Below are 122067 nucleotides of genomic sequence, written 5' to 3'. Positions count from 1 at the left end.
TGCGCCGACCAGGCCTCATTGTGGAAGCAAATTATCACGGCAGTGGCGGGAAGATTGGCGCTGTGTCTGCCCGGTCCGAAGCGTACTGATTGAAGGCATTCTTCTGCCATCCGTCGTCCACTGACTTCTTCATGGAGCTCGTCATGTTGGTCGGCAGCACAACTGGGCGTCCCATTTCGCCCGGAGCGTCCGGAGAGATGTCCGCGGGAGCCGCCAAGACTCCTTTGCCTGGAAACCATCCAGACAAAGACAAGATGGCAATTAGAGTGCGATAAACTTTCAGTCAATTCAATTTTGCACACTTTGAGGGAAATTCAGCGCCCCTCAAGTTGGATTTCGCTTTATCTTGACAGAAATATTACTGTAATTAGCTTCATTCCATGGCCATATGAGATGTTGATGTTCTTCAGGTTTGGAAACCTTCAGCACACCAAGAAATCAATAATCTTTTAATTGAAAATTCTGCTCTATGCGAGAAACATCGCATCTTTACTCATGTGATAATTGAGTTTGTGCCACAAATTCTGTCTTAAAAAGGGTGAAACGCATTTTACGCGAAGGAAAATTATTAGTGGAAAAGGATGTAACGGAAATGAAAGGGGGAAATAAATCCGATAAATGCTTGTCGCGTTTTGTCTTTGCATTCGCAAATGAACATGTGAGTGAATTTGCTTCCTCCACATGTCCTTTTGCCATGCAATTTCCTGCCAAATTAAAATAAAATAAGACATCCTGCGGCAAAGATTCACATTGCCAATGCAAAGGTAGAAAAGAAGGATGTGTCTCAGCGTCATCCGTTTATGAATTGCTAAAAGCACAATTTCCACCCAAACAAATAGCTTGATTGATTTGTACAGCGTGGGTAATAATTATAGTTCCAACATAAGATTCCAGGGTGCATGTGCTCTGGGTCGAATACAAAAGTAATTCTAAATGACTAAATGATTGCCTTTCCATAACCAAAGTAAAACTCCCAATATGAGGCCCCTACGCCGGAGCCTAGGAATTCTAGGGAATTCTATCTTTTTTTGGATAGGCAATAATTATATTTCCAATTTGGTAATTTTACAATTTCACCAGGAAAAAAAATCGGAGAATCCAAAAAATCATAATGATCCTTCAATTTGAGCCCAGCGATCATTTACCATCGCCAAACCCCGCCTCGGTCCTCCGTGGACCCCACTACTTAAGATCTTTGCCCAGTTCTCTCTGATCGCCACATTTGGGTCCTTCCCGTTGGGGCGGAGGGGCCTTACGTTGGGGTTTTTGTTTCGGCCATGGATGGGCAATCAAAAACCATTTATGTTTTTTTTCATCTTGACCCAAACCATCTAGGCGTCGGAGACTTATGTTGGAAATATAATTATTGCCCACGCTGTAGACGCGAAATCACTGCATTTCTTCATATGTGGCTTGGAATTATCAATTTCCTTATTTTAATTGATTGACATCCGCCACAAAGGGGTTGAATCCTGCGAAGGATGCCAATAAAAGACGCACTTCTCCGTGACTTTCGACAGTTGGTCGCAAGCACCGCAAGTGAACGCATCATTGCGTGATAATTGTGCAAAAGCACTCCTTTCCTCAGCCTTACAAACTCAACTTGCCAAATAATTCTTTTCTTCAAATCGTTCAAACGCAACTCGGATTCTCAATAAATCTTTGGCTTTCATCCGACGATTTCCTCGGCATTGTTTTTAGTGTCTCTGTTGTGTCGATAATTCACTAATTATTTAGACAAGACGCGAACTTAAATCCCTGTATTTGGCTTACAGAAAGTGTTTGTGAACTTCAATAAAATCATCGTTGAAGCGAATGAAAGATAAGTTTCGAATTAAGCTAGATATATCAACTCTCATTTTCAGGCTATCATCGTCAATCCATGGTTTTTCTTTTTACAGCGAAACTTTGCGTACAAATTATATTAATTTTTGTTGTATTGCTTTACTTTAGAAAGAATTGTTATACTTAAATCACTATTGAATGAAAATTATTTATTACATTGGAAAAATATTAAATTTTTCTGTTAAATTTCACAGTGAAGTGTAATCTAAAACAATTATGATAATTACAGCAATTCTCAACCCCATAGGAAATGTAGAAATAATTTTTTAAATGTGTTTTGTTGGTGTAAAAAAAATTCAAGTTTCGGTGCAATAAATTCTCCAGTGATTTCTGAATCTTGTAAATGAAGTGATAAATAATTTTGTGTGTTAATTGTTTAAATCAAATTTTGGAAATTTTGCGTTTAAAATACAATGTTCTTTGCAATATTTTGTGTGGCGTCTCGTCGGTTCTACAGATACTTAGGTTATATAATTAAAATTAATCTGAGTTTCTGTACAACAGACGATGCGTTGCAAGTCATCGCTGGAATGGAGACTTCAAAAAATGATATTCTGTGAGAAATTTAGTGTTTCGATTTTTTTTCTACACCAAAGATTAAACATTGTGTATGCAATTATGTTTAACTTTGGGGTAGTTTAAAAAGCGACCATTCTTTCATCCCTAAATTCTATTTCTACTTTTTTGTGTGAAAAATAAATACACGTGAGTGAATAAATTCCATAAATTCCCTTGTGATTGTCGTCTAAGGACGAATTTCCACCAGATTCAGTGAAGTGCAAACATTTTTGTAAAATTGTGTGAAAAATTCTGCTAGAATATCTTTAATCAATCATTTAGTCAGTGTGAAATGAAAAGTATTTCCACTGCTAATTGATTGTAGAAGAATTTTAGTGATTTCAGCATTTATAAAACATATTTTTTCTTCGTAATTTCCATATGTCTACAGAAAAATCATAGCTTTTGCTAAGCAATCATATAGATTTTCGTTATTTTGCATGAAAACTATATCCTTGCTTGACGGAATATGTGATATGCGTCATCAACAGTTGTATTTTCGCCCAAAACACTTAAATTCCATAGCAATTCATCGGCTTCCAAACTCACCATCGTCAGCATTCTGCTGTGGATTGAATTTGTAGTTGGACGAGCTGCTCCGCCGCTGACTGCTGCTGCTCTTCACCAGCGCATTGCTGTTCCTCATCACGTGCGCCGGCGGGTGGATTCGCGCCTCAAGTCAATTAACCCCGCAGAATCGCAGCTGGCCGATGTGAACAAATGACATTCACTCGCGGCCGCTTGGCTACATAGATTTCCCATTTGTTTCAGGCGCTGCTGTGCATCTGCTTAAATATTCTTTTTTTTCTACGTTTCGCTCATTTCATTAATTAATAATTTAGCGAATACGCTTCGGAGGTGGGAAATGAATTAATAAGCCTTTCGAAAAAATTACTTTTTGAGCATGAATTTAATAAGCCAACGCAAATTTCACTTTTTTCTGTATTTGAAAAGTTTATTTTTGAACTTGACTAGCAAAATTTCCCTTTCTTGCCAGCCGCAAAAGAGTCACGAAGAGGAGACTTGAATGAACAAAAACACCAGGACGAAAAAAGGGGCAGAGGCGACTTCCCGACGATCCGACAGGGCAACAGCAGACGCAGGATCAGCCATACGTCGTGACCCACCTGATGACGACCTGAGCCCTGCCGTTCCCGGACCACACTCCCTTTCACATCGTTCTGGGCCATCCGCTGCAAGCCCTGACTCTTAGGGCCAACCTCTGCCTGCGCTAGATGAGCACGACACTGCTTCCTCAGTCTCTAGTTACAGTATTCTCAGAATAATTCATTTAAATGTACGTGGTTTAAGACGCCATCTAGCTGAGGTGCGACTGCTGTTATTCTGGCTCCTCGATCTCTGTACTGTGTCTCTCGGAGACCTGACTGAATGAGTACTTTACTGATCGCTCTCTGTCTATCACGGACTTTAAGCTCTATCATTGTGAGAAACTGACAGTAGCCGTAGTTTTCTATCCTTCTCCTATCACACATGTTTAACCCATTATCTCGTTGGTCAACCTGCTGGCTGACTCAATTCATTTTTTACGTGGGACAACCACAGTTCCCACATTTGTAAAAAGGTGAATTTCACTCTTTTCACGCTTCGAAGACACAAGCTTTTCATTCCTCACGGCGTTCGACTTGTATTAGTTCGAGCTCTTCTCCTCCCTGTCTCTTCCTATGATGCTGAACTATTCTTTTCCTGCGATCAAACCTCTATGCATCGCCTTACTGTCGTTTTCAACAACTGCATTAGATTTATTTTCAATCTCCCACCTTTTGATCATATGTCCCAGTATTATCACCTTGTGCTGGAACAGGCTGACCAAATTCTACCTAATTTCCTCATGTCACACACTGTTGACAACATTTCTCGCACGCTTCGCCTACATCAATCCCATTATTTGGCTGAACTATTCGCGCCTGGTCTGTCTGTCAGGTCTCTGGAATGAACTTCCTGGAGATATCAAGCGGCGGTTAATCCAAACCTTCTTGGCGTCTTAACTGCTTTGTTTTTTTTGTATGTTTTTCTTTCTTGTACGAGCTGAGGAAGATAACTTATACAACCCGTGAAAGAGCTTTTCCACCGTTTTGCTCTGGAGGTTGGTCATCAACACTTAGACGGCGGTGGACGCAAAGTACGCTCACAAAAGCTTATTATACATATGAGCGAATAATTAATATATTCTATTCTATACTAAAAAGAAAAGGTGCTGCTATTTTATCTAGCTGGGATTAACATCACAACTAATATCGATTCAGGGAATATCAAAATGACGAAATAAAACGAAAAAGAGTGGGGGGGGTGGGGCATTTTTTGTGTTTGCATGTCTGTCGTTCCGTCGTGACAAACGGGCTTGTGGCGCCTAAACGGTAAGAGATATTGGCATGCATTTGGCGCCAAAGGTTAAAAGTATGCAGTGCTAAAGAGGCTTAAGATCATTTTGATGTCAAATCCAACCCCTTTCCCTTCAGTCCGCCATTTTGAACACCACCAAAATGTTCTTTCCTAATTTGTTCAGCCCTAATGGCATGGATCGGACCTAAATTCTATTATATTATAACATAACATGATCTGAAACATAAGCTGAGCTCAAGACCTTTCCAACGAACCGAGATATTAGGGTTCACATTTGAAAAATTAAAATGGCCGTAGTTCTATTTCTAATTAACCGATCAGAATGATTTTGTAGTCATTGGAAAGGTCACATAAAATGAGCAACCTGAAGTTTTTGAACTTTTCGAAATTCCAATTTTGAATTCGACCGTTATTACACTGTAAAGACACAAGTCAACTCGAACTTTTTTTGGCCCAGGATCGCTTCCAGGAGCAGCAAGAACACTCAAATCATTGATTTCTAGTTCCCTAGAGTGTATTTTAATATAAAAATTAATAATATTTCCCTTGAAATACGCTTTAATTACTTTCGCCCCATATGAAACAAGCCTTCAGGACCATTTTAGCCGCACTGAACATTATCCTGGACCAGCTCAACTCCAAGGTGCGAGCGATTTCTGAACGGGATAGTGTTTCTGGGCTTCCTGGGGGAAAAGAGGGAGAATTTCATGAAATTTCATGTACAAGGCCGAGGTTTGGGGCGCGCTGCGCCCAACTGAAGCGGGGTGCCTAAACAAAACCTGGTGCGGGGAATGGCCAGAGAGCCCAGGAACACTATCCCGTTGAGAAATCGCTCGCACCTTGGAGTTGAGCTGGTCCAGGACAATGTCCAGTGCAAAAAAGGGAGAATTTTATTGAATTTCGTGAGCATGTCCGAGGCTCGGGGCGCGCTGCACCCAACTGAAGTCGGGTACATGAATGAAACCTGGTCCAGGGGATGGCCAGAGAACCCAGGAACACTATCCCGTTGAGAAATCTCTCGCAGGCTGGAGATAAGCCACCCAAGAACAATGTTCAATGTGAAAATATGGAATTTTCAGGTTGATTTGGCATTATTTTGTATAAGGAAATGGCAATTAAGTAAGCTTGAATATATAATATTACTATTTTTTATTGAAATTATCAATACATTCTTTCCAAATCCATTAAAAGGGTGTTTTACGCGGAGGGAAAAAATTTCGAAAATGGTACCGTTTTTTTCAGTGTAGTTCGAAAAAAGTGGAATTTCGAAAAGTTCAATAACTTCAGGTTGCTAACTTCAGGTTGCTAGTTTTTTCTGGATCGGTAAAACAGAAACCAGTCTGTCTAACTGACAGCATGTGAATTGTGTCTCGGCTTAGCAAATACCAAAGCACAGAGCTTTGACTCTTTTTACACCAAGCCCAATGTTAGGATAAGATTTACCCAATCCTATCCATATCCAATTCCATACACACCACGAACATAATGCTCGTGCGCGACACATTTTCACGCGCAAAACACAACTTTGACATGTTTTCACGCCGTGATTTCTATTGTAATCAATTTCTTTTGTAATATATTGTAATCAAAGCCCTTAGAATGATGGAATGATCCAAGTGTCTTCCTTCGCGTTACACTTCTTTGCATTGAGATTATGATACACCAAAGAAACCTTTTCTTCTTTGCCTGAAAAAGTAATGAATTTTTTGTATCAATTTTTATTTATGAATTAAATTTTTTTTTACTTACCGAAAATCGTCCTAGCAAACACTCCTCGATTAGTTGCCACTCGATTGCTTGCACTGTGAACAAGAAGCACTGGAGAATTGTAAGGAATGTTCTCTCCTTCCATTTCAAGTCTCTCTTCCGGATCCGGATGAACAAACTTCCAGCGATGGTAGTTCTGGGACTTCCCTTCCATCTTCCTCAGCTGAATATCGGGAGTTTTGTCATCAACAGAGATCCTGGGAGGAGAGCAGAGATACAGAGGCTCTTCAGTCCAGCCCAAGCATTGGAGGAGAAAGTCTTGGTTGTACTTCAGGCGAGGCTTCTTCGTCGATTGCTCAGTTCTTGGGCAAATCTGGAAGGTGTTTCGGATGCAGGGGAGGATTTCCGGGGTGAGAGTGAAGTCGCAGGCTTCGCTGATGGGATGAGAATGGTTGGAGAAGAAGTCAATGGCCAGAGAGAGGCAGAAGTTGTGTCTTCTCAGTTGAAGGAATGAATTGAATGTGATGAATTTAGTCGGGGAATCAATTGTCACTGATTTGATGAGAATTTTACGACATTTCTCCACTCTTTGATCACACAATTCACCTTTTTTCTTTCTCTCCAGTAAATTTTCCTGCCACGACGCGTTGGCAAACATTTTTTGAGGTTTATCGATTAAACACACATTGTTTCTGGGGGATGAAGAGATTTTTCAGAGTGAAACACAATCGTAAAATGTGTAAAATAAAAGGATTTATTAAGATCAGTAAACTAATATAATTACTTTGAAATTGTAAATTATATTGACAAAAAAAATAGTGTACAATTTGCATAAAAAATAAGTTTACCAACAGAACTTCAACTGTGAATTGAATTTAGCCCTTGAGGGAAATCCCTTCAATGGCTGTTTGATGGGATTTCCACTCGGGAAATTCACTTTATTGCGCTGCACAGAGGATCACAATTGCGCCCACATTATCTTGCCCTTTCTTTCCTACTAATATTATAAATTACTCAACAATTACTTTTAGCACAATCCGATGATTCTTCAAGGCGATCAACACTATCATACATTTATTCGGTAATTCTTTGCTAGACACTGGATTTCCCTTTTTTCTTCTAATTCATTTTACTTATTTGCTCTTTGGCATGATAAAATCTCTAAATAGACACTACAACATACTTTCTGTCGGATTTCCTCTCTCTTTGTATTTAGAGTGAATGATCCGCCAATAAAATTCTGACAAATTTTTTCTTTCCAAAGACGAATTTCTCACTTGCAAATATGGCTGATTTTTTGCAAATGAGAAAATCACTATTTTGCTAATACTTTCACGTAGGAAAGCCAATTGGCTTTAAATTCTAGTAAGGGAAGTCCTCAATTTCCTCCACACACACACTCCTGCCCAAGTGGTTTCGAAGCCACGACAAAAATAAACCCCGCTTTCAGCCCCACAAACCCCATTTTGTCAAACACTGAATGGAAAACAATCAACACGGTTACACAAGCCATTCCGTGGCGAAGGACAGCGACACCGGATATTCATCCGCGAGGCCGATGCACCGCAACTGCGCCCCGTTGGAGCGCCCCTTGGCCGCCGGCGGACACTCATCGCGCTTATTGTCTGCGAACGTAGCAAATCGGACACACGTGCGTGGGATTGTTGGTGAAAACGCCTCCGGCTGGTCGAAGCGAAGCATTGAGCACGCATTCCGGGACTCGGCGCCATCATGTCACACCGAGGTGCCCACCTGGCCGGGCACGGCGCTCTGAATCACCGGCTCAGGCTTGAATATGTGCCGTAGGCGCTGGAAAGTCAAGCGGAAGAGGATTTTTATTAAAAGAAGTCACACAGAGAAGCATATGCTTCATGCACGGTGGCGCAGTCCAAGTGTCTCCTCCATCATCGCCAAATAATACAGTGAGACACGCGGACTGAGGCACGCGGACTGAGGCACGCTGTGCTAAGAGATCTTACGCGATAGAATCCTCCGGGCGTCCGGAGGAACTTGTAAATCATGTAGATGGGAATACAGAGGACTGAGGACGCCGTGAGTGCCCATCCCACCACAATGGTCCAGTCCGGATAGGCGTACTCCGTGCCAAGCATATCCTCGTAGCCCAGAAAAGAGAAGATGAATATCACCTGCGGAGATATTCAAAGAAAGGGAGAATTGAGTGCGGGAGTTCCTCTGGGAATTTGCATTGTTTGGCTTTTACCAGCAGAAAGACGGGACTAATGTAGAACCAGCAGATACGCCAGAAAATCCCTGGGCGATGGCCAAGCATCTGCTTCACGTCGGCGGAGAAATTGTCGACGCCGTAGAACCAAAACACTCCGGCCGCCTCGATGAACACGACAAAGAGAATGGCCAGGCCAGGGCCGTAGACGTTGAGGAAGTTCACGAGGTAGACGCCACCCTGAGGAGAAAGAGAAGAGGGCGAGGGGTGGAATGAGGGTTGAGACGGAGAAAAATCAGAGGCGATAAGTACTTTACATGGGAATTCCATTGAGGGCAGTTAATTCAAGAGAATCTCCTCATGTAACATTCATTAGCCAAGCCACTTCATTGCTTCTGCTCTTTCTCTCTCTCCCTCCGCGCATCACCTCAAACAGACCACTAAATCGCCCGGATAGTATTCGTTTGATAAGACCTGCTCTTAATTAACATGCTTCCATTCCTGTGGCTGAAACGCCTCTCTGGTCTGTGTCGGGGAAAAAATATTAATTACACTCGAAAATATTTCTCCGACGGCACAAGAGTTGATTTCTCGGGCTCAAGAAGGGTGAGATTCACCCCAATAAAATCACTAAAGGGAATTACATTTGAAATTCGGATCGCAGAGGCTAAAGTGGAGTGAAGAAGAAGAGGTGAAAAGGAGGATTCAATTTACTTAAATCTCTATTGAATGCTCTTGTCATTTATATCGCAACACGAGAGACATTCATCTCGAGAGCTCCTCATTGAAATCCTTTGAGCAATTAACGTATTTCAGTGCAAAATTGCATATAGAAAAATCAATTCTTCAAACTTTAAATACACTGAAAGAAAAAAATAATGTTTCCTTTTCTCTTCAATCAATTAATTCTTGCACGACCCAGAAAAAGAGTCTTTTACCTGAATGAGTTTCTGGCTTGGCTTCTGATTGTGACAATGCGAGGGAAGGGAACTTACATAGGTCATGGTGGGCAGAGCACACAGGTAAATGGCCACGAGCAGGATCAGCACGAAGAACTCCCTCTTCCGGCCGATGGTGCGCGGATATTCGTCGCACAGGGCCGTGATCATGGCCTCCAGGCCGCCAAAAGTGCTGTCCAAGCCCAGCGTGATCAGCATGAGGAAGAAGATGATGGACCAGAATACAGAGCCACTCATCATCGCGATCGCCTCCGGATAGACGATGAACACCAGCCCCGGACCCTCGAGTCCCACCTGGTCGATGGACTTGTTCTGCACGTGCGCCATGTAGCCCAGCACCGAGAAGATGACGAAGCCCGCCAGGAAGCTGGTCAGGCAGTTGATGCTGCTGGTGAGCAGGGCGTCGCGGTAGCAGTTGTTGTTGAACTTGTTGTAGCTCGAGAGCGCCAGCAAGGTGCCGAATCCTGGGCCGAGGGAGAAGAAAATCTGCGACGCTGCGTCGATCCACACGCGTGAGTTCTTCAGCTTGTGCCACTCCGGCGTCAGATAGTACTGGATCCCGTCCGCGGCACCGGGCAGAGTCACGCCGCGCGCCAGGAGGATCAGCAGGACGACGTATGGCGCCAGAGCGGTCACCCAGACCACCTTTCCGGCACTCCGGACGCCCTTCCACAGGGAGAAGTACACCAGAACGAAGACACCGAAGACACAGAGCGCCAGCGATGGCTTCACTGGGCCCATGTACGACATCCCGTCGGATTTGTGCTGCTCCAGGACTTTGCGCCTAAAGCCGAGAGCAAAATTGTGTATAAAATTCATGATATTTTGACTTCCTGATTTCTTGCTAAGTTTTTAACAGAAATAAGCTGTGAATTTACTAAAATATTAAACGAAACATACAGAAAACGGATGAAAAATCAGCAAACTTGAGCAAAAACATTTTGGCTTCATATTTTGCTTGGAATTGCTATTGAGCTTTTCCTATCGTCCGCTGTGATCGCTTTATCTGTCTGCTAAAATTTTAGCACACTTTTCAGCTATTTTAGCTGTTTTTTTTAGCTTTTTTGGCTCGCCGAGGTGTAAGAGCAAAAAATTGCATTTAAATCAAAGAGATGTTCAAACTGCAAAGCTTAAGATTGCATTGGGATTTTCAAGAGAGAAACTGAGAATTTCTCTCAGTGCATCAACGTTCTCTTTGGGGAGTAATTCCAGCCGTAAAAACTATTCGTTTTGGACAAAAACCCCGTCCTGACAAGTTCACCAATCAATTAATTTAATATATGCGCTTGAAGTGGGATAAAAAGCCCCATCAATTTTATGGATTGCAAGCAATATCCCGAAAAGCTTTCACCCATAAAAGCCGCCGCACATAAACGCTGTGCGGCCACTTAACACTTTCGGTGTGCGGGCGAAACATGCAGATTTTCACAGTCTGGCTCGTAAACTCACTCGAAGAACTCCCTGGCCGGACTCGTGCCGTTGGCAATGCTGGTGTTGGTGACGCGTGCACAGTTCAGCGTGTTCCACTCATTGCCGCACGACGTCCATGGCAATTCTGAGCTGAACGATGCGAACAGGTAGTAAACGGCCCAGCCGATGATGGTGTTGTAGTACATCCCCATGTAAATGTCAATAAAGCAGATTGCGTAGCCGACACCTGAAGTGGAACAGCGCCAAATCATTAAGTTCGCCGTGCGAATAATGATGAATAAATACATTCTGGCCGATTGATAAGAGGATTGGGAATCCTCTCTCTCTCTCTCTCTCTCTTGTTTCACATGTGCAAACTCAATGGCTGGCAATTAAGGAGGGAGAATTCACTTAACTTCCCTAACAAATCCACATCTTTTAATTTTATGTGCTTAATGAAGTTTTCCCTCGCTTTTCGCGCTTCCTGGGCGAATCTCCCATAAACATTTTTGGCAAACAATTCCACTTGATTTTGAGACTTTAGAGATGCACTTGTGAGGCGAATTTTAAGCAATTTATTTGCACAGGGAAGTGCAAATGAGATGTAAAAGAAACTTCCCTTGAGCAATTGAGAGAAATTCCAAGGGGGAGATAATATGCCTTGAACACTTTAAAATTTACCATTAATTCCTGAATTATAATGAATTTATTAAGTTTCTATCCGATATTTATGCAAGAATTAATTTTTTTCTAATTATAAAAAAAAATCTTCTCATATGTAACTTCTAATTTACTTATTCAATTCAGACGCACTGTATGCATATCGCTCCTTGGAAATCTTGGAATCAAGACAAACAGACATTTGTATGGAGAATCTTGAAGAGCATCACTAATTTCCAGGTAAGATATTCGTCAAGAAAGAGAACTTGAACGGCAAATATATGCCTTTAAGTTTAATGTAAGTGCAAGAAAGCAGACACTTTACGTGTGAGTTTTCTGCAAAACTTTTGGGTGAAACAGAGTGTAATTTAATCCATCGCGGAAAAAAGGTGTGAGTGTGGAAAGCGGCCTAATAGTTATTTCCCTTGAGATCTCACGAAAATAAATATCACCGCGTGGACAATCGTCGATGAGCGGGGGTGAGTTTGGAGTGGCTCTTCGTCTCTGTGCATTAGAAAATAGTTGGTTCGATACTCCATCCGTCGCTGCTCTGTGCAAATATAACACAGAAAAGCCATTTTCTCTGGCAAAGACTTCGCCTCAAGAGCATACATTTGAGCTCTTTTCCGCCCAAGAGGAAAATCCTCCACTCTTCCACAGTGAGAGAGAAAGCGGCAAAGGAGGACAAATTCCCACTATCAAGTGCAATCAATGCCTGGGCCTCTCTCCTCGTCACAAACTCCCGGCAAAGAATGATTAACAATTTGATTGTGTCGAGAGCAACTGTCCTTCCAATGCGGGTGAATCGCACAGAATTATCGCGCACACACACACTGGCTTTCGTAAATAAGATCATGTCATCCACCCCTTTTTGTCTCAGCATATCATATATCATCATTTCAGTGTGATTTCGTATTGAAAAGTTGGAAAAATCAGCGACTTTTCTCCTCATCTCACATCGCGTTCGTGTTCGATTGCCTTCATGAAAATGCTGGCGACATGGCGTGGAAAAATCATGCAACGGCCACCATTTACAGGCTAACAAGGCACGTTTGTCCCTGTTTCTTCCACCCCCTCGCGGGGGGTGGGGGGGGGGTGGGGTGGGGGGCGGAGGGAGGCTGAATTCGCACAGCAAGCTGTGACACAAACTGGATGCGATGCGAAACAGTGTCGACAGTGCGACAGCGTCAAAGTCTGCACATATCTTGCAAATATATTTTCCAGGCGGAAGCAATAATTAAAATCAAATTTATTCCCCTACAGTCATTGCTGCAAATGAAACCGACACTCCGGAGATATGTGGAAGCGAGGGTGCAGGATGATACACCCTTAATTTCCGGCGGCAGCACGGAAATTTAATGATTTGTGACATGAAGATTATTCCCCCTCAATTCAATTGCGCGCGACAAGCATTATTCCCACCCCCGCCAGTGGATGTTGGCCTACCTTTGAGCGCCGGGCAGATCCGCTTCCAGATGCTGAGGCAGCCGCAGCGATGGAACTGGCCCAGGGCCAGCTCCATGTAGAAGAGCGGCAGCCCGCCCAGGAGCAGCATGATGCAGTAGGGAATGAGGAAGGCTCCGCCGCCGTTCTGGTAGCAAATGTAGGGGAAGCGCCACACGTTGCCCAGATCCACTGCGAAGCCCACCACGGCCAGCAGGAACTCCGCCTTCTGGCCCCACGTCTCGCGTCCATTCTCCGGCGTCAGCGAGACAACGAGGACGCGCTGGAACAAGTCAAGGATGTGCGGCATGTGATTAGATTAGATGGTGGAATCTGCATTTCTCACTCCTCCTCAGCACGCGCTCTCTCCGTCTTCATAACCCAATAAATGATCACACTAATCGAGTCAAGGCATAAGAATGAGAGTATCTCATAAATCACAAGCGAGAAAGTAATAAGTTTTATGGCGACAAATTGTCCTCCAAGGATGCTTATTAATAAAATTGTTGTGTTGTTTCCGAGTGGAAGTCAAGTAAGTCTAAATGTGTGTCTCAGTTTCACAATCGCATCGCATTGATAAACTATTTTCCAATGCAGAGATTTTGATAGAATAGCAACAATTAGAGTTTTTCTTCTCATCACATATATTTAAATATGATTCCAACATGTTGAAAAGCTCTAACAAGAAGCTTTTGATACACTTGATTCGATATTTTGCAGGCTGTGCTTGGAAAATAGTCAAGAAAATTGAATGAACGTCTTCAAAATCGCTTCTTTGATTCCCAAATGCAATGTGTGGAAAATCAGAATGAGAGCTTGATGATTTCCTGATGTTGGAAAATGGTTGAAAAGCCTGAATAAAATCGCGAGTTTAGAAGGGAATTGAAGACACAAACTGTGCCCCGAATCCATCAAGAGGCTTTCCATGGGATTTCAAAGTGTAGTTCAATAGCCTGAGCCATTGATTAAATTCACGTAACACTCATTAATTTTTCCGTCAATCACTCTTCACCACACATTCCTGTGGCAAAAGTGCGCGCTCAAAATCGATATTTTGATGTGCATTTTCGGCTCACCTCTTTGCTCGTGTTGACCATCTTGGGCTGAAGCGGATCACTCTCCTTAGCGGGCGTGGGATGCGCCTCACCCGTGTCCTCGGACACGGACGCCTTGCCCTCCTGCCCGGGGCCATTCATCGCCTCATCATTCGTCATATTTGCAGATTGTAACCCTTCTTTCCCTTCGCGCCGCGCCGCGCAAGCACTCCAACTTGCCTAATGCGACTTTATTAGACAATCTTCTCGGTGGTTCTGCTCATGTTGCTCCGCGGTTGACTTTCTGCAAATATTGGGGCACAAGGATGCAGGGAAAAAAAGTAATCATTTCAGTCTGCCTTTGATGATTTCTCCTCCCTCCGCGAGCGCGGCTCACAAGGGAGCTCTTTCCCTTCCCTTATCGGCCGATTTCGCTCTCAAATTGACCAATATATTATGTAACAATCAATAATCACTGCCAAAGGAAAGCTTGTTCGCGGTTTTAGCCCAAAATCCTCTCTCTCTCTCTTCACACAGCGCACAAATTAATTATCCCTCTTGTATACAATATTTGCCAGAATGCAGCGCAAAATTTCCACCCTCCCAAAAGAAAGAGTGGAAGAAGAAATTGTTTGGCATTTTTCAACTTTGGAGGCCTGGGAAAATTCACGTGAGCGCGCGTGATTGAAAGGAATGCGAGTCGTGGTCGCAATTAAGGTGGAAACTTTTCACTTTTTCCGCCGAGTCGTTCACCTGACGAAGAAGATGCGCCCGTTTTATTGCTCAGATTCCGCGTGTTTGAGTCGTAAATCAAGGTGCAAAAGGAAGGATTTTATTAAAATTCTCTCTCTCTCGCTGTGTTTTCCAACCGCAGATTGATGGATTTGACTCACCATGTCTATATCAGGAGTTATCAACTGTTTTTTTTTTGAGTTCTCAACGCAAGCCTTCAACCACTGAGCTTCTTCCTAACCAACTAATTCTTCAGGCTAATTATATCCGGAACTGGCATCATTTCATGGGGGATTTTTCTCAACTACCAGAAAATCCGTGAAAAACAGAAAGAAAAGCACTAATTATTCATACGGAAAAAATATTATCATCACACGCTGTGTGTTTGTGTGATTTAAGAAACAATTTAGCGGATTATATGTGATGTGATTTTGAGAAATGTTCAGGCCTGGGATGTTTTGCAAGATTTTCAGTAAATCAGCAACTGAGAAGGATGACAAAGTGGGTGGATTTTTCAGGCGGAAAAAAAAGAAACTCTCATGCTCAAAGTGCAAATCACCATTCAGGCTCAACAAAATCATCAAAAGCTCATCACTCTGGGTGAAAAATCACAAGTGTCTTTCTCACATTTAGTCACACACAAGCACAGAAGCACACAGTCAGAGAGAAAGAGTTAACTCCGCGAGTCGCAGGCCAGGCCAATGTTGAGGCTGCCAGCAGAAAACTGACTCCCAGTTGAATCCCGCCGTTGAATTTATACGCGTGCCGAAGGTGGCTTCCTCGGGCTGCTGCTGCGTACAAGAGCCGATGATTTGCCACTCTTTTGCCCACAAGGTGATCACACTTCCGTCGTCAAGGATCCCTCTTTTTCTTTTCTCCTCGGCCAAAAAGGGAGCCAGCAGACTGGAAAGAGCATGAACTAAGCACATTCGCCAGGAATCAATAGAGCTCTCCTTCTTCTTCCCTCCCTCATTAATTGCCGCCTCCCTGTTGCACATCCGTGACGCGATGGAGTCTCGGCACACAATTCTCTAAATAAAGTATGTGTGATTTATTGAGTTTATCAGAATGGGCTATTTTCGTGGCAGGAAGAATGTCTGGAGATTAATAACTGTCGTCTCTTCATGCCTTTAATCTTCCTCTAAACTTAGAGGAATTCTCTTTTTTTTCTTTCAAATCAGCCCAAAAATATTTAGAGAGAAATAGACAAGAAAGAAAATAAAATAGCCAAAAAGTACAGCGGAATGCAAGAAGTTTTATGCAAATTTTCCCTTTATATCCAATTTCTCAAGGATACGCAAATAAACCACAATATAGCAAGAGGTCGAACTTGTTGATTGTTTCCTCTTCTGCACCATATTTTCCTAAGACAATTCATCAAATCAGCTTTATAGAGGGAAAACTTCTACAGCCGTGGTAACACTCATCAATTAAAACTTCTTGAAACTGAGATGAGTCGCACAAGGTGTGCTGATCCAGGTGTGAAATTGCAAATTTCATTTCATCGAAGAGTTTCCCAAGCAACACGGCAAACGCACCAATTTTCTCACCACGGCCGCGACTCGAAAATATACTGCATAAAAAAGAATGTATTTTTTTTCTCTTAAATTTACACAAACGAATGACATCGGGAACAGTCCATTCTGTGTGTCTAGAAAAATCAATGCAGAAATACATGCTTGCGTGAAAATCTCTGTTGGGCAATTTTCACCCGAAAAAAGCAGTTCAAGTGCATTAAATTGCCAATTTGTCTGCAATCGCAAAGGCTTCTCTCCACTTCCTGAGGTTCTCAAGTATCCAATTACCTTTCAGCGCTCAGGCGTTACGCATCGCTGCCGAAGTGTGTAGAAAATGTTGTTTATGTGTTGTGCGCATCCTGAGAGGCTGAGAAGCCCTTTCGACGCTTTATCATCCTCCCGAAATGAACTCCAATTGTGCCCAGGACGCCCTCCAAAACCCTCCCTTACGTTTTCGACACGATGAAAATCTCATCAGAAGTTTTCGAGAAAAGCATTTAAATCCATAGACCGCAGAAGCCAAAATGCAATTATCTCAGCTCAATTTGCCGCCGAGGCGCTACAAGTTTCTCAAGCTGCGGCTGTGACTCTGGTATCATCTTTCTGGCCTCTGGAAACAGTGACGTAAATACACCGACACTCTTTATTCTCTCTTCCGGCTCGTGGTGGTGATGGTGAGACTGATGGGCATGCGAAATGCCTCCACAAGGTCTGAGCTCACTCTCTCCGTGATCTGCTTCAGCTTCCCGTCCGCTTCGCCGCACACGAGCCTCTCGATGCGCGGATTGGGACAAGTCACCTGAACGGAGGCGTAGAGAATGCCACGCACGCTGCTGAAGTACTCCAGCTGACTCTCCAGACTGTACGGAATCTCCTGCGGCATGAAGTCCAGCAGTCGCGCCCGCACAGCGTCCTCAATCAGGCTCTCACTGGGCTGATCGGTGTGCACATCTTCGGAAAACTCCCACGGCGAGTGTGTCGCTCGGGAGAGGAGGAAGTTCTGCACGTCCTGCAGACCATTCCCCGTCACTGACGACACCATGAACACCCGGGAGAAGTTGGGCCATCCAGCGGGCCTTCCAGGCTCCGTCGCAGACACCTTCGCTCCCTTCCTCAGTACGCCCTCGATGGAATTCATCGTCAAGTTGTCCACCAACTCCAGCAAAACCCTCTTCGATCGCAGACAGTCGATCTTGTTGAGCACCAGGAACGATGGCAGCGTCTTGTACAGCTCCAGCGTCTCCAGCACTGTGCCGTGCAGCTGTCCTCTTGTCCAGTGACTGGAGACATCGTGAATCACGCCAATCATATTCGAGTGCTGAATAGAGTGTCGATAGCCGGACGTGAAGGACGTGTCCAGGTGGTGCTTCTTCATCTCGCGCGACGTCACCAGACCAGGAGTGTCGAAGAAGATCATCTGCGCCCCCTTTTGCACCGTGATCGCCCGTGAAGCCGCCCTCGTGGTGTGAACTTTGCTGGATGTCGGACAGATCTGCAAGAGAGAAACGACAAAATGCCTCAATTTCTCAACTCCACTCGCACAATATCATCATCCAAATCTACCCTGTGATTGACTATCTTATTGATAAAGGTGCTTTTTCCGGCATTTGGCACCCCAATTATTGCCACTTTGATCAATTTCTGGGCATTTGGAGTCTCCTCCTGATCACGTGCGACTTCTGAGTGATTCCTCAACACCACAAAGCACTGTGGCTTTGTCCAGCTCAACCAGCTGAAGCCACTTCTGGAGGACAAGTTTCTCAGCATCTTTGCAACTGTGTGAAGCCCTATCTTGCTCGGATTTTCCGAGAAAAACAACTTTTATCAAAAGTTTTGCACACAAATTGACAGCTTTGTGTTTTGATATTTAGTTCAGCTGTTGTCTCACTGGCGCTAGTTTCGGCAAAGGGAAAAATTTCTGCGCATGCCGCGCATTAAGTCATCATTTAACGAAAGAACAGAAGAATAGAGGATTCTTGTGTAAACCATACAGTAAGGAAACAATCTGAGGAGCTCTAAGGAGAATACTAAGAAATGTGGTGATGAAATTAGGCTGTAGAATAGTAAAAGACAAAAATTCTGAAAATCCGCCTACTCAAAAGCTCCGCCTACTTTTCTTCAGCTCACGAAAACAGATTTTAATGGCGTGAAAATATTAGAGATGTTAAGGTTATTTAAACACTAATTGACTTGATAAATATCAGGGATTGATTGAGCCATTTGATTCATTCATTCATAATTGACGGGCAATTCAGCATTGGAACATGAAAAGGCGCTCCCCGCTTGGTTCCCAATCGATTCCGCCATCATGGCGCGTGCAAGAAGTCGTGCTGGAGTTGTGAAAAGTCGTCGCTGAGTCTAATCCACGCGCCTCGACCAATGAGAGCTCGCCATGTGCGCGCCAAGCAGAACCATTTATTTATTTTGAACCACATTGCATCAGTCGCTCTAGAGCGACTATATAAGAAAACTCATCAACCGCCGCCTGTACTGAACAATTGTCTCGTGCAGACTTGAGTTGGCAGGTAAATAAGTGTGTGCACAGTTCCAGTGATAATAAAGAACCGACAAATTGCAGACGACAATTGTAGTTTAATGGTGTGAATTCTTGGTGAGCAAGCGTGCAATGAAGATCACAAAAGAAATTCTCCTGACACAGCGGGACTCCCTGGAGGAGTTCCTGGGCAGGAGACGGAAACACCGGCTGGATCATCTCACGAAGGAGGAGAAAATAGAGCGAAAGTGAGTGTAAAATTGTGGCACAAAAGTAATACTTCACAATCTCCCAACACACAATTGTTGTGCTCTTTTCATGCGCAATTAGTGAAACGATGTAAAAACATATTTTATGGATGGAAAAAAGAATCGATAAGGTGGTTTAGCAGCGCGTGTGTTGGCAATTCACTTGCCAAGAACACACACACACACACTTTGCATAATTCCCGAATTTCCTGCCGATATCTGGCAGGAAGTGGAGAAGACAAGAGAAAATTCCTAACAAATTTCCCACCCTTTTCGTTCCTTTTCTTTTGCAGAAAGATGAAGAATCGCGTGGCCGCGCAAACGTCGCGTGATCGCAAGAAGATGAAGATGGAGAACATGGAGTTGGCCATTCAGGTGCTCACGGAGGAGAATGAGCAACTTCAGGAGCGCAATGGTGTCCTGGAGGAGCGCCTGAGGGAGCTGGAGAGCCGCTTGGAGGTCACACAGTCGGGAAACGTGCTGGAGAAGGTGATGGCGCTCAACCTTCTCGTCATCAGTGCAATTCTTGTCGTGTGGCTGAGGAAATCTGCGATGGAATCACTGATGATGATTCCATCGAGAAAAGCCAAAGCGCCGCAGAGATTTCACCGCAAAACTCTCCTTGTGGCGATCTGAGGGAAGTGCTGAAGGAGCATTCGTACAACAAGAACTGCCACGATGACTATCTGTCGCCCGACGATGGATTCTCCTCCATCTGCAACTCCCTGTCGCCCCTCTCGGACACAGACTACGACATGGATCTGTGGAATGAGACTCTCTCGGAGCTCTTTCCCTCGCTGGCCTAGGAAACTTGAGTCCAGGAGCTCAGATCCTGGCCACAACTTCGCACTGATCTCGAAAGACACTCTATTGAATTCCCCCCCAGTGATGGAATGTGGTGAAACACAAGCTTTGAAAGAGGAAATGTGAACCCAAAGTAATCAGAACTCATGAACTTCACACAGAAGAATCGAAATTAAAGGTCATTGACGTGGAGAAAGTCGTGAGTGGAATTAATTAAGGGCTCAAATACTGTCTAATTTTCTTTTTAACCACATTTTGTATTACAACTCCTGGCAAAAGATTATATTGTGTCAAAGAAACTATATTTAATTTATTGACAAATTACTATTCTGTATTTAATAAATAATGTGAAATGTCTAAGAAGTCAATAAAAATTCTACCAATGACAGGTTTTAAGTGTCTTGAAAACAGGGGAAAACATCAATTTTGTCATCACGCCTTTCGTATTTCGGGTTCTGCGTGAACCCTATCACGCTCTGTTTCTCTAATCTTGCTAAAGACGCTCCTAATGTAGGGATTATAGGGGCAGAAAGAGGCTCACCTAGAAGTACTTGGGCGATCGCTTGGCGTTGGGCTTCGGCTGGACGTTGTGGATGTGCTTGAGATGGCTGCGCAGGTTCTGCTTCTGCTTGAACGTCCTGGTGCAGTCGTCGTAGGGACAACTGTAGGGCTGCTCGCCGGTGTGCTGGCGCCTGTGCACGATCATCGTCTGCCTGTCCACGAAGGCGTTCTCGCAGAAGTCACACTTGAACGGCCGCTCGCCCGTGTGGTAGCGAATGTGCGTCTTCAGCGTCGCCTTGGCGGTGAACTTCTTGAAGCAAATATCACATTGGAAGGGCTTCTCGCCCGTGTGCGTGAGTGCGTGAATGTCCAGCGAGCGCTTGCTCACGAATCTGCCGCCGCAGCACTCGCAGATGAAGCTGCGCTCGCTGTGCACGAGAGCGTGCCTCTTGAAGCCACTCTTCGTCTTCAGGATCTTCCCGCAGCCCGCGTGCTGGCACTGAAAGTTCTCCGTCACCTTCCCGATGCACGCCGCGGCGTGCGTGTTCGCGTGTAGGGTGGTTTTGAACTTGTTGCCACACTTCTTCGGACAGGAGAAGCGCCTCTCCGAGTGTCGCATGATGTGCTTGTGCAGCACAGACTTGAACTTGAATCTCTGATTGCATTCGCTGCAGGAGAACAGCTGATCTCTCGACGATCTGGCTCTCGTTCTCATCTTCCTCGACTTTGTGCTCTTCTTCGGCAGCTCTTCCTTGATATCCTCCTGCGAAAGGAAGCACAGTTAGCACTGGAGATTCAGTGGGAAATCAACGCGGAAATCTCTCACCTCTTTCAGCAGAGTCTCAGGAATGGTGTAAAGCTCTTCTGGAAAGCAATTACTCGCGCCTGGGGAAGAGAGATCATCCTCAGGCTCAACCTTCACATCCATGGGGGTGCATTTCTCCTCCACCTCCACCGCCTCGAAGGGAATCTCCTCGCACAGCTCCTGGGACAAGTGAATGGATCCGGTGGTCTCGAAGAGAGCGACAGTCTCGAGAATCGCATCATCCGAGGGCAACTCTGCGCCTTTGTAGGACGATTTGTAGGCATTCTTCACGTACTCCATATTCATGTGGTGATAATAGTACATCTTCACCAGGAATATGCGGCCTTCCTTGGCCAAACTGGACAATTTCTTCATCCTTGACGTCGCTTTGTTTACACTTTTTCAGCCATTAAAAATTGCACACTTTCAGGACGAATACACTAATGTCTCTGTATAATCACACACTAGGCCTCTGTATGGAGGGGTTTTCTTAATTTTCCACCACTTTTTGGGGGTGTTTTCTATGCGAAAAGCAGGATTTTTCGAACCTGTTGGTTTGTTTTGGTATCGCCAGGCGTCAAGGCTGCCAACTGCGCGCGACAGAAGAAGAGCGAAAAGTCGCTCAGTTTGTGTTTGTCAAAAATAAGCAGTGCGCGATAATTTCTCAATTTTCCACAATTTCCTGCTGAAATTCGATCGAATGGATGATGAAAATGAGTTATGCAGATATGGAACACCTTTGGATCCCATTGAAGAGGGTAAGAGAGGAAAATCCCTTGCGAAGTGTCAGAAATTCATGGCTGTTTTTCCTCTTCCCAAGATCAAGTGCCCTCGAAGAAGCCCATCACGAAGGAGGATCAGATCGCCGTGGACGCGAATGGGCGCCGGAGATTTCACGGGGCCTTCACTGGTGGCTTCTCGGCTGGCTTCTGGAACACTGTTGGCTCACTGGAGGGATGGAAACCGCAGACGTTCAAGAGTTCCCGCCGCGAGAAGGCCGAGAAAGTCGTGCAGAGCATCGAGGATTTCATGGACAGCGAGGACACGGGTGAGTTTGGAATTGCGCCGCAGCGCATCCAGGCGCAGGATGACTTTGCCGCCGGCTCTGGCCAGAAGCGCACGCACAGTGTGGCTTTCGCGTCGAATGCCGAGGGCGTGCTGCAGAAGCTGATGACGCCCTCGAGGGACAACATCGGGACGCGGCTGCTGCGGAAGATGGGCTGGCGAGAGGGACAAGGCGTGGGCGTGCGGCTGTCGAGGCGTGCCAAGAAGCAGGCGCAGCGACAGCACAGGAAGGAGCAGCAGCTGGCGCGACGCTACGGATGCGACGTGGGACCGCTGAATGTCGCGCAATCCGAGGAGGAATCCAGTTCTGGCGATTCAGACTGCGAAGTGACCTTCGCTCCGGACGATTTCGACACTTTCACGGTCTCGCCGAAGGACAATGTGTTCGGCTTAGGGTATTCTGGGCTGGCCAGGACGCCAGTGCTGGCGAAGCAGAGACAGAACGCGGACACTTTTGCTGTGATGGGAAAGAACAACAGGAAGATGATGATTTCGGGGAAGGGATTCGGCGTGGGTGCGCTGGAGGATGAGGATGATGATATCTACACCAGGGATGACATGACGCAGTATGATTTCTCGCTGGAGGACCAGAAGAAGCCCACGAACTCGCGAATGAGGCAAGATAGAGTGCAATTGGGTGTTCTTGAGGGCTTCATTGCCACTCAGGACGCAGCTTCTGGGAAGTTTTCGACCAGGATCTTCAGAATTGATCTGCCGAGAGACTTTCAGCCCAAGAATTTTCTCGTGCGCAGGAGCAGATTTGCTCCTTTGCCGCCCGAAGTGGAGCAACAGCTGAAGGAGAAGCCAAAGAGTGACAAGAAATCCTTGAGCGACAGCAGTGAACGGTCAAAGGCTCCGGAAGTTGTGCCAGCAACACCTCGGCAACATAAACTCTTTGCCTATGACAGTGCGAAGCAGGAGAGATTCGAGAAATTCCTCCTGGTCAGCAAGGATGCCAGTGAGGAGACGATAAAAGACTTCTTCAGGGACAATCAGCCGCTGCACGTCGCGCAATTTGACCGGCAAACGGAGCAGAGGGAATTCCTGCAAGCCAGACGGATGCACAAGCCTCTGGCGGATCTTATGTCGGACAGATTTGTGTCAGAAGGTGCGCCAGAGCAGGTCCAGGAAGCGCCTGAAGAGCCGCCCGCGAAGACTGAAGGGCCGGAGGAGCGGAGTTTCTACAGCCGGCGAGTGAAGACGACGTGGAAGCCCGATCCGCTGCTGTGCAAGAGATTCAACGTGCCAGAGCCATTTGGTGGGACGCTTGAGAAGGAGAAGAAGTCCAAGAATCGGAAGAGTTCAAACATCTTCGAGTGCTTGAGGGATCCAATGAGTCAGAGGATTGACTTCACGGCGTCGAAGAACCAGGAAATGCCCAAGGAGGAAGTCAAGATGGTTGAATCTGTGCAACCTGTGATTGTTCAGCAGAAGAAGGTGGAAATCCCGCGGGAGGAAGTGAAGGAGGCCAAGGAAGCTCCGCCGCCGATAAAGCGACAGAAGAATGAACTGGAAATGGCAGTTTTGGAGGCGAAAGACAAGCATCCGGCGGACAAGAAGGATCTCTTCAGGGCCATCTTCGAGGACTCCGACGAGTCAGAAGATGAAAAGGAGGAAGCGCCTCCTCCGCCGCCCAAGGAGGACGTGAATCCTCTGAGGAATCCGTCAGAGCCCAAAGGGATCTTCTCGAAGATCCTCTTCGTGAGACAAGCGGCGGAGAAGAAGAAGGAAGAGCAGCAGAAAGTCATTCAGGAAGTGCAGGAAGAAGACAGAACTGAAGACGCTGAAGAGGAGGTTTTTGGCCCTAAACTGCCTCCAAAGGTTTCCCAGCCGTCCAGAATTGTGAGATCATTCGAAAGTGCTGAGAAGGAAAAGAGGAAGAAGGAAAAGTGGGTGGAAAAGGAGGAAATCGAGAGGAAGAAGAGGAAAAAGGAGAAACACAAGAAGGAAAAGAAGTCTAAGAAGAGCAAAAAGAAGCACAAGAGCAGAGATTAGAAGAGAAAGCAAATTGTTAAGTGAATAATAAAGAGTTTTATGTTTTATGAGAAAAATTTAAATTCTTGAATTGGATTTTCACTAGATGTGTCTATGGGACAATCGAGACAGGAGGCAGGAAATGTCGTCTGCCAAATAGACTGATTTGCAGCCGGGTTGTCGCATAGTAAACAATCCAAAAGCAGAGCGTCTCGTAGAAAACAGTGGTGTTTCTTCGTGTTTTCCCGTGAAAAATGCCGTACGCCAACCAGCCGTCAGTGCAAATCACTGAACTCACGGACGAGAATGTGAAATTCGTGGTGGAGGACACAGATTTGAGGTAAAAGGTGAGAAAATGAGCAATCCTCAGTTCTAACCTCACTTTGCGCTCTTGCAGTGTCGCGAACAGCCTCCGGAGAGTCTTCATTGCCGAGACGCCCACTCTGGCCATCGATTGGGTGCAGCTGGAGGCGAATTCCACAGTGCTGTCGGATGAATTCCTCGCCCACCGCATCGGCCTGATTCCTCTGATTTCGGACGATGTGGTGGAGCGGATGCAGTACACTCGCGACTGTTCCTGCCTGGACTTCTGCACGGACTGCAGCGTGGAGTTCACGCTGGACGTGAAGTGCAATGACGAGCAGACGCGACACGTGACGACAGCGGATCTGAAGTCTAGCGATCCGCGCGTTCTGCCGGCAACTTCGCGCCACCGCGAGGATGATGACAATGAGTATGGCGAGAGCACGGACGAGATCCTGATCATCAAGCTGCGCAAGGGACAGGAGCTGAAGCTGCGGGCGTACGCGAAGAAGGGCTTCGGCAAGGAGCACGCCAAGTGGAATCCAACAGCCGGCGTCTGCTTCGAGTACGATCCGGACAACACCATGAAGCACACGCTGTATCCCAAGCCGGACGAGTGGCCCAAGAGCGAACACACCGAGCTGGACGACGACCAGTGTAAGTGCCCAGTTTTCCGGCTAGAGAGCCTTCTTCACTGACCCTTTGTTCTTTTCCAGACGAGGCGGAGTTCAACTGGGAGGCGAAACCAAACAAGTTCTTCTTCAATGTGGAGTCTTCCGGCGCCCTGAAGCCCGAGAACATAGTGATGATGGGTGTGCAGGTGCTGAAGAACAAACTGTCCAACCTGCAGACGCAGCTGAGCCACGAAATTGAGAATGACACGCTCGCATTTTGAACTGTGTGTGTTTTGTATTAAATTAAAATCAGTACTCTTCCTCGTCGTCTTCGTTGTCCAGACTGTTATCCTTCTGTCCCACCGCCGCCTGCATGCTGATCCACTGTGCTTGCTCGGCGGCTGCTTGCTCTTCTCTGGCCTTCGCGAAGAGTTCCTGCTGCTGTCGCAGCAGCTCTTCCTCCGGAATCCCCAAATGTTCCAGTCTCGTGCTCTGCCGGCGCCTCTTCGCCGCCACGGCCTTGCAGTCATTGAGCACAGCTTCCGCCTCCTGCTTGTAGTCCTTGAAGCCGAGCCTCTCCAGCGCTTCCAGAACATGTTCAGCGTTTATTGTCTTCTTGTTGCGCAAATTGCACACCTCATTCGCCTCTGAACTGATCAGGTGGATGAATTCTGTGCAGCAATTGAGGATGAGCTCCCGACTCTCGTTCGCCACCCGTATTGAGGGGATCTGGAAGCAGCCAGAAAGCAGCGGATTAGAGGAGAAAGTCATTCCGGGACTTGGGCACAGAGGATTTCTCACCAGTTCTTTTATCATTTTATTGATGCTGGCGCGGGGCAGTGTCAACTCATCATCATCACCGGGCGGTGGACACAATTCATCCTGAGGATTGGACATATTTCGTACCTAAAAGTGTTTATTTAAAAAAATACATCAAAACACGGAAAATAAAGTGACTTTGAGGTTATGTGTTGACTAAGAAACACTGCAGCCAACATTTATCACCCTCAAAATTCTCAAAATGAAAGATGTAATTTTTGCGTCTGTAGATTAAATCCAGTAAATCTGATATTTCTGAAGTGTATAAAGAGGATTTTCGCAGAATTTCTCATCAATTTCACCGAGTTTCCACATATTTCCCCTGATCTTCCAATTCAAAACTGAGCTTCGTGGAATTGGCACGAGCACTAGTGTCGCTCACGATAGCGCCACGCAGCGGAAAAAACCCGCGAAATCAGACAACAAAATTTTCAGCAAAATGGTGGCATTTACTTTTGTGTGGTGAGGAAAAACAGTGAAAAAGTGTGGGAAATCCTCGAGTATTGCGCGTAGAGTGATGCAAAAACGGTTGGCGTGCGTGTCACTGTTCGGCACATACTGGTGATTTCGCCACAGCACCACGCAAAGCGGCCAGAGAGCGGTGAAAAGCCTTCGGACTCTCCTGAGATGCTGAAATTGTACGTGAAATTGGTTTTTTTGTGTGTCAAGCCAAACATCAAAGCATCCCATAGCCACTCAGTCGCGCTCTGGCTGCCGGTGTGAGCGGGCGAGCTTGTTGCTGAGTGCTCTCTTGGCGACTTTTGCACGCTCTCGCGATGTCCGTGGCGCGCCCCCGGGCGTCCGCTGGGCTAATGGTGTGTATTTTCCGCAGGTCTTCACGGCGAGAATGAATGATTTGAGTAAGGAAGCCGCCTCGGTGGTCGCACCGGGGCCGTCAGCGTGGGATCAGCTCACAGGCGTGGCGGCCGCCGCGGCGCCCCTCGTCACGGCGCCCCCCGCGGACTCCCAGGCGCTCAGCAGTCCTCCCGCCACTCCCACGAAGCCCAGTCTCACCTCCCCGCCGCCGGACGCGGTGGCGCACACGCCCCAGGGCGCCCCCCTCGCCTCGCCCGTGTACACGGAGGAGCTCCATCCGGACCTCATCGCCCAGGGGTGGCGCAAGTTCTGGTCGAAGCGCGAGAATCGGCCGTACTTCTGGAACAAGGCCACCAACGAGAGCCTCTGGGAGCCGCCGAGCTTCGCGCGGCCGCACGGCACGTTCGATCCGGTGACGGATCCGCTGGGCATCTGCAATGCGCCGCCCAGCCAGGGCAACGCCCATCAGCAGCTCAAGAGGCGCTCCTCGGAGGATCCCGGCCAGCCGCCGCTCAAGAAGTTCATCCTGGCCGGGCCGTGGGACCTCGAAATACCCACGAATGTGATCATCCTGGAGCGGCCGCCCGCCACCATGCTGCATCCGCACCCGGAGATCGAGCTCATGCGCTCCACCTACACGCTGAAGCTCTTCCGGACGTACGATGATCTCTGCCAGCGCCGGGAGAACATCAAGTGAGTGTCCAATTGGGGTCCAATCGGGGAGTTCTTGTCTGACTGGGTTTCTTTCCAGGGCGCCGAAGGATTCCTTCAATCGCTGGCTGATGGAGCGGAAGTGCGTGGATCGCGGCTTCGATCCGCTGCTGCCGACTCAGTGCTTTCCGGAGGTGTCGCCGTCCATGTATCGTGAGATCATGAATGACATCCCCATCAAGATCGTGAAGCCCAAGTACACGGGCGCGGCGCGCAAGCAGTTGTCGCACTACGCGGAGGCGGCCAAGAACATCATCGAGAACCGCTCGGCGCCGGCGGAGAGCAAGAAGGTGGTGAAGTGGAATGCAGAGGAGACTTTCCAGTGGCTGAGACGCACCGTGGGCGCCAGCTATGAGGACTTCCAGGATCGCCTGGCGCACCTCAAGCGCCAGTGTGAGCCGCACCTCGTCGAGACGGTGCGCGAGAGCGTGGAGGCGCTCTGCACGAAGGTGTACCACTTCGCCGGCGACCATGCGCGGCGGATCCGCGAGCGGCACGTGCAATTGCTGACGGAGAGCGGCATCCATGAGCCGCCCGGGGCGCCGCCACCGCCGCCGGTGGCGCGCAAAGTGTGGTGCTATCCAGTGCAGTTCATGATCCCGTCGCCCAGGATGCCCGTGGTGGAGTACATCCAGGACAGGGATCACATGGTCATCAAGTACTCGCAGACGAGTCAGTCGCAGGCGGACACGCAGTACATCAATCACACGCACCTGCAGAAGATGGTGAGATGCCGTCGCGCTGTCCAGGAAGCTGAATTCTCAGTCTCTCTGTTTGTCTGTCTGTCCTTGCAGGAGCAACTCTATCGCTACAGCTGCTATGACGACAAGAAGTTCGAGCTGTTCATCGGGCGTGTTTTCTGCGTGCTGAAGCGCTACCAGACGTTCCTGTGCAATACATCGCCCGCCAGCCAGGAGGCGGAGCTCACGCAGGCCTGCCTGCCCGTGACGGTGTTCGAGTGTCTCCACAGGCACTTTGGCGTCACCTTCGAGTGCTTCGCCAGTCCGCTGAACTGCTACTTCCGCCAGTACTGCTCGGCCTTCAGCGACACGGACACCTATTTCGGCTCCAGAGGGTGAGTGTTTGCCGATCCTCTGCATCCCATGATGGCTCAGCTAACTGGTGCGCGCGTGTCTTTCAGGCCTTTCCTGGACTTCAAGCCACTCTCGGGCTCCTTCCAGGTCAATCCGCCGTACTGTGAGGAGTTGATCGACGCCACTCTGCAGCACATCGACAAACTGCTCACGGACTCGTCGGAGCCGCTGAGGTGAGTTTGACTTTATTTTTCTTTGCATAAAGCCGAGGCGGCTGAGGTGTGAGGCAAGGCGGCGTTAAGAAGAGTTCAATTGATATCGAAACGAATTTGAGACTTTAAGAAAAAAAAATCTTTGATTTTTTGGTAAATGTGCTGAAAAAATCCCTCTTAAAGTCTTCTATTCATTGAATATGAGAAGTTAAATCAATAAAACTTGTGATAATTATGGTTGTATGGATCAATTCTCAAGCAAAAAACACAGAAATGTTAAATTTCTAACTCGCTAAAAGAGTGTTTCAAATTGAGTTTTTAAGGGATTTCCCATAATGTGTAAGAGAAGAAACAAAAGTGAAATTTGCCAACATTAATAAGATTCAAGCAATAAAACTAGTAAATCCGTGATAAAAAAAAATACTGGAAATATTTTTCATGTTCATGCATGAAAATAAGAGCCACAATTGCAAATTTATCAATTAATTTTTATTCAAAGTTTTTGAATAAGATTTCTTGCAAAATGCAAATGTTAAAATTTCTTCAGAAAAAAGATACAAAAGATGTGAAAGTATGAAAAATGGACTTCTTAGTTAGTTTTCGATTAATTTCTTGTGTGTGACTCTGAGAATTGCTTGATGGACAAAAGTTGAAGTATCGCCGTTTCGGCTCACGTGATCTCTTAAGTTAAGATTCCCTGAGATTTCTCCATGAATTCAAAGTTTTAACGATTCCTAATCGTGCAGCTTCATCGTGTTCCTGCCGGAGTGGAAGGAGCCCGTGCTGCAGTGTTTGTCGCGCATCGAGGAGAGCCACTACAAGAGGCGACAGGTGGTGGTGCTGGGCATGGAGCACGAGTACCGCCATGGCTATCAGCACGTGCTGCAGAAGTGAGTGTTGCGCTGGCGACAAGCGCTGACCCAGAAGGTTGATGAATGTGTGTCTCTTGCAGGGCGGAGGTGAACGTGAAGAGCGTGCATGGCACGATGGTGGTGTGGCTGCAGAACAACGCCGGCTTCGCCCGATGGAATCCCACCGATAGTCGCGTGGAGGCGCTGCTGGAGGCCTTCAGGCCGGGTCGCGAGCGGGAGCGTGATAAAATCCCGCAGGCAGAGCCGCCGAGTAGTCAGCCGACTGAAGTGGCCACGGAGGTGAAGTGAGAGGATCTTGTTCTTATAGGTTTTATTGGTATTGAAGAGAAGAAGAAGAAGAAGAAAAACTATTACTTTGTCTGTTTCACAAGTGTTTTTTGCGCGCGCCAGAGAGAGGAAAAGATGTAACAATCTAACTTCACATTCAACACAAACACACACACACACCTAAGCGTATGTTTTTAAAGATAGAGAAAGAGAAAGAGAGAGAGAGTGAAATGATTTTGAGATGGAATTTCGACAAGAATAGAAGAAAAAACCTATTAATTTTAATTCAATGTTCATTAATCTCGTCTAGTTGATGTTGAAAACAATAGTTAAAAAAAAATGAGAATTTTTTGTGGATAAGAATTTAGATGGATAAGAAATCATTGTCGACAGAGAAATGTAAAAGAGAGAGAGAGAGAAAAGATATAAAATGCCATATAAAGAAAGAGGAAAATCCTATTCGTGAGACACTGGGCTAAAAACAGTGTCCCAAATAATTGTAAATAATTCCCTTTTGTAAAGAGAGAGAGAAAGTGAGGTGAAAAAAAGCCCTGCAAATTGCATATTTTTCTTTATAACACTGAAGTTTCACTTCTTCTTTTTTGTTCTTTTCCTTGAGGATAAGTGAAATGAGAGGAGGAAGGATTATCGAGGAGTGTAACTAAAAGACACATTCAATGTATTAAATGTTCCAGTTGTGTAATTTTTCCACACCATCTTAGAGTCATAAAGTTGCATGTTTGTTAAAATAAAAATGGCAAATTGATCCGGAGACACATTTTCATCTCTTAGTTTAAGAGTGCTCATGGTCACAAAGAGAGAAACGGAGAGAAAGAGAGAGAAAAGCAAGAACAGTCTTAAATTGATAAATGATGGAAATTGGGCGGAGAGAGAATGGAAAGTCAGAGGCAATGAATTTTGTCCGAAGAGACAATTTTGTTCCTCGGCAAGGAAAGGCAAAACGGTGAAGTTCTCCTTGACTTTGGCTTCCCTTTTTGCGCGCTCCGAAGAGAGAAAAGATAAATTCATCACTGTCGAGGAGGAAAATAGCACTCATAAGTTTCCACTCGGTGAGAAATTCATCCCTCTGATTGTTTTAGTCCTTCCGCTGTGTTTTTGGCGTGAGTGGAAATGAAAAAAAAAGGTGAAAATCGACATGGAATTTCGGCTCATCTTCATTCCTTTTTTTTTCTCCGCCAAACGAACACTCTAAATCTTCATGTTTTCTTGAATTTCTTGTTTTGGCAAACGAAGAAAGGAAAGGTAGAGAAGAAGCAAAGAAACGAAGAACCAACTCAAGAAATAGCGAGTAAAAGAGTAGTACAAATTAGTTTTTCCTTTGGAGGGTTGAAAATGTAGCGTTTTAAGATGATGACAATTTCTTAGATTCGAGCACTTCATTCCGCGCATCGACAATTTTTTTTTTGGTTTTTACTTCGCAGAGAGAAAGAGAAAAGCAGTGTTGATAAATTTTTCGGTAGACATTAAGATTTTGTCCCATTTGATGAGGTCTTTGTAAAAAAAAATCTCCACAGACGATCTTTTGGCATTAATATTTGTTAAGTGTTTTAACAGTCATAATTTTCACTGTACATTTGGCTATAATGAAAATTTCAATAAAAGAAAAGTGATGAAAAGTAAAAATTGTTGTTTTTCTCTGATGGAATTTCTTGTGTTGATTTTCAATTAACATTAATTGAATAAATTGAATTTCAAAAGTGAATTTGAAACTATCTCAAGTCTTCAAGCGCTGAAGACAAAGTGAAGAAGTTTTTAGACTGTTTCCATGGTAATTTTGAAGTTTTAATAAATCTCTTAAGTCTATTCGATGTTTCTGTAAGAATTTATTGAAAAAAAAGAACGCTTTTTGGGTATTTTGATCGATCATAACCTCAAAATATCACCAAGAGATTAATAATAAAAAAAACTACATTTGGAAGCTTGAAAGACTCGATAGATCACAAAATCATCTGTTATCATTTGCGGATGAACTCAAAATTGCTGATTATAAATTGCTGATAAACATTTTCCAATTTTTAACGATTCTTTTGAGGTTATGTTCGACTTTAGCATCATTTGCTGTTTTTCTTAGCATCAAATGTTTAGAAAAGCATTGTTTATTGCATATAAATGCCTAATTCTGCCAAAAATTCATGCTTTCTCTGACTTTAGCATAAGAATTGATGTGTTTAGAATGCAAATTATTCACTAAATCTCTCCTTGGTACGTTACATAACCTATAAAAGGATTATTCTGATTATTTCTACGAAAAAAAATCAAGGAAAATCCCAAGGAATTAGATAATTTTCCAGTAAAAAAAGCACTCAAGTTTCTCAACACTTTCACTTCTTAAGCACTTCTGCTGATCTGTACACCACTTCTGGACTGTACTATCTCTCCCTTGAATTTAAGTGCTTCGTTTGTCTCTCAATGATGATTTATCATCTAAAATTGCAGGCTAAAATTAAGATTCGGGCCATATTTTCAGAGAGCAGAAAACAATTCAGGTGAAAATAATAAAAAGTGCAGAAGATGGAAAAGTTTCTGGCAAAACGAAATTTTGCTCTCGTGAGGTGCTTTAATTAAGGCGAAAAACCAGGGTGTGTTAGTTAATTTTTCCAGTGACACAGTCGCGCCCTGAGCCACCCCCACGGGGCGGGGTGGTGATACGAAGTTTAGGGGGTGGAATCTATTATGTATTTCGGAGTTTGATTTTGTCGCACACGGAAGCTGAGGGGGGGAGAAGGGGGTGGTTTTCTTGTCAAAATGAACCAGAGAAACATCAAACCCAAACTGTCCTCCAATGTTTGAAGAACTAATGAGTCACCCCATCCCTTGCAGGGATATTTTCCATCCCCTTTCTCGCATTCATTTGCCAGGGCGCACACACACAGGCGCCGTGTGACGAGGAGACGTGAGCACGGATGGGGATTGACGAGGCATTGTCGACACACGAAGGGATGTTTCCTGAGATGACACGTAGAGAATCAACTTTTGTGTGTTATCATCCTGGGCTGAGGAGACACAAACACACCTCAGAAGAGCCAATTGTGGGGGTGGAAAATGCTGAATTTGTCTCGACACACACACACGCGCGCACGAATTGGGTGCCAGAGTGGGAGGAAAAGCCCCTGGGATGAGTCCTCTCTGGAAGCATCCAGGAAGAGCTTCTTCTCCGCTTCTGGGGGATTCCTCCACAACCGCCCGCCCGATGGCACTTTTGTGTACTTGGGACTTTTCACACAAACACACACACAGTCGAGTGGGAAAAGGCATGGGGAAAAGGAGGAGATAACGAAAAGACTAAAAGTCCATGTTGATTTATCAGAGCTGAATAAATAATTGCTCTGAATTGTGGAGCAGGGAAAAAAGAGCGAGGGAGAGAGAGAGAGACTGAGTGAAAATGTTGAAGTAGCATTAAGCGAAGGATTTTCCCTGTGTGGTGAAAAAAGGGAGAAGAAGAAAAAAATCCAGTGTGGAAAATTAAATTGTATCAATTTTCATCCTAGGCGAGTCTCATTGGCAAAATTCGCACCGGGAAAAACCACATCAAATGGCAGGGAAATTGTCGCGCGCACCTCAGCAAAATCAATCACATTCCAAATATTATATGGATGCGTAATTCATAAATCACACAACAATTCACCCAGACTCATTTCATGGAGGGAAAAAAAAGGGGGAGGAAATCTTTGGTGTCTCATCGTGTCAGTGAGCCATGTGTTTTCCACCAACAATCCTCAGTCTTTCTGGCCAGTGGAAATGCTTCAAATGCCCAGATAGAAGTTGCAGGATGTCGCAGGAATAGAGCACACCGAACAGATAGTCAATCTGGAATTCAGGGATCAACAAGGAGCAAGTCACAAGGCGATTTTTGAGAAATCTTAATGCTCTGAATCTTAATTCACGATTTTTGTCAATGATTCCCACAATTCTCATGCGCCACATTCCCTATTTTCTCCTTTTGCTCCCTGCCAGCAACGCCTAATAATGTATTCTCCTCATCTGCAATTGAGCAAATGTCCACGATCTGTGCTGTGTATGTGACGGGATAATCAAGGAAATTGCTTTCATTATGCGCCTCTTAATGTGTATTATTTTCATTCCCATTCATTCAATTTCCACTCATTCTGGCCTCGGCAGATTGTCTTCTGCTCCGCAGTCGTCGAGCACACGAGACTTGAGCACACAATGGCCATTAAATCGGGCGGGAGAGATTTTGGGTGGTCCGACAATCAAAGTCTTGAGAAAATTCCCCATCAAATTAACTCATGTTTATCCTGCAAAATCCTGAAACTTTTCCGTATCATCTCAACTGACCTCCTCCCGCGCAGCAGATTCCTTCCAGTCCGGAGGGTGGAAAAAAGTTAATAGAACGTGACTGGGTGGATTTTTTTTCCACCCCATCCCCATGCCGGAGCATCCGGAAGAGATTTCTCATGTTGATTTCCAACTGAAATGCGATACACAATGACAGGAGAATTGACCCTGAAATTGTGTGATTTAATCCTTGTGTAAAGTCGTGAAATTATCCGGTTGAAGATGGCAAGAATTGATGAGTCAAGTGGCGGAGGGACAAAAACAAACGACATCCCATTCAAATTCAATTACATATTCATCTGTATCCGCCTTGTCCACCGGGATAGGCCTTCGGGAGTGCACGTGACTCGACACGCGTCTGTCGCCTGCCTTCGTGGTGCTCACGAGAGCACCAGAGAGACATGATCAGGAGATGATGAGCAAGTCAGGAGTCTGTCGAGGGGTGGAAAAGTACGGAAAAGTTGTGAAATGTTCACAAGAAAAACAAAGAAAAAAAAAACTGTTTTTGCGGTTAATTTGGGATGGATTGACAGTAATTTTTGACATCATTCAGCCATTGAAAGTTTCGAAAAATCCAAACGAATCGAGAGATTGCTGAGATATCTTCCAGCTTGCAACCCCTGAAAAGTGACACCCTCTCGTGCCTGAGCAATCAAGTGAACAATCACCCCTCGTCAGAGACACCCGCAGTTTAATGTGTCGAGGAGAGCAAGTGCATTTCTCAAGTACTTGGCCATTTATTATCCTGTTTGTGTTGTGATCATTGTTTGATGGTTTATTGGGCGCGTTCGTGAGTATCGCAGATGCAGAAAAGAGTCCTGATGGTTCACGTGCCAAGCGCACACGACTCACCCCACGCAGCAATATGACAGTCACTTGCCCAGGATTGATCGTGGCGCTGAAGACATGCCTCCACGAGAGCACCTTGAGACGCCATAGAGAAAGAAAAATGTGGGTGGCGCCCACCCTCGCGGGCACCACCCATTGACAAATAGATGCGACTACCCTGAATTAATCACGTAAGTGTTTCCAGCATTTTCTCCTCGACAGTGGGAAAGCCAACATGAATCTCTCTCACTCACTTTCCGTCCTCATTCCCCAACTTTCTTACAGTGCAAAAGGAAGGGAGAAAAATTGTCTTGTGCGCCACACTTTTGAGCTCTAAGACAATTTTCCGAATCAGATTTTCACTGTTTCTCCATTACAACGGAAAATTTGGATTGTTTTCGATTTATAAACCAAAAACTCCAAAAAGTGGAAGGAAGCTGACACAAATGGTGCTTCAAAAGATGTAAGAATGAAGGACAACGAACGGAATAAAAGTAAGATAAAGGAAACACACGCTCAAGACGGACAATTTAGCAGTACACGAAGGAGAAGATGATGTTAACATTAGCATGTATTGCAGATGATTCAATGGAGGAAAAAATGCCTTAGTATCATAAGCAATTTATTAAAAATCCAATGGGTGGTGAGATAAATCCTTGATAAGTGCGCTTCATTCCGCGAATTGCGCACAAGAAGCGGTGAATGTGTCGCATGTGGGAATTTATGGGGAGCCACTTTTCCATTCCCAGGCAATGGAAAATGAGCGAGTCTCCAAGTGTCTCAAGGATTTTTCACAGCATTCCCGCATGTAAATTTATGGCAACTTGTTTAATTTGCGCTCTCCTCGTTCAATTCTCATAACTCTGTTATTGCATTACTCACACCATTCTTTTGGGGTGGTTGAGAGCAAGAGAAGGAGAAGAAAGAAGGGAAAAAAACTGTCCCACGAACACAAAGAGGGTGGAAGGAGAGAATCACTTGTTCACATAAATTCAACCCCCTTTTTCCCACACCCAACAACAAAAAAAAAACTATCTCTGGCGGTGCATTTTTGATTACGTCCTCGCAAACTCATAGCGAAATTAGCACCATATGCGGATGCAGGATAAAGGGTCCTTCGCGAGAATTGTGAGAATTCACCAATTATAACTTTCCCAGTCGCTGAATTTAGCGCCACCCACAGTTGGGTGAGAATCAGTGAAAATTTGTCCACATTTTATTTATACGCTGCGCTAATTTATCGAATTATTAATTATGATCATTCATGAGTGCCAAAGTCCCAGAGTATGTGGCAATTTCAAAGTTTCACCCTCACTGATTTCCCATATCTCTGATGGGCTGAATGCATGGGGTTTGAGAGGGGTTGGGCGGCTAATCAGTGCTGTGAGTGCGTAATATGGGTGGACAATTTATTTGACTGCAACTGCAATTTTGATGCAGCCAAAATGTCGCCAATTTCCCAAATTCCACCACATACATCCACTGCATGACAGAATCCATTGGAAATTGCCAGATTGGCGCTGCAGGGACATCCCATTGCACATTAACCCCTCAAGGATGCGAGAATTTACGAATTGGCGCAATTTCTTGGACACATTTTTTTTCTTTTTTGAAATATTGCAACTTTTACAAGATTTTATTACACTTAGGAATAGTAAAATTATGGTCAGTTATGATTGAAAAAGCACTGAATTTATATCGGATATTTATTCTATATCTTTGTTATGAATTGAAGACAAACTTTGTCACAAAATAACCTTCAAAATCAATCATTTTTGTGCCTAAACTGGGTATAATTTGCATTTACTGGCACGATAACAATGAAATCTGATGAGGATTACAAGTTTTCAATTTTAAACTGTGTTAATTAAGGTAAGATTGATCATAACCTCTAAAATATTGTTTCAAAATTCAAAATTTCCTATTTTAAGTGCTGTTAGATTGATTTCTCTACATTAAAATACCAAATTTTAGCTTATTATCCAATAAAAACAGAATAATTGTTTATTAAAAGCTTCTGAATAAGTTTTTTTCAGGGATTCTTTCAAAAATCTGAAGGTGATTTTTAGATTATGTTCTAAAGCGCATCTAAAAAAAAAACGATTGAACAGTAAATCACATCAAAATGTCCGCTGAAAACTTCCAGTATTCTTCAAAAACTGTCTTTCTGTGAGTTTTCAAGATTATTCAAGTAAAAATTGCGCCTATTTTTGGGTCAAAGACTCTTAAATTTGAGGTTATGATACTTTAAGTGGTTGGAAAAGTTCCCTTCCCAATGCAATTAGTTTAATTTCAAGATTAAATTCAAGCACTTTCGCCACTAATTGTTCTTCGTCTGAGAAATCATACTTAGTCTTCATGAGTGGAGACTCAAAGTGCATTGAATGCACGGCAATGTGCGTGATGGGTTAACTGTGCATCTGAGTATCAAATGGTGAAAATTCACTGGTTATTTGTATGCACCGCGAGGCATGGGCGATGTGGGATAATGGGGGTGTAAATTGGGGCTGTTGACGGTGAGTTTCGGTGCTTCCTGGAATGGGTGGATAACAATAAAAGCCATGCGAAAGCCAAAATGGAAAATCCACTCAACTGCATTTGGATGCGCGCATGCAAACCGACACCGTTGATAATCACATTAATCCACTGGTGATGTAATTGACATTAATCGTGTCATATAATCACCATTGGTTTATCAATAAATTGCACCGCCCTCAAACCCATGCGGCCTTTTCAATTGCTGGTGCATTCGTGATAATTTACTATCATCTCTCATTTGGCCATTTTGAACCTTTTTAATGCAATAAAAATATTACTTGCAACCCAATCCACAGTGGATGTTTCGTGTGAATTATTGGCCAAACATTTAACTCGCGGGGTGATTTATCAATTTTGCACGGATTGATTGGAACTGATTTTCAGCACTGTTTTTTTATCCACCTGCATTTTTTCCCCCGGAACTAATTCACTTGCTCGCCACTGCAATTCTCATAATTCAATTGACACCCAATTACCATTTTCACACACTTCAATCGTGTCTACAATATCGCGTGCTCTCGAGCTTTTTTTCCCTCGATGCACCGCGCTTTTTTTTGTGTCCCGAAGCTGCAGAAAGGCGCTGAAAAGTGCCTTCAGCATTCTCGGGGGGTGGGAAAACGTGTGCATCAGGCTCACGTGAAGAGGGACGAATTTCGCTCAAATTTGCTTTGGATGCACAAATAATTTTGTGTATTTTGCCATCTGAGATGCCACACGAGCACATCTTCGCGATACGGAATTGTCGTGGAGTAGAAGAAGAAGAAAAAAACGGGCGAAATCAAATTGAATCTGTTGATATTTACCTGCAAGTGACTCAAGCAAATCGCAGAGCAAAGGTAAGATTGCAACAGATAGTTTTACATTGTGGGATTTTATGCAAAAGACGTTCCCTTGCCGCCTCGTTTTTCGCCTTCGCCGGGGTAAAAAAACGACACAATGTTGGGTTTGAATGCTTTCTGGGGTGGTTTTATGGAACCCACTCACATCTTATATGGTGGATTTTTAGTGAAATATTCAAAATTTCCACCACTCGCTTCGTGATCTTTCAACTCTGTGAATATGAGAGGAAATTTGCGTGAAAATTGAAGAGGGAATTTAGAGAAGAAAATCCTTTTATGATGTGTTGACGAAAATATAAAGAGATTTTCTATTCATGCTTGTTTCAGACTTCTGGCTTAAGCCTAAAGCCAAGCCGAGAAGTCAATAATTTCTCTTTCTGTTTCATCTCATGACTTCATTTGCTTTCTTAAAGGAATCCGTGTTAAGAAATGTTCACCAGATTAAATCAAAGATTTGCTCGAACAAATCTTTATGTGTGGAAAAAAGTTTTCGCTAACTTTAACATGCGAAAAGGCGAAAGGAAGCTACTTAAACCCTTAGCATTGAATTGTATTTAAATAATAAATTGTGTCCTCGACGAATAATTCAGACGGAGCGGCCAAAATTGAATTAGCCTGAGGGAGATAAAAAATCCTTCAATGAAGTGACTCTTCCGTTTCACCGCTCCACCCACCTCATCTTGGGGCATTATTGAGGAAATCACGCAAGAATTATTCAATTTGACGCCAAATCGCGGAATATGTGGTGGAAAAATGTGCACCAATACACCGCCGTGGCCTCTTCTTGTGGCGTCTCGCAAGGAGCGGTGACAAACAACTTCTCCTCGTGACGTCACGGGTGGCTTGGCGAGAAAAGGACCTCTTGGCGCGGGCCTGCGAGCGCGCCGATTGGCCGCGCGCTTGGCTCGGCTCGGGAGGCCACGCCCACGTCCACATCCTGCGGCACAGAGCGCCATCTCGCTCTGGCGCGCGGCGGCGTGCGTCCGGTTCAGCAGGAGAGTGACTTTTTGTGCCAACCCCTCGTGTTGCATCGACGCTGGGACGCACACAGACACGCCGCGAAATGTCCTTTTGATGGAAATTTTGCCCCGCGTCAGGGCTTCCAGTGCACGTTATTGAATTAGGCTTATCATTTGATTTTGGCACAAGTAACCGGTCGGTGTGCTTTTATCGAGTTTCACGCAAATCCGCAACACCGCCGCATAAATACAATAACAGTCAGATCATCACCAGATAATAGGGTTCATTAAGGCAAAGAAGGGCACCATTTTTCAAGGACTCGCGCTCTCGGGATGGGGTTTGCGGGGTGTTTAGTGATAAATCTCCTCTGCCACACTCGCCAGTGACAGTGTCCATCGCAGTGATAGTGCCGAAGAACCTCTCTGAAACCCAAACGTCCACAGATCTCAAGTGCAGGTTTAAATGCTGTGCAAGTGAAGCTCTCGCTTTGATAACTGCTCGCGTGTCTGCAAGGCTCAGCCAATGGATTACTCGTATCTCAACCAGGCGGCCGCGTCCTTCGACTCCAGCTGCCTGCAGGGCGGCATGGATCCCACCGGACTGGCCAACATGCCGTGCGCCTACGGCGATCTCACGTCCTGCAGCCAGATGTCGCAGGCCGCCTATCGCTACACGGCGGCCGCCGCCTCGATGGCCAGATCCTACAATCCCGTGGGCAGCGCCGTGGGCCACGGCAGCGCGGCCATGGGCAGTCTCCACCACACCGGCGCCCCGGGAAGTCAGTGCGGCGTGATGAACGGCCGGAGTCACCATCAGGACATGCACAGAACTTCCATGTTTCCCGCTTCGATGAACCTCCAGAGTGAGTGTAATAAATCTCCCACTAGATATTTGACTCATCCTAAAAATGGTCTCAAGATTGTAAGACTAACAAATTTACTGAATTTACTCAATAAAGAGAAGGGTTAATTTGTCTTCTTAAGCACGGTTTTGCGTTGAAAAAGAATTACAGTGACTCCAAATCGAATAGGTGCCGCGAATTTCCACATAAAGCTAGAGGTTTGGATTTTTCCACAAATCTTCCCTCATTATTGAGTAATTACCATGCCAAGTTTCAAGACATTCGGCAAATCCTTAATACCTTTATATGATATAAAAGAAGAACCGAAGCAGTAATCAATCGTCCAATTAAAATAGGGCCACTTTGAATTCCTGCCATTTAAATATGTTTTGGGTTCTAAACGAAATTTAAATATATTTGGGATGTCTTTAATTTAATCAGGGTAATAACCAGAAGGACTTCTTATCCCAGAAAAAAGAGTTTTGAGCACAATTGAGCGCGGGAAAAGGTCGATTTTGCGGAAAAAGTGTCGCGAATAACTTTATCGACGAATTTTTGGGTGTTTAAGGCGAATTCCGCCATGTCTGCTTCTCAGATCCATTAAGAATGTCTTGAAACTTGGCATGGTAATTATTTATCAATGAGAAATGATTGGTGGAAAAATTCAGACGAAAATTCTGGTGGCACTATTTAATTTGGCGTCACTGTAAGAGCGAAAGGCAATAATTTATTCAGCAAAACTTTAAAAATCGTTAGCAAAACCCTTTCGTTGGAGCATTAAAAGGTACTCCGAATGATGAAAATGTTCCAAATTCATCTCAACTCATTGCTTTGACAGCATTCAATTCGATTCTCGATCATTTCACTTATTCATAGTCAAGAAATTGCACATTTGAGCGCACGCGAAGAAGTTTAAACTAATAGGCCCATCTTGTAAAAGTTAAGACAAAAGACAGATTTCCCCTGGATACGGCAGCCCTAATCGAATTAGGATGAGAGAGAGAGAGAGAGATTCCTTAATGCTGTCGGCTTGTGTGGCACTTCATGTGTAGATATTGCGATAAATCATTCAAAGGATAATTCCTTAATTGTGTTAAGTCAAATAATAGCGTGTTAGAGGATTGCATTATAAACTACAGTGGTTTCAAATTCACCACTAACAGCGTTAAGCCACAGGCTCTATGCATAATGAACGCGATGGCGGCAACAATAAGCACTAAATTCATCCCACGAGAGCCTCCCAGAGGCAAGTTCGACTCCACCGCAGAGATATTAGACTTTCTGCACCATTGAAGCTCAGAGGGTTGCCCCAGAGATAAGGAGGCGAACCCAGTAATGCATCAGAGAGATTCATGCATGCTGTTTAGAGACCGCAAGCCAACATGCTGAAGTGGGGAAAGTGTGGCTCCTAATGGCGTTTTCTCCTCCACCAACAGACGCCAAAACTGCCACTCAATTAATTGTGTCTATTCATGATCGTCTTTGCGAAAATGTAGATGAAATTTGTCCGACAGTGTTGCACTGTGACATGAATATTATTTTAGACACGTTTATGGAAAGAATATGTTGGACTTTTTTCACACTTGGACTGTTGCCAAGGAATGTTGGGAAATTTACGGGCTGAATTAGTGAGTGTGAGGGCAATATTGGATTCAAGACTCTGATATAAATGGTCTTTGTGTCGAGCAACTCGGTCAAAAGATGGGTGGAAGGATGGCTTAGAAAAAAATATTCTTCTAGAGTGGAAAAGTTTGATCATTATCTCAAATTGTTAAGTGATGATTAAGTTATAAGTCTATGATTTTCTTGGGATGAAAGCAGCTTTGAATCTTTCATTTGAATGAAGAATTTTCATTGAAAAGTAATGAATTTCTGTCAGAAGTTCTCACGATGCTCACAATTTCTGGTTTTATTCCCCACAAGGTTATTCTAAAGTATTCTATCTGAAAAAAGGACGGCAAGATTTGCAGGTGTAAAAGCAGTTCATAGCCATAAAGTTTACCTTAATATATTTCTTAACATGAGGGACATTATTTGGTTCGTGAAAAATATCATTTGACTAATTTAAATCGATCTCAAAACAGTGTTTTGTATATTTGTCTGAAAGGCCTTAATTTTTTGAATAAAATGAGTTTAAAATAGCTATTGAAACAGCAAAGACATTATGCGATTATAGGAAATCCTTTTAACATTTGATAATAAATCTCTTCTTAGAGCTCTTAGCGTGCTTTTCCATTAGATCAAGGTTGGGCGAGTCGTTCATTGTCGATTTAAGTTTAAAGGAAAATCCATAAATGGGTTGATGCTATTCGTCTGTCTGGAGCAGATTCACCCACATACAATCAAAACACGACGCCATTTCTTTGTTCCCTCGCCCGGAATCTTCACGGGTGTCTTGCTCAGTTGGGGGTCTTTTTTCCGTTGCTGAGGAAAATTGCGCGAGGGTGGAAAGCGCTCTGCCATCTCTGTCGCACTGCGGCGCAGAGTCTGAAGCACATGCCATTCGGGTTTTGTGCGTAAGTGAGACGAACAATGCCTGGACTTATTGATCCTGGGACATGGGATGAATCCTGCGAGGGGGGGAGGGAGTTTGATTTTCCTCCTCGCTCACTTTCACTCGCCATTTTGGCGCTCTTTTTCCCTCCTGCACACGCCAGGGCGCGCGTCTGGGGTGGGCTTATGTACAGCGGGGGTGGCTGGGGAGAGGCGCACACAGCCGAGATAAATGGGTGAGCAACAAACAGAGGCATCTGTTACTCGGCGTTTTGTTTTCCTTTCAATTGGAAAGTTTAATCACAGTAAAAATGTGCAGCTCTTCCCGCTTCGCACTCCGGAGAGAGAGAGAGAAAAAAAGGTGGAGGAGCGCACATCTCATGTGCCGAGAATCATTTGGTGGAGCGCGCGACAGATAATTTATGATGCCTGTGGAGGAATTTATTGGAAAAGTAACTCCACGGCGTCACGGGGGCCGCGGGGGCGCCGCGGGGAAAAGAAGTTCATCCAATTATGATAATTGTGAGCGCCACTTTTGGCCTCCGCTGAATTTCTCTCTCGTCTCACTGAAATATTCAGCAATTTTTCCAATTTCTCATCCGCATGCCGTGCGTGTGTGTGTCACCCTTCTGCAGCTGGCATCTCCTACAAAGTCTACCCTGGCCACGATTCCGTGCTGACGGAGAAGCGGAAGCAGAGACGGATCCGGACCACATTCACATCGGCGCAGCTCAAGGAGCTCGAGAGGGCCTTCCAGGAGACCCACTATCCTGACATCTACACACGCGAGGAGATCGCCATGAAGATTGACCTCACCGAGGCGAGAGTTCAGGTAACCAACAATCATCCCCCCAGACAAATCACAATTTCACGCCCACCCACAAAATATTGCACCCTCGCGAGATTCACCAATTAACTCGCAGCCACTTTATGAGTCTGCGAGAATTTTGCACATTCCAAAAAGTGTTTTGCGGAGAACAATTTTCCTCCGTGAATTTATGGGCACAAAGTGCAGCGCGAGAATTGCTGAGCGCAACAATTACGCGAGCTGTATTGGAATAAATGGCGCGATGAGGTTTCCAGATTAAAATCCATACATAGCATGCATATTTCCTGTATGTGGCTTTCGGAGACTGATTTCCGGGCTTGTTTGGAGGGTGTTTTGAAGATTACAGAGAGATCGCTGCAGCCCTTGCGCTGTGTTATAGACGGGAAAATTGTATTGAGTGCAGATAAATCAGCTGAAGAGGCTGAAATTAGTGAAATGTGGAGCAATTTTGAAGTTACACAGAAGCAGATAAATCCATCTTGGCTTGACAGAGACATCTTAGTGTGGAATTAAATCAAGATTGAACTTTTGATTTGCAAAAGTCTTACAAAAAATAGAATATTTAACCAAAATTGAACTTCTTTCACCTCGTTTTTCACTTTCTTTCTTACAAATGCACTTAAATATCTTTCGAATCCATTCTTTGCAAAAGGGAGGTTTTTTTAAAGTGTATTTTTCACAATATTTCCTCATTTCAATCTTAATTTTTTGAGTGTTGCTCTAAAAAATACGAATTTTTACTGCCTCATCAATTTTATCTTCTATTTGAGAAGCACTGCAGCAAAAAGGCATCTGAATGACATTGACTGTCCCTAAGTTAATTTAGAAAATTGCCTGCAAAGTGTTAAATAATTAATATTGTCGATGGGAGAGTGATATAGTGGCTTAAAGACATGATAATTTTAGCATCATCGCGACAGATGTAGATAATGTCCTGTTCCGCTCTTCTTGTTCCGGATCCCGCGGTGACTGGCTTCCCTCCTGGCCGAACACCAGCCAAAACCACCCCTAAGCACTTGTCACAGAAACACTTGCTCAATTCAATTCGCCCTGCAGATATTTTCCCGAGGACTCTCGCGAGGGTTGACAAAGTTATGGCCTTTAGGGATTCGAGCATGGTTGTGTTTTAATGTGCGTGTAAATAGAGAGATATTAAAAACATTTAGCCCAGTCACTCCGTGTTTCTCAAGTGGATAGACACACACCAAAAGAGGGTGAGAGACTCACCCTCTGCGCCCCTGTCACAGAATATGCGTGTGAAAATTATGATTAATATTTTCGCATAATTTTCATTCAGTTGATTCTTTGGTGGAGTAAAACGATAAATAATTCAAAGTGCATGTGTTTCTCCCATAAATAATGGTTGGAAAAAAGCACACGATCCGGCACAGTTTTTGCTGGCGCGCGCGTCGCAGGCGGAGGAGCAGAAAAAAGGAAGCTGTGGAGGCGAAAAGCACTTGCCAGAGCTGCTCATTTGGACCATGGCTTCTGTCCCCAGAGCTTCTGTGAGGGAGACAAATCTCATGAGATTTCAATGCTGGCGAATTCAATAATTCCACCTCGGCGCCAATGCACAGGAGGACCGACGAATGGAAACATTTCAATTCACTCGCTAAAGTATTTATTCGCACCCACTCCTGTCCATCAAGAGCGTCTGACTTCGGTCGGTGCACATCGTTGGGGAATTGTCTCGGTGTCCGCTGTTACTTGGGGAGGTGCAATTTAATTGTTCGCTACCCGGAATTCCATGGATTTCCCATTGACACTTGATAGCTTGACCTATGCTCGGCACGATGCATATTGGAAGCACCAAGGGGGAGATAATACACCACTTCCTGGCACTTTCACAGCTTCTGTGCAGAATCTTCGACACTTCAGACACTTCTGAACGCCTTTAAAGCCTTTTTCCATCGTTTTTTTGGACTCCTTCAACTGTTTCTTTCACTCCTTTCTAAACTTCTAACAATCTAATCCAGGTTTTCCCGTCCCAAACATTCTTCAAATGCTTACATTTCAGATAGTAAGAAATGTTCTTAGTGTATTTGAAATTTTGCCCAAATTGTGAGGTTTTGAATTTGGCTTTAAAATCCTTCTAAACTCGGATATGAGTAAATATAGTGAATATCTCAATATTTCTACTAAATAATGAGGTCGATTTTGCCACTTTAACCCTCAAACTGTGGAAAAACTATGCAAAGAGATATTTTCCAGATTGAAAAAATATTTTTAAGATTATGAAACTGTTTAAAATCAATAACAAACCCTAGAAAAGTAAATAAATTGATTTTTCTATGCAAAATAAATTTAAAAATGCCTAAAAACAGAAGCTTTTACAATGCAAATATTATCTAATACTTCCTCAAAAAGCTGTACACCACTTCCGACTGTAATATTTATCCCTTGGGAAGTATATAAAAATGCTCATGAAGAAAGTACTGGAGATTCTGTGTTTGAGTGTGAATTTTGATCCAAAATTTAGCTCGATTTTTTCAATGCATTTTTTCAATGAATTCTCACTTTTTCATCCCTTCCAATAGAGCGTTAATAATTATCAATCCTGGCGTAATTGAGAGTCTTTAGTCAAAGGCATAATTCATCTCTTAATACCTCAAAAAGAAGATACTGAAAACCGAATTATTTCTGCTTTCTGGCGACATCATAACTCCACACCAAGACTAATTGCAAAACTGTGGAATTAAGACCAAAACACTCCCATTTCTCATCCCCAAATGGTCTTTGTAATGTAAACAATTACCCAAAAACCTATTTATATCAATTGAATTGTAAATATTTCATGCGAAATCCTCTTGGCGACGGCATTTCTCAAATATTCCCGAATACACGATGAACATTCCGCAGATTGATTGCCATGAACTGGCGTGACGCGCGGTGTATTGGGCTAATTGCAAGTGTGACACGGAATTTAGATAGTTGTTTGCCCGGAGAATTCAACACGACAGACCGTCAACTAACCCCTGAGTCGCAAGTGTGTTTATTTTCGCTTCGGCACCGCTGCGTTCACGCTGGGTGAAAGTGTTGAGCGTCCGAGGGGTGGAAGGGTGCGCCTTTGGAAACGATTGGGTGGGAATGAAAAGAGCGAATAGTTAACTAAATATTGATACAATGCAGAAGCCAAGAGTGGATGCTCGAGAAGAAGGGTGAGAGAGTGGATGATGAACAAGCCACCCTTCGGCGGTTGTGTGGAAAGATTTTCCAGCACAACTGTCGTGAGAGGCACTTGCCTGGAAAACAAGACCAAGTCAATAAATTGGCACAGAGCTGAAAGACCAACATTTATTTTACTCCTTATTCTCGCTCTCTCTCTCTCAGGAATCTTTTTGGGCAAAAGGCGTCACAATATGGACAAATAGTTTTTCGGGTTTTGGCGACCAGAAGAGAGAGAGAATCAAACAAAGAGAAACATGTGACGCACTTTTCGTCTTGAGTCACGCGCGCGGCAAAGGAGAAGGAGGAGAAGAAGAGCGAAAGTGTGTGAAAAAAAGTCCGTCAATTGAGAAAATCTATTCTTAGAGACACATAAAACACATTTGTGGACTTTTAATCCTATATTAATTGTCTGACTAGCGAGAGAGAGTGAAGAGAATTAGACTCAACAAGCCACAAAAATGAATCAGTGACGCTATTCTTAATACAAGAATATTGTCGCGAGAATTATGGGCGCCCACGCAGTGGGGAAGAAATCGCGCACATATACACTTTTATTCCCAACTGACACGAGCCTTTAAGAATCACCTTGTCAACAGATTCATGAGATTCCCCAGAGTTTTACATTGATGATGAGGAAAAATGACCATCCCCACGCACAACTCATGCTAGGCTATTTCTGTGTCTCTTCCACCATCAAGGTGTGGTTTCAGAATCGTCGAGCCAAATTTCGGAAACAGGAGAGAATAGCACAGCAAAAGGTCACATCGAACAATCCCAGCAGCGCCTCGGATGCATCGGTCAAGGCGGAGATCAAGGCGAATCCCGGGGGCGCCACAACACCCAAGGACCTCAAAGCAGGCTCGCCCATCTCCACAGTGTCCACCACGCCCAACTCCAACTCGTCATCGCATCAGTCCACCGACATCAAGCCCATTAATGGTAAGCCGACGATAAGCATACAATTTGCTTGCAATAGTTGCACAGCAATTACGTGCCAACCAACTGAAGAAGTCATGTTGTCTTGAGTTTTTCTTGTTTAACATGCAGCGTAATTGATTTGAAGATAAATATATATTAGATGGCGTCGTTGCAACATTACGGATTTAGTATTTCAATTCGTAAAAGCTATCAATTTGATGTTGAAACTTTACATTTTCATAGCTTATATTGACGGCCGCCTGGCGGCGCTAGTGTAAAGTACAAATGAACTGCAAACGAGAAGACGTTGTAAGGCGAAGTTTGGATTTATTAAATATGAATTTCAGCTGTTAAAAAGCCATTTTATTGTGACTATTTTTGAGCAACTGAAAAATACAAGATTTGCGCCCAGTTTCTGGTCATTTCCCTTCACATTTTACTAAAATACTATAATTATTTTCCTGAAAAATGGTTTAAGGATGTCCGGAAACACATAACCTCAATCTGGTGTATTGAAATCTGTACAAATGGCCAGAAAAAATACAATAAATCTTTCCTAATCAACCTAAAAACATAATTATTGTCTTTTTCCTTGATTTTCACGTGAATTTTCGGGCTTATCTTGTCTTTACGTGATGAAATATATGAATTTTAACTTCAGGAGTCAACATTTGCAACCTTTCAGATCTCGTAAAAGTTATGAATCGTAATCTTGCAACACCTTTTTTACGAATGATTATTATTTTTAACAGCTCACATTTACATTTCTTATGTGAAAAACTAGGTTTTTTCTTTATCTACATTATTTGTAGTGTTTTATGGATAAAAATCACATATCAGAAAATCCCTTCTTCCCACTTTTCCCCACAGAAATCCATAAGAAATCCAAGTGTGAGCAAATTTATGGCCTATCGTGCAGAAGCTCCATAACACAGGATGAAGAGAGAGAGAAAAGAAAACAATTCTCGACGTACTTTCATAAATCTCTCCACCACAACTGCATTAATTTGTGCGGACCTCAATCAAAAACAAATATGAAACTTCTACTGGAACTGCCAGGAGCGATAAATAATGGCAATCGAAGAAGAACAAAAAAAAAGTCTGTGGGGTGGTCATGAGGTGCTTTTGCGTGGGGGGTTGCAAAACTATAGTCCTATTTATCACTGGCAATTTCTCCACTTGGAGTTTCGTCCTCCCCTTCACTTTTATTTATAAATTGCTCATCATATTTCGATCTCCTGACAAATTCAATATTGTGTGATGCAGGATTTATAAATAAAATTCGTGTGCCACTAGTTGCAAGAGTTGAAAGAGACTCTCGTTTTTTCCGTCCTCTCTTCGCATTTTTCACATTCTCGCGCGCCAACGGAAAATGTGGGACTCTGGCGTGTTGTTTATTGAGCGATATTGCCTAAATAAGCTTGCAAGAGGGACTTTTTTTTGTGGCTGATTCACAAAGATTCACGAGACGATGAGGCGCGGCTTGAGAAGCTTTCTTCACGCTCTACACGCTGTTCTGCATGTCTTTTCCTCGTCCTTTTGAAGATTTCGCCTTGATAGCATCTGAGATGTGATTGTCTTGCTTCTTCTTGTCCTCACGTGTCTTTCTCTGTGTCTCCCTTAGGGAAAATCACAGATGATCTCACGTCCAACAACAACAAGTGGACAGGATCGTGCAACTCGCTGCTGCAGCACCATCAGCAGCAGCAACTGGGGAAGTCACCCACGACGGCGTCGAGTCTGGGAAGTGGCCTTCAGAACCATCATCACACGTCGCACCATCACGCGGCCGTGGCCGCCGCGGCCCTGGCGTCGCCCTTCTCGTCCCTCCTGAGCGCCGGAGGGAGCGCCGGCTACCTGCTGGACCCTCTGGGCAGCCTGAACAAGTCCAGCACGGCCAATCACCTCTTCTAGGGCTGAGAACCGAGCCACAACCACCCCCCCCCCCGAAATGCAAGACAGAGTCTTCGTCCAGTCCCGCGGGAGCCAAGAAGTTATCACATGTGAATTTCAATGAGATACGAATGTCTTTTTTTTTTCGCCGAAGCGCAGAGAATCGAAGTGTGTATAGTCTACTGAACACATCTGTATACGGAAAATCATATATATACCATATATATTTAGGTGAGGGGAGGAGAGGTGACCAGAGAGTCCATATACGAGAGAAAGAAGTGGTATAAATTATTTTTGCCAATTTGTATAAAATATGGTTGTAAAAATAGCGAAGATTAGATGTTTTGTTGCCCTCCTCATCCAACATTTGCGTCGTAGATCACTGTTTTTTTTTTCATGCCACACACAACACTATAGAGAGATACTCAGTTTCTCCACTTAGTCGAAAGCAACAGATTTCAAATAAATTCCCCCAGAAAGTGTGAAAGTATATATTTTCTTTGGCCAACCACAAAAGACATCCATGTTAAGAGACACCCAATTAGGCAGTCAATGAGAGTCCGCCAAGGCTCCATGTTTTAATTGTAAATTATGCAATAAGTGAGAGAGAAAGAGCGTGAAAGGTGAGATAAGAATATTGTAGAATGTAATGAGAATGATGGTGGAAAATGAAGAGAAAAATCATAGTCATATTGAGGATTATTTCGTGAAATAAAAAAACAAAAAGCTTGAAAGGCAGAAAAGCACGATGAGAATTCCCTGGATTGTCCTCAGGATCAGGAGGTGCCGGGAGTGCCACTGGGAGTCCTCTGGGCTCTGGTGTGGGTGGTGTGCTCGTGGGGGCGGAGAGGGTGTCTCAAGCGCTGTATTGGCGCTAAATTTAAAATGAAAACTTCTCACTCAACTATGTACATATTTCCACGATGATTTTAGCAGTTGGGAATAGAAGTTTCTCTCCTTCGTGTGCACACACGAAGACACGGTGGCCAAGCGACTCCATGTACACACAGGAAAACGACATCCTCATCATACTGAACTGGTGGCACAGTGAGGAGCAAAATGTGCAGAAGTTTCACTCCAAGGGGGTGATAATACAGTCCAGAAGTGATGTACGGCTCAGCAGAGGTACTAAAGAAGTGGAAGTGTTGAAAAACCTACAATATTTCTTTCCTTCGTGCTTCTTTTTCCGATAAATCATCCAGATTCTCTGAATTTCCTTCGATTTTCACGCAAAAAACAAACGTAATAATCTTATTTCTAGGTTATGTAACGAATTAATGACAGATTTAGTGAATAATTCACATTCTAGCACATAAATTCTGCTAATTCTTGGCAGAATTAAGCATTTTCAAGCAATTTACAATGCTTTTATGTATAAGAAACACTTCAAATTGTGTTAAGATTAAACATAACCTCAAAAATAGTCATTTGGCCTTGGAAAATGTCCATTTAGATAATTTCCTGGACAATTTTGACTGTGAATCAGCAATGTTAGGATCATTGGCAAATTATAAGAGATGTTTTTGTGACCCAGAAAGCTTTCGAACGGAGCGTTTGAAGATTTTCTAGTGATATTTTTGAGGTTATGAAAAATTACCTTGAGAATTACCTTGCTGGCTTCAAATATCTCTCTCATCGTGCGTGATCATGTGGACATTCTGCGTCGCACTGTTCGTGACAAGGCGCCCTCACTTTGTGTGTGTGGTGTCGGTTGAAAAATATTCATTCCCGAATATTCGACGTCGTTTGGATTTCACACGTTTGGAGTCTATAAAAGCATATAGCGAACGAAACTTGAGGATCAGTTAGTGTTCTCTATCCAATCGGGGTACAACCTCAGCGGAGGAGTGAAGCGTCTGAGACAAGAGAGTTTTCCTTTTCGCCACAAACACAACAAAGCCAATCCCACCCACAATGTCTCTTGAGCGTCAAGTGCGAGCCAAGGTAAGTTTATTTTCCTAATTGCCTCGGCCCACCTGCTCGTCCATCTCCACTCGGTGGGTGGGCGACCGGGGGGAGGAGAGCTACCATTAGTGCAGTTTCAAGACAGATAAACAAAGTGAGGCAATGCCAAGTAACGATCTTCTATCTTCTCTTCACGCGCTGATTGATAGATCGCGGGAAAGCGCGATGCCACGAAGGACAAGGAGGCGCAGGAGTGGATTGAGACTCTCTTGGGGGCGAAATTCCCCGCTGGCAGTCTGTACGAGGATGTCCTGAAGGACGGCACAGTCCTGTGTCGCCTGATGAACAAACTCCAGCCCAACTCTGTGCCCAAGATCAACGAGAGCGGCGGCCAGTTCAAGATGATGGAGAACATCAACAACTTCCAGAAAGCCCTCAAAGATTACGGTGTACCTGATATCGATGTCTTCCAGACGGTGGATCTGTGGGAGAAGAAGGACATCTCTCAGGTCACCAACACCCTCTTCGCTCTCGGACGTGCCGTAAGTGTGACAATCGAGGTTTCTTTGTCTCTCTCTCTCTGGAGGACTCAGAGTTTGACTCTCTTTGCAGTGCTGGAAGCACGCCGAATTCGGCGGTCCCTACCTCGGCCCCAAGCCAGCCGATGAGTGCAAGCGCGACTTCACGGACGAGCAGCTGCGCGCCGGCGAGGGCATCGTTGGCCTCCAGGCCGGCCAGAACAAGGGAGCCTCGCAGGCTGGCCAGAACATTGGCGCCTCACGCAAGATTCTGCTTGGAAAGTAGAAACGACGATTCCTCATCAATTTCACATCGCAAAGGAATGCTTTTCATTGTATCTTTTCCAACGCACTTCGCAATGCCCACAACGCTATTTATAGATGGATACCATAAAGGAGATGATGTAAATCATTACTCTCGCCAAATGGGTAATAAATTATAATTATTATGTGAATTTTCTACGAAATAAATTGTGTATAGGAATTTTTTTTGGGGAGTCAAAACCGGAGGAAGAAGAAGTAAAAAGGAGAAAAAAGAAGAACTTGGGGAAGAAAAAATGTAAGAGAATGTAATCATTGTTTTATTTTGTTGTTTTTCTACCACCCAAAAACGAAGAATTAAATAAATTTTTCTTATTATAACCGATACAAAGTTTTGACGAAAGCCAGAAGGACTTTTTTTCGCAACATTTTTCACACAAACACACACACACACAGAAGAGTGGTGATGATGAAAATACATCATCGCAATGGTGGAGAAAACATGTGAAAAAATAAAATAACAATCTTTCTAATAATATCCAACTCATGTGCTAGAAAATTTATAGTGAATTTCTCAACAAAATGCCTCCACTATATACATGGCAGAAACTCCAAGAAGGCACAACTGTATTTAGCTAAATGGCCCCAAAATAGATCATCGCAGAGAGAGTTTTGTGGGTGGGCAAAGGAGGGAGAGAGAGAGAGGCAATCTTTTCATCTTCACACGGCGCAAGGATGCTTCGAACGGTGTGCCGTCCATAAAGCATCGCGCGCGCTCTCAAGGTGCCTCAGCGCTGAAGCTCGCGCTGAGCTTTTATGCCCGCGACGCTAAAAAAAGACACTGAGGTAATCTCCAATGGATCAACAATTTTCAGAATTTGCCTCCAAATACACCTCACAGCTCGCAGCTATTTTCACTGTGATGAAAGACCAATGATTTCTCGGCATTTTTCCCTCGTTCGCGCGCGCCAAAGGAAAACTCACAGCTCTTGGGTTGCTGAGGTGAGATCAAGGGGCAAATCACAAGGCGATTTTTGAGGAAACCTTTTTTTTTGTCTAATCAAATAATCAATTATTTGAGTAAAGTCACGAAAAAAAAAGATTATTTTCCAAGTAAAATTACAAAACAATCAAATTATGAATGAATTAAACAAAGAATGATTATTTTCCCAAGTAAAATTGAAAAATATTCTAATTTTGAATAATGAACAAATAATCAGAAATTGTGTGAAATAATCAAAATTTGAGTAATGATCACAAGAATTAAAAAAAAATGATTCAATAATCTTAAAGTTAATGGTCTCAACTGGCGAGTGATTTTCCCCTTGGGTGAGATGCAAACAGACACACAGATATCAGTGGATTTACTGCAAAAATATTACGGATATTTGGCTGGGAAATATTTATTATCTCATGAGGAAAACAGACAAAACGCACCACAGATTTACGAGTTGAGCGCGCAATTCTGGATTAGAAGAACCTGCCTTTTGCCATTCAATAAAGCTTTCAGCAGAAACTCAGTGAAAAATTGGAGAATCTGTTGAAGAATCCAAAATGTGAAGTGTTCTTGAAATTCAACGCTTTGGCAGAGAGAGAAAATTGAAGGTTAAACAATTTCGCATAAACATTGGGAAGGCTTAGCGGATGAATGCAAAGGAAAAGAAAAGTGTCAATGTTAGGGTGTCTCAGATTGCAGGAAATATATGCAATGGAATTGACGATGGAGTCTTGATTTTGGCTACATTTCAAGTCATAATCAATTTTTGGTAATTTTGTATATTGCATATAAAGTCACATAAAGTGTAATATTGATTGCCTGATCGTTAATATGCGATTTGTTAAACACTAATGAGCAATTCTAGAACCCGTTCGCCGTCTTGCAGTATTCTCTGCAAAAACCTAAAATTAAATTTTATAGTCTAAACTGGCATTAATTAATTATCTACAGGCGAAAATGTCCCAAACTAATCCGCCAAAACTTGTGAGTTATCCATAGAAAATTCATCGTTCACGAAGAGAGGCGAAATGTCGAGCGTAAAAAATTACATATCCATGAATTATAATTAATAATAATGGGTGGGAAGAGTGAGAATTTTCTCGCACAAACTCACGCGGAGGAGTATTAAAAATAAGAGTGTATTGATCTATTTTTGCAGACTATTCGCACGCTTATAGAAAACCGCGCGCGCGAGTGAGCAACATTTTTGACCATTCGAGAAAAGCGAAACATCCTCGCCTTCATGAAAATTCGTGAAATCATCGCACTGTGATTCACCAATGCCGAAATTACACATATTACACACAATTTATTAATTATGTGTACCAGAGCATTCAGTGAGATGTCTCGAGCCTGAATCTCTCAACTAATTGTCCCAAAATGTTATTTTTACCTCAACCGTCGCGATGTCCAACAATCAAACCACGACGAGGCAGATTTCAGGGAGTGTCTTTGGGTGCTTTCAACACCTTGATCTCTCTCCTGGCCGCCGGATTTTTCTTCCTGAGTGCGCGCCGGCTTCGCAAGTCAATGCCAACGATGAAATGGGAGATTTTTAATTGCTCAAACTCGCTCGCACGCCGCCAAAGAGCCAACAGACTATCAATAGTCATTCCTGTAGAGAAATTACATGAGGAACACCTTTGAACTTTGCTGCAAGGGGGAGATATTCTGGCCAAAAGTGGTGTACAGATCAGTATTTGGTCTAAAGCTTTGAATTTATCATTAGTTTTTCTCCAAGTCCGCATTTTTACATATTTTTCTAGGTTATGTGACTGATTTTAAGACTAAATAATATCTTTAAGTAGAAATTCTTGCGCCAAAATAGAAAAATCGTGATTTTAGGAAACAATGCTGGGAAGTGTTGAGGATTCTCCATACAAATTGTAGAAGTGTCAGGAAGTGGTGTACGGAATTCAGGCATAATATCTTCCCCTTGCTTTGCTACACTAAACGAATTGTCGCTCCGTTTGTAATTTTCTTCTGGATTTGAATGAATGCAAACGTGACGATTTCTGCAAATTTATTCCAACCAATTCCAAGGCACTCAATTATCTTGAGGTTTAATGTAAGCTTTGAGAAGCCCCAGAATGCTTATTGGGCACATTGCCCTTTACATTTCTTCGCCTCTTAACATCTTGAATGGCAAACAAATAAACTCTTTTCGTTTTATCGCACACTTTAGAGTGGTTTTTTAGTGAGTGCGAAGGTTGATCATCTCTTAGCCAGCACACTGCCAAGAGTCCTTCGCCTCGCAGCTCACTTGATCGTGTGTGTCTTGTTTGGAATTTGCGATAATTACTCTGCAATTAATTTTGGAGATGAATGAAAATTGAGAAAAATTCCATAGCAAAATTGAAGAGAGGCAAAAAAGGTCATATTGAAGTGGAAAATTTTTCGGGAAATGAGAAAAGATATTTTTGACGCCACTTTCTTTGTTGTGTGTGGCAAGAATGTTTTGGGATGAATGCGAAAAAAGGCATTTCTCACCGCATGAGCCAAAAGTGGCATTTCTGTGTGGGCACACGGCGAACCAATTTTGACTCATCCGCGCGACCCTAAAGCCACCTCTCTCGCTCACCGGCGGTGTTTTCCCGAGTGGGAGAGGAGAGCGCGTGCGACAGAGATGCGGAACGCCACCGGAGGAATGCCTCTCTACCTTTTTGTCTCTCCACTGCCCTTTCTCCAAGCACGCGAAGCGGCCGCGAGTGGCACACAGCGCGGCCTGGGGTCTTGTAGGGCGGACCCGCTCTAAGAGCGGGATGACGAGGTGCACGCCACACCGTTGGACATGGGGAGATGAAAGAGTGCGGCAGCATTCGCGAAGAGCGAGCACGAGTTGTTCCTGAATCATCACGACAAGAAAATATTAGGCGTGCCGTGTGCACCCCGCTTCATAGACTACCCAGCGCTCAGCCACCCTCCGACTCATTCGAATACAGTGATAGTCAGCGTCGACTACACAATCTCTTCATTCTACCTATTCCAAATTCACTGGAGACCGTGTGTTATCATTTCGTTTAAGTTCACATTACCTTTTTAATCGATTTCGAACCAGGTAAAGAACAACAGTTGAGTGCACCTAGAGCCTAGGGAGAGCTTTTGAGGAGAGTGCCAGGGATTCCAATTGTGACACAATTTATTTGCGGCATTGAAAGTGAAAATACTGAAAATCATTGAATTCCACCAAGATATGAAGCCCCGAGAGTGACTCTCAACCGATCATTTTGGCCTGAAATCCAATCCCGCGCGATTATCGTGAGCAATGGAGGCGCGCGCGGAGAAGAAGAAGAAGGAGAAAAAAAGTCCGGAGCGCTGGTAATCGAAGCCATAGTGACCTAATATGGACAGCCTAAAATAGCAAGAAATGCCTCGCTGGCACAACTCCAAAGAAAATATCCCACGCCTTCGGGGAAACTCTCAAAGCGCGCGGTCAAAGGAGTGAAACCACCACTGTTGAGAGTCACTCACACTGCCAGTGCATCTTTTCATGATTTTATGCTTCAAAGTTATTATTCAATTTGTCTCACATTTTGGGTATTTTTAGTTTATGATGTGCGGAGCCACACCTGAGCGGTGTTGGAGATTTTTGTCTCTAATTTTAGAGCGCGTGTCTAGGACGAATGCTTGGCACATTTCCTGACACACACAACACACTGAAGAAAAATCTCCCTCCTTTTGCAGATCCTCATCAGAGAAATCAAGATGCCTTTCAAGCCAGTTGAGAACCCAAAGTGCCCAAAGTGCGGAAAGTCAGTGTACGCCGCTGAGGAGCGTGTTGCCGGTGGATACAAATTCCACAAGACCTGCTTCAAATGTGGTAAGTGTTCGCTGGGGCGGCAGTTCCTTGACCTGTGCATGGCGCGCAACACTTGACGCAATTGCAAATTTCATTCTTGCAGGAATGTGCAACAAGGCTCTGGACTCAACAAACTGCACAGAACACGAAAAGGAGCTCTTCTGCAAGAATTGCCATGCCCGAAAGTACGGACCCAAGGGATACGGCTTCGGTGGCGGCGCCGGATGTCTCTCCATGGACACTGGATCCCATTTACAAACCGAGTAAGTTATGACGAAGATCTCTCGATTCCCCTCCCCACCACCGCCCACTTTGATAATTAACCCAAAGAGCGCATAAGATTGAGGATCTCTCATCTTAAATTGAGCGGTGACTCAGACGCCCCGAGGGCGAGTTGCAGAGATATCCTATTCCTCAGCCACACTGTGAGTGTGGGCGACACGCACGCGCGCGTGATACTAAATATAGGTTCTTTCTTGAGAAAGTGATCCTCTGAATTGCGAGGAGAGAGAGATAAAACATAATCAGAGCAATATTCCGGTGTTATAAGATATTTTATGACTTGACGAATAAGAGCGCATTAACACTATTTTTAAAACTCGCGTTTCTATTTTCGCAATGCCTCAACACTTTGGCATTCATAAAATTTTTCATCTCTCCGCAAAGAACGAACCGCATGGTTTAGAAAATCTTCTTCGCATGACTTTGTCACAGAAATCTGCATTTCAGACAAAAAAAAACCCATAAATAATGTCTCAATCTACCTTTTTATTCTCACATTTTTTTTTATCTTGAGTCGAATCATTGTACATATTATGTAATTAGCAATTAATTTTTGACAGATTGTGAAAATAAGCACACTTTCTTCATTTCCTGAAGAAGAAAAAGAAAAAAATGTGATAGTTTGTAAGACTTGGGGCCTTTCCTTATCCATTATCTCTCTTATTATTTGCGTTATTATTCACTTTTAAAATAAAAAAAAAAATCACATCGCAATTATGACATTCTGTTAATTCACAATTTAGCATTAAATCGTTTTTATTTTCTCTCTTATTAATTCAAATAAATGATCAAATTCAACACGTTTTCGGCCTAATTTGACTATTTTTCTTTCACCCTAACAACTTCCTCGGCTTTTCTCTCCTTCCTTATGGCTTTTTGTTTAGAGGACACAGATTTATCCGAAGATGAAAAAGCACCTTGACAGAGATAAGTGTTAACTGAAAGGCCCCTGAGAGGAGCATAAGATGTCAAAATAGTCTGAAAACGTGTTCTAAAGATCATAACTAAATATATCCTTTTTTGATTGTACATATAAGATGCAGATTTTTTTGGAAAAAAAAACAATTTTTTTTATCGACATTTTGTCAAAACATGGCAAATAATTCCTCTTCAGATAAATTGTTGAAATACAAGACATAGATTTTGTAAATATATTTAAAAAACATGACTTTTCAAGAGGAATTATTCTCCATTGAGTATATAAATATATTTTAGAATAATTATTAAATTATAAACTTGATATTAAATAGTTAAAAACCAAAAAAAACAAATGCATGACACGTTCCCTTTATTTGTTCTGCTGCAGCAACTAAATCTCTACCCAGTACTTATCTCTGGACCATAAAAACCGTCAATCATGAAGGCGTTTGCAACCCACGAAATCATGTAAAATGCAAAAAGATCATCAAAGTTGTCAACTCTTTGTCGGAACTATATTTTAAAAATCATGAAGAACAGATTATAACACGGAGTCCAGTAAATTTGTATATCAAAAGCAATTAACTTCATTTGTGTTCTTATTCTGAGATGTCTCGCATATTTTCTGTTTTTATTTTTCTTTAATTTAAATTTTTATCTTCTACCAGAGCAATTGCCAATGACAATTTTTCCCACTCTTTTCCATCCACTTTGTGTGTGTGAAAAGGTGGAAAAATTCATACAAAATTACCTTTTTTTTCTGTCATTTTCATTGTACAAATTTGAATTTAAAATAAATAAAAATATGAAATACACAAATATTTGAATATATAATTGTTGCCTTTCGAGATAATCTCAACTCAAATATCAAATTGGAATTTTTGCTAAAATGAAAAAGAAAAACATGGAAGAAAAAAAAACTTCAAATGAAAGGAAACATTTTTATTTTTTTACAAAAGAAAGAAGAAAAAAAAATGATATAGAAGTAAAATAATTGTAACGTAATGTTATAATATTTTGAGAAAATAAACACAATACAAAAAATAGAGAAACACTCTTTTATAAATAAAAAGAAGAAGACGAAGAAAGAAAGAAAAAATCCTCCTTTTCGCCCACTGACAAAGAGAGAGAGAGAGGCAAAAAGTTATTTGACGATAAAGATGGTAGAAAAAAAAAAATCTTGAGGTGAGAGATAAATTAAGGTGAATATTAAACAAAGAAAATTGTATTAAGAGAAATTGCTCGCATGGCTTCAAATCACGCAGAGGTATTTTGTGTCCTAATTGATAAAATCTAATCTTCTCCTGTCTTAAAGTCTCCTTTAAATTTCTCTAATTAACACATTTCATTGTATGAGCGGGATAAGGAAAGTAAGCCCTCAAAAAGTACTATAAAAGAAATTTTATTATTCATTTTTTTTCGCTGTTGTTCAGAACAAATCATTACTTTTTAACCAATTATCATATTTATCCACATCTTTTTTCTTATTTAGTATATTTTTTAGTATCATGCGATATATTTTCATTTTGGCTGTATAGAAATTTTTTGTTTTATTTTCTTTCTTTTTGAAAATAAAAAAAATGACACGTTTTAGCAGATGAAAAACATATATTGAGAGGGACTTCTACCTTCTCCCCGAGAAATCAAGATATTTCTTGCCTTTTTTTATTTCTTAATAATGAAATGTTTTCTCTTAATTCCATCTCTTATTCATATTTATTTTACTCTCTTAAAAAAAAAACAAACAAACAAATAATGTTCTCAATACACAAAATTAAACATGACGCTTTGCAGCTTTTTCACAGACTTTTTTTTCTTGTCCATGAATGTTTTTTTTTCTGGATGATTTTTGTTCGTTTTTTTTGTGATCATTACAACACACCATTTCTTTTCTATGTCGAGAAGAGACTCTTCTCTTGGCAGAGAGAGAGAGAGACGCTAGAGCCTGAAATCTCTGAAATCTCTCTCTGTGCTGTGTTTTTTCTTTACTTCTGTCTAATAAAAGAAAACCATCACGTTTTGAAGGAATTTTCAACACAATTGTTTACCAAATTCCTTCTTTTCCCCCCACCAATCAAGCCTCTTCTAATCCAAATTAGTTTTTGTGTGTGTTGAGATGTTTAAGAAGATCGTGAGACAACTAACGAGATCTTTCTACACCATCACCTATTTTTGGCCAACAGTGGCGCCCCAATAGAGATACGCAACGGCGCTTGCCTGGAGCCGCGAGTGATCGCCAGAGCCCCCGAGGGACACGGATGTCCCAGATGCGGCGGCTACGTCTACGCCGCCGAGCAGATGCTGGCGCGCGGAAAGGTAACTGCCACGCTTCCCAATGCACCCGATCACAACTCTAAGACACTCGAATCTTCCTCAGGGCTGGCACAAGGAGTGCTTCAAGTGCGGCAACTGTTCGAAGCGTCTCGATTCGGTGAACTGCTGTGAGGGTCCGGACAAAGACATCTACTGCAAAGTATGCTACGCCAAGAAGTTCGGCCCCAAGGGCTACGGCTACGGCCAAGGAGGCGGAGCCCTCCAGAGCGATTCTCTGGCCAATGGGTAAGTCCAACCAGATCAACTTCCGCAAAACTCGCATCTCAATCATCCTCTTTTGCAGAGAACTCGGACCCCGAACGACTGTCATTGACACTTCCGTGATCAAGGCGTCTCCTGGCCAAGGCTGTCCTCGCTGTGGAGGAGTCGGTGAGCTACAGTAGCGCAAATTGGCTTAAGACACTTATGAAATTTTTGACCAATATTTTTGGTGCTAAAAATTCGATATTTCTTTCAATTTTCGAGACATTTACCTTAAGAGAAGAAATGATTTAGGGCTTTTGTACAATTTCTTCATTTCTTCCACACAATAGTGGTTCAAATCCCGTTCACAGAATTTTTAATGAAGTGTAGAATAAGAGGAAAAGTTGATGGTTTAAGAAGAATCATGTTATCATTCAAATTACGGCATTTTGCTCGTTAGAAAGTGTGATTTTTAGTCAATTTCTTATTATAATGTTCAGAAAATCAGTAATTTTACTATTGATGAACTGCAGATTGGCCAATAGAATCCCAGACTAACAATTCCTCCCTTAGTTTTCGCTGCCGAACAGGTGCTGTCGAAGGGGCGCGAGTGGCATCGCAAGTGCTACAAGTGTCGCGACTGCACCAAGACACTCGACTCCATCATCGCTTGCGACGGTCCCGATCGCGATGTGTACTGCAAGACGTGCTACGGCAAGAAGTGGGGCCCCCATGGCTACGGATTCGCCAGTGGCGCTGGATTCTTGCAAACGGACGGACTCACGTGAGTTGTGCAATCGCAGCGCGCGCGTTTTCGCCAACATTTGACTGATTCTCTGGGTTTTATTTTGCAGTGAGCTGGAGATCTCTCAGAACAGACCCTACTACAATCCCGACACCACGTCCATCAAGGCTCCTGCTGGCCAGGGTTGCCCACGATGCGGCGGCATGGTGTTCGCGGCGGAGCAGCAGCTCGCCAAGGGCACAATGTGGCACAAGAAGTGCTTCAACTGCGCCGAATGCCATCGTCCGCTCGACTCGATGCTGGCTTGCGACGGACCCGATCGCGAGATCCACTGCAAGGCCTGCTACGGCAAGCTGTTCGGGCCCAAGGGCTTCGGCTACGGACACTCGCCCACCCTCGTGTCCACCAACGGTGAATCCACGATGGCCTAGTGAGTATCCTGCGCCTTTCTTAGTCTCCTTTTGCGCCAGCTTGTGGACCCAAAATCACTCGTTATCTCTTGTTGTTAGCTCGTTGGACGGCAACGTAACTAACCCAGACCGGTAAACTCAGGGGCAAGACGTTTCACAATTGTTGGTTTTTTTTCTTTTTGCTAAGTTGTTGTTTCTGATTCCCGATGAAAACTCCCAAGATCTTGAGTCTCTTGAGTGCTTTTTTTTTGTAGTTGAATTTATGTTACATTTTCGTACGATTCTGATGAGCAGACATCGCGCGCGACTCTAAATGCAATCTGGGCGGAGCAGTTTTGAGACTAACACTCTTGCGCTCTTCCCTTTTGCAGTCCGGAAGCCAGGCCCGTGACCGGTCCGAAGGCCGGAAAGGAGGGCGGCTGCCGAAGGTGTGGATTTGCCGTGTACGCAGCCGAACAGATGATCAGCAAGAACAGAATATGGCACAGGAGATGCTTCTCGTGCTGCGACTGTCGCAAGAGTCTCGACTCCACCAATCTCAACGACGGTCCCGATGGCGAAATCTACTGCCGAGGCTGCTACAATCGCAACTACGGCATCAAGGGTGTGGGATTCGGCCTGGGCGCCGGAGCTCTCACCATGACATAAGCGCAGAACCACCCGAGGAGCGCCACAAATCACCTCATTATGCTTCTAGAGATAGTCACCAATTTATACGTTTTAGCCCCTTCTGCCCAAAACACACACACGGAAGCAATGCTAAAGACTTTAGGTGTTCGACTAACATCCATATCATATCAACTGCCCATCACTTTCTCTTCTCTTTTCACCATTGACGCACAAGAAAACAAACGAACCTAAATCATCCCTTCAGCAGCTGAACTATCACTAAAACTTACTTTTGGAGAGAGGGAATCGAGCGAAAAATTAGGCTAACGCATTTTAATAAATCAAAATAATATTACTTCCTATACAAGGGCAACAATCTCTATATGTTTATTCTTTTGAATGTGACTTAATTGGATTATTATTCTTTTTTTCCTATTATTCACCTATTTATCCCCCCCCCCAGCCTTGTATAATTGATTAAATCTTGTATCCACCAATTTATTATACAAGAGAGTCTAGAGAATAATTGAATAAAGCAATGATTACATTACTTTGGCGTCTCTTGGACAAAGTTCAGCGCTTCTTGTACAAGCACGGCTTCAGGCTGAAGTTATCCAAGTGGCTGGAATTGCTGACATTGGCGCTCTTCTTGAAGGTCATGAAGTAGAAGTAGTTCTTCCGCAAATCCTTGTCCAGCATCTTGAAGCCGCACTTTTCCACACTCTTGATGAAGTCCTTCACTGACGAGAATCTCGACTGCACCTCGGCAATCTTCAGCACGCCGCCCATCTTGAGGACTCTGTTGGCCTCCAGGAGGAAGTCCTTGAGATTGGTGCCCATCAGCGACAGGCAGAAGACCACGACGTTCAGGGAGTTCCTCTTGAGCGGTGTGTTCGCCATGTCGCAGGCCAGCACGTCCGCATTGTTCGCCACCAAGTCCAGCGAGTAGACTTTGTTGGGCACAGACTTCGCCAGTCTCGCCTCTCCGCACCCAAAGTCCCCAATCACGTAGTCTTTGGGCATCTTCCGGACGGCCTTAATGAGCACATCGAGTGGATTCAGTGGCCACTGCTCGACTTGCTGCCTGTAACCCTCGTGATACACCTTGAAGGCCGTGGTGTCCTCCTCGAAGATCTTCAGCGCGTCCTTCCCTTGGCTGGTGTACAGCTGTTCGTTGATGAAGCGAAAGCGGGAACCCTTGAGACTCCCAATCAGCCTCTCTCGCAGTCCCACTTCAGCCTTTGGCGATTCCTCCTTGTGAAGCTTCACAAATCGCCCTGGCTCACTGCATGATGGTTCTGGAGAAGCTTCCGGAATGTGCTTCCTCTTCTTCTTACCCTTGGATGACTTGAGAGCCTTGGAAACTCTTCCATTCTTCACTTTGTTTACATTCTGGAATGGGAAATTCAATTATCATTTTTGATACTTTATTAGAAGTGCACAAGCACACCTTCTTGAAATTATAGTTCACCACTGTCTTGGGCTCACAATCCCACTCAGGACACTCAAATATCTTGGACATTCTGCCTGGGAGACAGTCAAGAAGATGAGCGTGGAAAGCGCTCTGTTTGTTTATAACCTCAAAATGGGCACGTGAAGTTTGTCAAGGCTACCAACTTTCCCTGGTGTGTACGCTTCAAGAGCATATGCTGCGAGCAAATGCGCATGCGCGACGCAGAGCGTCAAAATCAGCTGGTTTCGCCATTGTTTGTCTATCGCGAGAATATGTTTTGTGATCGATCCAAGAAGTGTCTTGGATACTTTTGTACAGATGGAATCCTTTTTTAGTGGCGTGCGGAATAGTTTAAGTGGTCGAGAGACTGCTATCAAGCAGTCATTGATAGCGTCTCTGTCGGAGAATGCGCGCGAGATTCAGTTTGAATATGCTGAAAACAATTGTGGTAAGTTTTTCACGTACGCCAAGCAGAAGAAGAGGAATTTCTGAACTCAAATCATTCTCTCTGAAATGGTGTTTGAAGAATTGCTGGAACTCACGGAGAGCACAAACTCCTTCTGCACAACAATCGAGGCGATTTTCCTGCATGGCATCAAGGGATCGTTCGTGAGGAAGACAATAAGTGTGATTGCCAATGAAATCAATAGACGACCTGAACCCAATTTCTGGCCAATTCTGCTGATCTTCACGCACAAGCAGTTCATCGATCAAATCCAGTCGCTGACGCAGGTGAACAAGGACATTGGCTACTGTCGCGCGTGGATCAGGCTGCTGATCAACGATGGCCTGCTGTCGTCACACCTCAAGACCATCCGGAATGACTCGTCCGCCCTCAATCCCTACTACAATCGGCACGCCCTGCTGAAGGACAGCGACCGACTGGAGGTGGCCGAGAGGATTCTCGAGGGTGTGGAGAGTTGCATCAGATTCCGCTTGCCATTCAACTCTAGCCTGCTGAACCAGTGGACAGATCAGCCACTGCAGATGGCCGGCATCTGGACGCCGCCGCTCAAATCCTATCCCATCGCATCTGGTGTGGACGTGGCCAGCTCTCTCGTCGACGATCCGCCGCCGCCGCCGCCGCCGTCGGACTCGACGCCGCAGCCGAAGCCACTGTCCATTGATCAGGTGTACGAGGATTCCATCTCCAACTCCATCTTCTCCACATCCCCAATGAATCATCCCAGAGCCGCTGACCTGACGGCCGACGAGAACTTCGACATACTCATGAGCAAAGTGTCCGACGGCGAGGAGGAGATTGTGGCGGAGCGCACGGCGCGGAAGACGTCCGGGAATGCTGTGGATCAGAAGGAGGGCTGGTCGTCGGTGGACAAGGAGCAGTCGCGCAATCTCAGCCGATCGCAGTCAATTGTCTCCACGCAATCCACATCCGCCGATCGGCAGAGCTTCAACACACTGCTGGAGAAGCACGCCGGCCGGACAACCTACGCCACGACCTTCGATCTGACCAACATCTGGGATCAGCTGGAAGCCCAGTACGCCGCGAATGCCAACCGGACGCCCACGGAGAAGACGCCGTCGCATGAGAGTGACGAGGATCTGAGCTTCGAGATGATCGATTCCCTGACGGAGAAGTTTGAGATTGAGGAACTCAAGAGCCTGATCAGTCAGACGTGCATTCTTGCCCGCGAGAAGGGCCTGGACAGGCAGGGCTTCATGTGCCAGGCCTGCTCCAGTCCCTTCGGCATCGGCATCACACCGCCACAGTAAGTTGCCCACATTTCCCTGTTTTCTTCCCGCTAATCCTCACTCACCCTTCGTCCAGGGCGTGCTCCTTCACTGGCCACTACTTCTGCGACACGTGCATGAGTCAGGATCTTCACGTGATTCCCGCGAAGGTGATTCACAACTGGGACTTTAGGCGCTTGCCAGTGAGTCAGAAGGTGTCCAAGTTCCTCTTTGAGTTCCAATTGCAGCCAATCATCGACATGAAGATCATCAATCCGGGCATTTACTCAGCAGTCAGCGAAATGGCTGAACTGCAATCGCTCAGGATTCAGCTGAACTTCATTCGAGCCTATCTCTTCACGTGCAATCGCGAGATAATGGACAAGTTCCAGGAGCAAGTGGTGGGCAAGACATACCTCTACGAGCACATCCATCGATACTCCATCGGCGATCTCACGCAGCAGGTGCCAAAGGGCAGCCTGAAGGTCCTCTTGCGGAAGGCAATCCAATTCGGCCAGGAGCACATCCTCAATTGCCGCCTGTGCAGCCAGAAGGGATTCATCTGTGAGGTGTGCAAGAGCCACAAAGTCCTCTATCCCTTCAACATTGACACCACATTCCGCGTAAGTTCTCTCTCCTCCTGACCAATTCTCTGTTTTTTACTCTTCATCCAGCGCACTTCTTCTTCCTCTCGTTTCCGCAGTGTGAAATCTGTGGAGCTGTTTTCCACGACAGCTGCCTGAATGCGCTGCAGCCGTGCCCGAAGTGCGACAGGAAGAAGAAAAGGGAGGACTTGCCGCTGCTGGACGCCCTGGAGTCCATCCGGGAAGACTAGACGCCATCGAAGACACCACGCTTGCTTGTGTTGAAAATAGATTTTACCGCTAAACACACTGAATTCACGGCATTTTCACTCTGTCCTTGAGTTTGCAAGAATTGGCGGAAGACCATTGCGATTTTCACTTATTATTTGGCACGGAAAGAGGCGGAAAAACGAGCGGACTGAAGTTATCGGACATTTTTGAATGACTCTTCGCGCCCTTTTGATTTGGACGCGATTTGGTTGGCAGCAGTGTGTTCGTGACGTCATCGCTCAGTGACAAGCTTCCATTTGTTTTTCTCGGGTTTTCTCTCCGCTTCTGCTTAGCTTTTATCGCTGGAAAGCATGAAAATCGCCCGGGAGAGTGTCTAATTGCGTGGTAAAAGTGCTGGGCAGAGGATGAGTGAGGCGTACTCGCATCAAGTGCTGCGAACGGTCGTGGCGCAGATTTGCCAGACCATCGGCTGGCATTCCATCCAGTCCGGCACTCTGGACATCCTCGTGGACACGGCCAAGCGCTACATCCAAGCCCTGGGCCACGAGACGCACAGATACACGGAATTGGGTGAGTTTCCCGGGCTCTAAATGAAGAGAGATTGGTTGAGGTTATGCGCTTCCGGACGCCTTTTCAGCTCAGCGCACGGAACCGAATCTCGATGACTTGGCGGAGGCTCTGGATTCGTGGCGCGTGAGCTACAGTGATATTCTGGAGTTCGTGAGGAATGTGAGTCCCGAGGAGTGCGCCGTGAAGGTGCCGAAGTATCCGGCGAGGAAGGAGAATCACCTGAACTTCCTGAAGCCGGGCAGCAAGGAGGTCATCACGCGGCCGGTGCACATTCCCGAGTACCTGCCGCCGATGCTGCCCGAGGAGGAGGACGAGGCGAAGCAGGCGGAGAAGGAGAACGCCCGCCGCGACGGGGAGATCGACGTGGTGTCTCTGTCGCCGCGCCAGACGTCTCAGACCAAGACACAGCCGGAGTTCGTGGCGCCGCAGGGTGTGCCGCGGCCGCGATTCAGCAACCAGGCGCAGGAGGACGACATGGGGCGCGCCGTGAGGGAGAACAGCAGCGTTATCATGACCACGTCGGGCTTCATTTCGCCGTCGCGCGCCGGAAAGCTGCCGGACGCGAAGCTCTCGGTGGACTTGGCTGAGCTGCTGCACCAGCTGGTGGGTCCCGAGCTGCCACCACCGCCGCCGAAGGTGTTCCCGAGCGTCGTGCCGAGCAAGGACGGCGATCCGGCGCCGCTGCTGACCGCGCCGTCGCCGCTGAACATCGCCTCGGCGAATCCCGAGAAGTTCGACGTGAAGGTGAAGGGGCGCAAGGGCGCCGAGCGGAAGCCGCCGGGCGAGACTCGGCCGCGGCAGAGGTCGGCCAAGGCGCACGCCCACAAGGCGAAGGACGGGCCGCCGGCCAAGAGGCAGCACGCCGGCAAGAAAGCGGCCCAGCAGCCGCCGCTGCCGCCGCCCGACGTGCCGCTGCCCATGGACTTGGCCACGGTGAAGAGGCCGCCGGAGGAGGCGCCCGAGGCGCCGTTCGTGGAGGGCAAGATCAGCGCCGAGCCGGACAAGCTGAAGATGAACATCTTCAAGCGCATCTCATCGACGAAAGTGACTGGCGTGAAGGAGGAGAAGCCGCAGATCGTGGATCTCACGCTGCAGGACGCCTCGCCGGAGCCGGAGCCGCACACGAGCGTGAGAGTCATTCCACAGACGCCGCTCTCGCCGCCGCCGCCGACGACGAAGAAGAAACTCAACGCCGGCCGGACTGCGGAGCCGAAGGAGCGGAAGAAGCCGAAGACGGAGAGAGCGTCCAAGAAGCAGAAGATGTCCATGAGTCAGCCGATGATGGACAATCCGTGAGTTGGAAGATTCCTTTCGGGGCTTCTGATGAGTCTGAATCGTGTCCTTATTTTGCAGAATGCGCTTCGACTTCAACTTTCCCGGCCAGAGTGGCGCGGATTTCCAGCACGCGCCGCTGGAGCAGAAGAATCCCATCTCGATGTTCCCGCAGCAGCCGCCGCGGCCGACTGGGCCGCACAATCTCTTCAACCTGTTCAACTTCTCGAGCAGTCCTGGCCTCATTCCGCCGCCGTCGCTGTTCGGCAACCCGTTCGGGCTGCAGCAGCAGCCGGGCGGGCTGCACTTCCCGCCGGGCGGCATTCGGGGCCCGAATCCCTTCACGCTGATGCCGCTGCCGCGCTTCCCGCCCATCACCACGGCCATCCCGGCCGGCGCGCCGTCGTCGCCGGCGCCACTGTCGCCACAAGTGGTGCCGGACAAGAGTCAGTGCAACGTGGCGCCGCTGGTGCCGGAGTCGCTGAAGCTGGAGCCGCTGATCCTCAACATGTCCGCGGGTGCGTCGTCGCCGGGCGTGGAGCCGAAGGTGGAGCCGGCGGCGGCGGCGGCGGAGGAGGATGAGGAGGAGGCGAAGCGGCGCAAGCTGGAGAAGAAGGTGAAGAAGAAGAAAGAGAAGAAGGAGAAGACGCGCGACAAGGAGAAGAAGCGCGAGGAGAAGCGCGCGCTGAAGGACGCCAAGGCGAAGGAGAGGCGCGAGAAGAAGCGCGAACGCGAGCGCGAGGGCTTCATGGAGCAGCAGCAGCAGCAGGAGGGCATGACGGTGGGCATCCCGAAGCTGACACTGAAGCTGGGACACTCGCCCAAGTCCATGTCGCCGGACGGCGGTCGGAAACTGTGAGTATTGCGCGCGTGAGCTGACGGTGATTGGCTTTAGTTGTCCTTTTCCTGTGTTTTTTTTTCTCTGTTCTCTTGCAGTCATTTTCATTGGCTTGTGTCAGGGAAATAATTGGCTTTCCATTCATTTCACCCTCACTAACCGATCATCATCACAAACACACACACATTTTCCCTGTGAATTACTTTGATTTTATTGCGTACCTGAAGTGTGTCTCACAAGATGGAATAAAAATCACTCTGACTCTCTCTTCCCGCGGGATTCTTTTCTCACTCTGTGCTCGTATTTCTGCAGCATGATAAAGCCCATTAAGCGGGAATCCGCGATGTCGGGTGAGACTGAAGGCGGAGGAGGAGAAATGCCTGAATTGGCCAAGATTTCGCCTCTGGTCACGCGACCGCCGAAGCCAAAGTCACCCACGTTTGGCCACGGATTCTTCCAGCATTCGCCCACGGGATCCAGCCTGCCGCCGACTCCGGGCATTTCTTCCAGTGAGACTCAGAGCCGCCAAGTCGCCATCAAGAGGCGTGTTTTCACCGATCTTTACCCTCTTTTGCAGGCGCTAAAGGCTTCGGCGCATCTCTGGCGTCTCCCACGGACGCCATGAAGAGTCCCACGAGCTCACTGACGCCCATGCCGGCGAGAGGACGTCCCAAGGGGAGTGGCAGCAAGCAACACGGCGCAGGACTGTCAGTAGCGCCAGCGACGCCCGGACTGATCTCTGGTGAGTGTTTGACGCTCTTTTGGGCTCTGCTGGGCGTGGCTTTCGAGGGGGCGTGGCTTCTGAAAGCTTAGAAGATTGGAATTTCACGCGATTGTGATGAAATTTGCATTTGTACTTGCTAGGAAAGGGGAAAAAACCTGGTGAAAGTTATTGCGGAAAACTCGAAAACACACTGAAATTGAATTTTGAACCCTTTTTTTTCTTACATCTTCTACAATCTGTTTATTTTTGTCCTTTTGTCTCGTGGGCAATGAACGTCATGGAGTTATAGCTTCTTGTATTAATGCTTCAATGGTTGGAGAGAAACATTTCCACTGAATTATATTCGTCAGATGGAAATGAACGGACACTTTGATGGTTCTTTTTCTCCTCGAAGAAGTTCATCTTGTCTTTATCAAATCAATTTCTTCCTTTGCAGGTCTGAATCTGCCGATGGAAACGAGTCTCATTCCAGAGAAGATGATCAATAATTCAATGAGGGTGAGATTGTCGGTGTGTTGTGCACTTCCTGGCCACTTTCTCACCGCTGCTTTGTCGCTTCTTTCCAGGACGCCGACGGCAACCAGGTGTGGATCTGCCCGGCGTGCGGACGCGTGGACGACGGCACGCCCATGATCGGCTGCGACGGCTGCGACGCGTGGTATCACTGGGTGTGCGTGGGCATCCAGGTGCCGCCGGACGCCACGGAGGACTGGTACTGCCGCGTGTGCATCCTGAAGAAGCAGGAGATCCAGGCGGGCGGCGGCAGCGGGTCGGAGAGGAAGAAGAAGCGCAAGCGGCGCGACAAGAAGCAGCAAGTCTAGCCGATTTGCATGCCAATAAATTGTATCCTGTTCGACTTGTGCTTTATTTGGTGGGCAGGAAGAGGGAAAGAAAGAGAGCTTCATGCGATGTCGCTGGCGTCGGCGATTCTGGGATGGATGGCGAAGTACTCGTCGATGTGGTTCCGCACGAAGCGCTCGTCCGGATAGTCGTTCACCAGCACGATGCTGTCCGCCAGGCTCTTGGCCAGCTTCTTGAACAGCCACCGATTGGCGATCAGGCCCTGGCTGAAGGGCTTCATCAGCTGCTTCACGATCAGGGGTGCGATGCGCTTCCTGCAGCTGCTCAGCGTCGCGGCGTCCATGTCGTCGGCCGGACTGAGCGGCGCCTCCTCGTCGTCGCTGTCCTCGCCGAAGAGCTCCTGGAACACCAGCTTCAGGCGCTCGTAGCTGCGCAGGCTGGAATCGCCGACGGTGCACATGATCTGGAAGAGCTTCCTGCGCCGCATCCGCAGCTCGCACGGCCAAATGCTGTCCTTCAGCGTGTCCTGCTGCTCCTCCACAATCAGCTGGGGCGACTGCACGCCGGCCGGCGGGTGATTTGTCTCCGACAGCACGACTTTGATGTGCGGATCGTCGGCAGTCTCGAAGATGTCCAACTCGTTCGCTTCTGTGGCGAAGAGCTTCTCCAGATTCTCCTCAATTTCATCCTTTGTCATTGTCTCCTCAGCCTCTGGCCGCGGTGGTGTCTTTCGGCGCTTCTTGGCGCTCCTGCGCTTCTTCCTGGGCGGCGATGGTGTGTCTGGCAGATCAGGAAGCTCTCCAGGAAGTGTGAAATCCCTCTCAAACTGCTCCGTTTGCGTCTCCGCATTGCACTTTGTCCTCATGCCACTGTGACACTCGGCGAGGCGAGAAATCAATCTCTGCCCTTTCGTCTCCAGGCGCACTTCCGAGATGATCTTCAGCATCGCCTTCCGATAGAGACTGACAATCATGCTAGACTTCACGGCTTCCAGCTCCAGCGTCTTGGCACAGAGATTCAAGTCCTCCCAGTTGAGCCTCTGCTCGTCCGCCGACGGGCTGCAGATCATCCAGGTCTCGTAGTTGGAGTGCAGAAGCTTCTCCAGGTAAGTCACGTACTCCTTCCTCACCTTGTCCGACAGCAAGTGATACACATCCGCTGGCTCGTCCAGCTCAACCAACACGTCCTCCTCAGACACCGGAGAGCCAGCCACTCCGGGAAGTTCCAGTCTGGACGTGCAGAGACTCTCCGAATAGCCATTCAACTCCCGGTTGGAGGGCAGCATTATTTCCAGGAGCGCCAAATCTGGTGGAAATACGCAAATTACTCCAGCAAATCCAGTGGGAAATCACTCTGCAGACAACTCACTGGTGAATCTAGGTCGAATTTCCACCTGAATGGACGATTTTCAGGGCGAAAAACACCAGAAAAGCATTCGTTTACTCCGCACTTTTTCCCACAGACTGGAAAGTAAGGTTAGATTTTTTTGACAACATACTTTCCCGCGCGCTGCGCCATCCTGGAAAGGAAGGACGAAATGCTGCGAAATCCTTAAAAACATGAATTTTTATTCGCAAATTGATGAAAATAACCCGTATTCTTGAACTTGTGGTGCTCAGGATGTACCAGAATTACTCTGGAGCTTCCAATTTTGGCTTCTTCGCCTCACTTCCCGAATCTGATTCTTCTTCCTTCGGCGACTTGATTTTCTGCGATTTCCCCAGCCAAGATTGCATCATTTTGCTCTTGATCGGACTCTTGCGCTCCTCCTTGATGGGTTTGTTGCACTCCTCACCCTTGTTCCGGGAGCTGTTGACATATTTGGACACTTGATGCCATGTGATCTTCTCAGTGGGCTTCAGCAGCTTCAGAGCGTCCTCCGGGCCGACTCTCTTAAAGTCCAGCCAATCTGCCACCTTCTCCTCACTGTCCAGGATCGCCGGCATGCGATCGTGCATCCAGGAGAGCTTCTCGTTCGACTGGAACGTGATGACGGTGTAGCTGAAGAGCGTGTCGCCACTGTTGCTGCTCCAGACGTCGTAAATTCCGGCCATCTTCAGCAAATCCACCTGCTCGGGCTCCCACGTGGACTTGTCCTCGATCTTCACGCCCTCCGCCTGGGGGCTGTGGATGAAGAACACGTCCCGCTCTGAGGAACGAGCCTTCTTCGTCGTCTGCCACTCGTAGAATCCTTCGCAGACGATCACGCAGCGTTGGCCGCTGGTGAAGGAGCGCTTGTACAGCTTGGACGTCATCAGGCTCTCCAGCCGGCAGTTGTTGGTGGTCAATCCGTGGGTGTTGTACTCGCCCTTGTGCCAGAACGGCACGATGCCCCACATCATGGGCACCAGGACGCGCACTCCCGCCGCGGCGTCCTCCTCGAAGTGCTGCTGAGAAACCAGGACGGGCGTCATGTCAGTGGGCGCGATGTTGTAGGACGGAGAGTAGGCCTTCCCCTGGTTGTACTCTGATCGCCACAGAGGCTGCTGTTTCGCCCCTTTGCCCCCTTTTGGGGCGTAGCGACAGGCTCGACAAACGCCTTCGGGACTGAGAGTTCTACAAAACACCGTGAGAAAAAAAGTGACTAACAGTTGATTCTCTGAATGAAATATCTTTGCTGACGATCCTTACAAGCATGTTCGACCGCACATTGCAGGAATTTCCCGGTTTTTGCTGGGGAAAAAGCAAGATTTTTCACAGAAAACAATTTGTTTACAAACGCCAATTGCGATGTTTCACAACACCAACAGCTGAATAGTGAAATTGGAAAGTTGGCAGCACTGGACTGGAAGTCGCGCTGGAATGTTTTGTCAGTGCGTGACATAACCTCAGAAAAACAAAACGCAGATTCATCGTGAATTGTTCGGGAGTGTGTTTTATTGAGTTTCCTCTGGATTTTCGCGGAAAATGTCCATCCTCGCGTACAACGGCGGCTGTGTGGTGGCGATGAAGGGCAAGGATTGCGTGGCAATCGCCACTGATCATCGATTTGGCATCCAGGCTCAAACCATCGACACGACATTCGAGAAGATCTTCGAGATCAATCCACAGATGTTCCTGGGACTCGTGGGCCTGCAATCGGACATCCTCACGGTGCGCGACAAGCTGATGTATCGCAAGAACTTGTATGAGGTGCGCGAGAATCGCGTGATGACGCCGGCGAGATTCGCCGCGATGCTGTCGAGTTTCTTGTACGAGCGCCGCTTCGGGCCGTACTTCATTGAGCCCGTGATCGCTGGGCTGGACCCCAAGACGAGCAAGCCCTTCATCTGCAACATGGACCTCATCGGCTGCCCCAATGCGCCGGACGACTTCGTGGTGGCCGGAACGTGCGCCGAGCAGCTCTACGGCATGTGCGAGACGCTCTGGGAGCCTGATTTGGGGCCCAACGAGCTGTTCGAGGTCATCGCGCAGTCCATGGTGAATGCCTTCGACAGGGACGCCATCTCCGGATGGGGCGCCACGGTGTACATAATCGAGAAGGACAAAATCACCACGAAGTCCATCAAAACGCGCATGGATTGAGGAATCTACACAATTTCTTACACTAATTCGCTTTCTTACGTCTCTATGAATAAATATCCCGTTTGTGGATTGGATTTGGTGGCTTTTAGATGTCTCTTTGGGGCGCTTTTTGTCTTTCTTCTTGGATGTTTCTTTCCGGGTTTCACTCTTGATTCGTTTGTGCAGTGAAACATGAAACCCGTGAAATGCGTGTTTCATGAGGAAATTCAAATGAAATATACGTTAATATTTCTTTTATTTGTGCAAAATCCAACAATTGACGAAACTTAACAATACTGAATGCAAATTCCACCCCGAAAAAAATGCCCACGAGTCCCTGCTTACTTGTTGAACACGCGCACCAGCTGTCCCTGCTCGTTGTACACGTAAACCGGGTCCGTGATGGGCTGAACTGGACTGTATCTCAGCTGGGCCGTGAATCCGTTGCGCCGGCGATCCTCCTCGGTCTGCCTGGTGAGGAACATCACGCGCTGCAGCGTGTTGTCGGGCGACAGGACGTAGTACTGGCCAGAAGATGCCGCCTTGGCAACGACAACGCTTGGCTCCTCATCCTCCTGATCCTCTTCGGATTGCTGGCGAGTCGCGGGCGCGCCGTATTCCCGCTGTGGGCCGGCTTGCTGGCGTCCAAACTGCTGCTGAGCGCCTTGCGGCTGAGGCTGGAAATTGCGCGCCACCTCGAACTCCTGCGGATCCGTGAATTGGCCGCGGAGGCGAGATTGCTGCTTTCGCGGATTGAAGCGAGGCGCATTTGTCGTTGGCACGCCTTGGACTCTCACGCTGTCGTCGGATTCCTGCAAATTGATCAGCAGATTGGCACAACTCTTCAGCCATTGCCTCTGATCGTCTCACCTCGTCCGCCGGCGGATTCTCCGGGTTCTCAGTCACCGTTCCGGCATACTCGACGTTCTCCCGCGTGACTTCCACCTCGTAGTTCTGCCTGCTCTGCTGGGGCGCTCCGTACTGCCTGCTAGGCAGGTTGAACTGCGCCCCCTGAGGCCTCCATCCGGATGGCGCGTAAGGAGCTTCGGCCGCGGCCAAGGCGACGAGGGCGCACAGAATCAGGAACTGAACAGAGAGGAAAGAGTAAATCCTTAATGCCAAGACTCTCAGGCGATCTTCAATCGAAATTCTACCTTCATGATGTCGATTAATTGCACTTGTCTTGGCGCTTCTGCACAACTGCCGATCACTCAGCCGGCGACATCTTTTATATCCAACAATGAGACGCCATTTGATATTCAGAGAGCATCCGAAATACTATTTGTCTTTCATTTGATTTATTCGCAAATTTGTGAGTGTGTTTCTGTGACAGGGACATGGATATTATGCTAATCAAATCACGCCCAATCTCACTGCGAAAGCGTCTCTGGAAATTGATAAAAAATGCTGCTGAGTCTCGTGAGTTTCGGCGATAACAATTAAGAAGAGATAAAGAATTTTCAACATTTCCAATCTTTAACACTTCTATAAATGGTGAGAAAATGCATCTCAATTTCAGACTTGATTTCTTGCTCACTATTCAACAAACTTGTGAACCCGCCTTTCCCTATATTGGAATGTTGTTCTCAAAGTTGAGCCTCAAGAAGAAGAAGCATTTGAATCTCCATGTGAATTTTTGAGTCGATAAATTCATGCAAACTGAGACAAATTGTCCACTAAGTTTTAATTGCAATTGCAAACGACGTTTTGGCACTATTTCTCAGCCACTTTATCTTGCGATACGCATTAAATTGGCTGCGCTTCCCCTTGAAGTGCAGCCAATGCAGAGCTCGGAATTGCATTAGAGACGAAAAAGTGAGTGTCTTTGCGCTAGAAGAGGAAGATTGACCAAATTATCGAGGCAATTCATGTCGCTCGTCGTTCTGCCGTGCATTAATAGGTCTTTGACATTGGCCTGAAACATGATGTTATGATGTAATCGCGGTGGTTCTTTTGTTGTCTCCCCAGAATTCACGGGCTCGCATTGGAATTCAGTTCGCAGTTCAACTTCGCGTCGATGATTCAACACAGCGTCGCACAATTTGACAAGATCGTCGGTTTTTTTTTTTGCTTTTCACTTTGCAAAATGCACAATTCTTTATTTCTTTAAATACATCATACAAAAGAGTACAAAAAATTATACAATCTTACAATAATTCAAGAGTTGTTTTTTTTTTTTCTTTCTTCGCTAGAGAGTTCTTAGACAAAGTCGATGATCAATGTTTTTTTTTTTGTTGTTTTTTTTATGTTGCATTATGATTTCTCTCAAAATTATGGCAGTTTTTACTGTGTCAATTCTAACACACTTGCACTTTTTTCACCCCCTTTTTTCCTATATGCTTTTTAACTTACTATTATTTACAAAGAAAGAGAGAAGAAATTACACAATATCATCTACAGTTTCTACGTTATTAGTTAATTTAATATCATTTAAATTTATCCAAACAGAAATGAGTGACGACCATCCAATTCGCGTGCGCGATCCGGAAATCGATCCAATTGGGAACAGACTCGGATTAGGGCAAATTGGTGGGCGACACTCATTTCGTCTGTGAGTATTTTCGTCTAATAACTTCTTTTTCCCACTCAAAATTGATTGGACGTCTTTGTAGCTAAGAAGGTGATATTGCTTGCAAACTCGTATTCCATGGTCGATGCTGTAATTGTCAACGTTTGTATCAAAATGTTGCCTATCGTAAAAGTATAATATTATACGTCTTAAATATCTAGAGACAGAATGCGGATGGACGGACTGGCCAAAGGGATGGTCATCAGTTGCACAGGGTTATAAATACATGACGTTATGCTGCAATGGATCTACACTAAGTCAATGGTGAGCTCTAGTAGCCGTGGAACTGGCCGTTGTTGTTGTAGCCGTTGCTGGCGGCGTAGTTTCCGCCGTTGGCGCCATTTCCGGTGTCCTCGTAAGTCACAGTGGGCCTGTATCCCTTCTCGTCGGCCTCGTACGTCACCACCTGCTTCCTGCCGTCGGGGAGGAGGACGTAGTAGCGACCGACAGTCTTGTCACCGTCGCGAGACTCCATGTGACCGAAATCATTGCCAGATGGGTAATCCAGAACCTGGTACTCGAAGGAGTACTTGGCTGGCTCCTGAAACACAGAGGAGTTAAGAACAGATTCAGGTTTAAGAAGAAAAAAACATCGAACAAAGAGCAATGAATTCGAAGAGAAACCAGAGATTTTAAAATCGAAAATGCAATCGCGTTGGAAGTATGGAAGAAAGAGAAAATCTCGAAGAGAAACGCAGTCAAGACCCGGTCAAAAAAATTTTGGACTTACGTTGTATTCGTATCCTCCGTTGGAGTATCCGTTGCTGCCGCCATTGGAGTATCCGTTGCTGTATCCGTTGCTGCCGCCGTTGGAGTGTCCGTTGGGAGCGCCGTAGGTGCTGCTAGGCTTGAAGACCGCGCTGGTCACGGCTGGGGCTCCGTACTGCTGGCTTGGGGCTCCGTACTGCTGGCTTGGGGCTCCGTACTGCTGGCTTGGGGCTCCGTATTGCTGACTGGGAGCGCCGTACTGCTGGCTGGGAGCCTGGAAGGAAGCCTGGCTGGAGTGGTAGCCGTTGGTGGATTGTCCGTTGTGTCCGTTGTGGCCATTGTGTCCGTTGGGCGGCAGATACTGGTTGGTGGGCCTCGGCTGGTACTGGTGGCTGTTGCTGGACGGCACGCCGTAGGACGTGGACGGGGGCAAGTAGGCATTTCCGGGCGCCTGGAGGGCATTGCTGGGCGGATAGCCGTTGGCAGGTGGCTCAGCGCTGACCAACGCCAGGCAGGAGAGAGTGCACACAATTGCGAAGATCTACAATAAATTACCACGATCACTTAATGGCGGATGACAATGGGAAGAGAGCTATCAAGCCTCATGATCGGATCCGTGTGACAATCTGTACAATTGGAGATTACAAGTTTCTCCTATTCAGCGACTTGGGGGGTTTTTTTTCAATGCATTTCATTACGTAAAAATGTCAACAATTACGGTGATCACAAACCATCTGATTCATTTAAATGTGTAATCTCGGAGAGAGATGGATCTCACGCTGTAAATTAGAATGAGATCTCCAAAAGGTGGAGGGAGATTAGGAAATACCACCTCTCAATTAGCTTCATAATTAATGTCACACCAGACTTTTTTTTTTTTGAAATACAAATGCAACCTGACAAAGGCGATCGTACGCACAAGAGCTGCACACAAAAGATGAATTTTGTCTTTCACTCTTCTCGCGCTGGCGAGAGTGAGTTTTTGCCAACAATGGGAAGGGTGGCATAATTGGATGTATTCTTGTCAATCAACACGCAGATTTTCCCATCTAATTTTCACTGGTTCGCGGAAGAGATCGCGAGGCCTTTCAAAACTCCAAGATCAATGATCGTACCTTCATGTTTAAGTGAAAAGAGAGATGTATGATTTAACAAAATATAGAAAAACACTGGGATCACAAAACGAGGATCACACACAGAAGAGCGGACTAAACTCGGGGATCACTGCACGTGAGAACTGTTTGGTGGTCGATCGTATTATGATTTGCTTAGGTTCCAGCCTCCCGTATTTATATATCTGCCGCGTGAATCTGCGGCCCGATCTCATTCATAAAAAGGTGGTGTTTGAGCGTCTCTTCTTCGGGCTTTGGGAGTGAATGTGCGGATTGGCCAGAATGAGATGCGCTCATTGATCGCGCGCTGGGGAGTGAAAAAGACACTCTAGTGCTCTCTCGAGAGAGCGAGACTTCTTGGGCGCCCGTCGGGAGGAAAAGCATCAGTCGGACAATTTGGGTGGCGAGAAAAGTGATGGTTCCTCCATTCCTTAGGCTAATATGCAATGTTACAATTTCGCAATGCCAACACAATGCGGAGCATGTAGTTCATCTCTCAGTGAAATATGCGCCTCGCAAGGTATCCGTCATTTATTTATGATGATCACGAATAATCAATGTGGGGCAATACAGCAATTGCTGAGCACTTGAATGATATCGCGCATTTTGCGATGGAATCCCATCAATTGTGAAATGGATTTTGTGGAAGTTGAAAAATGCGATCGAGCTGTGGGTGATTTTTCGATCATTCAAGATCATCGGGGAAAATAGATAAAAAGGCGAATCGCCAAAAATTTTGTCTGATGTAATGTGATTTTTCCAGCCAAGAAGATTCACTCTCTTACACACGACGAGAGTGTATGATTAGGCGCAACATGGGAGCCTTACATCATGCTAATGACACCATTGCCCAGTGCTTTTAGCGCTGCTATAGCAAGTAAATGGATCGATTGGTGTCTGAACCTTAATGATCTCCGTGCCGCCACGAATTTTCCCGGCCACAGAACACCATCGACAGATCACTTGTGGAGAGTGAAAATGACGCCCTCGAGGCAGATGCACAGTGATGACATTACAATAAGAATCTCTTTAGTAGATGAGATTGCATTGAGCAGCCGTTACAGTTTGAATTGCGCGTGATTTTCCACCGATTTTTGTTGATCAAGTTGGCAAATTAAATTAAAAAAAATCGGCAAATAATCAATTTAAAAATAATATTTACACTAGTTTATTTCATTTAAAATATGTACAGTATTTTATCGCTCAACTCTATTATTTACAATAATCCCAAATTCCATTTGTTTCTATTGTTTTGTTACGTTGTTTTAATTTATTAAATTATATTATTTGATATTCCATCGAATTTTTCTGTTAATTGTTTGTTTACTTTATTGTTAAATTCTGCTACAGTTTCTATTTTACATTCTTTGTGTTTTAATGCTATGAAGTTTAATTTTAAGTGTTTTATTGTATTTCGTCTTAGTTGTAATGTTGTGTAGTTTTGTTTTCTGGTGATAATATTTATTCTCCATTCTTTTCATTTGAATTCTCAAGTCACGATGAAACACTAATTAAAGAATTCTCGATATTTTCGATAGATTTTTCCATTTTATGCCTTAAAATTTAAGTAATTCTCTTGCGAATCTCTTGTGTAATATTCAAGTGAATGTATTTGGGAGGAAATAACATAGCAAATATGATGATTTATTAATCTAATTAATACTAAGAATTTTTCTAAAACCAAACCAGTTGAGATTCTGTCTCAATGCGATGCAAAAGAAGCCAGAGATTCGATAATAATACCCCTAATAAAGGGCTGATTGACTAATCAAGCGATAACATCTCATCTCTGCGAGATGAATCAATTGGCGGTTGTCATGCGGAGATGAGGAGATTGTCATCCGGAAGCGCGCCGAATCGCAGATAAGACAGCAGATAAATCAAGAAGCGCAGACGATCAATGGCTCTATTGCCCTGTCCGCGGACCCCCTTTGAGGGCAGCGCGCGCCTCTCTGGCCGACTTCTCGCGCGTCTGCATATCGCAGACAATGTGGCACAACCGCAAGTGAGAGTGAATTACTCGCCATGATCGTGCCTCGGCGATTTATTGCGGAGGAAGGATTTTCTGCCGTGCACCTGATGAGCTCCATGTGCTTTTACTTCGCATCGATCATTTTAGCATTTTTCTGGATTATTGCATCACGCCGTGCACGGCGAAGACTCTTCTATCCGCGGTGGTCTAATTATTTGGAAGAGACGCGCGGCGATGGTCTCGCAATGATGGAATGAAGGTGACGCGCGCGCGCTGAGAGAAATGCGCAGGCGCTCTACTATTAGATTATTCAACTCTTCATTATCTATCTCAAGGGGGAGATAATATGCCCTGAATCTGTACATCACTTTCGAATTCATTTCAACATTGATTCCCAAATTGTTATGAATTTCTTGAGGTTTCATTCGATGTTTCTGTAAAAATCGACTTAAAACCGCTATTTTTGGACATCTTTTCTGATCATAACCTCAAAAATATCACTAGAAAATCTTCAAATGCTCCGTTCAAAACCTTTCTGGATCACAAAAACATCTCTTATGATTTGTCAATGATCCTGAAATTGCTGATTCACAATCAAAATTGTCCAGAAAGTTGTCTAAATGGACATTTGCCAAGTTCAAACGACTATTTTTGAGGTTATGTTAAATCTTAACACAATTTGAAGTGTTTCTTAAGCAAAAAAGCACTGTTAATTGCTTGCAAATGCTTAATTCTGCCAAGATTTAGCAGAATTTATGTGCTAAAATGTGAATTATTCACTAAATCTGTCATTAATTCGTTACATAACCTAGAAATAAGATTATTACGTTTGTTTTTTGTGTGAAAATCGAAGGAAATTCAGAGAATCTCTATTTTTTGTCAGAGAAAGAAGCATCCAGGGAAGGAATATTGTAGGTTTTTCCACACTTCTTTAGTACCTCTGCTGAGCCGTACACCACTTCTGACTGTATTATCTCCCCCTTGATCTATCTGACTACTAAATTCATCACTTTGCCTCTTGGCGCTTTTTGCACACGCCGCGGCCACTCAAGATTCTCTCTCTTAACAGCCACTAAAGCTTCCACTGTTGTGCCATTTTTTCTCCCTTTCCAAAGGTCTTTTGTTAGGCCATTGTTTGGCCGGGAAAATGACGGTTATTGACATTGGATGCAGAATCTTGCGATTATCCAGCGAGATGTGCGCGTATTTGTTGACCACGAAAGTGGTTCGCAGGAGAATCACAGGCGCTGCAGCGCCTTTAGGCCTAATCGGCGCAAAGTCAGTGCTTGTGCTTCAATTAGAGTAAAGGTTGGGACCTCTTGAGGATTCTCGAGGGAGCTTTTTGCGCGCCACAATTGATTGGCATGTCATGCGGTGGTGTCGATATAATTATTAGAGGAGATCACCAGGGATCTGGCGATGGTCGGTTGATCTCAATTTCAACACTCATCGCCTTCTTGGCTGCCTCTTTATGGGCCTCTCTTGGCCTGGTGCGAAAGAGTGGAATGATTTATCGATGTAACTCATTGTCACAAGTCGATCAAAGGAGGATCGCGCGCAGTGGTTCATTCTGGCCTTCGATCTGCAATCGCACAATGAAACTCGAGCACTGCTCCGAGCCATTTGCCTTCACTCACATGCGGTGCCAAGCACCACATTTTTCCCCAACATCGTCCATCAACGCCGTTGCCTTAAATCTGGCGCATCTGGTGCGCCATGATGAGATCACGAGGTGACTTTTGTCCATTCATGCACATCCATTTGTTTCTCCACCGAAATCACACATTTTATCAACACATAGCAAATTGCCGCAGCGCGCATTGCACAATTGCTTAAGCCAATCATTATGCCTAAAATGATGGCAGATGTGTCTTCAAAAGGGACCTTCTTCTGCCCAATCACTTCCGGTCAATGTCATATTTGTGACAATTGTTCAATTTGCGCGCGCGCGCACACAATCCATAATTTGTCCAGGTCAAGAGCGCACGCATTTGGAGTTAATGCGGCCATCCAATTACCGATAACCGATGTCTTGATCTCCGCGAGCATTTGTTTCTGTCTCGAGCATCTCTTGTCTCGCGATCCCATGCGGAGGCAGTAATGATGCCTCATAAGCGTGAATCTGCAGCCGAACCACACTGAGAGAGTGTCTTGTTCGACTGTGTTCGCCGAAGAGTTCATCTCAGATGGTCAATCTTGCTTTCTTGCTGTTTCATTTTCCTCTCGCATGCAAACTGTTGATCTGCGGCTTTAATTGAATATTGATTTGTTGGAATTTTTATACACGACCTGTGATCGAGGGATCATTATTCAGCTGTGATGATTTTATTACTGGCTTCTAGCGTGTGAATGTGGATGAAGACTGATTGAAATTGCTGGCACAGTGAAGTGGAGGAGAATAGGGACGATCAGATTATCTTGGTTGGTTGATTGTTTAACTAACGTTCTGACTGTCTTGTGTCTTGTTGACATTCATATATTTGGTTCAGTAGATGTGAAATCTCTCCTGTATTTTTCAGTTTCTCATTTTAATTTGCCTTCGTGAATTTACCACAGCATTGACAGTATTCCTCTGCTGGTCAGTGTATATTTTGATGTTCTTCTCACGCGTTATGTAAAGCAGGCAATTTTTCCAATAAACCACAATCAAAGTGGCATTATTGGTTTTTCTCCGATGGAATCCACGGCAAATAATGGCAATTGAGAGACTTTTTTTCTGTAATCAAAGGCGTCTTATTTCATCTCCAACTGTGCATTACAATTAAAAGTATTGCCAAAAAGTGCGGCGGCTTGGGAAGATGGGCATATGAAATAAGAAGTAGTGAGTAGGAATGCAAATTAGGCTGAGCTCTTGGGAGATTGCATCGCTCTCATTACTGAATGGTCATCAGCACCATCATCGTGCGCACTTATTGGCCACAGCACATCCTCTGGCCGGCAAAAATCAACACTTTCGCAATTGTGAGCGCAACACATGATCCCCCGTGTGTGTACATTTTGAAAAATAAACTTGGGCAACTTATAGCGCAAATTGCCACAAGATTAATTGCTCGAGTCGACAGAATTCAAACTGTGCGCCATCGGGTGAAAAAATGGTGCGCAAAGAAGTGACTGAAGAAGTGGTAAAAATGTAACAATGGCGCATCAACATATTGGAGCAGAGAATATGACCATTTCTTCTGCTCCAGACTGAAATTTGCATCTTAAGCCAATTGTTTGCCAATTTTTCACTGTGCGGCGTAAAAACTGCCTCTTGGTCAAGTCTGGGCGATTGAGATTTATGAGGAGGTTTAGAAATAATGCGGTGGGCGGAAAAATCATTGCCTGACACATCCTGGGCTCTATTGAGATGTTCACTCTAATGGATTGACCTCTTGGAGGTGTGAAAATTGGAGGACAGATGATGAACTTCAAGTCCAATTCGGGTTCTTCGGTTTCTTCGCATTTGCCACACTCCCGATGATGTTGATTACAAGTTGTCATCAAGTTGAGATCACTCCACATCGTGTAATGCGTGTAATTTCGATTGCTGATCAAATTCAACATCTTCATGTGACCTTCCAGCGCCATGGAGAATTTGCAGCAATTAATTCCATTTAAATTCGAATCACTCATAATTACGCATGACATGCATTCCACTTCACATATAGAAAGGAAGGCACCTTCGCTGGATCTTCAGATGAAGGCATCAGGTGAACTGATACTCTTCTTCAAGTGCGCCGCGTGATTTACAATGTAAGAAGTGCAAATTTTGCAGTTGCAATTGCGAAAATTCACGCGAAAGTGTGTCATTTGGAGTGGAAAAAGTTTTGCATTCTGATCCAAAATTATCAATTGCGCATGTCTTGAAGCACTTTTGACTTTGACGTATTGAAGATCGCGTGCACTTCGACACAAATGTCTGAGCTTTAGAGCAAAATTGTATTTCACAACGCATGGCGAGACGATAAGAGCTTCTTTCACACTTTTTTTTTCCTCCTTTTGCAACAATTACAAAAGCTCACCTTTTTCTCCACAATTGACAGCAGATCCAGAAAGAAAAACATACATTAATAATGCTTTATCTTAAACTTGACACGAACAGAGTGGAAGTTTTCCAATATTTTCGTAATGCCTCAAATGTGTTGACGGATTAGAGGAGAGAGAGAGAAAATGGATTAACAGCCTTGCGTAAAGAGAAGCTGCGCAGAGATGATGGGAAACACAAGTAAATTTAATTAAAGTCAAACGGCCACCAGAGTGAATAAATTGTCTATCAATCAAGAAAGGTAAAAACGCTCAAATTGATCTACCCACTCTGTCGATGGCAGCCAAAGTTGAGGTGGAAGGAAAGAAAAAAAAAGAAACGAAGGTGCGCAACATTGAACTAAATCTATGTTGGGATGATTTCAATTGATCACCGAAGACACGATAATCAATCATCATTCTTCGGGGGCCCCTAAAAGTCGCGGGCCTGAATCCCTCATATGAGATGTCAGTGACAAAAGAGGCACTTTACTCTCATTAAATCCCACCCGCTCACAAATTGACACTCACTGAGGAACTCACAAATTGGATTTGGCGCCAAATTTGACGAGGTCAGGAACTGCAACCTAATCACTCACGACGCACGTCCGACAGCGCCGTGTGCGTCTGCTTTCCCACTTATTTGTGGCATTGTTGTGCAAAGCTGAGGACAATTAGGCTGAAAGACATTATTTACTGGCCAAAGTGTTGGAAAGAGAATCGATTGTATTTGGCATTGAGATGAATTTTTGCATTCTTAGACTGACATCAATTTTTCATCTCTCACACGAATTACTCGTGAATGTCTGTGATAAAATTGGCTTGCGAGTGTTTGCAGAGTGAGAAATCTAGGCGCAATTTAGAGATTGAGGGCAATGGATGACATTCCTACGAAAATCCTTTGGATTTCCATAGGACATTACTTAGGATTCTAATTAAATTGTCCTCACAATGTTATTCTTTATTATTGTTGATTCCTAATTGATTTTCTAAGAGCAAAACAATTTGGCTGCATTGGAAAGCTCTAATGAATTTCCTAGGAATTCCATGGGACACTTTTGAATTTCTACTCTATTCCATCTCATAATGCTAATGAATTGCTCCAGTGTCTTAAGCAGTTGTCCTTCAAATCGCTGTCTTGTGGCCGTCTTGCCTTTAAACATCTTCCACAACCTCCCAAATGAGCAATTCTGTAATTGCAATGGTCAATTAATCAATTTCCGAATGTCAAAATCACTACAATCTGCAAGTGAGCAGTCTGGAGCAGGGAAACTCCTTCAAGTCCGCAGTCTTTATTGAGTGTGAAGCGAAAGATTTCGCTAACAACATAATTAGATGCCTGTGTGATTACAAATTTCATGTCAGTTAATTCTGAAATTGCTACATTAAAGGCACCACAGAGTAATTATTATACAGTTTATTGCGAATGGGAAGAGAGCTGTGATGTAGTTTAACTTCTTTTGCCGCCTCTTTTTTTTTACCATGCCGTCATCGCAATGCGCGGCGAAACAATGCAATGAGATGGGATTCAAATGAGTTTATGTAGCGTGGCAATTAGATTTGTAATAACTTAATTATTTGAGATTACCGTTTAATTTGTCATTTTGTGAGGATTTTTACAACACAAGCAAATGAGATTCACTGATGGGCGTGAATCTGGAGTGAATCAACGATGGCAAAGCGTGTTACACAATGTCTTTTTGGCTGTGCGCGCGCGGCGGGTTTTTGCAACAAAAGTGATTATGGTTTTCTTGAACTTGAGAGCCGTTTGGTGCGTGCTCAGCGCTTTCCTTTTGTTGATTTTATTGTCAGATTAAGGTGGCTGGGAAGATTCATATTTGGCTACCGACGCATTGTCACACTCGCGGTAGCGGCTATTAATCAAGAGCGGCTTTATACGGTCGAACACCTCGCGCAATCGCGTCAATCTCATTTGTCATCTGCATGTGATCATGCTCACATTCACCATGTACAAATTGATGCTGTCCGATCTGTTATATCTGACAATGCCTCTGACTTTATGCACACTCGCGATGTGTGGTCGAATTTCGCGGGTTGGCCACGGACGAAATTTGTCAAGTGCAAATTCCTTTTTCGACATTGAGATGCTCTGTTGTTTCCAGTGTCAAGACAACTAAAGTCCTTCTCAAGGTTCTTACCAACAAATGAATTCAACACAGAGTGTGGAAACACGTGGAAAGTTCAAATACTCTAATTACACTAAAATTTAAACGCGTAATTAAATAATCCAATCATCTGATCAAACAAGGGCGAATTTTCGCGCCGAAATACTTAATTGTGAATGAATTGTTTTCCTCTAATTTTCAAATATTGATTCTGCGACAGATGCAAAATGTCTGACACGTTTCTTCATAATTATGTGACTCAAGTTAGAGACAATGAAACCATCTTTCCGGGATGATTTCTGGATGGTATAAATTGAGCTTCGCGTCCTAGAAGACTTCAGTAAAGTGTTGTAGTGAATCAATCAATCAACATGCGTTTCTTCCTCGTGACTTTGGCCATTGCCGTGCTCTTCGTCTTGGCGCAGGACTCTGGAGGTGAGATCTACTGATCCTTTGCTCAATTTACTCATCGTCTTCACGCTTCCTCAGAATATTCTTGTTTTTTCTTCTTCTTTTTACGTTTATATTTCCAAATTAACTTTCATTTAATAATCGTATTTTCTCTTGTCATGTTTACTTTACCTTTTTTTCCTTTTTCTGCGCTCATTCTTCTGCAGCTGCACCCGTGGACGAGGCTCAGCCAACGACAGCAACTGCGACGGACGATGATGACAGCGATGAGAGCGAGGAAGGTAAGAATAACTTCTAATATGTGTGAGATCAGCTTTTTAGTTAAGCCTCGGGTTAAGCGAATCAGAACGAAGATTGATTTTTTTCTGTTAGAATTTCTTTTTCCATTGGCTTCATGTAAATTTTAAAGCCGATGATTCTTTAATCTTATTTCGTTTATTCTATCTGCGACTACATTTGAACTGACAGTATTTATTTTTGCTTTTCAGAAGGTTTGTTGGCTACTGTTTTACGGATACTGTTGCCGTTAGCTCTACCTTTAGCGAATAGTCTCAACGGAGGACTTCAAGAAGCAGCAGGACAGTTAAGTAAGACACGCTAAAAACATTACTAAGATTTTATGATTATCGAAATTCGTGTTGTTTTTTTTTAGCAAAACTAGAATTATCTTTAATTTTTTGATAACTCACGCAATTTTATTTCCACATTTTTCTGTCCTTTCGCAACATCTTACATTGCTTCCTGGGAAATTTCCGAATCCAGATGCGGCTGTACAAAATATGGGAGCTGCTGCCAATCAAGCTGTAGATGGTATCGGAAAAATTATTGAGAGTACAGCCGCAGGTACTGGACAAACTGTGCAAGCAGTGCCCGATGCATTGAAAGATGTTATTGGAGGAATCTTCAACTGATCAGCTCGCTTTCCCGCTCGATCCTCGGCTTGAACTCGCTTAACCTTCAAGAACACAATTTTCGGAAAATTGTAACTATCAGAATGTAAAATCGTTAAAATTGCATAATAAAAAATGTTGTACAACAAACTTTTGCAAACTTTATTTCTAAATCATGTTATTGTCCTGAATACCCAGCGAACACAAAATGCTAAGATCTCAAAGTTGAGCTTGAAATAGTTGATCTTTTTGCTATTATTTGCTCAAATTTCAGCCATTCGGTTGCTGCACTAGCGAACGTAGCGGCGACCTGTCAAAGTATTGATGCGCACTTAAATACACAGATGTCGCATCATATAAAACCATGTAAAAGTAATGCCATTTCAATAATATACTTCGTGATTACAACACTCAAGTGAATTGTATAAATAGCGCCATGCAAATCCCTTCAAAAGTGATTGAATAAAACTCTCTCTGACCTTTAAGGTCACAAAAATATTTTTGTAAGTAGGATTTTCTGTTTTCATGCTAAATTTTTACCAGAAAAAAGCTCAAAACTGAGTACAATATTTAGCAGAAAAAGAGCAGAAGTATTTTGAAAATTCGGAAGATTGCTAAGAAAATTGATGAAAAATTTGCTTGCCATAGTAGTAAAATTAGCCTAAAAATGTGTTGTAAATGTATTTTTAACACTTAAGAGAGAGTGTAAATCTCTCACTTTTGAAGGGATTTGCAAGGCTCTATACAATCGCCGCTACGTTCGCTAGTGCAGCAACTGAATGGCTAAAATTTGAGCGATTAATAGCACAAAAATCAACAATTTCAAGCTCAACTTTGAGATCATAGAATTTTGTGCTCGCTGGGGAATAAGACAAATTTCTTAAAAAGAGATTAAACGGACTCGAAAGAGTTTAGAAAGATGTGAAAGATGTAAACAATATTAATTGAATTAATATTCAAGATAAATAATCCAATCATCTGATCAAACAAGAGTAAATTTATGTGGCGAAATGCTTAATTGCGAATGAATATTTTTCACTCATTCTATACATTTCAAATGTGTACTTTTGCCAAATTAAATCAATAGTGGATAAAACTATTTGGATTTCTCAAAGATTCTCGAAACATTTGTAATTTTAAAGGTAAAAAGTAGTTTTAGAGCGAAATTTGTGCAAATTTCTAATCATAAGAATGTAAAAACAAAATCACATAATTAAAAATAAAAATTAATCAGCAAACATTTAGCAATGTTGTGAACTGTGGAATTGTGAAAAATTTGTCTACTTAACAAAGGAGTTCTCGAAGAATCTCAGCGCGATATTCACATAAATGTGCACTTGAATTGAGAACTCAAGGACCGCTTCCGTGTAGGCGGTGAAGATAATTTTGCCGAGTAATTGTCCATCATTGAACCCACAAAAGAGCGCGATCAGAAGGAAAAATTAGACGCCTATTGTTCAACTTTGTCTCCATTAGCGAAGACAAATATTCTCAGTGCTAATTGAGGCTTCCGCAATTACTTATCCTTCTTGCGCGGCTCGGCGATTCAAGACCACAACAAATTGACTGGGGCCATTAGATGCAAAAACCACAAGTTAAGATCTCACGGTGATCTTCCACGCCAGCGACAGCGCCAGTCATTGAGTATTGACGTCCATTTGGGTCATAAATCAACTTTGGAAATGTAACATGGTTTCAAAGACGGGCGTTTTTTTGTGTCGCGCTGCACTCGTGTTTTGAAGATCCTCTGCAGTTCCCGAAGCGGCGGGCGGCAGCAAAAAAAAGAGAGTGACGAGCTTGGGTGAGGAAGGCGAAATCGCAATATGTTAAAGATCAGCATTATGCATTAAAATTACACTTTATTTGTGCTGTGTACAGTCGAGAGTCACCTCCTTTTGAGACCACTGAAAGGCCATTATGCGTCGTTACACATCAAATTCCGCAACGTGTGCTCCTCGGCCTCGTGATCACACTCACTTCTTGCCGCAGCGACAATCACTTGGCCGCGCAGAAATCACTCGGGACAGCGTCTCAAGCTTCCCACTGAGAACACCGAGAAGCTCATCAGGCGACGCTTCTTCTCTAACGCTTTCCATGCACAAGTCGATGGTTTTTCTTCCCATTGCGATACAAATCTCGCGCTTGCTTCCGTCCACGCACGGCTCTTTGCCGCACAAAACACGATCATTTTAATGATATTCACAATTCAAAATGACCCTTTAGTTGGCTTTGTTCCCAAGTGCTGACGTCACTCCGCCAACAATCACAAAAATGATTTCAGCACTCTGTGGCAAGGGGGAGATAGTGTGGCATCTGTACACCACTTTCTGACACTTTCACAGCTTCTGTGCAGAATCTTCAACACTTCAGATACTTCTCAACGTCTTTAAGGGCATTTTCTTGCATGCATTTCTCACTTATCACAATCTAATCCTGGTTTTTCTGTCTTACGAAGTGAAAACCTCTTCAAATGCTTAGATTTCGGTTTCTAAGAACTGATCTTAATGTCCCAGGATTTGTTCAAGAACAATTTCCGTCTTGTTTTGTCACCAGAAAATGCTTAGAAAATTTCTAACCAAATTGTGAGGTTATGAATCTGACTTAGAAAAATCCTTCTTGAACTCTTTTACATACAAAATGTTTTTTGCAGGATAATGAGGTTGAATTTGTCACTTTAAAGAGTCAAACTGCGGAAAAATCTAAGCAAAAGGACATTCTTTTATACAAAAGTGATAATTTTGAGGTTATGATCGCCTTTTATGCTGTTTTTCTACTAATGTTTAACCAATCTGAAGTGGTTTTTTAAACAGTAATTCTAAACTTTGCCAAACCAAAGAGAATTGTTCCTATTTATTAAATAAATTTGGTGATTTTGAGGATTATTTAGTCATTAGAATTTGTCTTAAATCAAAAACATAACCTAGAAAAAGCAATAAAATCGATTTTTTCTAGGCCAAAAAAAGGAAACGTCTCAATTTGTTTCAACAGAAGCTTTTGTAATGCAAATATTTGATATATTTTACCACATCTAATTCCTAACACTTCCTTGACAGCTGTACACCACATCCGACCGTAATATCTGCCCCTTGCTCTGCTGCTTGAGCTCCCAAACTTGCTCCCAAAGTAGAGGCAGTCTTCTTTGCAGTTTGTGGAACTTTCCAATCGAATCCATTCTACCACGTCTCCAGGAAGTGATTTGATGTGCCACAGAATCCGCAATCGTGGAAGCATCCCGCGGCAATACATTATCGCAGTGATCGAACCTCTTACTCGCGATATTATGACAATATCGCGATGTGATAATGATAATGCAAGAGAGGCGGTGGGTGGTGCGCGGCGTGTGAATTTGATTGTTCACGATCTCTTGGGATGCACATTTTGGACGGCCTGTGAGTGGAAAAATGGGAAAGTGATCACACCAATTGGAGATGATAAATACATGCCATCCATTCACGAGTCGCACACACAAGGCGACTATCTAACAATTATATTGCACAAAAGGTAGATTAATGGTGAGGCGCTTAATGGCAATCGCGCGACTTCCCAGCTTTACTTTATGATCAATAAATGATTTTAAAATTACCAATTCCGCCGTTAATGATTCCGATGGCCATTTTATTGCTCTCCGCAGCCCACAATTCTAAAGTGCATTTACGAGTTGGCGATCTCAGCGTGTAATTTAATTCACTTTTTATTCATTAACAAGACGCTCTTTTTTTTCCACTTGCCATCCATCCACCGTGCAAACACTCTTAATAACCCAAGATCGCGCACTGTGAGATGCTCAATAGCGAAATCACGCGTGGAGATGATCTCAATTCCGTTGTTGCTCCACATGAATATTGTGGTTGGGCATTTGGAGATGAGAGAAAAATGATCGCACAGCGATGACATGAAGTCGCGCATCAACCTTGGCGATTGCATGCAATTTATTGTGGAGTGTAGGATGATTTTCCCAGGCCAAAGAGGGCCAAATTTGGCTTGATGCAGAATGGTTTATTGCTTCCTATCAATTTGAATTTGTCCAATGCATTTTGTGCCTCAATAGCTGCGCTCAATTGACCCACAAATCCGCGATCTTATCGTTCAGTGATTTCACAAGATTCGCACGCAAAATTCACCCCTGCAGATGGTCGCGAAATATGAATTTTCCTGCCCACTATTAATTGCCATTGTTGTGCAAGTGCCATCGAGAGGCAAACAATGGTGTGCAGAAGTCTCTTTCGGATCACTTTGAACGAACACCTTTTTTCACGATGGCAATTAGAGCATCAGCGCGTTGTTTGAATCTCTTCTTTTTTTTTGGCTGTTCCACAGCGAAGACGATTCTTGCACCAATCTGAAATGAAATTGTTTTACACGCTTGAAAGGTTTCAATTTAGGCGTCAGACAATGAACAATGTTAAGCGGTTTATAATGTTTCAATTTGCCGTGTGAGATCTTTAATGTACACACATTAATTTTGAGGTATTAATTGTGGAATTGTGCAAAGGCAGAAATTGTTCAATCTATTGCCAACAGCTTTGGCGTCTTGCGGGGCCAAAAATTCAATGCACTTTCTTGGGACAGCAATTGTTGACGAAGGATTCGGAGCTGTAAATTGAATCAGTTCAGATCGTTTTGCAACACAATCCATCACCATGGATGACGGGAGATGTCATTATATTTTGCAAACGCTCTCCTCGAGATGACGTAAGTTCTGCGCAGACGATCTCAGGTTGATGTCTAACGATGAGCACAAATCTTCAAGTCTTTTCAGTCAGCCGAACAGATTAGGCATTAAAATGTGGAGCAAACGTTGCTCATATCACAGTGATGAGTACAAATGGTCTTGAGATGCCGTGTTGCTCGGAATTTGCTTTTACTCTTTCACTTTCAGTGGTTTTTTTCTACATTTTGAGTAAAAAAAAAAAGCAGCAACAATTGATATACAAAATAGTGTTCTTGATAGGTTAAAGGATCAGACAAGGGGCAGATATTACAGTCGGAAGTGGTGTACAGCTTTTAAGAAAGTGTTGGGAATTGGATGTGGTCAAATATATCAAATATTTGCATTGCAGAAGCTTCTGTTGCAACAAATTGAGGCATTTTCTACTTTCTTGGCCTAGAAAAATGGATTTTAATGCTTTTCTAGGTTATGTAACTGATTTAAAACAGATTTTGATACTAAAATAACCTTTAAGATCATAAAAATTTGTGTTTAACTCGGAATATTTCTCATTTTTTTTATCAGAACTGAGCATTTGTGTTCAAAATAACCTCATATTGAAAGAATAAAAGCTTAGTAATCAATCATAACCTCAAAAACATAACTTTAGTATAAATAAAGTCTCTTTGCTTAGTTATTTCCGTGGTTTGAGCTTCAAAGTGTTAAATAAAACTCAGTATCTAGTAGAAACATTCATAATTTCCCATTTATGGGTTTGAAAGGGTTTAATTTAGTCAAAGGAAGATTTCTGAGCTGCATTCATAACCTCACAATTTGGTTAGAATTTTTGTAAGCATTTTCCAGCGACAAAACTAGGAAATGAATATAGAAATATATTATGAACGAATCCTAGAACATTTCAAATTAGTTCTTACAATCTGAAATTGAAGCATTTGAAAAGGTTTAACTCCTTGAGACAGGCAAACCTGGATTAGATTGTGATCAGATAGAAATGCATGTAATTAACAGACACAATGACAATGATTTTCAATGCTTTTTCTGTGTCTTCTGAATGAATATTTGCGGGAAAATTGATGAATGAATGGCGTTTAATGCTACAAATGCCTTCGTCTTAGGAATATCTGACTTCTCTTCATAACAGCCGCACTCTGTGAAAGCGTGTGCGTCTCTTGTGAGCTGAACTATTAGGATGATAGTACGTGGGATGACTTGTTGCATCCCATCGCTCACTTTGCGTCTGTTGCACAATTTTTGAAACAATTTCCCCTTTTATGCTCTTTGCCTCCTGAGAAATTCCTCAGTGACACATTATCTTTTCATCAAATTTTCTGTCAGCAAGTGATCATCTCCTTGAGACGATGAGAAGGATTAATTATGAGTTTATTGTAGCTTGATTAATACTTCTTTGCTTGGCGCGCGAAAGTGCGCTCATCCGACCCTGAAGCAGCGCGTGTTTGAAAGTGAGTCTAGAAGTGATGCTGAATGTCGTGTTCTCGCGCGTACGCACTTTTCAACGCACATTGTTGCCCATGGGAAGGAGTGGGCTTCAGAGATGACGAATGGTAATCTCCGTTTATTCCATTTATTACAATCTGTTGCACTATTTACACATGAAATGAGGGGATTTGCAGGGTGATCATCGGTGGTTGGCAGTTGATGTATGGGCTCAATAGCCGGAGCCTCGATTCGAGGGATTGTCTCTTGGGTAGCCATCAGCTCCGCCGGGGAAGCCACCTGGCGAGCCTCCTCGACTTCCTGGGCCGCCGCCACCGCCGCCGCCGAATCCACCACGGCTTCCTGGCTGCGAAGCTGCGCCGAAAGCGCCTCTGCCGTCTTGGAAACCCGTCTGTCCGGCTCCAGGACCTCCGCGAGGATATCCAGCATCTCCGCCACCGAAGCCAGCTTGTCCACCTTGACCACCTGCACCACCTGGACCGCCGAATCCGCCCCCGAAGCCCGACGTGCCTTGGCCACCGAATCCACCGGCTCCACTCGGTCCTCCTCTGGAATAGCCAGCATCCCCACCCTCTAGACTGCCTCCTGGATATCCAGCCTGGCCTCCAGCTCCTCCTGGTCCGCCCGACGGATAGCCAGCAGCTCCTCCTGGACCACCTGGACCGCCTGGGCCTCCTGAGGGATAGCCAGCAGCTCCTCCTGGACCGCCTGACGGATAGCCAGCAGCTCCTCCTGGACCTCCTGGACCACCTGGGCCTCCTGAAGGATATCCTCCGGCACCGCCTGTCCCGGAACTATCACCTGACGAATAGACATTCACTTTCAGTGTCCCCCAACGCATAGTTGAGGATTCACTCTGTACCTTCATACTTGATTTGTGGTCGGTAACCGCCTAGATCTGCCTCATATTCTACTATTTGTTTTCTACCATCTGGAAGCAAGACATTGTACTGACCGCTTGTGTAGTCGCCGTCTCTCTGCTCAGAGTGACCGAAGGACAAACCGCTGGGACGGTCCTCTACCTGGTAGTTGAAGTCATACTTCGCTGGCTCCTGCAAAGACATTCCGCAATATTAGCGACACAGTAAGACATGAATCAGAAGTGGGATCAGTGATGTGATATTTCGTTACATTGCTTCCTTGATTGGCACCACCGGATCCTGGGCCGAAGCCTCCGGGTCCTCCGCGTGGGTATCCCTGATCACCACCGAACCCTTGGCCACCCTGGCCGCCGGCGCCGAAAGCGCCTTGGCTTCCGCCCTGAGTTCCGCCCTGACTGCCGCCAGCGCCGAACGAAGGAGTTCCGTAGCTTGATGAGGGGACCTGGCCACCGAATCCTGGCCCTCTCTGGCCGGGAGACTGTCCTGGTGGGCCATAGCTGGAGGAGGGACGCTGGCTTCCGGGTCCCCCAAAGCCACCTGGGCCACCTTGACCTGGCGCTCCGTAAGATGATGAAGGAGTCTGGCCAGCACCGAATCCACCGCGCTGTCCGGGACCACCAAAGCCGCCAGCAGACCCGAGTGCTCCTTGAAACCCACCAGCGCTCTGTCCAGGAGGACCGTAGCTGGACGACGGCTGCTGCGCACCGCCGAATCCTCCGGGACCGCCAGACTGTGCGCCAGGGCCGAATCCACCGGGTCCGCCCTGACCAGGTGGGCCATAAGATGAGGAGGGACGCTGTGATCCGCCAAAGCCGGGCGCTCCAGCTTGTCCAGGTTGACCTGAAACGGCGATAGAGTCAGATGAATATTTACGAAGTCTCTTGAGATCTTACCTTGGCCTCCAAAACCGCCTCCGGGCTGTCCAGGAGCGCCATATGAGCTTGAAGGTCTCTGGCCGCGAGGATCGAAGCTTCCCGGTCCGCCTTGGCCGCCAAATCCGCCGTCCTGGCCTGGAGGGCCGTAGCTAGATGAAGGTCTCTGGGCGCCACCTGCCGGTCCGCCTTGTCCGAAGCCTCCAGGAGTCTGACCAGGAGCACCATAAGAGGAAGACGGTCGCTGAGCGCCCCCGAAAGATCCTCCTGGGCCTCCTTGTTGACCGAATCCATTGGTGCCTGGTTGTCCTGGTGCTCCGTAAGACGACGAAGGCCTCTGCGATCCGGGCTGTGCTCCAAAACCACCCCCAAAGCCATTAGTCTGACCGGGTGGGCCGTAGGAGGATGATGGCCTCTGAGAGGCTCCTCCGAATCCGCCGGCGCCTCCGGTGGGATTGTAGCCGCCACCAGCTTGAGCACCGAAGCCTCCAGCCTGGCTGCCAGTCTGCCCGGGAGGGCCATAGGAGGAGGAAGGACCCCCGAAGCCCCCTCCGCCGCCGCCCCCGCCGAAGGAGGAGCCGCCCTGCTGGCCTGGAGCCGCATAGGACGACGACGGCGGCAAGTAGCTGTTCACTGGCGGCTCCGGGCGCGCACTGACGGCGCACAGAGTGGCCAGCAGCACCACCAAAGTCCAAGACTGAAAGTGAAAGGATCGGAGGTAAATTGAGGCTTCGGCAGAGTGGCGCAATCGAGATGTCTCAAAAAGACGTCTTAAAAATGAAGTGCAAAGATGGATTCCTTTTCCACATTTCCACTAATATTTAATGCCCGTTCACGAAGGAGAATTCACAGTGAAAATGCAAAGATTGGGAGACATCTGCACTGCGCCACGCTGTGTTTCCATTCAAATCACTGTCAGTTTAACCCTCTGGGCGAAGAAGGGCAGCACGAACTGGTCACGTTTGGGGCTTCTTCTTCTGCTTCCAATCACTGAATCCCAGCTCGAGTGGCGAGTGATGTATTGAGAACAGCGCCACGAGGGTTAGAGCAGAACGCGATAGTATAATTGAATGATGTGTGTTGCTTCGTACCTTCCACATTTGCTTATGATTGTTTCTCGCACTGAAGCACCAAAAGTCGATGGGGAAAAATGAGAGATGATTCTTGATAGAAGCACACTGATCGTTTTGGACAATTCCCTTGTGACTGATCCAGCAAGTACGGAAAGTCTTCTATTTATACAGAAAAGCCATAAGTCACTGTCGACGTGAGATGCGCGGTAGCTCCGAATGGTAGTCGCGCTGTTGCATCCCGTGGCGGATGGGGAAGAATGCATGCAATCATTAGATGTGAGTGAGATGGGAGACTCTCTGCTTTGATATAAATTCGCGCAGACTCTCTTCCTCTGTGTTGGATATGCCTTTTAATGCCTCTTTAAGTGGTGTGTCTGCTCTTGGGCTTTCCTTTCCATAATGTTACAATCACCTCCTCACCAGGCGCTCTCAGGCCACGATCGCATGTGTTGCAATGGCCCCGAGAGTGGCGTTTGCATCCCATAGGAATCACTGTTCACATCGCGCACAATTCCGCTTCAGTCGCCGCATGTCACCATCTGTGATGATGATTAATAGGACGAAATGTGGCTAATCAATTGCCTGAAATCTATGCACACAATTTGCCATGTGTGTGTCAGCAATTATGTGAAGCATCCGTGGAAGGTCGCCGAGGATCTCTTCTGCTTATGTGATGTCTTTTTGACTATTGGCAAACAATTGCATCGCCCAAGGGGGAGATAATAGCGTCAGAAGTGATGTACAGCTCAGAAGAAGAGGTTAAGAACTCACAAACTTCCTTTCCTGTGAGCTTCTTTCACTGACTAATCATCCCGATTCTTGGGATTTCTTCTGGATTGTACGAGAAAACGATAATTTTCTAGGTTATGTAACGAATCAAGTACAAATTTAGTGAATAATTCGCATTTTAATACATAAATTCTTATGCTTAAGTCACCAAGATTGCTAGTCATTGGCAGAATAAAACATTTTTATTCAATAAATGTTACTTTTTTGAATCTTTGACGCTGAAAAAACCACTGCAAATTGTGTTAAAGTTGACCATAACCTCAAAAATATTGATTTGAACTTGGAAAATGTTTTTTTAGGCAACTTTCTGTACGTTTTTGACTCTGAATTAGCAATTTTCTAAGTTTAGTAACGATTTTATCATATAGAAAGCTTTTAATTTGAGGATTTTAGGATCTTTTGGTGAAAATTTTTGAGGTTATGGTCGGAAAAGACGCTCAAAATGGCGTTTAAAAGTGGATTTTTACAGAAATATCGCATAAAATCTGAAGATATTTCTTTTTATTTGCGATTTATCGTGGAAACAGTCTTGGTGGTACAGATTAAGAGCACATTATCTCCCCCTTGGCATCTCCTTTCCAGCTCTTGCGATCCACTTGATTATATTTTTCAACACTCTTGCACAATTGCAGCACGTGGTGAGATTTCATAAGCTTATCTCTGCATCTCGCCGGGGAATCTTCGCGGCTCTCCAGAGAAATTCCTCGTCGTGTGATGGCAGAAAGTGAAAGAACCCTGCGCAATGTCGCCCGAGGATTGGGAAATGATGCCCTCCGTGTCGATAAATCCTCATTTATTAGGGCGCGGGAGGATCGCCTGTCGTGCTGGCGATGGTCAGTGAATCTCTGGGTGATGCAGAGATGCGCGGAGGTGTCAGAAAGAGGTTAATCGCTTCATGCGAGAGAGGATTTCGCGCTGCGCCATTTGACGGATTGACGGGTGAATGTCAGTTAATATGTTAATTTTATGACTATGAGTGAGACATGGAGTGCAAAAAAGCGATGCATCGTGCACCAGTTCTCAAAATAGACAAATGATGTTTGTCTTGCGATGGTGAATCATCTCCCCTTCGAAAATCAATTTCAGCCTCTAATGTCACACCGCTTGATGAGCCCAGCGAACAGGACAGAGCAATTGCTGTGCACTGACGGAGTGGATGTGCCGATTTGAGGCACTTTCTGCCACATCAATTGACTCTGTCTGTGGGTGGCAATTAAATTTACAATTTGCTCACCATCTCGAAGGTTCTCTCTATTTCGGCAAGACACTGATGGGATGAAAGGAAGAGAACTTGAGCGCCAAGAATGGGCTTTTATCACATGAAATCTCTAAACAGAGATTAATACGAGGCGACGCGATGAGTTGCAAAATTTTTGGATTGTAACTCGGAAAAGTGAGGCAAAAAGACTCAAAGGCTCACGATTCACTTCACAATACCAAAGTCGGCGAATTGCAGTTTAATTTGGCGGGAAGATGTGAAGGAGGCGGCAGAAGAGTCAGAGCAAGAGATGAGAGGTGATGAATTCTATTTATTTGCATACAGAACATATTCAAGAGTCGCACAGACACACAATTTATGTAATTTCCGCGCAGTAAGCCCGAAAATCGTCGTGACAAATCCAAGTGGAATTGAGCATTTTTGAAATTGTTGCGCTCATTACTGCCGATCTTCGGCGTGAACATATTGGATCCCATGCGGAAGACGATCGATCTTCGCATTATGTTTCGCGCCATTGCACTATTATTTAACCATTAGTGCTGTGGATTTCGGTCAGATGTTTTCCAGTGTCCCGATTGAGAGACTGTGATTTCTGGTTGAATTCAGACGGCGCAGAGACGAAAGACTTCAATGCTTCGGGTTTGTCGCTTGTGATTTGAATAATTGCCGCGATATAGGCAAATTTTGGCACAGAGTTGAAACTTCTCAGTCATTTTCTAGATGAATTTCGCTAAATTCATTTCTAAGATCACACCCAATGCTTTGTAATCCGGATTGCATGCAAATTAACATTGAATGGAAATTGTCTCAGTGAAATTTCGAACGTTTTAGAGAGTTAATTTAATGTAGAGTCACTTATTATCGATGAAACTTACTTATAGGGCACAAATTACTAAAAGCCAAGGGAGAGATAATACAATCAGAAGTGGTGTACAGCTCAGAAGAAATATTTAAGAAGTGGAAGTATTGAAAAACTTACTGTATTCCTTTTCTGATTGCTTACTTTATTGATTAATTATCTTAATTCTTAGGATTTCTTTCAATTTATACGAAGAATCAATTTTAAACATCTTTTTCTAGGTTATGTAAGAAATCACGAACGGATTTAGTGAATAATTTGCATTTTAGCAAATCAATTTTTATCCTAAAGTCGCCAAGATTGCTAGTAATTGGCAAAATTTAACATCTTCATGCGATAAATGTTGCTTTTTTTTAAATCTTTTAAGACGAAAAACACTCAAATTGTGTTGAAATCGAACATAACCTCAAAAATAGTCATGTGGACTCATTTAAAAAGCTATTTGGACTCTGAATTAGCAGTTTTGATGTCATTTCCAAATCAATCGGATCATTTTGTGATCTAGAAATCTCCCAAAGGAAGTTTTTGTTATATTTTGAGGTTATGGTCATAAAAAATGTCTAAAATGTGTTTTAAATGGATTAAATGGGCAACTGAGGCTCAGTGATCAATGCGATTGACTCTTAACGCTCGTGTGTTCGAATTCCAGCGATTGCAAATGTTCGAACTTCGATAATTTCGGTTGTTGTTGAATGTTCCAGCTGAAACATACACTTCAGTGGAATTGTCTTTCGCGATCTGTTCATATATAAATATGGATTTTAGAATCACCTTTGTTTGGTCGGCAAACAAATCTTCTCTAATGAACGAAGGTTTTTACTCACCATATTTTCCAGTACTTACTTAACGTTTTTTTTGTGTGAAACGAAGAGATGTTCAAGATTCATGAGCAGAAATTTATGATCTGGGAAACGACTTTTCCTCATCTCTGAATGATTGAGATCACATGATGATGAATTTCAAGGTGATAATTCAAGTGAAACACACTTAAAGTCGCTTGTGATGATTTATTGCAAGGCTTATTAATGCGAGAAGTTCTATTTCAAGTGAATCTCTCAAATTTCCGATCATAAAGTGTCATTCTGTTTATTATGCGCACGCATTAGAATGTCATTTGGCGGATTGTCGAAGACTCGTTTGTCTTGACAAAGCGTATAAAGTGAAGTAGCAAACTGCTTTGTTTATGATCTTCACAGCTATTAAGAGATGCGGCGATCTTAAGACACTGAAGCACACGCATTCCAATGAAATCGTCATTTATTACTTCAGAATGTAAATTACTATAAATTACACGTAATTATGAAATAGAATTGATTCTGTACATTGTATAGAGAGCTTCAGAGCCATCAAGGGTGGCTCCATTCAGTAATACTTGCTCCATCTCACATTAGCGCCTATTCTACCTAGTATCTGTAGCCCTGGTCGTTGCTCGCCTGTCCGTAGGGGCCCGAAGGGTAGGTCGGCGTGCCCTCGTACGTGACTTCGGCGTTGTAGCCGTTCTTCCAGTCTGCCGTGTAACGCACGACCTGCACGCGGCCGTCGGGCATCGCTGTGCGGTATTCGCCTCGTGTCACGTCGCCGTCGCTCACGGCCTTGTGTGAGTAGTCGTTCTGGGTGGGGGCGTCGTTCACGGAATAGGCGAACTCGAAGGGCATGCCGGGCTCGTGATGGTGGTGCTGCAAAGAGTGCAAGAAGATCAAGTTTTGCGTCTCGATCACATCAAATGCCAAAGTCGAGTGCTTACGTCTTCGGCTGGCGGCTGGTATGGCCGCGGAGGTGCCGGCGGACGGGGCTGCTGAGGCTGTGGCGGAGGTCGTGGGAAGGGCACCTGCGTGGGATTCTGTCCAGATGGGAAGGGCAAGTTGGGCTTGTCGTAGTTGTAGCCTTTCTCCGGTGGCAAGTACTGATTCCGACCGGCGCCAATATCGCCAAAGGCATTGGCAACGCACACGAGAAGGCACTGCAGAAAAAGAGGGAGATCAGAAGGAGTGCATGAGACAAATTGGCAAACACCGCGCATATTTTGCACACAATGAGACCCGTGATTTATCTGTGCAAAATGGCCCATTTTGCTCCCGCAACAGCGTCACATCACGGTCTTTTCCCCCAAGGGGCAAATCACAAGATGATTTTTGAGGAAACGCAATCTTCTTTAATCAAATAATCAATTATTTGAGTAAAATAATCAAAAAATTATTACTTTGCCAAGTGAAATTGTAAAAAGAATTAAAAAAAAAATCTAATTCTAAATTAAATAATAAAAAAAAATATTTTCCCAAATAAAATTACAAAATTATCAAAGTTAGTCAAATTCTGAATTTAATAATAAAAAAGAAGATTATTTCCAATCAATGAAAATTCCCAATATTCACAATTATTCAATTATATTAAAAATTTTGATTAAATTTTGAATTTTGAATGAAAAATCAAAATTTCAATAAGAATCTCGGATAATCAAAAAGAATTATTGAATAATCACAAAGCTATAATAATCTCAACTTGCCAGTGACTTTCCCCTTGCCTTTTCCCCCGCAAATTCAGAGTCTTTCTCGAGTGTCTCGACTATTCACCACCACCAGGCGTCTCCACTGTGCGATTTATGATTGTATGGCAATTGAGATTGCCCAACGATTAATTATGATGCTCCATTATCACAATAAATTACAACTTTATGTGGCATCCTTATCGGATGCCACTCGACACACATTGCGACAGATTATTGAGCATTGTCCCCAACAGTGGCTCATAAACATCTCGCGCGCATCCCACGAGATTGATCGACGCTGACGACGCGGAGCGTCTCTATTTCTTAATTCTGCGCCTTCGTGGCTTCGCGGGGCGCAGAAAAGAGAGTGAGTCATGAGATGAGGATAGAAAGGTGAGGGAAAAGTTATTGATTACACATGGGGAGTCCAAATTGAGATTGTATAACAAATTTTTGCTGCTGATTATGTTCTTGAACAAAGCAAGACACAACATTGGAAGATGTACAGAAAGTGACTCCACTTGTTGTGTGGTATTTCAGCAATCTCCCAGGCGAAGAATCACATATTTTATGCCTTACAAAGTCCACTCGATCGCATGGTAGAGCAGGTGAACTCCTCTTCTATTTCACATGGCGATTGCCGCGCGATGTATTTTAAATGCAATGTGACAACAAATCGTGTCACGCGGCGTCTCGAAAAAAAAAACGGCGAGTTATGTGAATTGAGATGCAAAGTGCAATTAAAAGGAGCCTCGCAAGCGGATATCAATGGGTTCTTGCTCACTCATCGCGTCTTTTGAGGTGGTATTTGACGAGTGCATGCAATCCGGCTGACCTTTGTGCATCATTAAATGGGAATTGAGTGGCGAAATGGAACATTGAGTTCATTTGCTCTCGCAATGGACCTTTTGTCTCAACATCTCAGTGTGCTTTTCGCGCATTGATTTATGCCTTGCAAGACAATATTGTGCTGGAACCAATCGGCACAGCAATCAAATCAATCAGTTGGGAATTATTGCTAAGTGGAAAATGAAAGGGTCACAATTTTAATTAATATCCTTCATAGCTCGTCAGTTGTTAGATTCACTGAATTGATTTGTGATGAGACACATTTTAATGCTTCACAGCATTGTTTGTTCCAATAAATCTCGCATTGGCATCTGCTCAAGGATAATGAGATGTGTTTGTGAAGTGCTAATTGGATAACGAGTGTGCTCTTCTATGAATCATTAATAAGGCTTCGTCAGATTGATGATTTGAGGGTCTCATCGGCAGCACAGGTACGGGAAATTGGGCATAATTGCGATCATCACAATGCAATGTCAATTGGATGATTTGCCCTCTAAATCATGAAACAATCAATTGTCCAATTGCTCGAATCCTCCTATAAATGGCAAATTTGACCATTGCGGTCAAGGTTGCGTCACTTACAACGTATCTCAGCATTCTGTCGCACGCACTAAAGTCCGTTTAATCCCTTTGAAAGATGCACTCACGAGTCACAAGAACGACACACGGGTGAATTGAAACTGCCTCGGCGGGAGGTTTTGTGTGAATAAAGGATTCTGCACGGCCGCCCGCCTTTTATACCGTCGCGCCCGTGAGCGGGTCTTCCGTGAAAGGTGGGCTTCTCCGAAGAGAGCCAGCGTCCCGGAGTCTCCATGGCTGCGCTCTCGATGGTGGGGATCGCATTTGGAGGGAGTTTGAGAGAGTCATCTCTCTCGACGTGTGGCAGAATTTGGAGTTGAGAAGCGCTGGCGCAATTTCTTGACACTCTTCTAGATCTCCTCAACTCTTCTTTCCACCGAAAGAAGGTGGGAAAATCTTTAATCCGCCGCCAAAGTTGCAATTTTTCACCAATTCCGATGATCTTGACCATCTTTTAAAAGGTCTCTCGAATCTTTGAAACCCTTTCGAAGAACGCAATGTTGTGGGATAAGCAGAAGTAGAACTTTTTAATGTGTTTTGAAGACTTAAGTACAGATTTCCAAAGTCGTATTTCAAATGGACGACTTAAAAATTGCCAAATAGAACGATAAATTTTTATAGTTGTTCAACCAAGGGAAGTTTTTGCGCTCTTTCAAGGCACTTAATTTTCAATTTGAACTGTTTGAACTTCAATTTCTGTGAAAATGCGATTCTGAAAATCTGTTCTCAAATCTTGATGCAATCGTAGTGAAAAATGCTTGAGAAATATGAGAAATTTAATTACTTTACACATAATAAATCAAAAAGGATAAGAAAGTAAAGAAAACACATATTTTAAGCACTGTCAAAGCTTTGGAAGTGTTAGGAAGTGGTGTACACAGTTTAGCCGTACTATCTCCCCCTTGGTTAATCACTTGATGGTGAATCTTAACACGATTCGCAGTGAATGAGTTGAAAATTTGAAAGTAATTTATTATTATGGCATTATTTTGGCTGCAAGTTCTCTCTAAAAGACTGAATTGTCCATCTTCTCACCTGTTTCTTACCTCACGCATTCTACTCAATCAACTAACATCGCCCCCAGCACAATAAATCAACAATGCTGCCAAACAGTGGAACCAAGAAGCTTTCATTGCGAAGACCTTTCGGAGGGCATCAACTGTGGCGTTTTGCTCATCTCCACAAAAGCTGCAATTACAATCACTTTCGGAAGAGGCATAAAAATGTGTGTAAGTCTTCTGGATGTAATTATTTAGCATAATCTCGTAGTTATAATATTGTTGCGATTCAATGTCGCCACTTTTTTTCCCATCAACGTCGGCAAATCCGCCACAATGGAGGTGTACATAAAATTCTTTAATGATTATTTGCCTTATTTTTTCCAATCTCACAAAAGCCGCGGCGCCTTGGCGAGCGCGTCGAGATGATCGCGAGTCACGAATTGTAATTGACGACAAGATTTTTGGGAATCCGCGCGCGATGAAATTGCCGGACATCATGTTTTATGCTATATGGATGATGGGGAAGATGCCCTTTTGCGTGCGCTCGCGTGTGTGTGGGAAAATGAAGCCTCCGTGGAATTGTTCATGAGATTTCGTGCGGTGAGATTAGGTTTGAGGAGGGAATCAAAAAAAAATCAATCAATTGCACACTCATCTAATAAATCTCACTCGATTTGGTCCGCGGAGTGATCGCGAGGGGGGCAAAAAAAAAGACGGATTCACCATTGGAGTGTAATCAAAATTTGATTTTACTACACATTCCCCGGTGTCTCTTTGTTTTGGCTCCAGCATAATTTGTCTTACATGATTCTTCGGAGATGGTGTAATTCGAGATCATTACGAAATTGTGCTGCCCGGCGATGGAGGAAATACACACTCTTCTGTGCATGGTTTTCCCTTCGCTCTGGCGATCTCTTTTGACAAGTTTCACGTCCGTGTCACTCCGCGACACGCCAAATCGCGTCAAATGCCAAACGCGGAAGAGCCGCGAGGAATTCCAACTTCACCCTCGCAAATATCTTGCATAATGGGGACTTTATGAACGGGTGGAATAATTAAAAACCTATAAAATGCGCTCAATTGAGTAACACTTTAGCGTCAGCATTGACATAATTAAGCCAAAAAAGAGATTGAACTGATCGATATTTGCAACGTAATTGTTGGTTGAATTTCGGGTAGCAAATTCACATGCCCAACATTATGACTTTTCGAAAGTTTTATTGGGCAAATTAGCATTTTTTCCACTGCAGCTTTATTAAGCAGTAATGCTGGGCATTGTATGTAATTATGCCGGTTCAATTTTATGAGGTGTTCATGAGATTGTTCTTTTGCTGGCATCTTTCTCCCACGAACAGTGAACTTAAAAATCGCACAGTCAAAAGTACACTCGGAGAAAAGTGTGAAGTTGCTGATAATGAAGAAAAAAAAAAAAACCTTCTTGACTTCATAAAGTATTTATTTTTAATTATAATTTAACAGTGACAAATTGAGAGAGCAATAATTTAAATTGTTCACGACATTTAAAAGTTTTTCTTCTCATTCATATTTTATGTAAGAATGGGAATAGATCAGGGGAAAGTATATCAGTGTGGCTTACCAATTATAATTGCGTCTGTTCAGTTTTGGTGTCGCGGTATTACTAAATTTCTCCTCCTCCTCGCGACGGTCTCCTTAAATCTTACTCTACTAGGGCGCCCTCTACACTACTTCTCTCAACCTTCTCCACACGGCCATTCCTGGCCTTGCATTCGTCCCGAATGCACACTTCCTGGCCACGGCTTCAAGATGTCCGCCGCTCCATACGTCGTCTCCGACCCATCGAAATCTCCTGACTTTTTCACCTTGTATCGATCGTTCGGCAAAATCTCCACAATCCTATATGGTCCGATGAATTTCGGCTTCACCTTGGCGCCCGTCTCGAACTGCGTCTTCTTCAGAGCTACCAAATCTCCTTCCTGGTACTTCCGAGCTGGTCGGCTTCTCAGATTGTAAGCCTTACGACTTTTCTCCTGGACCTTCTCGATACTAAGTCGAGCTTGCTTCCTCAGCACATCGCGCTGTTCGCCAAATTGAGCCTTCTGCTCTTCCTCAAGAATCTCAACAATCTTTTTGTCCTCAGGATGTTTCATCTTCACTCCAATCAACACTTCACACGGCGTACTCTCAATTGATCTCTGATGTGATGAGTTGATGTACTGCTGGACTTTTCCCACGTGTTTAAACCATTCTTCAGGCTTATCCACGGACATCTTCGTCAAAGTCGGTATAATTATCCTGTGGATCCTCTCAACTTGTCCATTCCCTCGTGGCACGCCTGTCGCCACATGATGCAACTCAATATCTCTCTCCTCACAATGTTTCTTGAAAACATTCGAGGTGAACGCACTTCCTCTATCAGCCACGATCCTCTTCGGATCACCAAATACGTCAGAAATCGTTTGCAACTTCTTTAAAGTCTCATCGGCCGTCGTCGACTTAACGGGAAACAACCAAACAAACTTGGAAAAGCCATCCACCACCGTCAATATGTAGTTATAACATTTCCTCGTCGATGGCATTGGACCAAGGTGGTCAATGTGCAACGTCTCGAAAGGCTGATCTCCCTTGGGAATAGGGTGGAGCTCACCCTCACGTTTCCCACTCTTTCGCTCCGCCAATATGCAAGGAATGCAATTGTCGATGCACCTGCGAATCTTATCGTCAACGTTCTGGATATAGTACTCGTCATTAATCAGCTCTTTGGTCTTCTTGACACCGAAATGTCCTCGTGAATGCGCATCGCTCAAAATCTCAAACTCCATGGCGCTAGGAATCACTAATTTCTTTTTGCCATCGCCCTCCACGTATAAGACTTCATTGCAGCACAGAAAGTTCTCATACGGCCCACGCGACAAGGCTGTTTTTATCGCCTTAATCCTCTCGTCCTGATTTTGCGCAGCTTTCACCTTCGAAGTCACGTCATCTACTCTCTTCTTAATCACCATCACTGTCGCCCTCGACAAAGCATCAACATGCGCCATTCGACTACCTGCACGATGTTCAACAGCAAAATCGTACTCTTGCAACTCAAGCGCCAACCTCGCAATCTTCGGATTCAACTGCTTCTTGGACATCGTCATCATAAACGCGGCACAATCAGTCACCAACTTAAATCTCACCCCTTTCAAATAGACGCTAAACTTCTCTACTGAGTCCGCGGCGGCGAGGAATTCGAGGTAATACGAGTGATACTTCTGCTCGGCCTCGTTGGTGTTCCTGCTATGATAGTAGCACGGATGCATCTTCCCGTCATCGCCTTTTTGCATCAAGATACCCGCAATTCCCGTCTGGCAAGCGTCAGTGTGGACCTCCGTTTCATCATCAGGATCATAGATCTTCAACACAGGATAAGTAGCCATCAAATCCTTCAACATCTTAAACGCGGCCATCTGTTCGTCACCGAATTCAAAATCAACTCCCGTCTTCAGCAGGTTACTCAGCGGCTTTGCGATCATGGAAAAGTTCTCGATGAACTTGCGGAAATACTGTGCCAATCCATAGAATCGATGGACTTGCTTCGTCGTCTTGGGCACTGGATATTTCAACAAATCTCTCACTTTCAACTCCGTCGAATGAATTTTTCCCTCGCTGATCACATATCCAAGGTACTCGACTTTCCTTTGCAGAAAAGCGCACTTCTTCCAATTGAATACGAGACCATTTTCTGCTGCTACCTCAAGAACACGTTTCAACTTTTGAATTCCCTCTTCTTCGTCACTCGCCGGCACGATCAAGTCATCCACGAATGCCAACACCGTTCCGTCTCTCATCAAATTCCGCAATGCGGCGTTGATGAATCGTCCAAAGCTTTTTCCACTGAGATTTAATCCAAATGGCGACTTCATGAATTCGTACTGCGCGTCATGTGTTACAAAAGAGGTATACTTCCTACTCTTTTCGGCGACTGGCACATGAAAGTACGAGTTCTTCAAATCAAGGGTGGAATAAACACGCGCTTTGGGCAAGCAATCCAACTGATCCTCAATTCTTGGCATCGGATATCGATCGGGCACAATCTTCTTGTTCAATTCGCGATAATCAATGCATACGCGCGGTGAACCGTCTTTCTTCTTGACAATCACAACAGGGCTCGCGAAATCACTCGTAGATTCGCGAATAATACCCTCTTCCATCCACTCGGCTATCTGCTTATCAACAATCCTCTTCTCCAGAGGAGCCAATCGTCTCGGGCGCTGATACACAGGCGTCTCGTCCGTCAAATTGATTGTCGTTTCAATCGTCACATTCTTCGGCTTTTGCGGCTTGTAATTCGCAATCATCTGTTCAATCTCACCCGCGAACTCTTTGGGGCAATTAATTGAATCGTCTTCAACAGAAATCTGCATGATACGCGCCACCTCAGCCAAGGTATCGGCACTATCTCCGCCCACGCCAATCCCTGCGTCATTCTCGCCTGGCACGTCACTCACAGCATCGTCACGCGCATCGTCTTCAGGCTTAACAGCATCACGAGCATCATTAGGGACTTTAGGCTTGATAATCACATTACCTGGCTTTATGGTGTAGTCGACATTATCGAGGAAATTCCTCCCGATCAACAACTCAGGCTCCATGGCATCATTCTGCACAATGTGGCACAGAAACCTGTACATCTCGTCGTCGATGGTGGCGTTAACCATCACTTCACCTTTGGCTCTTCCAAAAGCACCTCCGAAGCCTTGCAACTTCATCCTCGACGGCATCTTGTCGCTGCAACACGCCTCAATCTTCCTCCATAGCGCCTCTTTCATCAACGACACATCACTGTAACTATCAATCACACCAACACTCTCATAATCAGCGAACTTCACTTTCAATGTGTCCAACTTCTCATCACTTTGCTTAATCATATTCACTTTGGCACTCTTCTTCTTCTTATCGTCCTTTTTCTTACAGTCCTTAGCGATATGATCGAACTCGTTGCACTTAAAACACTTCACGCCTTTCTCTTTATCAGGACAGTCCATAGACTTATGACCACTGACTCCACAATTGAAACACTTATCCGTAGCCGCCTTGTTGCCACCTTTCTTAGCGTTTCCCTTCTTTTCCTCCGTCGAATCTGCCTTCTTAGGAGCTCCTGAAGCACTCTTCGCCTTTGAATGCAACTTCCAGTAAGAATTCAGTTTCTTCTTCAACTCGTCAATCGTCGTGGACTCATACAACGTCGCTTTACTCACTGGGTCACCTGGGATTCCGTCACAAACATACTCGATGATTGTCGCAGCATCCACATTGCCAGACTTCGCTATGCGTTGCATCTCATACACATAATCAAGCACCGTCTCCTTCGAATCCTTCTTGCGCTCGCGCAGCTTGCGATGAACATCAGCACCGCTGCACTTCTCAGCAAACTCCTTGATCAGTGCGCGCTTCAGCCGTTTGTACTTGCACAGCCCCGTCTGAGCGAACAAGAACTTCTTCGCAGTGCCCTCAAGCACCTTCTTGCACAGCACTAACATCTGGAGGTCGCTCAACCTCGCGGACTTGGCGGTGTCCTCGAATTCCACGAACCACGTCACAATATCTTGTCCATCGGCGCCGGCAAAATGCTCAATAGACTCCTCAATATCCTTCAGACTGAACGATTTGCCGCTCGACGAACACGTCGGCTGCTTGGGTGTGGAATTCGCATCCACGACAACTGTGTCAAATCCCTCGAAGTCATCATCGTCGTCACTAGAATCCGAATCATCGTTGTTTTCGCCACTGCCACGGCGGTTGCCATCTCTTCCCCTTGGATTTTCCGCCTTATTTGCATCGAAATTGATGATTCGCTGGGCTAATTCGGCTTTAGTGCCGTCCTCCTTCAAGCTCCTGCGCTGGCACTCCTTTATTAGCCCATTCCTCGTCATTAAATCCACCAATTCGTCGATTGTTGACACTTTTTGCGACACATTGGACGCCATTTTCACTCTGTTCGATTTTAGTACACAACGTCTTAGTACAACACACGAACTCGTCGATTTGCGTCTTCGCTCGCGATCACTTTTCGCGCCGCCACGTCGTTGGTTGTGATCGCGGTTAAGTTTCGGACGTCTTCCGAAATTCAACCGACAAATCACCGTCTTAAAGATGGCTGCCGGAAGTCGTCGCCGACTTCAATGGCCGTCTTTTCCTCGCACTGTTCGCGCTTGAACACGTGCACGTCTTCACGCCTCCAATGCACCGAATCACTTCGATACCGTCTTCACGCTGTGGAAAATCGCGCCGCCGTCGTTCTCCCGCCACTCACGCACGGATATCACGCGAATTCTCCCGTCTACACGTCTTCAAATGTCTTTGCGAGATCCCTCGCGGTTCACTCGCGTCGCTCACAACTTCGCAATACTTTTCGCACGTCTTTAACTTCCCGAAACGCAACTATTCCACTCAGAATACTCCCTGTCTTCCCGGACGAGCCCCCATGTAAGAATGGGAATAGATCAGGGGAAAGTATATCAGTGTGGCTTACCAATTATAATTGCGTCTGTTCAGTTTTGGTGTCGCGGTATTACTAAATTTCTCCTCCTCCTCGCGACGGTCTCCTTAAATCTTACTCTACTAGGGCGCCCTCTACACTACTTCTCTCAACCTTCTCCACATTTATGTGAGTGAATAAATAATGGCACAGAATGAAAAGCCAACTTTGATTGATTGAACAAACATCACCAAATTTATGTCATACAATCCGGCCGCCTTGAAGGCCACGGGATTCCTTGAGGCGAACATCATCGTGAGGAGGAATCTTTGATCGTCCAAACTCAAGTCATACCACTTGGTTAAGTACAGATCGACAGAGATGCGCTCGGATTTCGAGAAGATGATGTGACCGAAGAGGCAAAATATTCCAAATTGAAAAAGAATAGCCAGAATGAGTGGCAGAAGAAGAAGTGCGTCTGAAGATTGAATCAGATAGAAAACAAATAAGAGAAAGCAAGCACTCGATCCGGCCTGAACTGTAAATGTGTAGTAGAAAACGTCGCTAAATATTGCAAACATGGCAAGAAGTTCACAATGAAAAGTGTAGCAATTCCTCAAGAATTGAGTTTTGTTCCTAAAGCTCGAATCGTCAAGACATGAAATCATATCAGAGAAAATATCCAAAGCAGCAATGAAGTAGAATCCAATGATGATGAGAACAGATTCTGAAATCGTAAGAACAATTGCACTCGGTGGAAAACAGATTACTTGATTGATGTGATGGTAGATGAGACTTTCGTTCTCTCTTGGCGGCAATCCGGGAATGGCGATGATCACTGAGTTGTTGAGAAGAAAGAAGATCAGCTCAGCAGTAACACCAACGCATAGCAGTGGAAAGATTATCCTGCAAAGCATGAAGAAAACTTACTTCAGACAATCAACAGATTTGTGGTGTTAGGCAAGGGGGAGATAATATGCTTCACATGTCGCTGTGCAGAATCTCTAATACTTCAGACACTTCTGAACGGCCTTAAAGACATCATATCAGTTACGTTTCTTCAATTTCACGCTCTTAAATTTCAGTCTGAAGGAACTTCTGTCTTTATTTTCTAGTTTCATATTTTGGAAAATGCTTTTATGAAATCTGGTCAAATTCTGAGGTTATAACTACAGCTTAAACAATGCCTTTTTTTTAAGCACAAACACTTCCGCAAATCTGTACATCACTTCCGACCATAATATCTCCCCCTTTGCTTTAGATTGTGAACTATACTTTAGTATTTTCTCAATGATTTTCAGATTTCTTCTCAAGTGTCTCTCCGAAGACGCTGTAATTTCGTCGAAATTATGCTGTTCATGCAGCTTTTCAATCCATAGGAAAAGTCTGTCGATGCTTTCTTCGTACAGTACAATAGATAAGGATTTTGTAAAGATTTGTACAAATCCGACAAATATTATAACAGTCACACACAAATCGACAATAGACTTTGGAAAGTACACTGCAGAAAGGAAAATTGTGGCCAAAAAATACAAATAAAGAGCAGGAATAAGAAATTTTCCGAATATTCTTTGGGTGACGAATGAGAAATTGTGTATTTTTAGTGCTGATTTCAGCAATTTCTTTAACTTGAGATAATTCGAATAACACTCAACGTTCTTCGCCATCTTGAGAACAACTGAATCAAAATTTGCTTTTTCGAACGTTGCGTGATAAATTTTATTTGTATCATAAAATATTCATTGCCTATGAATTCAATATTTCATCGATTGACAGTATTTTCTCAAAGTAGTTTCAATGTTTTTGAGAGTTATTTAACTTTCCACTCACCTTATTGATCGTCATTTCGTTACAATTAAACTTGCATTCCAACTGTCTTCTTTCTCATTCACATTGCTGCGCTTTGTCAATGAAATGTGAAGTGCTTCCAAATGTTTTTCGTCTTAGAAAATCATGATGAATTCTGTGTGAAATTTCTTTATGGTTTTTTTTCAATCCTCACACACTTGATTCAATCGTTTTTATGAGTGCAAACAACAGTGAAAAGAGTGTAAAAAGCCACTTCTAATCCCATTTTGATGCCTTTATCTTGTTTGGCAGTGAATTTTTGATGGCGTGACAAATTAATTTAGCTTCTTTCAACCTCTCACAGCATAATATTGACAGGAATTCGCGCGTGCTTCCTTACATAATCTTATCGTGCAGCGCTTTTCGCTCGCTGGAGGTGATAAACCACATTGATCGATGACAGTGAGAATGGCACAAATGGGACTAAATCTCTGCACCACTGGATTTTTCACTCAACTCGTGCACTTTTTGCTCTCCTTTTGCCGTTTTTTTTTTCCTTGCCACTGGCAAAAAGGCGAAATTACGTGTTGGATTTCTTCATGTTTTGTGTGTGAGATTCGTTTTGTGGAGAAAGAGAGAGAGAATGAAAGAGGTGTCAATGTGACGCTCAGTGGAGTCTCTGGGGCGCCACTTAATTACCTTTGAGATGGTTTTTTTCCATGGTGAATTCTTGCGCAAAAGCCCAAAAATTGAACCACAGAAAGTGATTAAAACTAAAACTCATCTCGCATTATTGTTAATACACTTTTCGCCATATTATGGCTATTGATTTTTGCATTGAGAACAGCGAGAATGGGCAAGAAAAATTGCAAGTAAGCAATTATTCCAGCATTTTGTGGGGTATTTGATGTTGAGTAACAATTCACAGCATGGCGAAGAGCGAACACTGGCGATGATGCGGCAAACATGATTGGGATGAGGTGGAATTTCAATCACTTATTGATTTATTTTTAATGCAATTACCCCAGAGATTATTGGGAATTAAGCTCATCGCCTCGCTGACACATCTTCAAGTTTCTCTGGGTGGCTTTTTTGGTGGGTGTTTAAGTGCCTTCAGAATGAACGTTTTCTTGCACAATTAAGGCGATCAGCGCATAAAAATAATGGAGATTAAATTGTCTGTAATGTCTTTCATCATTGAATGACTCTCTTCCACTTGTTTAACGTTGTTGGAATCGCGCACAAAAAATTCACCTACATTTGCGGGCTGAAAAGATGCTGTGGAAAACCGGCAAAAAGCCCGCGAAAGCATGCGTCCAAGAACACATGGAAAATATCCAACAATGGGATTTATGCATCATTACGTGCGCGAGGAGATTTCGGATGGACTTTTCGTCGCAACGATGAAAAAAGGGCATCGCGAAGTGTCGCAACATCATCAGCAAGTCTGCAAATTTAGCGTATTTGGGAGTCAATTTAGTATGATATTCAACTGGGACTTTTCTCGATCATGTTGCGACAATGGAAAGTCTTCTGCGGTAGCCTTGAAAAGTACGCACCCACTGTAATTGTCTTGCGCATTGTGGATTTGATGAATTTCCATGGACTCAGAGACGTTGAATTCACAATGGATTTGAAAGTGAAAGAAGCGCGCGCGATCTTCATAAAATTGACATTTGCAGTTCAAAAATTCAATTTCGTGGCTCCCTTTCAGATTGTTCAGCACAACTTTTGGGTGGATCACGTGAAAGTGGATGAATTTCATTTGTCATGGTGAAGAGTTTGGAATTTTTTCTGTTTATTTTTACTGGCATGAGATCAGTGAACTTTATCTGGAAATGAATTTATGGATCTGATCAAGGGGCAGATATTACAGTCGGAAGTATTGAAATATTTACAATATTTTCAATGCAAAAGCTTCTGTTGCAACAAATTGAGGCATTTTCTAAATTATTTTGCACAGAAAAATCAATTTTACTGCTTTTTCTACGTTATGTGATTGATTCAAGACAGAATTTGATGATGAAATGATTGCTTAGGCGCAAAATACATAAATAAAATAAGCATTCTTGCGCATTTCTATCGATGCACGATGAGAATCTTCATCTGGATGAAGGTGAATTTGACAAAGAACGGCCCGTATAAGGTTATTCTCTCAAGAACATGCCAGTAATTATGTCTCAAAGCAATATCACAACTCCTTTCGCTCACAATAAATGATTTATCGCGCAGTGACAATGAGCAAGTCGTAAGCAAACTTCATTATTCAGCTGCTGAGCTTCTCTCTCTCAGTGGCAAAAGATTGGAGAAGTGGCAGACAAAGAATACTGGTGAGTATATGGAGAATCCCTCAGAGATGAAATGATTTACTGTTTCACTTTCATTCCATCTCGCAGAACTGCCGCACACGCGACGTCACCGTGAGAGATGTATAAATACTCGCGGGAGAACATCTTGGCGTCACCTTGGTATTTATGCTGCCGCGAAGACCGCGAAGGCGCACACAATTTATTCAATTCTCCTGGGCAAAGGCGCAGAAAAAAGCATGGAATTCCATCTGGAAATATTGATGAGGAATTGCACTCATCGTTCCGATCTGGTGGAATGCTTCGCCGAGATGCAATTGAACACACAATTGTACATTGTATGGCACACACGCCCTCGTCTTGATGGCCCAAGACAGCCGGAGAAGCTCCTTCGCTGGTCACACTATCAATCATCAATGAGCGCGCGCTAATGACGCAGGATTTCTTTGTGCAGACAATGGACATCCGCTGGGGAGAAATGGCGCAAATCACGTGATATGAAATATACCAGCAAATCCTCATGTGATGATTACGTGATGAGGTGTGCTCGAATTTATTCACTAGTGCCGCACATTCTTCACATTGCATCTCGGCGCAAATATCATTGAATTACATTTTATTACACCATCCCAGTTCTTGCGCCAAAGCATCGTCAAAGCTCAAAAGTGTCTTCAATCTGCCCAAGGGGAAGATATTTGCCTTGAATTTTCAGTTTATAGTGAATTTCTTAAGTTTCCAATCGATATTTCTGCAAGAATCTACTAAAAATCACCTTTTTGGGTAATCTTTTCCGACCATAACCTCAAAATTATAACTAAAACTCCAGTTTAGAAGTTTTCTTGATTACGAAATCAACTCTTTTGAATTGCAAACGAACTCTAAATCGCTGATTTAGCGTCAGAATTGTACAGAAGGTTTTCTAAAGAAACATTTTCCAAGTTTAAATCAATATTTTTGAGGTTATGTTTGTCCTCAACACAATTTGCAGTGTTTTTTGGCATCAAAACTTTAGAATATCAATATTTATTGCATGAAAATGCTTAATTCGGCCAAAGATTGGCAATCTTGGCGACTTTAGCATACGAATTGATCCTTAATTCGCTACATAACCTAGAAAAGGAAGAAGAATCTTAAGAATCAGGATAATTTGCTAGGGAATACATGGAAGTTTTGAACACTTTCAGTACTTTTAACTGCATTATCTCCCCCTTGGCTCTGCCTATGCAGATTGTGCGGATGACTAAATGTCTTCCATTGCAAATTAATCGACAGTTAGAGTGTGAATCTGTAACGCGCATTCTCATGTGTTTTATTGCCCCGGAGATCGATTTTATGAGACACTCTATTGAGTAATTGATTAGCACGATTGGTTTTGAGGCACAGCTTTTAAATGTCCCGAAGATCAATAAATTTTGCAACTCACAAGGGAGTTTCTGTGGTCTCTTAAAATTAAGAGAAATCACAGGAAAGAAGAAGAAGAAAAAAAGAGGAATTCTGCCGGCGAGAGGACAACACAAGACGCTTTGAGCATTGAACTTTCGAGCGCATAACATTGAAAGTTGGCTGGCGAAGACACCAAAATCGTGATGCACACCTCTTTCTCATGTCAACAGGTGATACACAAACTAATGGCTCAAATTGCCGTGCGACGAAAAACTGCTCTCATGGGCGAGAGCTTGACTTGATGGTGTAAAAAGCGGCTCTGGAAATATGAATGAGCGCTTGCGCAACGCGTCTTGAGAACAATTTGTTCTCGATGCGCGATCAGGAGGTGTGCAGATGGGCCCAATTGTGCGCCATAGTCTCTGGAAAATGCTGTACTTTAACGCCTACAATTCGGTGTGTGTGTGTGCAGAGAATAATAATTTGTGAGATATTACACATTTTTTTCGCTCTCGCGGAGCTTTTTGCATGAGACATCGCGCATTTAACACATGTTGAATTTGTGCAGAAGAACGGCAAAACGTGAGGTAGCGCCCATTTCTTCAAGAACATCGTGTTGCACGGGAAAATATACATATAACATATATATAAGAGTGAATAATGTTGTGACTCTCTTGGGAGTTTTGAGTGTGCGCATCGGAGATCGCCGATGGGTAGTTGGAAATGTCGAAAACTCTGTGACTCCTGAATTGATGCACACTCTTTGACTCCATTTGTGACTTCAAAATCTTTAATATTCATAACACCACCAGACAGCATGAAATCGCGATGATCTTCCAGAAATTCCTCTCTCACACGATCGTATCACAGATGATGGGAAGAAAGGGAGAGAAGTGTCGATGTGAAGACTCGTAACGGGAAGTGTATCTTTTGTAATCGCGCGCGCGCGCAAAAGAAGTTTGAAACAATTACCGCAGATTCTGGCGGAGGAACGCCGAGGAAAAACGTGACAATGCTCACCGTGAGGGAAAATGTCATATACAATAGAATAAATAATAACACACATTTCATCCCGATGAATTAATGGTGATCGCGAAAAGGCACTTTTATGTCACACTGGAATTGTGAGCCTCAAAGATCAACTTTTCTCTCTTTGAGACTCAAACTTTGATAGTGATCTGGATATTTGTGCCATTCCAGGGTTTATAATAGATGAAGTAATCAGGCATAATGAGATCATTCCTTGCATTGCATCACCAAAGGCTTGACAAAAGGCATTTTAAGGTCTCAATTGTCCCTCTCAATCACGCCAAGCAATTCAGAGCGATTGAAGATTGATGGAAGTTCAAACATGGTCAAATTGTTGACTGTTGGCATTGCATTTGAAATGTCCGCGATTTTGGGAATTATTCCGCGCGTGTAAATCTCAGTGATCGGACAAAAGCTTCCGTGTGACTGTGTAGAAATGTCAGGAAAGGATCGGCTTCCCATTTTCCCATCGCGAGGGGCGCTGATGGTGGTGAAGAATCGCCTGGCGAGTGCCCAACGAGGTCATGATCTGCTGAAGCAGAAGTCAGAAGTTCTGGAAATGCGCTTCCGCCAAATCCTCAGCAACATCTTCGCGATGAAGTCACTCATGGGGGAAGTGATGAAGGAAGCCGCTTTCTCGATGACCGAAGCCAAATTCGCCACGGGAGATTTCGGCCAAATTGTCCTGGAAAATGCCACTCAGGCGCAGATGAAGATCCTCACGCGGCGGGAAGATGTCGCTGGTGTGTCTTTGCCGGTGTTTGAAGTGATTCAAGATGGTGCGGACGTGTATGAATTGATTGGATTGTCGCGTGGCGGCGAGAAGATCAGCAAGTTGAAGCAGAATTACCAGAATGCAGTGAAATTGCTGGTGGATTTGGCCACACAGCAGACGGCTTTTCTCAAACTCGACGACATCGTCAAGACCACGAACAGACGCGTGAATGCAATTGAATACTTTGTCATTCCGCGCATTGAACGCACGCTGACTTACATCATTTCTGAGCTGGACGAGATGGAGCGCGAAGATTTCTACAGACTGAAGAAGATCCGAGACAAGAAGATGGCGAAGGCACAAATTGACCTGCTTGTCGGGGAAAATCTTGGCGATTCTTCTGAGGAAATGTAAAATCTTTTGGATATTCCAGTATAAATTTAAAAAAAAATCCGCACTGCAAGTTCGCCTGCCTCAATATTTTTGGACCTTTCTTTCTGCCAAACGCGATTGTCACATTTGATGTGTTTATCGTTGATCGGCCGAAGTGAAATTTGGACAATTTGATAAGATCAACTGATTCGCCAGATTGTCACGCTGACCGCCTTGCATAACTCGGCGTCTGTTTGCGCGCCGAAGGAATTGACGTGGCGGGAAAAAGGAGTGGAAAAAGTGTTTGAAAAATTCACAGAGAAATTGTGTGATTTCGCAAAGTGAAGACAGACACAAGCCCAATTATTGCTTTGCTATTCCAATTAAAAAGTCATTAGAAGAAGTCCACTTTGTGAGCATTGAATGGAGATGTTTTCATACAGCGCACGATGGCCTATTGAGGAATGATAAATGACGCGTCCCGGCGAGGACAAGCGCACACTTTCTCACCACCTTTTGCCGAAATTTCCAGTCAATTATGTGTCCAATTGTGGCAGATGGGAAAATATTTTGGGGACCTTGATTGAGCCAAATGCGACTCGATGTCTGCTCAAGGATGGTCAGAGATGAGAAATGGCGTTTGGCTCCGCTCTAAATTCCACTCAGATCACCTGACATTTTCCGCGCCTGACTTGATGGCCAAATCTTCCTACACAGAAGTGCCGCAGCATTTCCTCCTCAATTGTCCTGACAAGCGGACTCATTAGGCGATGTAATTGCAGGCGTAAATCGCGCGCGATCTGTTCTGATTGATGATGCGCGCTTCATGTTAAGTCATCGATGCGTGCTTTGGCCAATTTCTCATTGAACCTCTTTTTTTGTCTTGGCATCCATTCTTCGCCTTCAAATGCAAACACTCTCAATAGATTCGTCTGCAGATGGCTCGCGATGTGACCTCAATTCATTTGTTTAAATTAGTCGACAAAGATGTTTGGCAACGTGTGCGCAATTTCTGCGGCCAGAGCGTCTTATCGCATCCCCAGCACGATGGCAAATTGCTCTGCAGTGGGTCCTGCGAGGCTGCAAGGGGGAGATATTGTGGTCAGATGTAGTGTACAGCTCAGTGGAAGTACAGTAACGCAAATAACCTTACGACACCTGTGAAATTTTTGGGTCAATTTTTTTTGGTGTTGAAAATTCGATATTTCTTTCAATTTTCGAAACATTTACCTTAAGAGAAGAAATGATTAGAATTTAATGATCTTTCAAAAGGCGTTAAAATCATGGCGATATCTTAATTTGACGCCGAAATATCGCAAAATGACAGCGAAAATTCAATTTGAAGAAATGGAAAGCCTTGAACGGTTCGAAATGAAAACTTGCTTTAAATTTTCTTAAGTGTCCTAAGTAAATTTTCGCTACTGTACTGATTTTTAACACTATTTTCTTCCATATAAATCTCATTTTCTTGTCTAGGTTATGTAACTATAACTTTAAGAGCAATTTTAAGTGATTAAATATCATCTGAAAACATCAATTTATGCACTTTATTCATGAAATTTGATGAATATTACAAATTTTCAATGTTAAACTTATGTCAATTATGCTTGGATTGATCATAACCTCTGAAATACTGTTTTAGGATACAAAATTGACTGTTTTATTGATTTTCTACTCTCAAATAGTAAATGTTTCACGGATTTTTTAGGTTATGTTTCAAAGTGCATTCAAGAAAGTGATTAAAAAATTGAATCCAGTTTAAAATATCTTCCGGAAACTTCAAAAGCTTCTAATATACTGTTTATCTGTAAGTTTTTCAGGAGTCACACGAGTAAAAATGGCGTCTTTCTAGCCTAAAGACGCCTAAATTTGAGGTTAAAGCACTGCCAATGGCCTTAAAGTGTCTGTGATTCTCCCATGGAGATTGTGGAAGTGACAGGAAGTGATGTACACAGTTTAGCCGTATTATCTTCCCTTTGCGAAGCATTGTGACCTCAAGATCATGAGCCTCTTTCACTCCACTTTCAGCCGCCACAAAGTGCGAGTCTCGATCGTCTTCTATTGTACAGTCCAACTTGGCGTCATATAACGTGCGATTGTTAAGGGAAATCCACAAAATCCCAGTCCATTTCGCAATATTCGCAATGCAGCATCGCCATGAGACCTCTAAGTCTGCGTTGGCATGTGAAATGAGTTCATCTGTGGCGATGCTCAAGATGCTTATCGTGCGTCCAGGAGAAAATCATTATGAGTAAAGAGATATTTACACACACGATAATTATGATTTTGATCCGGCCAGATTGTTTCGGATTCGTTATTGTTTTGCACGTCTTTTTGCGGTTCAGCGACTTTCTGCTTGACCTAAAGAAAGAGTGAAGAATCCCATTAAGCACATCATTGCGGACAAACAATGGCTGCTGGTCAGCTGACGATGGGATTCTGGGCATAATTTTGCATGCTTTGGCGGTGATTTTGGAGCACTGGAAGTATTAATAAATCATCGACAGATTTTCCATATTGATTAAATAATTGAGCATTTACTGTGCGAAGACTTTGGAGGCAATAATTCGCCTGTTCGTGATTTATAATTTTGCTGTCGCAATGCTGAAATGCATAGAAATGCAGTGAAGATGTGCATTCTCTCCTTTACCTTTAAGACAATGTATTAGATTGGAAAATTAACCCACGTTTGTTTATATACCTCAATTTCATAGCTTGCGCTCGCGGCTCGACAACATTGTGAAGGTGGTAAAATTTATACCATATCAAATGCCTCACATTTCTGTGGTGATATTACACATTGATCACCATCATTTGCCATTGTAATGAATGTGAATTATGATGAAATTCATCTTCACCATGTGCGCAATGAGATGGTAAATTCAGTTCCTCGAAAGTGAGTGTAAACTTTATTCGGTAGCCAAACTAATTTGCAAGAATATAACAAAAAACCCACATTATGCCTCAAAATGCAATTACTGCACTGCGCGTCTTATGGGAAAGCCAAAGTCACACTGTGCAAAGTGTGAAGTTGTATGATTTGTCTGTCATTTTCTCATATATTAATTAAGCTAATCGCCACATTATTCTCATTAATATGTCACCATCGGAGCATTCAATGCAAATTCATGATGCTTTGGCGCCTCTCAGCAAAAGTGCAATGCCACAAATTGCGACATTTTCTATATATGATTTTGTCATTCTCAGATTCTCAGGCAAATTTTGCTGCTCTGCATGCATAAATGCCGGCAAGTTTGAGCCCGAGAGGAAGATAGTTTAAGATACAATGTGTACAATTTTTCTCTGAGAA

The 122067-nt window shown here is 44.4% G+C and overlaps 21 protein-coding genes across 22 annotated transcripts; 11 read left to right on the top strand and 10 right to left on the bottom strand.

Moving 5' to 3' along the window:
* Nucleotides 1–6358: 6358 nt before the first annotated feature.
* On the bottom strand, nt 6359–8172 carry LOC132266101 (cilia- and flagella-associated protein 161-like). The gene is made up of 3 exons (XM_059766938.1): nt 7976–8172; nt 6514–7040; nt 6359–6450 (listed from the first exon to the last, which is right to left on the bottom strand). Exons 1-3 carry the CDS (start codon nt 8170–8172, stop codon nt 6359–6361), a joined length of 816 nt encoding a protein of 271 aa, XP_059622921.1.
* LOC132265598 (sodium-dependent serotonin transporter) lies at nt 7203–15556 on the bottom strand. Its single transcript, XM_059766331.1, has 9 exons — nt 15451–15556; nt 15053–15195; nt 14202–14463; nt 13129–13408; nt 11062–11269; nt 9649–10396; nt 8693–8893; nt 8451–8618; nt 7203–8280 (listed from the first exon to the last, which is right to left on the bottom strand). The coding sequence occupies exons 3-9, from the start codon at nt 14337–14339 to the stop codon at nt 8206–8208; spliced, it is 1818 nt and encodes a 605-aa protein (XP_059622314.1). The 5' UTR covers nt 14340–14463; nt 15053–15195; nt 15451–15556; the 3' UTR covers nt 7203–8205.
* Nucleotides 15557–17033: 1477 nt separating this feature from the next.
* LOC132256376 (GTPase Era, mitochondrial-like) lies at nt 17034–21848 on the bottom strand. 2 transcript variants are annotated; one of them, XM_059752744.1, is made up of 3 exons: nt 21282–21848; nt 20496–21218; nt 17786–17900 (listed from the first exon to the last, which is right to left on the bottom strand). In XM_059752744.1, the coding sequence occupies exons 1-2, from the start codon at nt 21633–21635 to the stop codon at nt 20496–20498; spliced, it is 1077 nt and encodes a 358-aa protein (XP_059608727.1). In that variant the 5' UTR covers nt 21636–21848; the 3' UTR covers nt 17786–17900. The 2 variants fall into 2 exon arrangements, with proteins under 2 accessions (XP_059608728.1, XP_059608727.1); XM_059752745.1 differs by lacking the exons at nt 20496–21218; nt 21282–21848 and adding an exon at nt 17972–18289 and having other exon boundaries at nt 17034–17900.
* LOC132256380 (X-box-binding protein 1) lies at nt 18824–20340 on the top strand. The gene is made up of 2 exons (XM_059752748.1): nt 18824–19150; nt 19444–20340. Exons 1-2 carry the CDS (start codon nt 19035–19037, stop codon nt 19784–19786), a joined length of 459 nt encoding a protein of 152 aa, XP_059608731.1. The 5' UTR covers nt 18824–19034; the 3' UTR covers nt 19787–20340.
* Nucleotides 21849–21889: 41 nt separating the features above from the next.
* LOC132256374 (G patch domain-containing protein 1 homolog) lies at nt 21890–24468 on the top strand. The gene is made up of 2 exons (XM_059752742.1): nt 21890–22018; nt 22081–24468. The coding sequence occupies exons 1-2, from the start codon at nt 21961–21963 to the stop codon at nt 24318–24320; spliced, it is 2298 nt and encodes a 765-aa protein (XP_059608725.1). The 5' UTR covers nt 21890–21960; the 3' UTR covers nt 24321–24468.
* Nucleotides 24469–24526: 58 nt separating this feature from the next.
* On the top strand, nt 24527–25497 carry LOC132256377 (DNA-directed RNA polymerase II subunit RPB3). The gene is made up of 3 exons (XM_059752746.1): nt 24527–24639; nt 24697–25259; nt 25319–25497. The coding sequence occupies exons 1-3, from the start codon at nt 24554–24556 to the stop codon at nt 25495–25497; spliced, it is 828 nt and encodes a 275-aa protein (XP_059608729.1). The 5' UTR covers nt 24527–24553.
* On the bottom strand, nt 25492–26190 carry LOC132256379 (protein Dr1). The gene is made up of 2 exons (XM_059752747.1): nt 26018–26190; nt 25492–25945 (listed from the first exon to the last, which is right to left on the bottom strand). The coding sequence occupies exons 1-2, from the start codon at nt 26111–26113 to the stop codon at nt 25526–25528; spliced, it is 516 nt and encodes a 171-aa protein (XP_059608730.1). The 5' UTR covers nt 26114–26190; the 3' UTR covers nt 25492–25525.
* A 73-nt stretch (nt 26191–26263) lies between these two features.
* On the top strand, nt 26264–31591 carry LOC132256375 (mRNA (2'-O-methyladenosine-N(6)-)-methyltransferase). Its single transcript, XM_059752743.1, has 7 exons — nt 26264–26673; nt 26868–27544; nt 27603–28287; nt 28357–28637; nt 28704–28829; nt 29555–29698; nt 29761–31591. The coding sequence occupies exons 2-7, from the start codon at nt 26883–26885 to the stop codon at nt 29966–29968; spliced, it is 2106 nt and encodes a 701-aa protein (XP_059608726.1). The 5' UTR covers nt 26264–26673; nt 26868–26882; the 3' UTR covers nt 29969–31591.
* An 8291-nt stretch (nt 31592–39882) lies between these two features.
* LOC132266016 (paired mesoderm homeobox protein 2B-like) lies at nt 39883–50349 on the top strand. Its single transcript, XM_059766840.1, has 4 exons — nt 39883–40291; nt 43399–43595; nt 47459–47699; nt 49303–50349. The coding sequence occupies exons 1-4, from the start codon at nt 39952–39954 to the stop codon at nt 49590–49592; spliced, it is 1068 nt and encodes a 355-aa protein (XP_059622823.1). The 5' UTR covers nt 39883–39951; the 3' UTR covers nt 49593–50349.
* Nucleotides 50350–51349: 1000 nt separating this feature from the next.
* On the top strand, nt 51350–52636 carry LOC132255598 (muscle-specific protein 20). The gene is made up of 3 exons (XM_059751695.1): nt 51350–51515; nt 51686–52018; nt 52089–52636. Exons 1-3 carry the CDS (start codon nt 51486–51488, stop codon nt 52278–52280), a joined length of 555 nt encoding a protein of 184 aa, XP_059607678.1. The 5' UTR covers nt 51350–51485; the 3' UTR covers nt 52281–52636.
* A 3494-nt stretch (nt 52637–56130) lies between these two features.
* On the top strand, nt 56131–62685 carry LOC132256564 (muscle LIM protein Mlp84B). Its single transcript, XM_059753058.1, has 9 exons — nt 56131–56310; nt 56937–57072; nt 57155–57314; nt 60435–60567; nt 60629–60810; nt 60869–60954; nt 61342–61552; nt 61623–61943; nt 62295–62685. The coding sequence occupies exons 2-9, from the start codon at nt 56958–56960 to the stop codon at nt 62569–62571; spliced, it is 1485 nt and encodes a 494-aa protein (XP_059609041.1). The 5' UTR covers nt 56131–56310; nt 56937–56957; the 3' UTR covers nt 62572–62685.
* A 71-nt stretch (nt 62686–62756) lies between these two features.
* On the bottom strand, nt 62757–64146 carry LOC132256561 (ribosomal RNA-processing protein 8). Its single transcript, XM_059753054.1, has 2 exons — nt 63983–64146; nt 62757–63924 (listed from the first exon to the last, which is right to left on the bottom strand). The coding sequence occupies exons 1-2, from the start codon at nt 64052–64054 to the stop codon at nt 63106–63108; spliced, it is 891 nt and encodes a 296-aa protein (XP_059609037.1). The 5' UTR covers nt 64055–64146; the 3' UTR covers nt 62757–63105.
* An 82-nt stretch (nt 64147–64228) lies between these two features.
* LOC132256560 (pleckstrin homology domain-containing family M member 1) lies at nt 64229–66575 on the top strand. Its single transcript, XM_059753053.1, has 4 exons — nt 64229–64433; nt 64512–65715; nt 65775–66300; nt 66381–66575. Exons 1-4 carry the CDS (start codon nt 64304–64306, stop codon nt 66510–66512), a joined length of 1992 nt encoding a protein of 663 aa, XP_059609036.1. The 5' UTR covers nt 64229–64303; the 3' UTR covers nt 66513–66575.
* A 200-nt stretch (nt 66576–66775) lies between these two features.
* On the top strand, nt 66776–70752 carry LOC132255570 (transcription initiation factor TFIID subunit 3). Its single transcript, XM_059751659.1, has 7 exons — nt 66776–67062; nt 67130–68354; nt 68416–69189; nt 69485–69681; nt 69750–69914; nt 70333–70394; nt 70463–70752. The coding sequence occupies exons 1-7, from the start codon at nt 66897–66899 to the stop codon at nt 70715–70717; spliced, it is 2844 nt and encodes a 947-aa protein (XP_059607642.1). The 5' UTR covers nt 66776–66896; the 3' UTR covers nt 70718–70752.
* On the bottom strand, nt 70716–72177 carry LOC132255571 (uncharacterized). The gene is made up of 2 exons (XM_059751661.1): nt 72066–72177; nt 70716–72002 (listed from the first exon to the last, which is right to left on the bottom strand). The coding sequence occupies exon 2, from the start codon at nt 71980–71982 to the stop codon at nt 70798–70800; it is 1185 nt and encodes a 394-aa protein (XP_059607644.1). The 5' UTR covers nt 71983–72002; nt 72066–72177; the 3' UTR covers nt 70716–70797.
* A 74-nt stretch (nt 72178–72251) lies between these two features.
* Nucleotides 72252–73447, bottom strand: LOC132266156 (abasic site processing protein HMCES). The gene is made up of 2 exons (XM_059767007.1): nt 73329–73447; nt 72252–73253 (listed from the first exon to the last, which is right to left on the bottom strand). The coding sequence occupies exons 1-2, from the start codon at nt 73346–73348 to the stop codon at nt 72329–72331; spliced, it is 945 nt and encodes a 314-aa protein (XP_059622990.1). The 5' UTR covers nt 73349–73447; the 3' UTR covers nt 72252–72328.
* A 65-nt stretch (nt 73448–73512) lies between these two features.
* Nucleotides 73513–74305, top strand: LOC132256562 (proteasome subunit beta type-3). The gene has a single exon (XM_059753055.1). It carries the CDS (start codon nt 73605–73607, stop codon nt 74220–74222), a length of 618 nt encoding a protein of 205 aa, XP_059609038.1. The 5' UTR covers nt 73513–73604; the 3' UTR covers nt 74223–74305.
* A 183-nt stretch (nt 74306–74488) lies between these two features.
* Nucleotides 74489–84066, bottom strand: LOC132266093 (pro-resilin-like). Its single transcript, XM_059766931.1, has 4 exons — nt 83920–84066; nt 77639–78019; nt 75072–75203; nt 74489–75013 (listed from the first exon to the last, which is right to left on the bottom strand). Exons 1-4 carry the CDS (start codon nt 84064–84066, stop codon nt 74543–74545), a joined length of 1131 nt encoding a protein of 376 aa, XP_059622914.1. The 3' UTR covers nt 74489–74542.
* A 10263-nt stretch (nt 84067–94329) lies between these two features.
* LOC132266090 (pro-resilin) lies at nt 94330–99467 on the bottom strand. Its single transcript, XM_059766927.1, has 6 exons — nt 99171–99467; nt 98835–98933; nt 95893–96568; nt 95314–95839; nt 94981–95174; nt 94330–94919 (listed from the first exon to the last, which is right to left on the bottom strand). Exons 1-6 carry the CDS (start codon nt 99465–99467, stop codon nt 94330–94332), a joined length of 2382 nt encoding a protein of 793 aa, XP_059622910.1.
* Nucleotides 99468–100809: 1342 nt separating this feature from the next.
* LOC132265580 (pro-resilin-like) lies at nt 100810–103844 on the bottom strand. Its single transcript, XM_059766300.1, has 3 exons — nt 103728–103844; nt 101556–101771; nt 100810–101487 (listed from the first exon to the last, which is right to left on the bottom strand). The coding sequence occupies exons 1-3, from the start codon at nt 103740–103742 to the stop codon at nt 101215–101217; spliced, it is 504 nt and encodes a 167-aa protein (XP_059622283.1). The 5' UTR covers nt 103743–103844; the 3' UTR covers nt 100810–101214.
* A 14262-nt stretch (nt 103845–118106) lies between these two features.
* Nucleotides 118107–118837, top strand: LOC132255383 (V-type proton ATPase subunit D-like). The gene has a single exon (XM_059751388.1). The coding sequence runs from the start codon at nt 118107–118109 to the stop codon at nt 118797–118799; it is 693 nt and encodes a 230-aa protein (XP_059607371.1). The 3' UTR covers nt 118800–118837.
* The last annotated feature ends 3230 nt before the right edge of the window (nt 118838–122067 follow it).

This window comes from Phlebotomus argentipes, unplaced genomic scaffold, assembly GCF_947086385.1.
Source record: "Phlebotomus argentipes unplaced genomic scaffold, Phlebotomus argentipes genome assembly contig_5, whole genome shotgun sequence".
Taxonomy (NCBI): Eukaryota; Metazoa; Arthropoda; class Insecta; order Diptera; family Psychodidae; genus Phlebotomus; species Phlebotomus argentipes.
The sequence above is the reverse complement of the archived record's forward strand: the minus strand, read 5'-3'. Positions and strand labels throughout refer to the sequence as shown.

Excerpts from the sequence above, each read along its gene's own strand:
- LOC132266101 (XM_059766938.1), bottom strand. The coding sequence starts at position 8,172 with ATGCTTCGCTTCGACCAGCCGGAGGCGTTTTCACCAACAATCCCACGC. Across the intron at positions 7,041-7,975 it reads TTCGCCACGGAATGGCTTGT|AATTCTCATCAAATCAGTGA; the intron begins GTAACCGTGTTG and ends GAAATGTCGTAA. Across the intron at positions 6,451-6,513 it reads GTTTGCTAGGACGATTTTCG|GCAAAGAAGAAAAGGTTTCT; the intron begins GTAAGTAAAAAA and ends TTACTTTTTCAG.
- LOC132265598 (XM_059766331.1), bottom strand. The coding sequence starts at position 14,339 with ATGACGAATGATGAGGCGATGAATGGCCCCGGGCAGGAGGGCAAGGCG. Across the intron at positions 8,894-9,648 it reads CTCTGCCCACCATGACCTAT|GGTGGCGTCTACCTCGTGAA; the intron begins GTAAGTTCCCTT and ends CTTTCTCCTCAG. Across the intron at positions 8,619-8,692 it reads TTAGTCCCGTCTTTCTGCTG|GTGATATTCATCTTCTCTTT; the intron begins GTAAAAGCCAAA and ends ATATCTCCGCAG.
- LOC132256380 (XM_059752748.1), top strand. The coding sequence starts at position 19,035 with ATGAAGATCACAAAAGAAATTCTCCTGACACAGCGGGACTCCCTGGAG. Across the intron at positions 19,151-19,443 it reads GAGGAGAAAATAGAGCGAAA|AAAGATGAAGAATCGCGTGG; the intron begins GTGAGTGTAAAA and ends TTTCTTTTGCAG.
- LOC132256376 (XM_059752744.1), bottom strand. The coding sequence starts at position 21,635 with ATGAAGAAATTGTCCAGTTTGGCCAAGGAAGGCCGCATATTCCTGGTG. Across the intron at positions 21,219-21,281 it reads CTGAGACTCTGCTGAAAGAG|GAGGATATCAAGGAAGAGCT; the intron begins GTGAGAGATTTC and ends TTCCTTTCGCAG.
- LOC132256374 (XM_059752742.1), top strand. The coding sequence starts at position 21,961 with ATGGATGATGAAAATGAGTTATGCAGATATGGAACACCTTTGGATCCC. Across the intron at positions 22,019-22,080 it reads TTTGGATCCCATTGAAGAGG|ATCAAGTGCCCTCGAAGAAG; the intron begins GTAAGAGAGGAA and ends CCTCTTCCCAAG.
- LOC132256377 (XM_059752746.1), top strand. The coding sequence starts at position 24,554 with ATGCCGTACGCCAACCAGCCGTCAGTGCAAATCACTGAACTCACGGAC. Across the intron at positions 24,640-24,696 it reads GTGGAGGACACAGATTTGAG|TGTCGCGAACAGCCTCCGGA; the intron begins GTAAAAGGTGAG and ends GCGCTCTTGCAG. Across the intron at positions 25,260-25,318 it reads CGAGCTGGACGACGACCAGT|ACGAGGCGGAGTTCAACTGG; the intron begins GTAAGTGCCCAG and ends GTTCTTTTCCAG.
- LOC132256379 (XM_059752747.1), bottom strand. The coding sequence starts at position 26,113 with ATGTCCAATCCTCAGGATGAATTGTGTCCACCGCCCGGTGATGATGAT. Across the intron at positions 25,946-26,017 it reads ATAAAATGATAAAAGAACTG|ATCCCCTCAATACGGGTGGC; the intron begins GTGAGAAATCCT and ends GGCTGCTTCCAG.
- LOC132256375 (XM_059752743.1), top strand. The coding sequence starts at position 26,883 with ATGAATGATTTGAGTAAGGAAGCCGCCTCGGTGGTCGCACCGGGGCCG. Across the intron at positions 28,288-28,356 it reads ACACGCACCTGCAGAAGATG|GAGCAACTCTATCGCTACAG; the intron begins GTGAGATGCCGT and ends CTGTCCTTGCAG. Across the intron at positions 29,699-29,760 it reads TATCAGCACGTGCTGCAGAA|GGCGGAGGTGAACGTGAAGA; the intron begins GTGAGTGTTGCG and ends TGTCTCTTGCAG.
- LOC132266016 (XM_059766840.1), top strand. The coding sequence starts at position 39,952 with ATGGATTACTCGTATCTCAACCAGGCGGCCGCGTCCTTCGACTCCAGC. Across the intron at positions 43,596-47,458 it reads TCACCGAGGCGAGAGTTCAG|GTGTGGTTTCAGAATCGTCG; the intron begins GTAACCAACAAT and ends TCCACCATCAAG. Across the intron at positions 47,700-49,302 it reads CGACATCAAGCCCATTAATG|GGAAAATCACAGATGATCTC; the intron begins GTAAGCCGACGA and ends TGTCTCCCTTAG.
- LOC132255598 (XM_059751695.1), top strand. The coding sequence starts at position 51,486 with ATGTCTCTTGAGCGTCAAGTGCGAGCCAAG. Across the intron at positions 51,516-51,685 it reads AGCGTCAAGTGCGAGCCAAG|ATCGCGGGAAAGCGCGATGC; the intron begins GTAAGTTTATTT and ends GCTGATTGATAG. Across the intron at positions 52,019-52,088 it reads TCTTCGCTCTCGGACGTGCC|TGCTGGAAGCACGCCGAATT; the intron begins GTAAGTGTGACA and ends CTCTCTTTGCAG.
- LOC132256564 (XM_059753058.1), top strand. The coding sequence starts at position 56,958 with ATGCCTTTCAAGCCAGTTGAGAACCCAAAGTGCCCAAAGTGCGGAAAG. Across the intron at positions 60,811-60,868 it reads AGCGATTCTCTGGCCAATGG|AGAACTCGGACCCCGAACGA; the intron begins GTAAGTCCAACC and ends CCTCTTTTGCAG. Across the intron at positions 61,553-61,622 it reads TTGCAAACGGACGGACTCAC|TGAGCTGGAGATCTCTCAGA; the intron begins GTGAGTTGTGCA and ends TTTATTTTGCAG.
- LOC132256561 (XM_059753054.1), bottom strand. The coding sequence starts at position 64,054 with ATGTCCAAGATATTTGAGTGTCCTGAGTGGGATTGTGAGCCCAAGACA. Across the intron at positions 63,925-63,982 it reads TGAACTATAATTTCAAGAAG|AATGTAAACAAAGTGAAGAA; the intron begins GTGTGCTTGTGC and ends TTCCCATTCCAG.
- LOC132256560 (XM_059753053.1), top strand. The coding sequence starts at position 64,304 with ATGGAATCCTTTTTTAGTGGCGTGCGGAATAGTTTAAGTGGTCGAGAG. Across the intron at positions 64,434-64,511 it reads ATATGCTGAAAACAATTGTG|AATTGCTGGAACTCACGGAG; the intron begins GTAAGTTTTTCA and ends TGGTGTTTGAAG. Across the intron at positions 66,301-66,380 it reads ACATTGACACCACATTCCGC|TGTGAAATCTGTGGAGCTGT; the intron begins GTAAGTTCTCTC and ends TCGTTTCCGCAG.
- LOC132255570 (XM_059751659.1), top strand. The coding sequence starts at position 66,897 with ATGAGTGAGGCGTACTCGCATCAAGTGCTGCGAACGGTCGTGGCGCAG. Across the intron at positions 68,355-68,415 it reads CAGCCGATGATGGACAATCC|AATGCGCTTCGACTTCAACT; the intron begins GTGAGTTGGAAG and ends CTTATTTTGCAG. Across the intron at positions 69,682-69,749 it reads GACTCCGGGCATTTCTTCCA|GCGCTAAAGGCTTCGGCGCA; the intron begins GTGAGACTCAGA and ends CCTCTTTTGCAG.
- LOC132255571 (XM_059751661.1), bottom strand. The coding sequence starts at position 71,982 with ATGCTGCCCTCCAACCGGGAGTTGAATGGCTATTCGGAGAGTCTCTGC.
- LOC132266156 (XM_059767007.1), bottom strand. The coding sequence starts at position 73,348 with ATGTGCGGTCGAACATGCTT. Across the intron at positions 73,254-73,328 it reads ATGTGCGGTCGAACATGCTT|AACTCTCAGTCCCGAAGGCG; the intron begins GTAAGGATCGTC and ends GGTGTTTTGTAG.
- LOC132256562 (XM_059753055.1), top strand. The coding sequence starts at position 73,605 with ATGTCCATCCTCGCGTACAACGGCGGCTGTGTGGTGGCGATGAAGGGC.
- LOC132266093 (XM_059766931.1), bottom strand. The coding sequence starts at position 84,066 with ATGTGGAGTGATCTCAACTTGATGACAACTTGTAATCAACATCATCGG. Across the intron at positions 78,020-83,919 it reads CAAGAGGTCAATCCATTAGA|ATCTTCGCAATTGTGTGCAC; the intron begins GTGAACATCTCA and ends AATTTATTGTAG. Across the intron at positions 75,014-75,071 it reads AGAATCCGCCGGCGGACGAG|GAATCCGACGACAGCGTGAG; the intron begins GTGAGACGATCA and ends ATCAATTTGCAG.
- LOC132266090 (XM_059766927.1), bottom strand. The coding sequence starts at position 99,467 with ATGGCGCGAAACATAATGCGAAGATCGATCGTCTTCCGCATGGGATCC. Across the intron at positions 98,934-99,170 it reads ACTGCAATTCGCCGACTTTG|ACAGAGTCAATTGATGTGGC; the intron begins GTATTGTGAAGT and ends TGCCACCCACAG. Across the intron at positions 96,569-98,834 it reads TTCGCTGGGCTCATCAAGCG|TCTTGGACTTTGGTGGTGCT; the intron begins GTGTGACATTAG and ends TTTCACTTTCAG.
- LOC132265580 (XM_059766300.1), bottom strand. Across the intron at positions 101,488-101,555 it reads ACCAGCCGCCAGCCGAAGAC|CACCACCATCACGAGCCCGG; the intron begins GTAAGCACTCGA and ends CACTCTTTGCAG.
- LOC132255383 (XM_059751388.1), top strand. The coding sequence starts at position 118,107 with ATGTCAGGAAAGGATCGGCTTCCCATTTTCCCATCGCGAGGGGCGCTG.